The sequence below is a fragment of the Malus sylvestris genome, chromosome 8, assembly GCF_916048215.2.
Source record: "Malus sylvestris chromosome 8, drMalSylv7.2, whole genome shotgun sequence".
Taxonomy (NCBI): Eukaryota; Viridiplantae; Streptophyta; class Magnoliopsida; order Rosales; family Rosaceae; genus Malus; species Malus sylvestris.
Window position 1 is genome coordinate 11,124,171 of NC_062267.1, and position 140,543 is coordinate 11,264,713.

General features: G+C 37.9%; 13 protein-coding genes and 2 pseudogenes across 24 annotated transcripts; 8 read left to right on the top strand and 7 right to left on the bottom strand.

Annotated features, from left to right (window-relative positions):
• Positions 1-6,033: 6,033 nt before the first annotated feature.
• Positions 6,034-9,962, top strand: LOC126631291 (probable LRR receptor-like serine/threonine-protein kinase At4g31250). Its single transcript, XM_050301468.1, has 3 exons — positions 6,034-6,848; positions 7,574-8,155; positions 9,029-9,962. The coding sequence occupies exons 1-3, from the start codon at positions 6,164-6,166 to the stop codon at positions 9,697-9,699; spliced, it is 1,938 nt and encodes a 645-aa protein (XP_050157425.1). The 5' UTR covers positions 6,034-6,163; the 3' UTR covers positions 9,700-9,962.
• Positions 9,963-16,260: 6,298 nt separating this feature from the next.
• Positions 16,261-18,984, top strand: LOC126633457 (probable nucleoredoxin 3). Of its 2 annotated transcripts, XM_050304071.1 has the most exons (4): positions 16,261-16,389; positions 17,197-17,479; positions 17,681-18,160; positions 18,243-18,984. In XM_050304071.1, the coding sequence occupies exons 2-4, from the start codon at positions 17,402-17,404 to the stop codon at positions 18,822-18,824; spliced, it is 1,140 nt and encodes a 379-aa protein (XP_050160028.1). In that variant the 5' UTR covers positions 16,261-16,389; positions 17,197-17,401; the 3' UTR covers positions 18,825-18,984. The 2 variants fall into 2 exon arrangements, with proteins under 2 accessions (XP_050160028.1, XP_050160027.1); XM_050304070.1 differs by having other exon boundaries at positions 16,261-17,479.
• A 1,141-nt stretch (positions 18,985-20,125) lies between these two features.
• Positions 20,126-24,409, top strand: LOC126631180 (U-box domain-containing protein 35-like). The gene is made up of 10 exons (XM_050301344.1): positions 20,126-20,700; positions 21,100-21,200; positions 21,337-21,458; positions 21,641-21,846; positions 21,933-21,990; positions 22,107-22,413; positions 22,505-22,606; positions 22,681-23,109; positions 23,296-24,054; positions 24,163-24,409. Exons 1-10 carry the CDS (start codon positions 20,493-20,495, stop codon positions 24,199-24,201), a joined length of 2,331 nt encoding a protein of 776 aa, XP_050157301.1. The 5' UTR covers positions 20,126-20,492; the 3' UTR covers positions 24,202-24,409.
• Positions 24,410-24,439: 30 nt separating this feature from the next.
• LOC126631181 (casein kinase 1-like protein 1) lies at positions 24,440-25,381 on the bottom strand (annotated as a pseudogene).
• Positions 25,382-27,891: 2,510 nt separating this feature from the next.
• On the bottom strand, positions 27,892-28,638 carry LOC126631154 (uncharacterized protein At2g29880-like). The gene is made up of 2 exons (XM_050301313.1): positions 28,357-28,638; positions 27,892-28,261 (listed from the first exon to the last, which is right to left on the bottom strand). The coding sequence occupies exons 1-2, from the start codon at positions 28,438-28,440 to the stop codon at positions 27,911-27,913; spliced, it is 435 nt and encodes a 144-aa protein (XP_050157270.1). The 5' UTR covers positions 28,441-28,638; the 3' UTR covers positions 27,892-27,910.
• Positions 28,639-34,239: 5,601 nt separating this feature from the next.
• LOC126632955 (BURP domain protein RD22-like) lies at positions 34,240-36,359 on the top strand. Its single transcript, XM_050303490.1, has 3 exons — positions 34,240-34,326; positions 34,452-34,584; positions 35,461-36,359. The coding sequence occupies exons 1-3, from the start codon at positions 34,288-34,290 to the stop codon at positions 36,234-36,236; spliced, it is 948 nt and encodes a 315-aa protein (XP_050159447.1). The 5' UTR covers positions 34,240-34,287; the 3' UTR covers positions 36,237-36,359.
• Positions 36,360-38,792: 2,433 nt separating this feature from the next.
• Positions 38,793-43,768, bottom strand: LOC126632934 (RNA-binding protein 208-like). Of its 2 annotated transcripts, none has more exons than XM_050303473.1 (13): positions 43,644-43,768; positions 43,140-43,268; positions 42,702-42,763; positions 42,400-42,502; positions 41,979-42,055; positions 41,790-41,851; positions 41,589-41,676; positions 41,226-41,301; positions 40,876-40,906; positions 40,650-40,769; positions 40,032-40,117; positions 39,719-39,892; positions 38,793-39,442 (listed from the first exon to the last, which is right to left on the bottom strand). In XM_050303473.1, exons 2-13 carry the CDS (start codon positions 43,260-43,262, stop codon positions 39,185-39,187), a joined length of 1,260 nt encoding a protein of 419 aa, XP_050159430.1. In that variant the 5' UTR covers positions 43,263-43,268; positions 43,644-43,768; the 3' UTR covers positions 38,793-39,184. The 2 variants fall into 2 exon arrangements, with proteins under 2 accessions (XP_050159430.1, XP_050159429.1); XM_050303472.1 differs by having other exon boundaries at positions 43,140-43,275; positions 43,644-43,733.
• A 9,014-nt stretch (positions 43,769-52,782) lies between these two features.
• Positions 52,783-63,485, bottom strand: LOC126632516 (uncharacterized). 2 transcript variants are annotated; one of them, XM_050302939.1, is made up of 22 exons: positions 63,264-63,485; positions 62,095-62,874; positions 61,587-62,005; positions 60,755-61,409; positions 59,933-60,019; positions 59,326-59,372; positions 58,830-58,939; positions 58,597-58,697; positions 57,782-57,874; positions 57,170-57,253; positions 56,884-56,967; positions 56,559-56,627; positions 56,188-56,247; positions 55,806-55,877; positions 55,516-55,623; positions 54,957-55,033; positions 54,744-54,827; positions 54,211-54,325; positions 54,022-54,111; positions 53,667-53,732; positions 53,475-53,570; positions 52,783-53,372 (listed from the first exon to the last, which is right to left on the bottom strand). In XM_050302939.1, exons 1-22 carry the CDS (start codon positions 63,378-63,380, stop codon positions 53,253-53,255), a joined length of 3,534 nt encoding a protein of 1,177 aa, XP_050158896.1. In that variant the 5' UTR covers positions 63,381-63,485; the 3' UTR covers positions 52,783-53,252. The 2 variants fall into 2 exon arrangements, with proteins under 2 accessions (XP_050158896.1, XP_050158897.1); XM_050302940.1 differs by lacking the exon at positions 63,264-63,485 and having other exon boundaries at positions 61,587-62,013; positions 62,095-62,238.
• A 640-nt stretch (positions 63,486-64,125) lies between these two features.
• On the bottom strand, positions 64,126-65,156 carry LOC126631663 (uncharacterized; annotated as a pseudogene).
• Positions 65,157-68,195: 3,039 nt separating this feature from the next.
• On the top strand, positions 68,196-71,541 carry LOC126632924 (uncharacterized). Its single transcript, XM_050303458.1, has 3 exons — positions 68,196-69,443; positions 70,235-70,509; positions 70,626-71,541. Exons 1-3 carry the CDS (start codon positions 68,458-68,460, stop codon positions 71,387-71,389), a joined length of 2,025 nt encoding a protein of 674 aa, XP_050159415.1. The 5' UTR covers positions 68,196-68,457; the 3' UTR covers positions 71,390-71,541.
• Positions 71,542-76,608: 5,067 nt separating this feature from the next.
• LOC126631623 (UDP-galactose/UDP-glucose transporter 7-like) lies at positions 76,609-80,488 on the top strand. Of its 2 annotated transcripts, XM_050301745.1 has the most exons (8): positions 76,609-77,068; positions 77,268-77,373; positions 77,544-77,789; positions 78,586-78,696; positions 78,795-78,953; positions 79,441-79,584; positions 79,711-79,900; positions 80,245-80,488. In XM_050301745.1, exons 1-7 carry the CDS (start codon positions 77,022-77,024, stop codon positions 79,873-79,875), a joined length of 978 nt encoding a protein of 325 aa, XP_050157702.1. In that variant the 5' UTR covers positions 76,609-77,021; the 3' UTR covers positions 79,876-79,900; positions 80,245-80,488. The 2 variants fall into 2 exon arrangements, with proteins under 2 accessions (XP_050157702.1, XP_050157701.1); XM_050301744.1 differs by lacking the exon at positions 80,245-80,488 and having other exon boundaries at positions 79,711-80,182.
• Positions 80,489-87,686: 7,198 nt separating this feature from the next.
• LOC126632228 (probable xyloglucan glycosyltransferase 5) lies at positions 87,687-91,585 on the top strand. The gene is made up of 5 exons (XM_050302531.1): positions 87,687-88,858; positions 89,432-89,740; positions 89,825-90,115; positions 90,329-90,442; positions 90,530-91,585. Exons 1-5 carry the CDS (start codon positions 88,136-88,138, stop codon positions 91,172-91,174), a joined length of 2,082 nt encoding a protein of 693 aa, XP_050158488.1. The 5' UTR covers positions 87,687-88,135; the 3' UTR covers positions 91,175-91,585.
• Positions 91,586-94,258: 2,673 nt separating this feature from the next.
• On the bottom strand, positions 94,259-97,362 carry LOC126632229 (serine/arginine-rich splicing factor RSZ22A-like). Its single transcript, XM_050302532.1, has 6 exons — positions 97,234-97,362; positions 96,973-97,089; positions 96,749-96,837; positions 95,755-96,013; positions 95,423-95,536; positions 94,259-95,178 (listed from the first exon to the last, which is right to left on the bottom strand). Exons 2-6 carry the CDS (start codon positions 97,059-97,061, stop codon positions 95,142-95,144), a joined length of 588 nt encoding a protein of 195 aa, XP_050158489.1. The 5' UTR covers positions 97,062-97,089; positions 97,234-97,362; the 3' UTR covers positions 94,259-95,141.
• Positions 97,363-105,127: 7,765 nt separating this feature from the next.
• Positions 105,128-106,654, top strand: LOC126631278 (probable sarcosine oxidase). The gene has a single exon (XM_050301457.1). The coding sequence runs from the start codon at positions 105,264-105,266 to the stop codon at positions 106,467-106,469; it is 1,206 nt and encodes a 401-aa protein (XP_050157414.1). The 5' UTR covers positions 105,128-105,263; the 3' UTR covers positions 106,470-106,654.
• Positions 106,655-107,593: 939 nt separating this feature from the next.
• LOC126631277 (trans-Golgi network-localized SYP41-interacting protein 1-like) lies at positions 107,594-119,131 on the bottom strand. Of its 8 annotated transcripts, none has more exons than XM_050301453.1 (10): positions 118,857-119,131; positions 118,334-118,470; positions 117,493-118,107; positions 111,364-117,342; positions 109,756-110,644; positions 108,984-109,660; positions 108,729-108,870; positions 108,528-108,609; positions 108,279-108,426; positions 107,594-108,021 (listed from the first exon to the last, which is right to left on the bottom strand). In XM_050301453.1, the coding sequence occupies exons 2-9, from the start codon at positions 118,382-118,384 to the stop codon at positions 108,324-108,326; spliced, it is 8,538 nt and encodes a 2,845-aa protein (XP_050157410.1). In that variant the 5' UTR covers positions 118,385-118,470; positions 118,857-119,131; the 3' UTR covers positions 107,594-108,021; positions 108,279-108,323. The 8 variants fall into 8 exon arrangements, with proteins under 8 accessions (XP_050157410.1, XP_050157407.1, XP_050157409.1 ...); XM_050301450.1 differs by having other exon boundaries at positions 111,364-117,375; XM_050301452.1 differs by having other exon boundaries at positions 117,484-118,107.
• Between the last annotated feature and the right edge of the window lie 21,412 nt (positions 119,132-140,543).

Below are 140,543 nucleotides of genomic sequence, written 5' to 3' on the forward strand. Positions count from 1 at the left end.
CGATTCAAGAGTTCATAACTGGAATTTATCAAATTATATTGCACACATAATCATGGCTTTGAAATCACCCCTAGCCAAGAGGGGTTTAGCCACTCATATATACAAAAAAATGAAAGGAAATGAATTTAAACATTAGAAACAAAAGAAAGAAAACACCTAAACGCTCCAACGATCCAAGTTGGACAGCAAGCACGTCCAAGCACTTTCCTTCCCTTCCTTTGCTACGGCACAAGGTGTTGGTGAGTGTTTGAAGGTTTGTTTGTATGGAATAATGGATGTGAAGATGAATGGATGTGTTTGGATGAAGGTTGTGTTAAAATGGGAGTGAATGATTTAACAAAGTATGAACCCAATTTATGTTACACACACTTCCTTTTATAGAGGAAGTGCAAGGCAAAGCATGGGTAAAATGGAGTGGTGTTGAAATGATTTAAAGGTGAAAGTGAAGTAATGATGCAAAGCATGGGTAAAATGGAGTGGTGTTGAAATGATTCAAAGGTGAAAGTGAAAATGGAGTGGTGTTGAAATGATTCAAAGGTGAAAGTGAAGTAATGATGCAAAGCATGGGTAAAATGGAGTGGTGTTGAAATGATTCAAAGGTGAAAGTGAAGTGATGATTGATGCAAGAATTAAACATGGATGGAGTGCACGGCAAAGGTTTGTTATGGTACAAGGAACCCTTAATTTGTGTCCTAAAATGCATAGGAAACCTTCAATGTTGCTGGAACTTAGGGATATTTAGGATTTAGGAAAGATCAAACCAAAATAGGAAACCTTGGCTTAACTTTCCTACTTCAAGTAGGAATCCTCATCTTTAGGTCTTCAATTTCGTCCATTCCTTTAGTTCCAAGCATGTGATATTTATTCCAAGCCCAAAATTGCTCCAAAAGGCTCCAAAATGCACATTTTTGCATACTTTGTCCTTAGAACTTGAAATTGCACAAAAAATGACTTTAAACACTAAAACTACTAAGGAATAACAACATAAATGCATGAGAACAAGTTAACTCAGTCGCATAAATATACTCCTATCAGGCACCATAACCTTCGTCAAGTACCAGAAAATTTGATTTTGTATCCCGGAAGGAAAAGTTTGAGAAATTAAGTCTGACCATCCCGACGATGCACGGTACAAATGCTAAAGGATTCAAGAAGAAGTCATTCACCCCCGTAGAAGCTACCAAGTTTCAAAAGGACAATCCTACTACCAAATAGCAACTACAACAGGTAAATCAAGATGATGACATTCAAGAAAACAAACCGATAGAAGAAAAAAATTGGAAGCCAGAATAGGACGCTAAATACATCATTATTGATCCCTATCAGCCTGATAAGACTGCTAGAATCGGCACACGATTGAGCCTAGTCGTACTCAACCGTTTCCTCTTGGGATCAACCAGCCAATGCAAATCATTTTTTCAAGGCCATCAAGAATGCGCAATGAGACAAGTGAGACAGTGAGTGTGAAAAAGCATTTCAAGACTTATGGCGCGTTTACGTAACCGTAATCAAAATAGAGGAATTGGATTCATAAGGAATTGAATTAATGAGGAATTGGATTGAGGAGGAGTCAGAATTGGATTCATGTTCAAGTTGTTTACTTAAATGTTCTGGAATCGAAGTAAAATTAAAATGAAATTCATATTAGTTGTTTACTAATTCACCTGAATCGGAATAAAAATCAATATATTTACTAAAATGCCCTTTAGTTCTTTATTTTTAATTTTATTTCATCTATATTTATTTTTAATCACATTTTCATTAGTTACTTTAAAATGGACTCAGATCCAACGACCAAATTATTTTCACCTCTCTCTCTCTCTCTCTCTCTCTCTCTCTCTCTCTCTCTCTCTCTCTCTCTCTCTTTCTCCCTCATTTGGAAGCACCCACCACCGCCACACCTCATCTTCTCAATCTTCTTCAACCTCAGCCCACCCCAAATCAAATTCCTTGTTTATTTTGTATTTCTTATCTTAGAATCTTTAATTTTTGCTGTATGTTCAGTGATATTTTTGTAGGTCCTTTGAATTGGAACTTTATTCAACACGAAGAGGAAGAATTTGTAGCATGGGAGGTTAGGTGGGAGAGAGCAGGAAAGGGTTGCTGTTTTGTGTAAGATATAGAACTACAGTGGGAGGGTAGATGTCCAAAAAAAGATTTTGAAGTATTTATACATCTATTGGAGATTAACTTTAGAATTGGCTAAAATGGCTATTTCTTTAAGGGCTTATAGAAGGATCCAACACTCAGTGGAAGACCATAGTCATGATCAGAATAAAAATGGAAGTTTTCTGGGGAAGTCTGGGATGCTAGTTCAAATTCATCTTCCCAGTTCCAACACTCGGCGGGGCTGCGTCTGTCGAAGCATCTGTGAAGCCTCTTGATAAGAGGGCATAATAGGAAAGAAGAAATGCATTCCTGATTCCTTCACCATCCCGGAATCCAAATACCTCACCCATGGAGGGAGTCCAATTCTTCCAATTTCAAGAATTGAATTCCATTTTTCATATGGGTCCCACACACTGTTGATTCCTCTAAATTGTAGTAAACACAAGAGTTATCCGTAATCAGAATCGGATTCATTATTTTCATTTCGATTACGGATGCGTAAACACACCCTTAAAGAGATATTTGGCATCTCTTTCGTTAGTATTCAAGTCAGAAGCAATTGAGGAATTATACATTTACTTGGCAGTCTTAGACGTAGTAGTAAGCTCTGCCCTTATACGATAAGAGATAGGACTCAACTGCTAGTATTCTACACTTCTAAAACTCACCTCGATATGGAAACAAGATACTAGAGGATTGAAAAGCTAATTTTGTTGTTAGTTGCTGCATCTTGAAAGGTCAGACCAAACTTTCAAGCACATATGGTCGTTGTTATGACTCAATATCCCTTACGATTTATCCTATATGGTCTAGACGCTTCTCAACGAATGATGAAGTGGGCGTTGGAACTTAGAAAATACGGGTTAGCACGACGATAAAAGCTCAGGCCTTGCGACTTCATAGCAAAGCTTGCTCCCACCTGGATGACACGACAATATAGTCTAAAGACGCCCTCCAGCACGCCTTGGTCTAACCAGCCCTTTCTGACAAAGACTTTTGGCGCTTGTATATCGACGGTTCATCCAATTACAAAGGTTCTGGAGCAAGTTTGGTTCTCATCACCCAAGACGGCTCGATGCTCGAGCAGGCAATCATTCTAAGTTCAAGGCATCAAACAACAAAGCAGATTATAAGGCCTTATTGGTGGGCCTTTAAATGGCACAAGATCTAGCAGTCAAGAAGCTCGCAATCCATTCTGGTTCTCAACTCATCACTAATCAGACTACCGGGGAACATGCAGCAAAACATCCAAGGATGGCACTATACCTCGAGAAGGTAAGAAAGCAACTTGAGGCGTTTCAGACTTACACCCTTACACAGGTGCCACAGGAAAACAATGCTAATGCAGCCTTAGGCTTCACTTTGGACCACCAATTCAGACGCTTTATCCTAATTGAGTTTTTGGAAAAGCCGAGCATAAAAGAAAAACCGGCAGCTGAAGTGTTACAAGTCAATACAACTTCAAGCTGGAAAGATCTCATCATTGACTACCTAGTCAACGGGACACTTTACAAAAATATTGGAAGTTAGGAAACTCCAAATAAATGCAACACATTGCTACATGTGGAACGACTTTTCATCCAATGATCATTTCAAGCCCACATCTCCATTGCATGGTGCCTCCCAAAGACTTGAAAGTTCTGAGCTCGATCCATGAATAAGTTTATGGAAACCACTCAAAAGGCCGATCCTTAGCACAAAAGGCCTTTAACGTTGGCTACTACTAACCCACCGTGCATTAAGACACTAAGAAATTTGTTAAAAAATGCAACAACTACCAAAGATTTAAGCATGTACGCATTGTCTGCTAGTGAGCTTTACCCGCAGACAAACCCATGGCCACTAATGTAGTGGGCAATCGACCTGGTAGGGCCCATGTCGCTCGCTACTAGGGGTAGGGGCATGATGATCATGGCTACAGACTACTTCACCAAGTGGGTAAAAGCCAAGCCCATGACCACCACTACTCAATTAGACATAGACCGCTTCATATGGAGGAACATCATTTGTCAATTTGGCATCCCACAATCTATCATCACCAACTACAGCCCGCAGTTTGTGGGCAAAAATTTGGTGAGGTTCTTTCAAAAATATGGCATCAAGAAGCACATGTATACTCCTAGATATCCTCAAGGCAACGGGCAGGCAGAGGCATCTAATATGACAATCTTCAACTGCCTTAAGAAATTCCTGTCAGATAATAAGGGAAAGTGGTCAGACGAACTTCCTAGTGTTTTATGGGCATATCGCACAACCAAACGACAAGCAACCGACGAAACTCATTTCTCTTTGGCATTCAATTCCTAAGCAATCATCCCGCTCAATGTTATCGTGCTGAGCATCAGCACCCTACTACTAAGCATTGAGCAAAACAAAAAGGAGATTACCACAAACTTAGATATGGCCGAGGATGAGCACAAGAAGGCTATCACCCGCATTGCACCCTACTAGTATCAGCTCCTCTCTAGCTACAACAAAATGCCAAAGATCTGGCAGTTTCAGCCTGGAGACCTAGTCCTAAGAAAAACCTTCACCACTGCTCGCAGAGAAAGCTCCAAAAAGATGGATTTCATCTAGGAAGGTCAGTACAAGGTCAGCAAAGTAGGCAACGATGTTAGTATTATGCATGACTTCCCACTTCACCTTGAGCCCTGCTTAGCTGGAATAAAGCTCGAAGACTCAAGCAGCTCAACGAGCACTACCTCGTAAACCGAGGACAATCTAGTTGTTATCAACTTTCTACCTTTCAGCTAAATTCGATATCCTTCCTCTCATTTTTCAATGAAGATTTTCGAAGTTATTCATCACTTGGCTCGATTACATATCTACAACAATTGTCTACTCTTGCTCTTATTGAAGATCGCAACCAATCAGGGGACTTACTGCAGGAATTGTGCCCTCCCCTCCCCCTCCCAAGACCAACCATGCTCTCCCCCCTAGGTGAGGGTAAACTATGCAAATTTAAGTAAGTTTTGATGGCAATTACATTCTCTTTCCTAGAAGAATTTAAATTCCAAGTCAAAGAGGAAATCTACATCAAATTGGGACACAAACTCTATGTCTACCTATGCAGCTTTGGATTCCTACACCTCCTGTCCTTTCTGCGAGCAGCCCAGCAAGTGTGCAGGCATTTGTGGAGCAAAAAAAAAATCCCAAAAATCATTAAGCTGACACGTAGATTATTTCCCAAGAAAGACAAGACTGCCCCTATTAAATGAGTAGGGAACATTCTCATTCACCACATACAGTTGAGGTAGAGTAAGCAGAGATCAATGATTGCTCAAGGCACCCATGCCCGTAGAAAAGTCAAAGGCATTTATGATAGAATAATTCCTTATTCTTATCATAAATACATTCCTAATAAGAGATGACCTATTTCAAGTAAATAATCATAATTCCATTTATTTAGGATATCCACGCTAGAGGGTTGGTCCACTTCCTCCTTTTCTCCTATAAATATCCATCCAAAATTCACGAGACTTTTGCTGCCCACAAACTTCTAAATACATTCTTTTCAGAATTATAGCTTTGGCATTAGAGATTCTTTGGGCAAAACCCTTCATTCATCGTGGGTGCGTGAGACTTTTGGCCTTAATCATAGGTGTTATTATTTTACAGGTGCATTATTGTTAAAGAAAGAAATGGCGAAAACTTGCATCCACAATCTCCTTGCAAATATGAATCCAATCGGCTGAGCCAACAATGAAATAGTTCCCCGACACCATTAACAAGAACAAAACATCAACCGAACAGCACACACCAAGCAAAAGACAAACAATAAACAAACACGTTTAGCACTGCCAAGGGAAAATCAAATCCAAATCTTTTAATTAGAATATTAATGCCGGCTTTCACCCCAGCTCATAATCCTTCATAGGGAACAATGAACCTTGTCATTCTCGCACCCCCAAATCTTGTATTTGTACCTTTCCGTCTTCCCCTACTCATTTCTGTCATCACATCCACTTAACTGAATCCCATATTTTCCATCCCTCCACCATTCTTCTTCTTCTTCTATCAAACCCGAGTTTCCAAACGGAAAACCCTAATTTTTATGATGGCACATATTCACAAAGCATCATATGATCACCATCACTGGCTTTTCATGCTAGTTTTCTTAGTACTATCATACGTTGCTTCCTCTTCAGATCCGACCGAGCCAGCCATCCTCCTCAAGTTCAAGTCATTTCTATCCAACGACAGTGCTTTGGACAACTGGACTAACGCCAAAGCTCCCTGCAACAGTACGCACAACCTCTGGGCAGGTTTGCTTTGTAATGGCGACGGCAATGTGTACGGGTTGGCTTTAACAAACATGGGTCTCCTGGGGATAATCGATATAGACACACTTATGGATTTGTCTGCCCTGAAAACCATAAGCTTCATGAACAATAGCTTTGAAGGTCCTCTCCCTAGTGTGAACAAACTTAGTTCACTTACATCAGTTTACTTGTCGCACAATAAATTCAATGGTGAAATCCCAGATAATTTTTTTGTTGGCATGAATTCCTTGAAGAAAATTTATCTGGATGGGAATGAATTCACGGGTAAAATACCAAAATCGCTGGCTGATTTGACTAAGATTGTGGAAATGGATATTCGGGGAAACCAATTCAGTGGGAAACTACCAAATTTTCCGCAAAATCCAAATGCATGGAAGACTTTGAATGTGTCATACAACAGACTCGAGGGTCGTATTCCGGCAGGCCTGAGAGTTTCCAACCCAAGCGCTTTCGTCGGTAAGTAATCAATTCAAGAATTTCATTATTTCACTATCGCGTCCACCTTTAGTTTAGAATGCTCTATTTGTTTAGTTTTCAGCCAGTACAGAATACATGATTTTCCTTTGAAATTTGACAGTTTTGTGCTTTTACCATTATGGGTGAACTAGGAAATTGATGTGCACGATTACTCTATTTCTTTGTCGCAGTCAGAACTTTCTTTCAATATTTGTCTCTCATGTGATACGATTGTCAATGATTGATATGTATGTGAATTCCATTATAAATTCACATACATCAACAATTGACAATCGTTTATGCGCGTATAAACAACTATTGTTAACACTAACTTAAAATGTATTTAATTGTGCATTTGAGTTTGAAAAGGGGAAATTCAGTCTAAATGTCATGTTAACTAATGAAATATATTAGAAAAATATGTGATTCCATGACTTTGTACTTTCAATTTAGAACTAAAAGTTTGAAACATTAATAGAAGAAGAAAATCAAGACCTAATCAATTTTAAGAAGAAAAAAAGTGGATTCGTTGACAAAAGATTGAGACATGCTCCTCCTTCATCATTGAAACTTGATCTCCTCAAACACGATCTTTTATATAATGGAAGCACGTCGATATAATGTCATTATCTATTTATTAAGCAAGTTACTTTTATCAAACAAAATGGGTTCTTTCGATTTTTAGTTTCTTGGGCCTAATATGGGTCTCTTGTGTTGACAAACAGGAAACCCAGACTTATGTGGGAAGCCACTGGCTGCATGCAAGTCCTTAAAGAAGAAAGTCCTTCTAATCATTGCCATCGTAGTCATCTCAGTTGCTGCAATCTTGTTCTTCATTGTAGTATGCCTCAAACGACGCCGTTCAGCACAATCAAAACAAGTGACAAGAGTACAAAACAAACTAGGGGCCAACCATGACACAGGCGCAATGGAGGTCGAATTGGCAGCCGAAGAAGAAAATAACAACTTCAAGAACAATGCTGAGAGAGGAGGAGGGGAGTTGTATTTTCTGAAGAAGGACAGAAATTTTGAGTTGGAAGAGTTGCTGAGGGCCCCAGCTGAGGTTTTGGGAAGTGGGTCCTTTGGGTCATCTTACAAGGCAGGGCTTTTGAGTGGGTCCATGGTTGTGAAGAGGTTTAAGCAAATGAACCAAGTGAGGAAAGATGACTTTTATGACCACATGAGAAGGCTTGGAAGGTTGTCACACCCTAATTTGCTCCCACTTGTTGCTTTCTATTATAGGAAAGAAGAGAAGCTCTTGGTTCATGATTTTGTTGCCAATGGAAGCTTGGCTAGTCATCTCCATGGTATGTTCATAACCCTAATATCGCATGTCATTACATTGCTAATTAATCTCACATTTCACAAAGTTGGAATTCAAGTAGAATCTAAATGCACAAGTGCGTATTATTTCTGCACGACATATATTAATAATGTAATCACTAAATATGGTACAAACAATCTATTTGTAGATTATTATAGATTAATGATTTAATATACATCAAGCTGTTAGTCGATTAGCCACCCTCGGCAATGTAAAACAACATTGGCTAGCTTCTAATAGAAGGGGCATTGGGGCAGTGTAACAGGTGTAGTGGCACAAGGTCCCGAATTTATGAGATCCCCAAAAAAAAATTCATCCTCATAGATACTACGTATGAATATAAATTTTCTAATCAAAATATTATTGATTGAAAAGAAAAATTATCCTCATATGATTTTATCTATATTACAATTGATTAAGTACGTTGGGGTCCATACTTAAGATATTACTTTTCTACCTTTATCTAGCAATACAAAAACTTGTGTATTACTTTCTTTCACTTTTCTCTACCAATAAAAAACTAACTTGTATTACTTTCTTCCACAAATACAAGCATATTTATGTATCTCTTTTTCAGTCGTGCTCTTTTTTTTTCATTGCAATTGGAGATTATTCCATTAGTAAGAGTGAGATGCTGATTTCAATTAAGTTTGAATATTGTTTGTTGAATTATAATATATTGTAAAAAAATAAAAACTTTAAATAAAAAGGGCTTTATAATTAAATTTGCACAAGATCCCTAAAATTTCGAAGACGGTGCTAGCTTCTAATTAATTAAACTCGACTGACCACGTTACGGATCACATCTGACGCTATTATATACCGAATTAATTTGATGTTTTTCACGCAATTTCAGCTAAGCGAGAACCCGGGCAGCCGGGATTGAATTGGCCAACTCGGTTGATGATCATCAAAGGAGTGGCAAGGGGTTTGGCCTACCTCTACAAAGAGTTCCCCGGCCTAACGTTACCCCACGGTCACCTCAAGTCTTCCAACGTGCTCCTAGACCACAACTTCAATCCTCTCTTGGCAGAGTATGCCCTAATACCCCTAGTCAACACAGACCATGCCCAAAAGTTCATGGTGGCTTTCAAGTCCCCGGAGTTCTATCACAACGAACGCTCGTTAAAAAAGACCGATGTATGGAGCCTAGGCATACTCATCTTCGAAATGCTCACCGGAAAATTCCCAGCAAACTATCTCCAACCCGGGAAGAGAGCGAACGCGGACTTAGCTGCTTGGGTGAACTCAGTTGTGAGAGAAGAGTGGACGGGTGAAGTGTTTGACAAGGACATGAAGGGGACGACGAACGGAGAAGGTGAGATGCTGAAGATGCTGAAGATTGGGATGTGTTGCTGTGAGAGCAGTGTGGAGAGGAGGTGGGATTGGAGAGAAGTTGTGGACAAGATTGAAGAGTTAAAGGAGAGGGACGGTGACGAAGACTACTCATCTTATGCTAGTGATGGGGATGTGTACTCTTCTAGGGCTATTTCTGAGGACGATTTCTCTTTCTCTGTTAATGCTTGAGAGAGTTTCGAGAGGCTTTGGTGGAGAAACAAAAATGCATTCATGTGGAATGGAAATTAATCAGGAGGATTCATTTACATATGCTTTTGCCCTACGTGTTGGTAAATATATTTGCACTCTATATATATAAAGGTGCTAATTTGAGGAACAATGAATAACAATGGCCAAAGAAGAAAAGAAAAAGCACCTTGAATTTTTTTGTATTTTAATCTTATTTTTATTTGAAGGCTTATTTTTAATTTGCAATCTATTGGTATTAGTAATGTGTGAGTATGTGACATATTCTATGAACTTCATTCTTTTGAATTTCCACATGAATGTATGATCTTTTGATTTCTTTCGTCTGACTTTCAATTTGATTATGAGATTCCTTAATCTTTTTAAACATGCCCTTTGATGTCAAATTCATCATATTTATTTGTCAGTTTTGCCCACATAAATAGAGGGAAAACCCTTAATTGTCCAATTAACTAAAAAAGGATAGGTTTGATTGACAGCAAAAAACCAAAGAGACAACATATATATACAAATTGGTGTACCAAGTGGTGTATACAATCAACATTCACTGAGATATATTCATTAACTAACGTAACATGTACACATCCCTTACTACATCAGATTAGATAGTACACAAATGTAGTATTTTCCTTGTTTAAAGGTTTAGAAGGCTCAAAATTCAATTTCAAGTTCAAGACACACTACTAAAAATTCTCTCTTTACCGAACACATACACAACACCATATTTAGTTGTCATTTACTTTGTTTAGGCAATGGTGCCTTAATTGGCACCCAATTGTTAAATACGTCCATCCACCTTATTTTGTTGAATTTATACTTCACTTTTACTCTTTATGAACACAGAACATATAATTAGATTGGAAGAACATCAATCTCCTTCCACAGACCAAACAGAAAATAAGACCCATTTCCCAGTCACAAGTAAATTGTCGCTGAAATGTTCTGAACATCTTCGGTAGGCAAACCACGAAAGGTTAGCATGCTATTTCAGCTTCAGCCCACCGAACACATCCAAAATAGGAGAAATTGGCTAGTTTGGGAAAGGAAGCAAACAATGCAACCAAAGAGTGATATTATAGTGGGAAATGGTTCATTTTATGATCTCAGTTTACCTTTATAAGGACTTGCATGTACCAGGTTCGTCCCTGTAGAGGTAACTAAAATCAATAATGTGATCTCATGTAGATTGAAGATCCCCTCATCAAACCCTATAACTTTATAACATAAAAATTTATTCTGAATATTTCATAACAGTAATGCCAAGGTGACGAAATTTTTAAACCAAATTTTGTAATCCAAATGATGTGTTTGTTGATTATAGGATTATTACTTAACTGTTGATTAACGTGCTTATTTTCTATGGTGACACATCATCTGATTTGCAAATTTAATTTAAAATTGTAGTCTCCTTAACATTATCTATTTCAAGAACACAAAATTGCATTACCGATTCTTAGAATGGCATTCCCATTCTCTTGACACGCACATAACAAACACTAATGCAATCAAGAAATACTGAACTCAAATTTTGAAATGAATTCTACAAGCACCTTCGATCTTTCTTTGCTCTTTCTTAGGGCTGGTTTGGTATTGCTGCGCTTTGAAAAAAAAAAAAAACTGATTATGCTGTGCTATGAGAATAAGCTCATTTTTGCTGTTTCACACTTTCAGCTTTTTTTTCCCAAAACTGTGAAAATAAGTTATTTTTAAGTGTTTGCCAAACATCTTTTTGAACTCAATTTTTTTTTATACCCATTTTTTTATAAAAGCACGTAAGTACCAAACCAGTACTTATACTCCTGCCCAAAAGCATTACTCAACTTCATGTGTACTACAACACATAACTCATAGCACAATATTGAATCAATTGTTCATTCTGCAGTCAAGCACAAGTTTGAACATACACTTTGCGAGAAGCTAAAAGGAGAACGAAAATCGTCTAAATAATGTTTACCCTATCAAATAAAATCTTGGTGAGAAAAGTCTTATTGTCCAAATATTCCCATGTGGGTGACCAAAGAACAAATAACCTTCATCTCTCTTAAGATTATCTCCAACTTAATGACGGAAATTTTTTTTTTCCAGAATTTGGGCCCATTTCTTCTCCAGTATTATTTAAGAGTGGAACAAACAAGATTTTGGGATTGGGCTGGGAATTTCTGTCTTGTATCCACCCCGGGTGGATAAAATTGGGTGGAAATGGGGTTCATCGTGGCAGCAAACCCATGTTAAAAAGAGAGACAACAGTACTGACGCTGGAGGATCCAATATAGCGGGGCATAGGGTAGGACGAAAATGTGCATATGTGATTTCATGATTGTTACCATTCATGTTGTCGTGTCTCTCGAGTTATTTTTAAAATCCAACTGTTCAAATCAAATTTAATCAATTTTAATGGTAATAAAAAAAAATTTAACAACCCAAATTTAAATTCAAAGATTAAAATAATGTTATTGATTAATCCAAATCAGATCTAATACCAAAACTTTATAAATACCCATCTACTTTGGGTGTACCATAACAAAAATTCAAATTTCTTTGTCGGAATCTGATTTTTTTTTTACATCAAAACGTTCGTAAAATTAAAACAAGATAGATGATACAAAAACTTAATTCCAAAATTATTAGCAAATAAAAAATTAAAGAAATACAAAAATTAACAAAATATAAAGTTGGGGTGTGAGTTGTAGTTGTTAAGAGCTTATTCGGCAAATGCTTTTAAATGATTAAAAGCGTTTTTAGAAAAAAAAAATTTATGTTACAAAAGCATTTGAAATGTTTATCGCTAAAGCACTAATTATGTGCTTCTTGCTGGAAACATTTCAAGTATTTTTTTTTCAAAATTTTCATTTGTACTAATGTATAATTCCAAAAACATTTTATCTTAAAAGGGCTTTTTATCGTTTAAAAGTTCTTGCCCAAGCAAGCCATTACTCTTGGAGGGAAGCCGACTAACCTCGTATGGACGAATAGTAAATTTGGGATTTCCCACTTGGTTGGAGATGGTCTAAGCGCGCGCGCAGTTTCTTTCTCCTACGTTTTCGTTTCGTTTCACTAGCCTTTCGTGACAGCTAGGGTTTAAGGAACAGAAGCTTTCTATTCAATGGCGTGGTGGGAAGCTACGAAGAAACCCGTGTTCTCATGGCAGCAGGTAAATTTCTACCCCAATCTCTCCTTCCCAATTGTCAATTTAGTTTTTCTCCGCACCGCCCCTAAACCCTAAATTCTACAGATACTACTGAATCCGGAAACGATGTCGGACAATTGATTTCACTCCGCCATCCCAAGTTCGGTATAGCACAATGCACGCATTTAATTTCTTCAAATTTTGGAAATTAGGGCATGTTTCATATTTTTTATTCAATTTATTGACTGGAAACAAAATGTGCTGCCTTTTTGTTAATGGGGTACTTCAGGAACTCAATTGGTTTAAGCAATCCTACACTTCTTGGTTTCTGGGTGAATATGTTACTGAAGGTTGTACCTTTATTGAGTTTCCTTTTATTATATTAGTTGCTCAATTTTTTTTGTAAAGTTTTTGAAATGTGGATTATTCTGACCATTGGCTAATTTCTGTTGCAATAACATATAGATGGTGGGTTATATACTGCCACTCCAGTTGACCCTGTCTTCATTTTTCTTGCCCATATTTTAAGAAGCTAGGATGAAGGTACCCAAACTTCCGTGGTGCTTTAATCCCACAACCTACGTATGAATCTTGTTTTAGTATTTTTGTACATTATGTTTATCCCTTTTGATCCCGGTGGTTGTTTCATTGATTTAAAAAAATGCGGAAGGGGGACGATCCTGGGAAGTTCAGGCTTTTAGATGACATAATCTTCATCGAAGGCTTTCCGGGATACCATAAATTACTGTCCATTGCAGACAACTGTATGCAATTAGTTTGCGAAATAAAAGGTGGGATGCTACCCATGCAGTTGTAGTTCAGATTTTAGGTGGAAGCTTGTAAAATTGATCGATGAACATGTACTGTAGCATGATTGCATCTTACTTTGCTTGCAAAATGCGGTTTCAATGTAGAACAGAACGAATGACCTCTAATTTAAGAGGCTATATGTTAGCCTGAGTTTCAATGTGCTTGTTTCATTGGATTTTCCAATTTAAGTGATTTGAATTCTTAAAATGTGAAGTGTCAAACATTAGAATGGACTCTGTTATAGTATTCAAGTGGATAAGGTTTTTGTTTCCCTCTTTGTGTGCAGAAGTCGGATCCTTCAAATTTTTTAGGCTGGATGATTCCAAGGTTCTGGCTTGGTTGTACCACAAGGTCTGTCTACATCTGATTTCGCTCAATTTTGATGTTTGATGAATTACTCTCCCATCCCCCCTGTTTTAGTTAGTTTTTGGGTATGAAACCTTGTTGAAAAACAGCGTGATCTATAAAATATGTATTTGACAGACCACACCTTTCAGTTTAAGAACTGCATTTGTACATCATTCGTGCATCAAAGCCATACATGAAGGATAAGCATGGATGTTTACTTTTATACGTTTAGCTTTTTAAAGATAAGGCACTCCATATTACTTGTACGCACATGACACGAGTGACCATCAACTTGTTGGTTTACTTATTCCTGCTGGTGTTGTTAGGTTAGTCTTCTGGGACAGTAACACCTCTTCCTCCAAATAATATGGTGGAGGCTAAGTTCTGGTGTTCAAGCAAGTGCAAGTGTTTGTAGCGTTTTGAGATTATTGAATATATCCATGTATAACCATGTCTATGTCATCCACAGAATGTCGTCCAAAGTTTTTTATAATCTATGTTCTGTGGTGGCTGGTATGTCAGCTAAAACAGACACTATCCACTTTGGACCATAATTATGCTGCACGGGAAGAGAAAGACATGTGTACAATTTCAGTGAGAGAGAATTTATTTATGACCTTTTTGTTTCTCTCCCCTCTTTCTCTCTAGTGTGTGGTTGAATTTTCATCTCTTCAATGTTGAATGGGTTAAGTGAACTAACTTGACAGTCAAAGAATGAGATGTAGCCAAAGACTATAATGGGATGGTAAAAGTGAACCATTTCGTAAACAAATAGGTAATTCACCTCCTCTACTGGTGCAGTGACTGATGCAGTTTCAGTATTGGGGGAATGTGAAGGATGAGCCCTGGTTGAAGCCTTTGAGTGACCGTTTAAGGTATTGCATAAATAATGGTCTTATTGTTGCTAATTGTGATGATTCTTCTTTATGTATGAAGTCTGGATTTCTGATTGTGTTTCCAGGATAGATTTTTCAGAAGCAACAAGAAAAACGTCAGATATCGAATTTACTGCCACAGGAAGTAACCTGGGGCCTTGTAATGGTTCACAGGTATGACCCCCAGTCCCAGACATAGGGCCAGTTTTCTCTACAAATTGGAAAAAAGACTAAAAATCACTTGGTTGCAGGGTAGAGCCTGGACTCTTTCCTGGGAGCCAAACACACACACACACACACACACACACACACGATGTGCACTCAAATGTTTAACCGAGTGTTTTCAAACTAAATAGTTAGAGTTGATAAATGTTTTCCATATCTCATGACTAGTAAAAATTTGGATTAATTCTGATTCGTTTTTAATCTTTGTATGCATGCTATAATTTTTGTCATGAAAACAGTAAGGGTAGGATTAAGTCAACTCGAGCCGGAAGGCAAGCGAAGAAGGCCAAAGTGGAGGCAGAATCACATAACAGCAGAGATATGTTTATTAGGGCTTCTTCAGGAAGGAAAAAGTGAACCATTTCAAAACGAAACACCGTTGCGTAAATCATGAAATTCCTGCATCATGATTCAAGTTGCCAATTGACCAACATGCTGTCTCCTTGTAATGCTTTGACTGTATTGTTTATTCGTGCCACAGTGATTAGTAACTTGTTTCTCAAGTTTCATCAATGTTCTATTTATATTGTAAAAACTAAGCTTACTCAATAGCAGCATCTGTATTTGGCACCTGTTGTATTGTATCGTGCAGAACTTTTTTTGAGTCTGTTGAATGTTTACTGCAATAGCTGAGCACAGTGGCCCCTGTGCGGATGGGTGACTATCAGCCGTGGTTGATGGATGAATGTAGGTCCCACCGAGGAATTCATATTCATTAAGGTTGATTGACGGACATAGGTTTCTCCGTGAAATTTTAGTTCATTAAAGGCTGACAGTCACCTATAAGCTGCCTTGCTGCGGCGTCCTGCGATAAACCTTTCGGTATCAACTCCGCCCCGCCCGTCTGGCCCATGAGAGGTTCCGATTTGTCATGCGTTGGTAGACTCGGTCAGGCTATGAAATCCGTCTACCTTATCCGATCGTTTGAATGTGACATATTTAATTATCTAAGATTCTAAATATTTTTTTTTAATAAATTAAATTAATTTAAAAATATATATTTTTTTTAGGATTTACCGTCTGTGTAAGAACACGTCTTTCGTGACGCCGAGGACTTGCCGTTAGAGTGAGAATCTAAATCTATGAAATGGATATACCTTCCTAATATTATTTATTCTTATTTATCCAACCTTTTTTTTATTCTATTTATTATTATTATTCTTTGGCATTTGTCATTTTTTTCTCCAGACTTCTCTCTCTGAGTAGTGTCTGTGGCTTTAATTCCTTGGAATTTGCATAATATATTCAAGGCAGGATTTCAGGAATAACTTCACGAAAAATTGTAAGGTACACTTGTTTGCTCTAACTTTGATTCACTCGAGGATTATTTTATCTGATTTATAATTATGAATACCATAATCTTTGTTTCTGTTCATCAACACTCCCACCGGATTATCAACGTAATCTACAGATTTTCAATTACGACGATGAAAGATTTATCATTTTTCATGTGCATGCATGTGCGTTTGTTGAGTTTTATATACATGCATCAACGATTGACAATTGCTGACATAGATGGTGGTCCCAAGCATAGCTCTTAGCGAAATACTTACGAAGCTGTTGTAGGGACTACTAGGGAGCATTTGCCTTCACTCCTTGTTCCCGAGTTCGAATTCTCCCTCCTTTTAGCCTCCTTTGTGAGTTGCAAGGATAGTTGAGCTAGAATAAGAACAGGGTCTGATTCTGAACAGTTGCAAGTTCTTTTTTCCATTTATGCAACACACGGTTTGCTGCATCGTGGGCTGCTAAGCTCTAGATCCTCCTACCGAAAACGTCATATGTAAGGCATTTCTCACGAAAGCATAAGTTTTTGGACGCCCTCCGTAGTAGGGAACCATTTGTTGGAATATTCCTTTGTCTAGATGCCATAAAGAGTTGCCAACTAAATGAAACACAGAAGTTAATAAGATACGTGTATCACATGTTCTTTGATTTATTGGAGAATTAAAAAGGAGAGAATAACTAACTAGGCGAATCGTCCTCATGTCTATGTCTTCCCTTTATCCGTAGATGAATTACATTTTGGGAGAATAACAAATTACGGATTGATTCGTATCGAAAATGTTTCAAATTCGATCCCCTTGTTGAATATAGATGAAGCATCTCCGCCTCCAAAAGTTTGTAGCTTGAAAACATGATGACGTACACACATATGCATAATGTGAAGCAGAGATTCTTGTGCAGCAAAGTCTAGCTACTTTTGTGAATGTCACGCTTTCTTTTCGTTCCATTCGTGACTGTATCTGTGTTTTGGGAAATATAAAAGAAGGGTGGAGGCCATACTTTGCTTGTAGTTCTGATGGCAGTGCATAGCAGCAATATAGCAACCGTTCTCGAATCTGAAGGAGTTGAGTTTCTTCTGTCCGGTGACACAAAGGTATGTAGTCTCGAAAAGCTTGTCTTCTTCTTTCTCTTGTTTCAGTCAGTATTTTGTCATGTTAATTTCTTCGGTTGTTGGATGTCCAAATATGTTAGTTTCACGAAGATATAGGAACGTGAGGTTCAAGTAGTTTTATGGTGAATTTCTATCTTGGTTATGATAATTAAAACTTAAATCTTTTGATTACGAGATTATTAGGTACCGTTATCGTCATGTAATGGGAAGACAGTGTGCCTCTACTTCTCTGCAAATTGGTGTCGGCCTTGCAAGGCTCTTACCCCTCAGCTGGTGAGACTTTATGAAGTGCTTAGATTGGAAGGAAAAGAGTTTGAGATAATCTTCATCTCCTTCGACCCCAATGAGGAAAAGTTCAATGAACACTTCAAGTGCATGCCATGGCTGGCAGTGCCCTTTGATGCCAATCTTCATAAAAGATTGAGTGACATGTACTGCATAGATCGCATCCCATCACTCATTTCATTAAGTTCAGATGGATTATCCATTGAGGAAGACTTGGTTGGATTAATTGAAGACTATGGAGTTGATGCATTTCCATTCACTAACAAGAGAAGAGTAGAGCTAAAGGTCGCCGATGAAGCAAAGCGTGAAGGGGGAAAAATCGAAGAGTTGTTGACGCATCAAGGACGAAACCATGTCTTGGCTAGTGATGGCAGAGAGGTAGAGTTTAGTATACTTCTTTCGGTTGTTAATTTGTTATAGCTTGCTTACGCGAAATTTGACATTTGATCGCGGCCTGCAGATACAGGTGTCTGAACTTGTTGGTAAGACAGTAGGCCTTTACTTTGGTGCACACTGGAGCCCTCCTTGCCGTGCTTTTACTTCCAAACTCATAGAAGCATACGAAGAGCTCATGACATCCGGTGATCAAGACTTCGAAATCATCCTAGTCTCCACAGACCGAGACCTCAAAGAGTTTGAACTCAACACTAGTAGCATGCCATGGCTTGCCATACCCTACCAGGACAAAACAAGACAAGACCTTTGTAGAATCTTCGACATCAAAGTGATTCCGGCTCTGGTTCTGATAGGACCGAATGGGAAGGCGATTAGCACAAATGGGAAGGCCATGGTCTCCTTACACGGTGCCAAGGCCTTCCCGTTCACAGAAGCGAGGATCACAGAGCTCGAAGCAGAATTGAGAAAGGAAGGAGAGGCATTGCCTCCTCAAGTGAAGGACTTGAAGCATAAACATTTGCTTAAGTTAGAGATGGCCAAAGCATATGTGTGTGATTATTGCCAAAAACAGGGGAGGTTTTGGGCATTTTCTTGTGGTGTTTGTGATTACGATCTTCATCCAAACTGCGTAGAAAAATCGTTGTAAAAATGGGTTTATGAACTATGAAATTTGGATATTCTCAAAAGTATTATAAAATATTTGTAAGATAATAAAAAATTTGAAAGGTGTGTACTTCTAGCTCTCATCTCAAGTTAATATGAAATTCTGATCTTAGTGCATAAGTAAATGCTCTTAACTATTTCAATTACGAGCCCCTTACGGAGCATGAGTTGTTATATCATATTTAATTTTTACATATTGCCACTCTCCCTAACTAGTGTTGCAATAGGGACAATAAATGATTTGAACATTGGCGACAATAGAGCTACTCTTTTATTATATTGTCATATTCCCAAATAAAATGATATTTGTTGTAGGGGTATTTTAGTGAGGGAATAGGAAAAAGGAGCAGCACGGGGAACGAGAGCATAGAGAGTTGGAGAATTTTTGAGGTTTTGTTTCTCACCACTTTATTCCTTTATTTATAATAAACATAGCAGACTTTTTTAGTCTACAAGAAATACAAAATCCAATAAGAAAGATTTAGAACATAATCATAAATACAATTAATATATGGCCACACACAAAGTGTGTGTGAAAATTTTTACTTTTTTTTTTTTAAATTAAAGGAGGGTGGAAAAGAGTGAGAGGGAACGTGGGAGTGGAGAGGGAGGGAGAGAGGTTTGTTTTTTATTTTTGTATTTTTTATTTTTTACTTTTTTACTTTTTTAAAATTAGAAATGATAAAATCACCTGTAGGTGAGGTTTAAACAAAAAACAATAAAATTTTATTTTGTGAAATTACGTTGCTGACCTTAATTTTTTGTTGTGATAAAAGACAAAAATGTTTTTTCACCCTCTTTTGATTGATAAAGAAGGTTTCATTAATATGTAGTTTAGATTAAGTTATCTTGTTTGATGAAATCTTGACTCTTGACTTCTCAGATAATGGTTTCACATTGACTATAACCTATAAAGAATTGCTCGAATGAGTTGCCGATGCACGCATGTGCTCATCCTGACCATTCATTTTTGTGGAATTGACGTACGTGACTGATATTTCTTAATCTATGAGTCAATTTGTAGTCCGAATTCTTATAATTTGTTTTAAAAATGAATAACAATGACATTTTGTCATGAATTGTTATTAAGAATGGATCAAATCTTGTCCTTGTGCAGAGTGGGTGAGAATTTGAAGGAGAGGGAGGGTTGACTGAGTGACCAAAATATAGTCATTAGTTAGGGACAGGTTAAAACACCAAAACAATCCGCAAATGGTGGAGGGTCTCTCATAAAAACAACCCAATTGAAGAGAGTGAGATATTTATGGATTCACCAGTGAAAAATCAAAAGCAATTGGTTATTCCCAAAAGTGCTTTTTCTTCTTCTTGTTTGGTTGCTCTCCAAGAACAAAAAAAGTAACATTAAAGTCAACACAAACACAACACATACTTGAAACGCAAATCCTTCTTATCTCTCTTTAGAGATCCTGCTGCAAAAGAGAGATAAAGGAGCTTAAACAAAGATATAAAATTTAAAATGCCACCAAAAAAATTTAAAAACCCTTATTAATTCTGGGATTCCAAGGCATTTTTTGGTAGTTTGTATTGGATTTTTTGTTTCTTCTTCTTGTTTTTGTTTGGTTTTTTCTTCTTATTTCTTAAGATTAAGAAAGTACAGGAAAAGAAGAGAGAGAGAGAGAGAGAGAGAGAAATGTGGCTACCCAATAATCAAGTGGACAAGAAGGAAGCAGGGAATGGGATTGTGGCAGTGGCAATAGACAGGGACAAGAACAGCCAATGTGCTCTCAAATGGGCAATTGACAGTCTCATCAAACCAGGCCAATCTGTTCTTCTCATCCATGTCAAGGTCAAGCATTCCATAATTTCTCAGTCGCATTCTCTTTCCAATTCCACCCCAAGTACGTACATATTGCCTATGTTTTCATTTTCAGGCCAGTGATTTTCACGCTCCCGTTTTCTTCTTCTACACTTCTCCTCTCACTTCCGTTAGTTGACTCTCCTTTGGTTTCAATCCAAGGGAAGGTGCGGGGAGGAGAAAAGGGGAGTGTGTGAAAATCGCTTCTGTTTTTTATATCATCTCAGTGTCTTTCTTCTTCTGTTTGTTATGATCCCACATCGACTACACTTATGGGAGTGTAGGGGTTCTTAAGTCCTTGGGGTCCTCCCACCTATAGGACTAGTCTTTTGGGTTGGGCTCTTCCCTTGGGCTTGAGTATCTAACACTGTTGCTTGATATGCAAGTTAAGTTAAATCACACCTCAAGATTTTGCATTGTGGTGTTTGATTTTTGGTTGCAGGAAGTAATCCAAATTGGGACCAACAGTTGGTATGCAAAGACCCTGATCCCCAAACCCGGGAATTGTTCCTTCCCTTTCGTGTTTTTTGCACACGTAAAAATGTGAGTTTGATGAACTTATACTTGCATTCTTGATCGATATTCATTTAGGGTTCATGCACAGTTACAAATCTGTTTAGGATTTGAAAATTTTTATTGCTTTTTTACTTGTGTGTTATCTTTTCCTTTTCGAATTCAGATACAATGCAGAGACCTTGTACTAGAAGACTCAGATGTAACGAAAGCATTAGTTGAATACGTTACTCAAACTGCAATCGAGCATTTGGTTGTTGGTGCCTCAGCAAAAACCGGCTTTCTTAGGTAAGTACCTTCGTTTCTAAGTCAGCTGCCCTCGAACAAATTATTTACCCTCCTAGTTGTGCTATTTGATTGCAAGTTTAAATTTCTGAAACTATAAAACCAATTCTTTAGGGCGTTACGTTGCTTTGTATGCCTTGAAATTCCACAGAACACTGTCTCATTTTTTTTCAAATTTTATGTAGATTCAAAGCATCAGATATTCCAGGAAACATATCAAAGGCAGCACCAGACTTTTGCAATGTATATGTTGTGTCCAAGCAAAAACTCCAATCAAGGAGGGCAGCCTCACGTCCTGCCCCGGCTGTCTCACCCCTACGCAACCCAGCTCGTAACCACACCACAAGCCCAAAGTCAGAGCCGTACGTCTTCCCTCCTTCTGGTAACAAAGGTTAGTTTCTTTCACCCTTAAGCATAATCTTCTCCCACTAATTTTTTGAAAGTCAAGGAACCTTAAAATGTTGGATCCTCTTCCAGGAAATGAAAAGCCACCAGAACCACCACGTCAATCCCACGATGAAATGGACTTCTTCAGGTCAGTAGCAGCTCTCAATCTCTCCCTTTCAATGAAGATGGACAAAATGGTCTTTAAAACATAAAGTAATTTATCTATTTTGTTGTGAGAACTAACAGTAATATTACGGAAAGCAGGTCTCCGTTTACTAGGAAAGGCCCGAACGGGAAGTCATATGCAGATCTCCCTATGCCGGATACTGACATATCTTTTGTTAGCTCTGGAAGGCCGAGCATTGACCGTATCTTCCCTGCATTTTATAACGAAAACCTAGATTCAGGAAGAGTCACCCCACCACGAATGTCCAACAGCACGGAAGTAGACTTGAACCACAGCTTTGAGTCTATGCAGTACTTTGGACGGAAGTCCGTGGATGTCAGCTCCTCTCCACCCACATTCTCTTCGGTTTCTCAGGATAGCGATAGGTTATCCTCTGCATCAATGGTAAGTGCATCTAGTCTCTATTAATTTACGAATGTGTACTTCTAGTTAAATTTTGTTACAATAGAAATGTTTTTTGTCACTCGAATTTCAGGAAGACATGGAGGCTGAAATGAGAAGGCTAAAGCTGGAGCTCAAGCAAACTATGGAAATGTATAGCACTGCCTGTAAAGAGGCACTCTCGGCGAAGCAAAAGGTACGCGAAATTCTATCAACATTTTACACCTTTCTTGATTTCACATACGTCTGATAATTGATGTTATTTTACAGGCTGTAGAACTCCAGCGCTGGAAATTAGAAGAGGAAAGGAGATTGGAAGAGGCGCGGCTAGCTGAGGAAACCGCAATGGCTATTGTAGAAAAGGAGAGAGCTAAGTCCAGAGCAGCCATTGAGGCTGCTGAAGCAGCTAAGAGGATTGCAGAACTGGAAGCACAAAAAAGAATCAATGCAGAAATGAAAGCACTCAAAGAACACGAAGAGAAAAAGAAGGCACTTAGCGCTCTGCAACAGTCCGATGTCAGGTATAGGAAGTACTCAATTGAAGAGATTGAGGCTGCCACGGAGTTCTTTACAGAATCCCGCAAGATTGGAGAAGGAGGTTACGGTCCTGTATATAGGTGTAATCTAGACCATACTCCTGTTGCAATTAAAGTTTTACGTCCAGATGCGGCACAAGGAAGATCACAGTTCAACCAAGAGGTATGAAACAAAAAGGCGCGTGTTCTCTTTCCAAACAGTTTGACAATATAAGATACTTATGCTGCCTGACTATGTATTTGGACCCCCAGTTTGGTTGATTCTTGTATTGCCGGGCTGTCTGACAAGGGATTATAAATTTGGAAACATTAGTTTTTCTTTGGTTGATTTGCTAATTACTATGAACAGGTTGAAGTATTGAGCTCTATACGGCATCCTAACATGGTTCTTCTGCTGGGAGCCTGCCCAGAGTACGGATGCTTGGTTTATGAGTACATGGCTAATGGGAGCTTGGAAGACCGTCTTCTTCGTAGAGGAAACAGTCCAATTCTCTCTTGGCAACTTAGATTTAAGATTGCAGCTGAAATTGGGACAGGCTTGCTATTCCTCCACCAAGCCAAACCAGAGCCACTAGTTCACCGTGACTTGAAGCCCGCTAACATCTTGCTTGACCGCAACTATGTGAGCAAGATCAGTGATGTTGGCTTGGCCAGGCTTGTGCCCCCATCTGTTGCTGACACCGTGACACAGTATCGCATGACATCAACAGCTGGCACGTTCTGCTACATAGATCCTGAATATCAGCAAACCGGAATGCTTGGTGTTAAGTCTGATGTGTACTCTCTTGGGATTATGTTTCTGCAAATGATCACCGCGAAGCCGGCAATGGGATTGACTCACCATGTTGAAAGGGCTATTGAGAAGGGGACTTTCGAAGATATGCTGGATCCATCAGTGCCAGATTGGCCGGTTCAAGACACATTGAAGTTTGCCAAGCTGGCTCTCCAGTGTGCAGAGTTGCGGAGAAAAGACAGGCCGGACCTTCGAAAGGTTATCCTGCCAGAACTTAACAGATTGAGAGGGATTGCTGAAGAGACAATGCACCCAACACTGATGGCTGGTGGTCATAGCCCCTCATCCGAACACAGCCAAGTTTCTGTACAGCTAGTAAGTGTATATGGACAAGAAATACAGTCCTCTTTCTCTCACTAAATCCTACTTTGAACCCTGAAAATTGTCGAATGCGGTCTAAAAGGTGTTGATTGGTTTTTGCAGGAGGGGAGTGAACCAGAAACAAGATCTGCTGAGAGCTAGGAATAGCCAGCAAACACTCACTATCATCTCAAACCGTAGACTATGTAAGAAAACATGTCTAAGGATTGTAAGTAATTAATCACAACAAAAAAATTGTACTAGTTTTGTAGATAAATTGACGGGTCGATGAAACTCAGCATGTATGTGACAGTTTGGTTTTTGGTATTCTAGAGTAGTCAATTACTTATGATCAACTATCAATTTCTTATATTCTCTTTGTCGATAATTGATACGAGTATGAAGATTGAAACAAGATCCATCAAGACTACATATCAACACTAGGTTGAAGTTACCGGACGTTTAAGCGAGTCCAATCAAAATCGTAGTCGAACTGAAAACCTTCACGAACAAAAAGGTCACGAAGGAGTCTCTTCAGAGAAGCATAATCGGGTTTAGCATCAAACCGCAACGACCTACAGTAAAGGAAGTATACCGAAAACTCTGAAGGGTAACCAGTGCATAAAGACTCAATAGAAGTTGACATTTTCTTTTCTACGATGCTCTCATCTTTCTACTTTTTTGTTCCCACTTTCAATCCCCGCCAAGGAAGACTTCCTCTTAGAAAGTACATAAGCACATATCCCAGTGATTCCAAATCGTCCCGGCAGCTTTGTTCAATGCCAAGATGAGTGTTTACGCTTGCATACCTTGCATTACCTATCAGACTTTTATTTTCTCTATAAGGAATATGCCTGTGAGTTGAAGGATCTCTATACTTCTTAGCGAGACCTAAGTCAATGATGTAAACCTGATTCGCTCGTCGACCCACTCCCATTACGAAATTGTCTGGCTTGATGTCGCGGTGCAGGACTGATTTCGAATGAACAAACTCTAGTCGATCTAGCATTTTATCTGCGAGCATGAGAACCGTCTTAAGAGAGAATTTCCTATTGCAAACTTGGAATAAATCCTCAAGACTAGGTCCAAGTAATTCCATGACAAGAAAATTGTAGTCTCCTTCAGAGCCAAACGCTCTCACGTTTGGAATTCCAGGTCCTCCATGCACTACTGTATACAACTTCGATTCATACAGCAGTTGTGGATGCCTCGTCTTGCCACTTTCGAGCTTAATAGCAACCTCCTCGTTTGTCTGAATATTAGTACCTCGGTAGACCTCTCCACACGATCCCCTACCGATCTTTCTAACAAGTTGAAACCTTCCACCCACCAGAGGCTCCATATCCCCCTAAAACCCTACGACGGCACAAAAACCCTAGCCCTAAATCAAATGCTTAAGGCCGAAAACAATTAAGTAATGGTTTTGAAGGGAAAATAACGCAACCAAAAAGACGGAATAAAGGATCGTCAAAAAGAGAGAATTCCTGACGTAAATATGAAGCATTAAAACCGTAATTCCTAAGGAAACCTAAAGATTCTAGGATTATTAAAGGGTTATTGAATTTCCGGAATGCCCCTAAACTGACACCCAAGTGCCAATTTGGGGCCTGAAGTTTTCTTTCCCAACCAATTTGTGCTTTCTATTGTTGAAATTATAGGCCAATGCACTTTTTTTTTTCTACCTAATGTATTTTTTTTAAATAAGATGTTTTATTAAACATAATGACATAGTACATAGGATATAACAAATATCTATTCAAAACTCAAATGTGAATATCAAAAACTAAAGTTGTGTCTTAATTAAAAGACGTACATCGTGATTAACATCATGGGGCATAAAACAAAAAAAAAATTACAAATATCAGCACAAACTATGAAATACAAAGTCTTTCAAATCAGTGTACCATTGTCTTCTTACAATTTTATCCAATATGCGGTCCAAAATGTCTATGTGAGTAAATCTTTCCAAATGATGTTAGTACCTCGGTATATCTTTCCAAATGATCCGCTACCAATCTTCTGGCCAAGTCGAAACCTTCCCCCCACCTGAGACTCCATACCCCCAAAATGCAACGGAGATAAACCCTAGCCCTAAATCAAAACCCTAAAACGAAAAGAACATTAATTGATCAGATTTCATAAAGAAAAAATAAAAATTCAGAAGAAAACATCTTAACTACACATTCGATGACTTAACCATCAAAACCCTAATTAATTAGAAAGTTTAATAATCATTGATATTTCTTGATTAAGAAGAAAACATTGACCACATATTTTACCTACCCGGAATGGATATATATACATACATATATTATGTATAATTCAGTCCTTGACTTTTCCATGTTTAATAATATAAAAATCAATAAATACGAAGATCCCACCCTAAAATCGAATCAAATGCCCTACAAAATAAGAAATTGGATCAGCGTTCAGCAACTAGTACCTTAATCAATATTTGAGGGTTTGTGTGTTAGCACCTCATATAGGATTATTTTTAACTATGCTCTTAAAACTCGACTTTAGTTTCATTATTTTTGTCTTTTAAAACTCAAAATTTATCATTTAAACCCGTAAAACTTGATTTTTACTTCATTTTTCCTAAATTCTGTCTATTCAGCTAGATGATGCCACATGGTTGAAACAAAAGAGAAAAAAAAATATTTATTTTTAGATATGCGTGCATGTCCACTTCAACCCCTCCTCCCGTTGTCTTCTTTGCAGCTCCTTCCAAACTTCATCATCCTTCATTTTCTTTAACTTAGAGGTGTAGTCAATTTGGATTACACGGTATTTTAATAGATTTTTTTTTTAAGTAACAGATTTTAAATGATTTTAAAAGATTCTCAATTATATATGGATTTCGTTAGATTTATATGGATTTCTAATATAGATTTCTATGGATTTGTATGGATTTCTTTCGTGGATTTCTCAAGATTTATATGGACTTCTTTCAAAGATTTCTTAAGATTTTACTCTTAGGATTTTACCCTTAATCATTGACTGGGAGACATCTAATCTAAATAGGATTCCTATCTGGTAGTTCATTCTCATAATCTCCGCAATAGACCAAGAAATACCAATTGACCAGTCTACTGCTTAGAAAGTGTAAGAAGGTCACACACTAATCTAGAATCAAATAACAATTGAACACATTCATTTAAGAAAAGAACGAAAACACTAATATAGAAACCTGAGAAAAAGTGGAGAGTGTTCCACGAACACTACGATCAAGTAGAGTTCAGATTTCCTCAATTGGGGAAGCCGAGCAGCCTTTTCCATTAACAACAACCAAAATTCAATAGAGCTAAATCCAACATTCCCACATTCAATTTCCTACACTTATAGTCTAATAGCAATAGTACATTATCCAAATTCAATAGAGGTAAATCCTACATTTTCACATAAAATCATTAATTAAATTTAACACATCATTCATTAAACATAATCCAACATAATTCAGTTAACAAAAAGTATGAATAAGTCAATTAAACATAATCCAAAATAAAACGAACAAAGAAAACTAAATGTATCATGAGTTATATCATTTCAAATTAGAGCGTATCCAATTTGACCGCTCTTCCGGTGACATCTTCAGAAATGCATCCTTTTTTGCTTGATGGCATCTCAATTATATATGGATTTCGTTAGATTTATATGGATTTCTTATATAGATTTCTATGCGAGCAGGTTCATCCAAATTTGGGGTTTGCTTGATGGCATCCCATATAGAATTTTGTCTTTCTCTATCTTTATCCCTTTTCTCCAACAAACTATAGACTCCTCAGAAGTCAGTGGCAATTGAACCGAGAGTAAGTGAAATATTTTCCTTAATTCTAGCTTGATTATTGGTCTCAGATGATCTAGTATTCCCCTAGTATTGGGTTCTGTTTCGTTTCCTACGATTGGTGATTTCTGGGGGAATCTCTAAGCTAGTGGTCTGAGTGGGTAAGAATTGGGATGATTGATTGAATGATGAAGTTTGGTGTGATGCTTGGTTTTGATTTAGTACAAAGCCCCCATTTTCCTCATCGTAAAACAAGTTCTCTATTCCAACTTGTTCATCTTCCTCTATTCCACCTTCCATTACAAAAGTTCTTGCATCAGTTTCCTCACCCAATCCCAATGACTGTTTTCCAGTAGCAGTTGCATCCCCAAGTATGATTTGCAAATCTTCAAAGTCATCACAAGATTTTTTACAAATGCTTCTTTGGTCTGGGTAGGCCTACAAAATAAACAAGAAAATCACAATTGTTCAATAAACTATAAGTTTACATTCAAGTTACATATAATATTTTAAATCAAAGCCAAGAAGCTCACCCTAAAGTATTTTTCCCAAACTTCGTCATCAGCAACAAATCTTTTTGTGTTTGCATCCCATCCAAAGCCAGAGTTGCTTCCCATAAGCTAACTATACTTTCCATATTCTTTTTTAAAATATCTCATTCGACTTGTGTAATGCTTATAAGTTTTATTACACTTTAGTCTTTCATTAAGTGCCGGAAGTATTCTTGTCGTCACAATATCTTTGGTTAGCAAGCCATTAGCATCACGCCATCCACACAATGTAGCTTCAATGAGCAATTGTAACAACAGTTTGCTCCCTTCCAAAGTCCAAGCGCTATAATCATTCTTGGCCTTCACTTTTCCAATTTCTTGTCCCATTTCTAATTACTAGTATGATGGAAGCAGTAGCAGTAACAAAAAATCAATTTAGGACATACTTAACAAAAACTATCCGAATCATATAATATGCAACGTGTTAATAAAGCAACTAAGTACATTAATTAACCAAACAAATACAGTAAGCTCTAGTCTAATCATAATAACCAAATTCATGAAAAAATGCTAATCATAATAACCAAATTCAATACAACAAACAAAACTAGGGGAAAATATTCAATCTAAACTCTTAACAAATGAATAGAATAATGTGAATGGCCTATGAATGATCATTTGCAGAAACAAAAATCAACGCACCACATCAACAACAGTCGGAAAGAATCTCCAGAAGTTGATATATACAAAAAGAGAAACAGTTTCCTCAAGCAAGAGAAATAAGAAATTATAAAAAGGGACAAATAAAAGGTAAAAACACCTGTGATTTTTAAGTACTTGGAGCTCAACATGATCACATAAAGGTTCACAAATATAAGTTTCAAATTTGCATTTAAAACAAGAAAGGGGGAGGATGAAACAATAGCGGTTTGCCTGCTCCAAATTTCAGATTGGAAACCTATATTGAAGAATATCAACCATAACTAGGGGTGGGTTCGGTACGGTTACCGTACCAAAACCCTCGTACCAATTACCGTACCAAATTTTCGGTTTGGTAAAATCTATTACCATTACCATACCAAACTTTCGGTATACCGAAGTTCGGTATTGTCAAATGTTCGGTTGGCATGGTATGGCAATGGTAATTGCCACTTTATTTTGAGACAAAATCTTTTTTTGCTTTGTTCAACATTTCATATTTTGTGCCTCTGTAATAAGACAAAGATATATAAACCAAATGCATAGACGGAAAAAAATTCTCATAACAAGTGCCCAAATGGATTTTGGATTTCCACCTTCAAATGGATTTACAGCGGCATGAAATATTGATGAATTACTTGAAAATTATAAGCCTAAAACAAAGAATGGAAACATAATTCAAATTATGCATCAAAATGAAAATTAAGCTTACAATCCAAATAGAAGTTACAAATCAAAACAAATAGAAGTTAAAGTTTCAAACCAAAGGAAAATTGAAACTAAACTTCAAAAGGTAAAATTCATTGATCAATTCTTCAAGTTTAAGATGTCGAAGCTTTTGGAGGAGACATTGAACTTGTAGAAGATTGAGTTTGTGTCAAGCCTATATTACAAACGAAGAAAACATATTAGTAGCAAAAAGAATTAAAGTTGAAAACCATTTAACAAACAAAGAAAATATATTATAATTTATAAATATGTGTTATATTATAATTATATATTATATAGTTTATATAAATTATATATTATATTACATTTTTGGTACGGTATGGTAATACCGTGGTAATGGTATCCATTACCAATACCGTACCACGAACTTTCGGTACGGTACAATACCGTACCATTACCGTTGGCACAAAAAATTTGGCACAAAATCGGTATGGCACGGTTGGCAATTCGGTTGGTATGGCAATTTGGCAAAAAAATCCACCCCTAACCATAACCATTGAGATACCACAACTAAATAAACAATTATACAGTTACAATGATAAGAAAGAAGCTAAACAGAACCTTGCACTTTGCTAACGCATCATCTCGTTTTACAGCATCACTAATTAGAGAAATATAATTCACCAGTGAAGCTAGTGACAATGGAGAACTAAATACAAATTGAGAACTAAATACAGATTGAGAACTAAACACAATGAGGGAAGTAAGGGAGCAATCGGTGGAGCTCGGGAATTGCTCCAGGTCCAATTCAATTCATCTTTATTCCAAAAAATATTGTAATAAATAAAATAATAACAAAAAAAGCAAAAAAAAATTAGCAACAAAGAAATAGAGAGCAGACCTACTACATTCGGATTTAAAATCTATTAAAATCCTACCAAATCCTAGTTTGACTACACTCCTCTAAATTTATGGAAACACAAAAGAATGTCTGACCCTCTGTTTATACAACAGCTCTGCAATTCTAAATTTGAGTTGAGTGTCATTTTCTACTTCTTTTCTACTGTCGTTTATAGAATCGCCTCTTCCTTCTAGAGTAAGCCATTTCTTCTCAATTCATTCCCTCTTATCCCAGTTGTTGATATGATTGTTGTCAAAGAATTAGTTTCCACTTGGTAATTCGAGCTTTTATCCCCTTAAAATTACGAATTTGACAAGGGATGGTAAGCACTTTTCTTATGCATATTGATTGAGCAGCCTCCCTTCTGTGAAAGAGGGGTTTTGCCACCCACAATGCCACATCATAAGGATTTTTAAATCTTGGGTTGTACACTGTTCACTTGCTGCCAAAATAAATACCCAATCAGTTTTCCACACCAAATTTGACTTGTTGGCCCTTGGACATACCCAACAACAGATTTCAGTCCAAATAGCTATCTCTGAGTTTAATTTCTTATTTCATTGTTGTCTCCTATTGCATACGTTGAGTCTTAATTAATCCATCTATCACAAGTATTCTTTGCCTTTCTCACCGTGCATAATTTATGTGTGGTGTTATTAGTATTCTTACGTCTTTTTGCACTCCTTAAATGTATTTTCTTTCATATATTCACGAGTGCAAGGTAACATTTTTGGTAGGAATAACACTTGCATTCCCTTTCATGTGGAAATGCGCATATTCCACCCAATGTTTTTAAAAACTAGACTCAGGGGGCGCCTAGGGCGCCTTTGAGGTTGGGCGCGAAGGCTAACGCCTCTGTTTTGCTAGAATGGACGGAAGGTGCCAAAGCCGCCTAGGCGAACCTCAGGGGATTTTCTTTTTTTTTTCTTTTTCTTTTTTTTTTTTTTAACTCCCAAACCCATTTTGGGTAGGATTTTAACTGCATCATACCTCTTCCTTGCACTATCGTCTCTTTGCTTTTTTCTGATTTTTATTTTTTTATATAATGGATGTGTGTGTTGTTTGCGTGCATTGTTATATGTGTGCTCATTGTGCTTTTCATCCTCTATTATATATATATATATATAATATGTGTGTATATGTGTGTATATATATTTATAATATATGTGTGCGCTCAAGATGATTATTGATTAATAATCTTTTTTTTAATATAATATATGTGTACGCTCAATTTACATATTAAAAAACTTAGGTCCCGGGAGGATTTGCCTCACGCCTAGGTTGGGCTATCCCTCGGACGCCTCGCCCACGCCTCACGCTTTTAATACAAATACAAATAACGTATTTTAGCTCTAAAAATTTTATAATCAAAATCATTCAATTTTTTAATCTTCATTTAAAGATCATCCCACAACAAAACATTCAAATTGGAGATTGTTTAGTCACCAAATGTATCAAACAAACATAGGGATGCAAGTATTATTCTAATTCATTTCAGTTATATATTATATATAAATATACTAATTGAGAGTGTATGTAAGGAAAACTAATGAAAAAGGGTTTGAAAACTTTGAGTTTTAACAATAAGGACAAAATAAAGGGTAAAGTGAATAGTACCAGGTTTGACTTTTTAGTGTAAAAATGTGGTTTTTCGTTAAAGTGAATAGTACAATGGGCTTTTCGTTAAAACTCCCATAAATTTAATCTTTGAAGGTAAATTTGTCATTTGAGAAAACATATTTTGATGCAATCGGTAATTTTTGGACGGAATATGAGTTGAACTATTTGTTTTGAACAAATGATATTATCTATATTAAGGTGGAGGGGGAGAGGCTAAGCCTTACAATAAGTTAGCAATAATGTGGTTCAAAATCACTTTTAGTGAGAACCGAACTTAAGACTTCTCATTCGTAAGTGAAGAGGAATACTCCAAATTCAGTTTTTGGGTTTCTAGCATATTTGAGTTTCAATATGAGATTTGAATCCAATGTGGAGCTCATGCTAAAAAAGAAAAATGGTACTTAACCAAGAAAATAAAATTTGAGTTGTGAGTCTAATAATCTCTAATGTACATAAACAAATCGCCAAAACTCTAAATTTTTCTCCTCAATGCAAAAGACTAAAGTATTAAGCCTATCAGTTTTTAGACTCATATAGATATATGTCCAAATTGTAGTTTTACATTGAAGATACTCTTTTTGATTGTTTGAATAATGGCTAGAATATAGGCTGATACAAAGATTTAGGTTTGGAAAATTTTATCATGGTTAACCCACAGTCATTCTTTCATATCTATGTTAAATACTACCATCTTTAATGATAATTGCATAATAGGTAAATCAAATAATTTCAAATGACGATTTACTCTAATGGTAGAAAGAAATTATGCTTATCCACTCTGGTGCGGGTTTAATCCTCACTTATTCTCTCTTTCCCTAACAATTAACTACTTAACCCACTAATACTATGATTTTACTAAAAAAAATTCATATTTAATTTTGAGTAATGCTATTTATGCCATGTTTTTGTACCACATTTTCATACCACCTTAGGTGACATTTGATGTGGACAGCAACATCATTTGAATTAATCAGATTTTTAAATTTAGTTCATTATTAAACTAATAATTAAGAAAAACTAGTTAATTAAATTATGATTGTGGTATACGAGGAGGCCTTCTCCTTCCTTTCCTTAGGTTTTGCAAATTTTTCAAATAATGTGGCTATCCACATCAGATGCCATTTAAGGTGGTATAGAAATGTGGTACAAAAACATGGTATGAATAACATTACTCTTTAATTTTTAAGGAAAACTAACGAAAAGTCCAAAAAAAACTTTAGTTTTAATGAAAAATGACAAATAAAGGTATAGTGAATAGTAGCAAAGAAAGGTAAAAATGTGGTTTTTCACTAAAAGTGAACAGTACTTGAAGTATTTTGTTAAAACTCCCTAATTTTTAAGTTGGATGTAAAGGAATATAAAAAAAAGTTTGGTATAAAAGAAACAAATGATAATTTCAAACAAAAAAATTTAAAATTTGATTTGATTTTTAGTTTTGGGGGTGTTTAGGTCAATTCAAATAAACTTTTTGATATATGTGAACGTTTTCATAGAGTAAGGTGACATTTACCATTTATAGTTAGTAAAAAATTATTAAGGAAAATTAATGAAAAGGATTTGAAAATTTTGAGTTTTAACGATAATGATAAAATAAATGATAAAATGAATAGTACCATGATTGACTTTTTAGTGTAAAAATATGATTTTTCGTTAAAGTAAACAATACCGACAACTTTTCGTTAAAGTTCCCAAATTATTATCCACCCATTAGCGTAAATATAATTTATATATACTTAAAAAATTTGTCCATAAAGCATAAAAACTCCCCATGAGATAGAACCTACCTACTTCCGTGACAAAAGAATTCTGCCAGAAAATTACAACCTTGAAGAACGAGATTAATTTCCAGCCACTGCATGCTCTGCGCTTGTAACGTTCCATTTTAATGGAGGAGGTTTACACGAAGCAATGGGAGGGTCTGCATGTTGTACACCTAATCTAGACAACCAAACTTACATGTGATGCATGCATATACTTCAGTCCTCTCTGTTCTTCCCTTCCCTATAAATCTTCAACCAATTCGCTTTTGTTATCATCAACTAGCAAACGCTGAGTTGCAAAAGATAGAGTATCGTAGTGTAGTGATGGAGTTCCGTTTCTCAAAAATGTTTGCTTTTCTCACCGTAAGCATAAGCTAGCTCCATCTCTAGTTAATTCATTTGGATTATCCTTTTAATGTTTACTAATTTCGTTGTTTTCTGAATTATCTGCGACTTAATTAATGATGGTTCGACTTCAACTGTTGCAGCTGACCACACTGGTGGCAATGGCAAGTCATGCTGCGGCTGTCCGGCAGCCGTTGCCTCAACTTTCCTACTGGAACTCCGTCCTGCCAAACACACCAATGCCTAAAGCTTTCAGTGAACTTGTCCATCCTGGAGGTTTGTGTGTGTGTGTAAATTATTGAAAGGAGTAATTAGGTTTTCATCCTTATTTTTACTACTCTATTGATTAAAACCTTATTACTTTTCAATTTTTGATCAAGGTCCTTTGTATTAATAATATCATTAATTATTTCAATAATAAAATATTTTTTATTTCTAAATATATTCATTTAATATTAAAAATGTTACAATTAGTATATTTATATTTATGGCTAAATTTTTTATCATATATTTTTATTTTTAGTTTGTACCTATTTTTAATTTGCAACCCTTTTTTAATTTGTATCAATTTTCCTTTCAATTTTAATTTGTACCCATATATTAATTTCTTTTTGTGCCCATATTTTTTAAAGTTTTATTTGTATTGTACCCATATTTTTTTATTTATTTGTACCCATTTTTATTTTTGCTAAATGTACCCATTTTGAAGAATGTACCCATGTTTTGATACAATAATTTTTTGGTTATTTTTTATGAATGTACCCATGTTTACACACACACACACACAATAGTAAATTTATATTTTAATATTTTTAATCCCACAAATTATGGTTTTTTATTTAAAATCTCATTACTATAAACAACTATAAATTTTAATTTTTAATTTAAAAAATATAGTAACGTACATAGAAATAAATTATCAATTAATTTTAGGGACTTGGATCAAAAATTGAAAAACAACAAGGTTTCAGTCAAAGATTGTTCATAACTAGGGACCGCATCTAAAGTCTCCCTTATTGAAAATTAATAACAAAATGGTTATCAAAGAGTCTATAGTTTCACGTACTAATTATATATTAACATGCATGCGTATGTGTAGTCCCTCGCATGTACTTTGCTGCGTTAATTTGGTTTATGCTGCTAAATCTGTAGACTTAGTATCCAAGAACTTTCTCCGTCCTGCTGGCGCTGAGAATCAACTTGACAAAGCCACCGATGCTCTTGGTCCTTGTGCCGGTTTGGTCCTCATGGAGAAGGACTTGCACCCTGGAAAAACAGTGAAATATGGCTTCCCCAGAGATACAACTAGCAAATCATCACGTTTCGTTTCCCGCCCAACCGCAGAGTCGATCCCCTTCTCATCAAACAAAATGGAAGAGATTCTCAAACGATTTTCGCTGAGGCCGGAATCCGCAGAAGCCAATACAATCAAGGAAACCATTGATTATTGCGAAATGCCAGCCATGAAAGGAGAAGAAAGATATTGTGCTACCTCTTTGGAATCACTGGTTGACTTCGCCACCTCCGAGCTCGGAAGTAACATCCGAACAATGTCGACGGAGGTGGAAAGAGGAGCCAACAATGATGTGGAGCAGACTTACACAATAACCGATGGAGTGAAGGTTCTGGCGGAGGACAAAGTCGTTACGTGCCATAAGATGAGCTATCCATTTGCTGTGTTCTTGTGCCATGCCATAGAAAAGACAAGGGCCTATATGGTGCCTATGGAAGGTGCTGATGGGACCAAGGCTAATGCAGTAATTATTTGCCATCGAGACACATCTAAATTTGCACCAAACAATTGGGGCTTGTCACAGCTCCATCTTAAACCAGGAGAAGGTCCCCTCTGCCATCTTCTTTCCGATGGACATCTTACCTGGCTTAGAGGAAAAAACCTAGATGATCAATACATCGTTTCAGTTGCCTAATCGTCGTACTAAACGACGATCAGTCAGCTGAAAAAGAGTCCATAAGAAAAGGGGAGTTGTATCTGCTCCATGAAAATAAATAAAGGAATGCCTTGATAATGGACTAGCATAGTTTTTTTTTTTTCCACCATTCGTCCTATTTTCTCACCCACAGTTTCAAGAAAATATTGGTTTGCAAAGAAGAAAAAGACGACATTGATTGAAGAATAGAATATCTTTCTCAACCTCTACTCCTTCGATTTCAGCTATCTTTAGCGACGGTGTGATGATTCGCTGACAAACACTTTTCCCAAACTAAACATGTCCTTCTCTTTGCACTTTAATTTCCTTTTATATAATTTTATTTTGGTGAAACTATTATGTTTAAGCCAAAATGAGGCACAAGTGAAGATATAGAATTAATACTTATTCATGTGAAAACAATGCCCGGGAAATGGCCCTATTATATTTTTCTAGCATGGCCACCAAAAACTCAAGAACCGCCTGGTATCCTACACTCTTACGTCGAAGTTTTTGAGATTTGAATTTCAGATTGATGGGAGTAGAGACTTTATATGGTCTTATAAGAAATTAGGTTACTCTCTATATTGTCAATTGGTTTTATGTGAAACCTCAACTTTTTTTATGATATCTTAGCAAGTTGTCCCTCATGTGAAGCTCAACACCACACGTGCTCCACGTCACCCAGTTTTTGTTATCAACGTGTTTGGCTTAAAAATTCCTTACATGATGGGGCAAGTTGAGATTGAATCCCACATTGATGGGAAAATATACCGTACATGGGCTTATAAGAAGAAAAGACCTTCAACCCAGCACACAAATCAATGTTTTACGTGAAGCCTCTCACAACTTTCTGTGAAACCCTAAATACTTTACTAATTATTAGCACGAATTTTGTCTTGTTAGACTGGTTTGAGTTGGCAGCCAAACGACAACGACTGTCTAATTAGGCGGGTTTTCCTGAAGCAACCAGCAAAGGCGGCTGTCTGGTTAGACAAAGCCGAAGTTGTAGAGTTACTTGCCTTAGAAGTTTTGGTTGTCTCATTAGACGGGGAGTCTCTCAAGCTCAACTGACTATCTATCTTAAGTCTCAACCAGTGAAGAATGTTTGGTTTCTTTCGCCAAAAGAGGTCACTTCATTAGCTTTCTCGGCAAAGTGAGGTTTTACTTTCAGGTTATTCAGAGTTCGACACATAGATAGCCAAACCATTATTGAACCTCATAGCAATTGGCATAACCTTGTCTTCAGGTCATAGAACCCAAGGCGAAGAGTGTTCCTTCCAACATTCACCACATTCAAAATTACCAAAAGCGCTTCTAACTATGTTCGGTAAAAAAAGATAGAAGTCTATGAATTCAAAAAAAAAACACTTCAAGTACTTTAGAAGCACCTGTTGTGGATTTTTTTTTTTTCAAGAAACACTTCAAATGCTCTTCCATATAGCACTTGCATTTTTATTAATTTCAATATGCTTCTAATAAAAATGCTTTTACAATAAGTGCTTCTTAACATAGTGTTTTTCAAAAAAAGCGGTTCAAAACAAGGATAGTCCATCATTGTAATCTCTTAGTGCGGAATACTCTTTTGCAAACCGGGTTGAAATTTCGGACAAAATTTTTGTCGAGGCCCAAATAAATGAACCATTTTCTCCATTGTATTTAATCATGGATTCATGGTTGCTTTTGAGATAAATTTAACGTCAGAATTTGCGTGGACTGGTGACACCTTTGTGGGTTGGTGACACCTGTGTTTATACTTGCTTAATTGGTGAAGCTTAGCTGACAATGTTAAAGCTTTGCCACCTTTGAGAAACTGACAATTTCATACATGCATGTTGCTGCAAAATACTACCTGTTTTTCCAAGCGATTGACTTGCAGTTTGATTAATTTTTTCCGGAGATTTTTAAGAAATGATTAAGAAAATAAAAGGAACTAATTTTGAGTGACTGCTGGGATACGTGATTCATAATTGGATGGAAAAAGGTGTTAATCTACATGTAATAAGCTACAGATTGGTACCCAAATCACTAGAATTATACTCATTGCCTCTGTTTGAGTCGAAACTGAAAGTGGAGACACGAATATGACGAAGGACGACGAACACGAGAAAAAAAGTAATGTTATTCATATCATATTTTTATACTATATTTCTATACCACCTTAGGTGGCATCTGATGTGGACAATCACATCATTTGAAAAATTTGCAAAACCCAAGAAAATGAAGGAGAAAGACTCCCCGTACATCACAATCATCATTTAATTAACTAATTTTTCTTAATTCTTAGTTTATTAAATAATGAATTAAATTTAAAAATATGATTAATTCAAATGATGTAACTGCCCATATCAGATATCATCTAAGATGGTATGAAAATATAATACATAAACATAATATGAATAGCATTACTCCGAGAAAAAACAACTCTAATACTCTTCTACAACGAACTTCCTTGCATCGGAGAAAAAATAAAGTGACAATCAATAAACAAATAAATCTGTTGAGTTTGACTTCAAGTTACCTAACTGATTAAGACAAGTTAACCAAACTATAAAATAAAATAAAAAAATCCCCATTTCATAACAAATCCCACAAATTTAAAAAGAAAATCACATCTCTAATCACATATTACATGATACAACCAAAAAATAAAAAATAAAAAATAAATCCCCATTTCATAACAAATCCCACAAATTTAAAAAGAAAATCACATCTCTAATCACATATTACATGATACAACATACATAGGAGATCAAAAACTCATGTAACTGAAGATGAATTCACAATCTGTAACCGGAAAAACAGACGAAGAAAAAGACGGGACGCACAATCTCGTTTGTAGTAACGCATAGCACAAGCGGAATGACTGACGATGTTCAAGAGAGAATTGGCACAATGCAACCAAACGCAATAGCAACTCTGCCGAAAACCCACCACCGGCCCTAGTGTTAACGATAATACATTAACTGGTGCCCGGATGAACTGTTAGGATACGCATCGTACATAGGTTGGGATCCGCCAGAGTTCAAAGCCATGGACGTGGCAGCAGCCTGACTCAAGGCAAGTTGACGCCGATAAGCCATCAAATCAGCTGGAGAATATCCTTGGTTAATACCAGCAGTAGGAAGAATCTGATAGGGCTGGGCAGGAGGAGGTAGTGGATTAGAAGCTATCCCAGCAGGAGTTGGTTTGCTACCCCACGAGCACTGCATACACGGTCACACAAAACAATACATGTTTCATCAAGACAGAAATACACTGTTTGTGATTTGATTTACCACCAGCAAGACGTACAGTATACATCGTTTCAAAAGGTGTCACTGTCAACACGGGATTTCAATTGTAGGTCAATTGAATGCATCGCAACCCACTGAAAGGCGTCGAGTGTCATGTGCACATGTGCAATGAAGAAAAGTATGAACGAGGCAAAGGAACTGCATGACCATTAAAGTTTTCTAAATCTGCAGTAGAGATTCTATTACCTTCATGGACTTTCCATGAACTATCCTGCCATTTCCCATTTGAATAGCCAACGCTGCTTCATCATGAGTGTTGTATCTCACAAATCCGAAACCTTTATCCCTCTGCACACGTACTTCCTCAATAACCCCAGCCCCAAGAGCATGAAACTGACTATGAAGTTCAGTTTGAGTAACCTGAAAAGGAAGACCAGATTTTCAGCGAGAGTTTATAGCTAAAAACGTATTTGCACCCAAATATATAAGTCATCAGACCAACTTTAAGGCTTAAAAATTAAATCCAAATGTAACGTAGCCAGAATCAATGTTTAATCACCTCATGGGAGAGGTTGCCAACATAGACAGTCGTGTATGCTTGATTGTTTTCAGGGGCCTCTTCGTTGGAGTTCTCTTGGCCTCCATCTGCAAAATAAAGTAACCACAAAAACAAGCTATCAACATCAAGTCTTGTCTGAACTTCCCACTCAATCCCAGTATCATAAAGTACGGCAACATATAACAGGTCAACCATCAATCTAAGAACTATCTGCTTTAGCCAATTATTTAAATTGCACTAGAAAATGCAAAGGTTAAACACCTATGGCTATATTAGACTAACGCGAAGGAAAATTTCACTGACAATGTCGAACTCACTATTGTCAGTCTTTGTTACATACGACAACCAACACCAGGCTAATCTGATATGCTTATATTTCATCATACAGCAGCAGAGGAAACGGATTCAAGTAATGAAGGGCCTACATCTTGATCCCGTTTTAAAATTTCATATTTTCTCTTTAGCACAATCTTTAAATTTCATATTTGCTCCTGTGGCACAATCTTATCTCAAATGCCACAATCATTGAAGTCCCAGAAGGCCAAAACAAGAAATCCCGGGCTTAACACAACATCATAAGTACCGTGGGCCAACCAAGTCAGAAACTTTTCAAGCTACCTGAAGATCCATTTGTAAGCACAACGGCATTTTGATTGTCACTACTCTGCTTCTCTTCACTAGAACCAGCATTTTTGGTTGCCCAGTTGCATCTTATTTGCCTATTTCCAAGCCATTTACCTACACAATGAAGTCCAAAACGCATCAACCATAGCACTACTGGTATTACTATGTTTCAACATCGACGAAAACTATGCAACATGAGGCAACATTTTAGATGTGTTACCTGTTAAATCATTTATAGCACTCTGAGCATCCTGAAAAAAAATCCAAGAGGCACTTAATCAGTTTATGATGTACCAGAGTTCTAAGAAAGTAAAATCAACACTTGATAAACCAAAATATGGTGTCATGTTAATACCAACACTTCTAGGTACACAAAGTAGCAAAAATGATACGGAAAAACCAATTTCACTAAGCGTTGCTTTATGCATTTCATGTGCACCACTAATCACACGAAAGAGTGCAAAAAACAAGCTACCTTGATGTGATTCTAGGTTTTCAAACAAATGTGGGAGGAGATTTTTGGTGGGACAAATCTCACCAAAACTCTAGTTTCTACTCACAACTTAATACCTGCTGTTCACGGAAAGAAACAAAGCCATATCCCTTTGAGCGGCCAGTTTTGTGATCCCACATGACCCTTGCATCACTGCAAAAGATAAAAAGGACAATAAGAAAAAGTCTTGTAAACCTAACAGCAGGACATTTGGAATTTAATAGGTGATTCACACTGTTACACACCCACGTGGAAACACAACTAAGTGGAACTATTATATTTCTACACCAAGTTTCAGCCCTGAGCCTTGAGTCCGTCAGTAACATGAACAGTGGATGAAAGCAATGAGGAAAAACTAAAACATGGTACCCTAGCGCCTGAGATAGAAATTTTATAAATTTGAAAAAAGAAAACGATAATAAAAAGAAACAGGAACTCACGAACAACTAGGATAGGCCCTGAAGCAAGCAAATAAAGTTGCATCTGTAACCTCTGGACTAAGATCACCGACAAATATATTGAAGTGCCCTGATCATTGTAAAATTGCATTAAAGGAATGAACCCTTATTAAATTGTAAGATCCTGTAAAAATAAAATAAAATTGTAAGCACAGCAGTAGAACAACTGAAGCTCAAGGCAACCTGAAGTATCTTCCCTCTGGCTATTGGCATATGCCCAATTCACCTTAAGTGCCTGACCATAACTGCAAAGCAGATTTAGAAAGACTAATGAATATAATCAATCCTCGAAGCTATTGACAGACAAACATGATCGAAGTAAAGAAAGGCAAGAGAATAGCCACACTTGTTCTAAAGTAAGTGAATGCTTACAGTTGGCGTCCATGCAGATTCATTATTGCAAGGGCTGCAGAGTGTCGGTCATGGTAGTCAATAAATCCATATGACGACTGCAAAAATATATATATACAGCCACATCATGAATTCGTTAAGGAAAATCAATTTTGAAGTTAAAACACAGGATTCCTATTTTGTTTGCCGCAATTGACAATTTCCTCAGCTAGTTACATTTTTTGTTTAAGAAATACATCATGTCACAAGATCAATGTGTAAGCAATTGTAGAATCATTTCATGACTCCTAATGGGTCACCAATTGGAATACACTAAATGTCTTATGGATGTGTCTGTCTATCGCATATATTTCCATCTAACTGAAGGAAAAACAGAACCTTCAAAAGAACAATGACAAAATCATATACAATGATTCAAAAGAACCTGAATCATGTGATGTACCTTATCCTTTCTGATGAGCTTGCATCCTGCAAGAGGACCAACACTCTGGAAGACTTCAGCAAGAAGCTTATCGGTGACATTTACATGAATGTTTCCAACATAGCTGAAACCCGCCATCAAATAAATAAGCCTTAATTCAAAAGAAAAATATCCTTTTGAATATGAAATGGTATGAACTACTTGAAATTCCGCTGTCCACTTCAGCTAAAGAAACTTCAAGTAGACAAACATAAAGATGAATGGGAAGGAAAACATAAAATTCCAGAAATAGAGTAAAAAGAAGACCGCTATCTAACACTTACACGCTGTTGCACTGAGACGGGTCAAATCCGGGAGGCAGATTTCCACCAGGGATAGGCTCCATCTGCACATTGTAAAATGTTGAAGGAAGATAAACAAATAATCCCAGAAAATCTAAGACCGTACCACAGATGATGCTAGCCCCAAATAATCTATGAAAAGGCACCAAAATCCCGAAAAAAAGTATGAAACCAAAGAGTTCAAAACAAAATTTTGGCAACCAAAGGGTATATATAAACTTAAGCCCCCATCAAAAAAAAAAACGTAATAGCAATATCTACTTGCTACTCTGATGAATTACATAAGGTTTTGAAACTCTGAATGAATCAAGTGAAACCCAGTAACCTAAATCATCTAAGTTTGTGATCAAAGCAGGCAAACAATAATTTCTCCACAAACAAGGGTGAGAGAGAGAGGGAGGGAGAGAGAGAGAGAGAGACCTGAGACATGGCAGCAGCGAGCACACCAGGATGGTACATTTGTTGTTGCTGATGCTGAAGAAGGGCTTGCTGCATTATAGCTTGTTGTTGTTGTTGTTGCTGAAGCTTCAATCTTTGTTGCATATTACACTATACTCCATAATTTAATTATTATTTAATAAAAAAACCCCAAAAAATAATCAGAAAAACAGAGGCAGATCACCCCAGTAAATCCCAATTTTCAATTTCAAACAACATAATCAGAGCAAGTGCAAGAACATACAGAAATCCGAAAGCAAAAAAAAAATTTGAATTCAAACGTCAAAATTCTAAAAGGTCCCAAACTTTCAATCGAAATTTATCTGGGGGTTCTGAATAATTGAACTATTTTTTCACTTGAATGTGAAAATTGGAGTGGCAGATAAGATAATTCATATAAATCGAAACCCAGAAACAAATATAAATTAAAAATATGGAAAAAGGAGGGGGTAGAGAGAGAGAGAGAGAGAGAGGGAAGATAGGAACCTGAGGGTGGAAAATGGAGCGAAACTCGGTGTGGCCTCTTCTGTGTGTTGTTGTTGTGTCGGAGCAACTTTCTCACAGTGAAAGGCTGAAAAGCACACGACTCGGGTTCGGGTTCGGGTTCGGGTAGAATAAGAAGACTGTCCCCATTAATCATTAATCTTTGTTTTTTTTTTTAAATTATATTATTTTTTTTCTGTCACGTCAATATTTATTTGTTGTAAACTTGTAATTCTACCATTTTGGAGGATTGAAATTGATAAATTTACTTAATGAGTAATCTATCTTCGACATTCAAGTTGGACACAGTTTTGTTCTTCCCTCAACATGCTTCTTGAATTAGTGAGTTATGTATTTCAATCCAATCCTAGATGCCAAACAAAATCTTATATTCTTGTAAAATAAATAGAGGTTGAGGCATTGAGATGAAAGAATGAATTTTGAGCTTTGTAATTAATTCATATAACATCTATATAAACGATGAGATGATTTTTGCATCTTTTTTAATGGCTTAGATTTTCAAAAAATGTAAATATTTATTTTATTTACTCTCAAAATTGTTCCTTTTGGTGTTTGTTTTTTTTTTTTGTTTTTTTTTTTTTTGTTTTTTTTGCGTTGAGAAATGGTAAATACGCTAATTCTTATCTCTGTTTTTACAATGATTAAAAATATTTTTGAAATTTATTTTTAGTAAAAACAAGTACAACAACAACAACAAAACATTTTCCCACTAAGTGGGGTCGGCTATATGAATCCTAGAACGCCATTGCGCTCGGTTTTGTGTCATGTCCTCCGTTAGATCCAAGTACTCTAAGCCTTTTCTTAGAGTCTCTTCCAAAGTTTTCCTAGGTCTTCCTCTACCCCTTCGGCCCTGAACCTCTGTCCCGTAGTCACATCTTCGAACCGGAGCGTCAGTCGGCCTTCTTTGCACATGTCCAAATCACCGGAACCGATTTTCTCTCATCTTTCCTTCAATTTCGGCTACTCCTACTTTACCTCGGATATCCTCATTCTCAATCTTATCCTTTCTCGTGTGCCCACACATCCCACGAAGCATCCTCATCTCCGCTACACCCATTTTGTGTACGTGTTGATGTTTCACCGCCCAAACATTTTGTGCCATACAACATCGCTGGCCTTATTGCCGTCCTATAAAATTTTCCCTTGAGCTTCAGTGGCCTACGACGGTCACACAACACGCCGGATGCACTCTTACACTTCATCCATCCAGCTCGTATTCTATGGTTGAGATCTCCATCTAATTCTCCGTTCTCTTGCAAGATAGATCCTAGGTAGCGAAAACGATCGCTTTTTGTGATCTTCGCTAGATTGCTCCGGTCATTAGTGTGGATAAGTATATAAATGGATAGAGATAGGAAAGCAAACACAGGATGTACGTGGTTCACCCAGATTGGCTACGTCCACGGAATAGAAGAGTTCTCATTAATTGTGAAGGGTTTACACAAGTACATAGGTTCAAGCTCTCCTTTAGTGAGTACAAGTGAATGATTTAGTACAAATGACATTAGAGTACAAATGACATTAGGAAATATTGTGGGAGAATGATCTCGTAATCACGAAACTTCTAAGTATCGGAGTGTGGTATCATCTTGACTTGCCTTATCTGTCTCATAGGTAGATGTGGCAGCTTCTCTGGAAGTACTCTTCCTCCATCCAGGGGTGGTATCTTTAACTGGTGGAGATGCACAAGGTAATGTATCAATTTCACTTGAAGCTTACTTATAGTTTCAGGCTTGGTCAAGCGCGATACAAACCATGCAGTAGGAGTCCCCCAAGTCGCCGAGCTAGGGGATCTGCTGAAAAAGGTGACAGACAAGGTAAGCAATCAGAGCTCCGGCTGATTGTTCACCTTCTCCCCATCTTGCAGCAGCATGAAGGATAAAGAGAAGAAAAATGAGAAGAGATGATATAGGATACTTTTGCTTTTGAAGAAGTAACTTTCCACAGGCTTATTCTTGAACTGAGCTGGAGGGTTTTCTGGTTTCCTCCAGAGTATAAGGCCGACTGAGGAATTTGAGGGTCAAAACAAGTCCATCAAATCTAGAGTACGTTCAACCCTGCTGATATGAGATACTTTTGCTTTTGACAGAGTAATGGATGTATCGGCACGTGTGCTGTTTCGCTTGTCTCCACATGCTTCCTTGTATCCTTCGCACTTGCCCTATCTGTTCCTCAAGCAGATGCGGTATCTTCCCTGGAAACATAAGATGTTGAAGATGAGTACTCGAGAGCAATGCCAGGTAAGTAATCAGGTAAGGGGTTTCAGGCAGTCAGTTCCTGGCTGGGAGCTTGATTTCAAGTGCTGACTGATTGCTCTCTTTCTCCTTGTCTTGCAGGTAAAAACAAGGCCAAAGGAAAAGACAGGGAAAAGCATGATATGGGATACTCTTGCTTTTAACCCTGATGATATGAGATATTCTTGCTCTAGTATAGCTTGTTTGCAGAGGTATTATCGGGGGGAAAGAAAGCTGAATATTTCGAAAGGCTTCGTTGGGAGTGCCCTCTCAGATATGAGGAAGGGTTGAGCATTTTTGCAGGTCTGCCTGTCCGTTGGGGATGGAGGTCGACATATATAGGAGTCTCCCTAACAACAAGTAGTAATGCTATTCCTTTACCCTGCTTGGTCATAGCACGGTAGTGGGAGCTGCCAGCTTCACATGTTTTAACTCTGTCAGAGCACTTTGAAAAAGTGGTATGTGGTATCTGGCTCTCGAGATTCGGAGAACGATGCTTCTTCGATTTTTGAGAAAGCAATCATGCTGGGGGTCTGGCTCTCGAGATTCGGGGAGCAGTGTCTCTTCGATTTTTGAGAAAGTAATCATGTTGGGAGTCTGGCTCTCGAGATTCGGAGGGCGGTGCCTCTTCGATTTTGGAATAAGCAATCTTGTTGGGAGTGTTTTCTCGGATGTGAGTAAAGGTTGGGCATGTTTGCTAGTCTACCTTGCCACGAAGCACGGAGGTTGACACACAGGGACTTTCCAATTATCCAGCAGTGGTACTGTTCCTTTACCCTTGTGGGTAATAATATAGTAGCTAGACCTTCAAAATTTATGTGTCTAAACTTTGTTAGTGCTGTTTCTTTGCTATTCTTTTACCTTTCTTGGTCAGAGCGATGTAGTGGGAGCTGCAAGCTTCACGTGCTCAACTTTGGCAGAGATTTTGGCAAAGTTATCTGTGGTACCCATGAGCTATTGTTGCGTGTGGGAAGTGGGTGATTGAACAGTAAGATTCATGTGCTTTCTACTTCACCAGAAGTCTTCGACAGAATGCCCATAATTTCCGCAAAGCTGAGTGTGCGTGTGACAGGTGCTGACAAGGCTAGAAAAGTAGGTGCCTCTTCGATTTCTGAGATCGGCCCTCGTGGTCTCTGAGCAGCCCAGCTTTTGAGAAAGCGAGCGCCTCTTCGATTGATTCGGAGAACGATGCCTCTTCGATTTTTGAGAAAGCAATCATGCTGGGGGTCTGGCTCTCGAGATTCGGGGAGCAGTGTCTCTTCGATTTTTGAGAAAGTAATCATGTTGGGAGTCTGGCTCTCGAGATTCGGAGGGCGGTGCCTCTTCGATTTTGGAGCAAGCAATCTTGTTGGGAGTGTTTTCTCGCATGTGAGTAAAGGTTGGGCATGTTTGCTAGTCTACCTTGCCACGAAGCACAGAGGTTGACACACAGGGACTTTCCAAATATCCAGCAATGGTACTGTTCCTTTACCCTCTCTTCGATTTTTGAGAAAGTAGTCATGTTGGGAGTCTGGCTCTCGAGATTCGGAGGACGGTGCCTCTTCGATTTTGGAGCAAGCAATCTTATTGGGAGTGTTTTCTCGAATGTGAGTAAAGGTTGGGCATGTTTGCTAGTCTACCTTGCCAAGAGGCACAGAGGTTGACACACAGGGACTTTCCAATTATCCAGCAGTGGTACTGTTCCTTTACCCTTGTGGGTAATAATATGGTAGCTAGACCTTCAAAATTTATGAGTCTAAACTTTGTTAGTGCTGTTTCTTTACTATTCTTTTACCCTTCTTGGTCAGAGCGATGTAATGGGAGCTGCAAGCTTCACGTGCTCAACTTTGGCAGAGAACTTTGGCAAAGTTATCTGTGGTACCCATGAGCTATTGTTGTGTGTGGGAAGTGGGTGATTGGACAGTAAGATTCATGTGTTTTCTACTTCCCCAGAAATACCCATAATTTCCGCAAAGCTGAGTGTGCGTGTGACAGGTGCTGACAAGGCTGGAAAAGTAGGTGCCTCTTCAATTTCTGAGATCGGCCCTCGTGGTCTCTGAGGAGCCCATCTTTTGAGAAAGCGAGCGCCTCTTCGATTTCTGAGATCGGCTTTCGTGATCTTTGAGCAGCCCAACTTTTGAGAAAGCAAACACCTCTTCGATTTATGAGATCAACCCTCGTGGTCTCTAAGCAGCCCAGTTTTTGAGAAAGCAAACGCCTCTTCGATTTTTGAGCAGGCGCCTCTTCGATGTCTGAGGCTCCGTCGAGTGCAGCTTTTTATAGGGGCTGGCATTAAGTTCCAAAGCACACTTGAATCTCCACCAGTAGAAGCTCCATTCTTGCACTTCTAAGATCTTGATTTGTCCGACCTCTTCTCTCTTCAACACCTTTGAAAATGTCTGGCCCCTCCGACCGTCGTTTTGACTTGAACCTTGTTGAAGAGGCAGCCCCGCCTTCTCCAGACAACATATGGCGCCCATCCTTCGTCTCCCCTACTGGTCATCTTACCGTTGGGGATTCCGTGATGAAGAATGATATGACCGCTGCGGTGGTGGCCAAGAACCTTCTCACTCCCAAAGATAACAGACTACTTTCCAAACGGTCTGATGAGTTAGCTGTTAAGGATTCGCTGGCTCTCAGTGTTCAGTGTGCAGGTTCTGGGGCTGTACCGCGTAATGAAGCTCCAAATGATCAACCTCTGATGCCTCATCCTTCTAGGGTTCTGTCCAGTACTGAGGCTCCGAATGATCCCCCTCCGATGCCTTCTCTTTCTGGGGCTCTACCGACTGCTGAGACTTCTCCTAAGCAACCTTTGTGAAAGCTCCATCTTGTTTGTTTATTTTGACTCATGTATATGTACATATTTGTAGCTTATCGGGGATATCAATAAATAAGCTTTCCTTCATTTCAACGTATTGTGTTAAATACACCAAAGCCTTCTTCGCTAAGTTCTTTGAATTTTCTTTTGTTGAAGCTTGTATGTTGAAGCTTTCTGAGTGGAGCATGTAGGTTGGGGTAGTGTTCCCTTAATTTTTCGAGTGAGGAAAACTTCTCGGTTGGAGACTTGGAAAATCCAAGTCACTGAGTGGGATCGGCTACATGAATCTTAGAACGCCATTGTGCTCGGTCCTGTGTCATGTCCTTCGTTAGATCCAAGTACTCTAAGTCTTTTCTTAGAGTCTCTTCCAAAGTTTTCCTAGGTCTTCCTCTACCCCTTCGGCCCTGAACCTTTGTCCCATAGTCGCATCTTCTAATCGGAGCGTCAGTAGGCCTTCTTTGCACATGTCCAAACCACCGTAACCGATTTTCTCTCATCTTTCCTTCAATTTCGACTACTCCTACTTTACCCCGGATATCCTCATTCCTAATCTTATCCTTTCTCGTATGCCCACACATCCAACGAAGCATCCTCATCTCCGCTACACCCATTTTGTGTACGTGGTGATGCTTCACCGCCCAACATTCTGTGCCATACAGCATCGCCGGCCTTATTGCCGTGCTATAAAATTTTCCCTTGAGCTTCAGTGGCATACGGCGGTCACACAACACGCCAGATGCACTCTTCCACTTCATCCATCCAACTTGTATTCTATGGTTGAGATCTCCATCTAATTCTCCGTTCTTTTGCAAGATAGATCCTAGGTAACGAAAACGGTCGCTCTTTGGTATTTCTTGATCTCCGATCCTCACCTCTAACTCGTTTTGGCCTCCATTTGCACTGAACTTGAACTTCATATATTCTGTCTTTGATCGGCTTAGGCGAAGACCTTTAGATTCCAACACTTCTCTCCAAAGGTTAAGCTTTGCATTTACCCCTTCCTGAGTTTCATCTATCAACACTATATCATCTGCGAAAAGCATACACCAAGGAAGATCATCTTGAATATGTCCTGTTAACTCATCCATTACCAACGCAAAAAGGTAAGGACTTAAGGATGAGCCTTGATGTAATCCTACAGTTATGGGAAAGCTTTCGGTTTGTCCTTCATGAGTTCTTACGGTAGTCTTTGCTCCTTCATACATATCATTTATAGCTTGAATATATGCTACTCGTACTCCTTTCTTCTCTAAAATCCTCCACAGAATGTCTCTTGGGACCCTATCATACGCTTTTTCCAAATCTATAAAGACCATGTGTAAATCCTTTTTCCCATCTCTATATCTTTCCATCAATCTTCGTAAGAGATAGATTGCCTCCATGGTTGAGCGCCCTGGCATGAACCCGAATTGGTTGTCCGAAACCCGTGTCTCTTGCCTCAATCTATGCTCAATGACTCTCTCCCAGAGCTTCATTGTATGACTCATTAACTTAATACCCCTATAGTTCATGCAATTTTGTACGTCGCCCTTATTCTTGTAGATAGGCACCAAAGTGCTCGTTCGCCACTCATTTGGCATCTTCTTCGTTTTCAAAATCCTATTGAAAAGGTCAGTGAGCCATGTTATACCTGTCTCTCCCAAAACTTTCCACACTTCGATTGGTATATCGTCTGGGCCTATTGCTTTTCTATGCTTCATCTTCTTCAAAGCTACAACCACTTCTTCCTTCCGGATTCGACGATAAAAAGAGTAGTTTCTACACTCTTCTGAGTTACTCAACTCCCCTAAAGAATCACTCCTTTCATGTCCTTCATTGAAAATATTATGAAAATAACCTCTCCATCTGTCTTTAACCGCGTTCTCTGTAGCAAGAACCTTTCCATCCTCATCCTTGATGCACCTCACTTGGTTTAGGTCCCTTGTCTTCTTTTCCCTTGCTCTAGCTAGTTTATAGATATCCAACTCTCCTTCTTTGGTATCTAGTCGTTTATACATATCGTCGTAAGCCGCTAACTTAGCTTCTCTGACAGCTTTCTTCGCCTCTTGCTTCGCTTTTCTATACCTTTCACCATTTTCATCGGTCCTCTCCTTGTATAAGGCTTTACAACATTCCTTCTTAGCCTTCACCTTTGTTTGTACCTCCTCATTCCACCACCAAGATTCCTTTTGGTGTGGGGCAAAGCCCTTGGACTCTCCTAATACCTCTTTTGCTACTTTTCGGATACAACTAGCCATGGAATCCCACATTTGGCTAGCTTCCCCCTCTCTATCCCACACACATTGGGTGATTACCTTCTCTTTGAAAATGGCTTGTTTTTCTTCTTTTAGATTCCACCATCTAGTCCTTGGGCACTTCCAAGTCTTGTTCTTTTGTCTCACTCTTTTGATATGTACATCCATCACCAACAAGCGATGTTGATTAGCCACGCTCTCTCCTGGTATAACTTTGCAATCCTTACAAGTTATACGATCCCCTTTCCTCATTAGAAGAAAATCTATTTGTGTTTTTGACGACCCACTCTTGTAGGTGATCACATGTTCTTCTCTCTTCTTAAAGAAGGTGTTGGCTAAGAAGATATCATATGCCATTGCAAAATCCAAGATAGCTTCCCCATCCTCGTTTCTCTCCCCAAAACCATGGTCACCATGAAAACCTCCATAGTTGCCTGTCTCCCTGCCCACGTGTCCATTTAAATCTCCTCCTATAAATAACTTCTCCGTCTGAGCAATTCCTTGCACCAAGTCTCCAAGGTCTTCCCAAAATTTCTCTTTCGAACTCGTATCCAACCCTACTTGAGGTGCGTACGCACTAATCACATTGATAAGTTCTTGTCCTATTACAATCTTGATTGCCATGATTCTATCTCCTACCCTCTTGACATCTACAACATCTTGTGTCAAGGTCTTGTCCACGATGATGCCAACACCGTTTCTCGTTCTATTTGTGCCCGAATACCAAAGTTTAAACCCTGAGTTTTCTAGATCATTTGCCTTACTACCAACCCACTTAGTTTCTTGTAGGCACATAATGTTTATCCTTCTCCTCACCATAACTTCCACTACTTCGATAGATTTTCCCGTTAAGGTTCCTATATTCCACGTTCCTAAACGCATTTTGCTCTCTTGAACTCTACCCTTCTGTCCTAGCTTCTTCACCCTCCCCCGTCTAATAGGATCAAAGTACTTCTTTTGTGTGTCCCGTGTAAAGTTGATAGGAGCATATGCCCCCAAACAACTTTGAGTGGAGTCGTTCGAAAAGAAGTTTCTACGGCCCCCTTGCTCATTTAACACTGCATCCGGGTGCCGATGAAGATACAGCGACCCTTGCTCACTTATCACTGTGCTCGGGCCACACAGCGCGCCACTTACGGGTGACGCCCTAGCTTTAGCGCGATTTTGTTCTGGATTCATTTTCATAAGGATTCGACGTGATCATGGAGTGCCGGCTGTCGACTACCTGACGCCCTCCCCCTCCTCCTTTATCCGGGCTTGGGACCGGCAATGTAAAATTACATAGGCGGAGTTTAAAAAAAAACATTTGAAGTATTTTCTGCAAAAAGTACCAAGTGTTTTATGCAAAAAGCCTTCTTGCATGCACTTCAAGTGTTTTTGGAGGCTATTTCCATTAAAAATGTTTTCAGCCATTTTAACAACACATCTAAACGAGTCATTAATCGTGTTTGTTAGGATAAAAATAAGTGCAAAATTAACTTCCTTTATCATTTTGTTCTCAAAATCGGGTTGGGGTTCGGTTTGGGCTCCCCAATTGGAAAGAAATTGCAAAGGACGTAGCATTGTAGTTTGCGAACTCAATTCTCCCTCAAGCACGTTTAAGTGCATCATAAGAAAAACTTGTGCGAGGCTCAAACTGCGTAGCTCACGTCCACTTTACAAATGCGGATGGAAGAACTAAAGGAAACTTGATGAGGATTGGAGATTTATAAGAGTGTAAGAAAACAAATTTTAGTCGTTGAATCCTAAACCAAGAATCTAACAGTAAAAAATCGTGGGAGCGTAAAATACACCAAATAAAGCACGCCAAACCCATCTGATTTTTACACCTTCAGAAAGCCAAAAATGGAATTACATTTATGAAACAATTCAGTAAATTATTTAATTGAACAAAATTCAAATGCCACAATTCGTAACAAAGTATAAAAACATTCCAACTTCTATATACTCTACAAACATGCAAAATTCCCGCCGGCGACTCAGATCAAATCAATGACCAATTACTAGCTAAACTCAATACCGTAATCCTATACGGTAATGAAATACGCGGATATCTACGGTATACAATAAGCAAATGCACGAATTCGATAGTACAAAATGGCTTCATTCAGTCCTCAATCATAAGTAAATCAATGCAGGTACGTGCACAAACTAAGTTGTTTCTTCAGTTTGTTCAGCACTTCTAAATTCGGAGCTCGTGCAGTAAGTGCATACACACCTCCCTTCCTGCCGAACGAAGTTCTGCATCCCATGCTCAGTTGAACCACTTTGAGAGGGACAATTGGTGAAATGTTCATATGAATTGATTTGCGAAAGGTAGTGATCATCATAGGGCTGCTTGGGCTTCTTCAATTTGTTTTCTCGTAGGTCGACCACATTTTCTTACATCCTTACCAGACAAAAGCTTCAATGCGCCCTCGAGGGTGATTTCAGTGGGTTTCATATCCTGCATGTGTAATTAAGATAACCCAGATCATTAAACTTGGTAAAACTTTGTGCAATGTTGATCAAAACTCCAGACGTAAAATTCTGAATGTATACAAAATACCTTAGGAACAGAAGCAATTGTGCGCCGATGTCTAACTGCAAACCCAACCTTTGCCACCTTTAAAATGACTGGTTGTCCATCCGCTGGATGGTCTCCCTGAAATTAAAATAAATCAGGGAAAGGAAGAAAGAATAAGTTCAAGGATGATGAAGAGCAGGAAACGGAATTCAGCAATCAGAATGAAGAACAAACCAAAGTCACAGGATATCGCAGCAACTCCAGTGCATATTCAAGGGTAATCGAATTCACATCCTTTATCTGAAAATTTCATGTGAAAATATGGATTCAGATTTCAAATAAAAGCATGGTAAATCTTCGATACATGTGCATGCATACAAAGACGGAAGAGGGAAAAAAAGGAGCAAAAGGAAAGTAAAAGGCATCGGTAAAAACATCTACTATGAAGGACAGTACATAGTTAAGTATTATGGATATGATTTTGGACAACATTTTTTGAATGAACACAAGAAGTGGCAAGAAGATGTGTAAATGAACAGAACAAGAAAACAATGTTCCAATGTGGAGTTACAATACAACTTCAACATACATGGGATACGTTGGCTCGTTTAGGTGCATTAGTCTTCCTGTCTTCACCAAGTTGTACATAGCATCCGTAAGGACCTTTCTTCAGAAGAACCTGAAAGAGTACATAGTTTTTTTTTTAGTGTAAATGATAAATTCAAGAAAAATTACTACTCCACCATAAATCAACAAACTATCAGAATTCAAAGCAAACCTTTTCATTGGAGCCTGGACTTAGTCCTAGCAGTTTTGGTTCCTCCATGCTGCTGTTCTTTTTTGGACCATCTTCTTCTTCTTCTTCTTCACCGTATAATGTCTTAGCAATGTATCTATTTGCAGCAACAAAAGGAAACATTGATCAATTATGGATAGTGAATTATCTTTAGCTGCAACTAAGACAAATTTAGGCCAACAAAATACAACTTGAAATTAGAAGAAAGCTCAGCATTTTCAGTTTGTTATGTTATAGAAAGGAGCCGGGTCTGATAACTCAATCTTTCTTTTCAGTTTAAATGACCTGGAAATACAGTCAATTTACTTGCCAGCTTTGCTCATATATGTAGGCACACGGCCACGGGCAATGAAACTGGTAATTGTTTGTTACTCTGAATTTTCCTTTTCCTTTCCTGTCACTTGTTAAGTTCTTCGTATTGAACCCTAATTATACTGCTACCAGTACAGAATAATCAACCACAATATTGCCGCACATGCATGAGAGTAAGTTATACCATAGGTTTTCATACTCACTTGCACTTCGGGTGTTGATCACAACCTATAAAATAGCCTGCACCGAACCGACTCACTTTGAAAATCAAACTGCCTTCCATACAACTGAAACATGTACAAGTTAAGATTGTAATAAGTATTAGAAAAAGTTCTCAAGAAAATACTTTCTGCGTGAACATAAATTATATAAGACATACGGTATATCAATTCGTGTTAATGACAGCATATGCATACCATGGGCATGTCCTGCTTTGGTCAGGAAGAGAAGCAAACAAGAAGTCTCCAAATTTTTTTTCCATCATCTTCTCTACCTGTGATATTGAATGGCTTATTATAAATATGAAAGTTCTAAGTATAGGTATTTTACAAACGGAGGCTTGATTTTGACGGAGACCAAATGATGCAGCATAATGAATTAAGAATATTTTAATTTAATTTCCTATTTTTCTTGTTATCTTCCTGTTCTTATTACTTTCCTGCTTCAAGTAGGTTTAGGATTGCTTTCCTGTTTCTAGTGAGATTGTGGCATTATAAATGCATGCTTTGTAATTCAGTTGAGGTGGACTAGACAAGACATGAACCTCTAATTAAACAGATTTTCTCCCCGAGTATCTTTGTCTCTCTGTCTTCCCTTCCGTCGGTATGATTTATGTTCTAATCATTGGTCGTCTTCTTGAAATCTCATTGTTCTGTCTATCTATTTCTCTTCTCTTGAACTCTAATTCTCTCTCTCTTTCTAAATCCCTCTCTAATTTCTAAATTCCTGTTAATTGTTCTATACATCAAACCTTACCTGATGAATATGAACAGTGCTGGTACGCTCACAATAAGTGCTGAATCGGGTCCAATAATCTTTTAGGAGGCCTTTCCATTCAGTTAAGCCAGCAGACACATTATCAAGCTGATGCAGAAGCGAGAAACGAAGAAAAGAAGTCAGTCATACCCGTAATATCAAGTACATCGAATAATTAACAATGACAGATGAACAAAATTGCTTCACAAAGAAATGTTATATGCTATATCTTTTATATTTCAAAATGAGTAAGCTTATACTGAAAAAGATTATAATCAATATAGATTTACCTCATTCTCCATGTCAGCAGTAAAACTGTAATCTGTGACCTCGGAAAAATGGTGGCAGAGAAATGCTGACACCTAAAATTAACCAAAAAAATAAAATAAATTGAGCGGCAACAAGGAATATCAACATATCTCATGGACTCAGCAATTTGAGAAATCCCATGTTAACTACACTCTTCAACTTTGAACTAACAAGAAACGAATGAAAAGACAATCAAGAAACCAACAAAAAATAAGATAAAATGGCACAAGTTAGAAGTGACCAATATTAGAAATAGGAGGATAAAGCCACATAACAATGGACTTGCATGGATCTATAAGAAAGCATGTAAAGATCTTTGCCGTTTCTCTGATTTCCAGTAACTCAAAAAGAATGCCAACATACCATACGACCACGAAATTCTGGATGTAATACACGGCTTTTAACTGTCACGTAGTTTCTATCCTGGCACCACAAATCAATAAGTCATCAAAATATTGTATGGTTAAAAATCACAATAAAAAGACCAGCCAAAATACTTCCTGGAGATTGTTGACAAGAGAACGTTTTAGAAAAATTCAGAAAGAATTCTCAAGAACATGCTTATTGTAATGCTATGAGATATCTAACTTTCCAAAATACATGGTACAACTATTAAAAGGGTTTCTAAGAATATGAGACATAACATAACTCAAAGTTGTGCACAATTTCCGTCAAAATAATACATTAAAAATTATGATCAAAGAAAACCTGACAATTTGAACACCTTCAATTACCTGTAAAACCTTCAAAGTGCTAGCATATGTTGAAGGTCTTCCAATCCCAAGCTCCTCCAATTTCTTAACCTATGGAACACACCACCACAAAGATGAGAAAACTAAAGCTAAAAAATAAGTACACCAGTTATAACACTAACTTAAAGAGCTTGTTATGATTAAACCTTCCCATCTATGGAGTACATTCAAATGGTAGAATACCTCTGGAGGCAGCAATTTTGAAGTAATTCCTATTGCCAATAGTTTCATAGTCCCCCTTCCCAAAGAAAATAACTAAAGAATTCTAACAGCATTTCTTGTAATATGTAAAATTATAAAATTTTACCAGTGCTGCCTCAGAGTAGCGGGGAGGAGGTTGAGTATGGTGCTCCTTGAGTTCCACTTTACCAATACATAATGGATCCCCACGCTACATAAACAAAATAAAAGACTTAAGAAATTAAAAAAAGCAATGATAAATCTCGTATGAAACTGAACACAATCAGAGTTATATGTTGTCGTTCAATACCAAAGGCTCTTATCCTGAAATTTAGACGGGGCATGTGCATCCAAGCATATGTGGGTAGGGGCAATGGGAAAGTGACACAACGTAAATTTAGGTCCAAATTTACCTTCAAAGAATTAAGAAGTACAAAGGGTTCATCATGACTCTTCCCTTCCTGTTCTTTATATTTGACTGCTTGAGCTTCCACATCCTAAACATTAGAAATAAACATGCTCAAAACTCCACATAAGCATGCAACACACTGCCAATTTAAGATGTGGCATCAAATCAATCGCATCAAAGTGAAGCTACATGAATAAAAGGGAATTTACTTTCCAAATCCTGACATCAGAACTGCCTTTTAAAAACAAATAATAACTTGCAATTATATGGATATGTGCAGTTCCCAGTTTGGATCCTATGACTAATAGATATGATGAGTTCATGACACTAAAAGTTAAATTGGCATATAAGATCGTACAAGTAGCAGTATTTTAACATATCTTGGGAATTAAAGTGTATATCCATATAAAGAAAAACAAAGCAAAAGTCATACCATAACTGAAGAACATTAAGAAGATTCCAGTGTTTACCAAAACAAAATAGCAGATTCAGTTACTGATACTCAAGGACTCCCACCAGTGAGACAATTTTTAGAAATGCAAATGTTTTATGACTGTGGCACACGAGCCAACTGCATACATTTGCAACGACACTAAGATGGAAAACAGAATTATACCTCAAAGACTGCCTGATATCCAGGAAACTCAACCCTTGAGCACGAAGAGCGGAAAACAATGGACTCGCCAGCATTTCCAATATCAAGTTGTATCTGGTTATATTAATGGGGAAATGAATTAGGAAAGAGATGGTGAATTTGCATTACATATATATATGAATGGAACATAAGAACAAGGATATGAGGAAACGTCAACAAGTTAATGCATGTTCTATTTGACAAAGAATGTGTTGCCTTTATCATTGAACTTTGAATAAGTTATATTTCAATCACGTGTACTCTTCTCAGCAAAGTATCAATTAGGTCTCCCTGAAATCCATAGTGAGTAATCAAAGAATAGGAAGCAAACTGTGTTTTCCTCTCTGAATTTCATCCTCTATTCTAGTTTAAGAAAGCAAAACTGTGATCCATTTTTCTCAGAAATAGAGCAATCAAGGTTCCAAGATGCAGTGTTACTCATAAGGTGTAAATTATTGTGTTCCCACTCTGATGACAATTCAAATGCACACCACGCACATACTGAACTTTATAAGATAAAAACAAATAAAAGAATAACAATAAAAAGAAAAATACATAGTTTGAGGACAGTGGAAGTACTGCCAATAACAAAGTACAGCAACATATATTAAAGATATTCTAGAAATGTAACTACTTGTCCAAAAGGAAGAAACAACTTGGAAATAATCATAAAACAGATTTTTGCAGCCTGTATTAATTGCGATAATTGACCACTGGATAGTAATAGTTATAAGGCTATTTGTTCCCATCACTTAAATGAGAAGAATTTTCATAGTGTTATATTCTAAGTTTCTAACCTGCTCAATTGTAGCAGGCTCCATCTGACATGCCACTGTCCGACACCAAATTAGAGTGTACAACTTCAGGGAATCTTCATCAAGTATCCCATGAAGCAATGCTAGATTCCAAGACGAAAATTTTAGTCAATTCACTAGAAAGAGCCTATGAACAGATGAACTGTACATCTGAAAAAACTTGCATAAAAAAAACTTGAAGAAACTTTAATGTAGCATGCAAAATTGTTAGTTACATGGCAATCTTCGAACATCAGTGGGTCTAATTGCTTCATGGGCCTCTTGAGCATTCTTCACTTTCTTAAAAAATTTGCGTGCAGTTTCTGATGCAAAATTCTGTCCATACCTGCATCAAAGGAATATTGTTTGTAATGAACAAACATATAGATCTCATCGCACAAGTATAACCACAAATAGCGAAAACCTGTAGGTCACTACTCATCATGGGAACAAGTATATAAATGAACTAAGTTTTGAAACTATAGGTCATTTTAATCTCTCGCTCTCAATGCTCTAGACCAATGGTGATTTCAAAAATAGTTGCAAACTAAATTTCAAACCTTACAAAGCAAAAAACCTGTAAGTTTTGAATTGTAGGATAGAATAGGCATAAATTAAATTCCAAATAAAATGACAGCACAAAGACATGAACATGCATATCATTATTCTGCATTACATCTAAATTTAAATTCCAAATAAAATAGAAGTCGAAATAACATTTATCTACAGCACCTTTCAATGACCAAGGAGCGCACATCCTTACAGGCTTCATCAGAAATCTGCAGAAATTAAAAGACTTCGGTATTAGAAAGAATGATAGATGTCGACCTCAACTAGAGATGAACTATACATTGAGACAGTGTAAATCAAGAGCACACATGTAAACAATCAGCATACATTGTAGTAATTATCATCACAAAGAAACGAAGTACAATTACAATTCTAAGCAAACTCAACAATTGAAACTTAGCAGCCTTAGACACTGACACTACGCCATAAAGTTCCATCGTTTTACATTGTGCAGCATAAAAGAAACCGATTTGCAACTGAGGAATTTTAAACACAACAAACCATTCCACAAGAGCAGTTCAATTGAGTTATGAAAATAATTAACGAAAGAAGAATGTTATAATCAAGTAAAAATCCTATTTCAAAATTTTCCTTTTAAGATTACATTGGTTCAGGTTATCCCAAATCAATTAAAAATTGATCACCTAAAGAGAAGGCAATAGAAATGTAAAAAAGGAACCAGCCACCAAAAACATTGACAGACAACATGAAACTCAATCAAGAACACATACTGTAGGGAAAATATTCATGCAGCCAAAAAGATACCTACATGTAGTCCATCTGTTCGGGTGTAAGTGATCAAACCCGCTGCTTTACCATCAGATAACTGAACCCCCTCGTAAAGTTTTTGTGCAAGCTGCATATATAATGTATCTTCCATTAGCCAGAAAGTCTCTGTATCTATATGATGCATATCCTTAAAGCAAATATATATGTATATTCTTAAAGCAAATATATATATATATATATATATATATATATATATATATATATTATCAATGCAAAGCATGAATCATAAGATTAACTGCATCAAAGAAAAGACTTGCGGCTAGAACAGAAGAGGAACGTTGAAATAAAACTTGTACAACTCTTTCTGGTAATGAAAAATGTTACTTCATTTCAGGACAACATCTGCTCTTACACTTCCGATTAGAAAAATAGAATCAGAGCAGTTACCATTAGGCTGGTTTTGTTTTGTACAGACATCTTTCTGCTTTATATGAAGATAATATAACTATACGATAACAGTACAGAACATAAACAACAATGTTTGAAGTGATACAACATTCCATATGCGCAGAACTGATATGGAATGTTTGACATGTAATGTCTAAGGTGATACCGCTATGGCTGTGTATCCTTATAGTGATACAACATTGCATATGAACTGGATAACAGCCGTTACAAATCTGGGTATTGAAATTGATATAATAGTGGAGAAACTTATACTTATGAGCAGAAGAAACAACTTCAAAGCTATTAAAAACATTATACTTTAAAGCAAGGATAATGAATAAAATATATGGATAATTGTCATTCTAGCTTTAGAGTTTAGATGGAAATCAGAAGATAAATGCTCTCAAGCCCGCACCTTCATTGTATATGCTGCATTGAAATGCAATTTGTTTGCAGCATCCTGCTGAAGTGTGGATGTTATATATGGCGTGGGAGGATTCTTCCGCATTTTGCTTTTCTTAGAATTGACAACTTGAAAAATTTCTGAATTAATCTGCTGTTCAATTACTTTAGCCTCGGTATGAGAACTGATAGAAAATTGATTTAACTTTTTGGAATCATAATGGGTCAAGTGTGCTGGGAAGGATGGGGCATTCGCTGATGAACCCTTTTCTTTTTTCTTCAATTCAACTGCAGTAGTCCAATATTCCTGCGGTTTAAATTCATCAATTTCCATTTCTCTATCGCACAGAAGAGCCAATGCAGCAGATTGGACTCGCCCCGCAGACTGGCAACCTGGTAGTTTCCTCCATAACAGTGGTGAAATGTTAAATCCAATCAAATAATCAAGAGCACGCCGTGCAAGGTAAGCATGGACCAAGTTCTCATCAATTTCTCGTGGAGTTTGCAGCGCGCTTTTGATAGAGGCCTCAGTGATTTCATGAAAAACAACCCTGGCTACAGTAATATCTTCACGTAAAGCATCCTGTTGTTGCAGCATCTCAATAATATGCCAAGCAATAGCCTCTCCTTCACGATCAGGATCTGATGCAAGAATAAGAGTTTCTGCTCTGATGAACAAGGTGTGAGAAATAAGAAATTCAGAAACAAAGCTCCAAAATGAACTTAAGAGAGAAATACTTATGATGGCAAGTTCAATATCATTACTATACACCAGCATATCCTAGCTAGTATTGTTAGTAGCTTGCAGCTAATTGAATCTGAATGAAAATGATAAGAAATCATACCCTGTTAGTGCAACCTTTATAGTTTTCAGATGAGTCCAGGCAGCAGATGGAACTTCCCACACCATACTGAACTCATCATCAGGCCGTACAGATCCTGACCTAGCAGCCAAGTCCCTTACATGACCATAGCTAGGAAGAACTTCAAACATATCACCAAGATAACCCTGAATGACCTTCGCTTTTGTAGCAGACTCCACCACCACGACAGTTTTCCCAGTTGCGGGGTAAAGCGGCTTCAGTGTCATTTTTCCATGAGGTTTCACTTTGCCTATTTTTTGTGGTAAAAGTTTCTGTGGCGACTTAGTATCTGAATTTACCAATTTTCCCTTTCCCATAGAGTTCCCGCCTTTCTTCTTTGGCTGGGGTTTTGTTGAAGAACCATCAGCAACTTCTCCGGGAGTTTTCGCACCGAGATTCAACTGAAAGACTGCAGTGTTAGTTAAAATATTGCAATGTAAAGATTTTAATCCTAATTCTACTAAAAAAACTATAGTTACTATTTGCTAACCTCTGAAACATCCGCCGACTTTTCGCTTCTTTTGGTACTACCAGATTTCTTCGGTTGAGAAGTAACCTTAGAACTGTGTGTTGTAGCCGCTTCTCCTGGAGGATTTGCGGCAGAAATTTGTTCTTTAGTTTTCTTGCTTTTTGACCTCTTTTTCCCTTTGACTTTAGAGACCTTGGTATCATTACTTATAGGAGAATTGGAAACCAAAGATCCCAATTTTCCAGCCCCCTTCTCACTTCCAACTTGCTGTTCGGTTAAAGCTTCTACATCAACATCTTTGGAGATGCTAGAATCAGTAGCTTTGGTTTTGCTTTGAGCTGCTAATGCCTTTTCCCGTTTCTTGCGTTTGTTAAGCTTTCTGAAAAAAAATGTATTTCCACTATTCCTGCCATCTTGGACACCCACATTCTCTCCTTTGTATATAACAGATGGAACTTGAGAGAAAAACCTCTTGGGAAAAGCTCCCGCGCTATGATTAGTTAAACCTAATCTGCAACTATTCTTAAAAGAGACAAAACTGATAATACCAGCAGGCCCGAAAGAATTAAGCGAACCATGTTTTAAATGAGAACGAATGGTAAAAGCATGTTCAGACCCATCACCGCTTCTTCTGAAAGAATGAAAATTTGGCCCAAACTTCGAATGGTTGGCCGTGATCATGGAAGAAACTCCGGATTTCTTTAACCTAAGCTGAGAACAATTTCTGTATACATTTGCTGTCAAATTCAGCGAAGATGGTAAGCAAGCACATGGATAAGCCTCAAACGCCCTCCACTGCATCTGTAAGACCAAAAGTTGCACGTCACGATAAGATTTTTAGGGAACAAGCATACTTGGACAAATATTGAACACACGTACACACACAAAAACAAAATCAAATTCCGAATATCCCAGTGTTGCACTAGTTAGCACAACCAACATAATTTAATCAAACCCAACAACAATCTATACATACGTTCGTATTCATCGATAAAATGTTACATTAAGTGAAAAAGTTCCAGACTTGAATGTCCAATCAACCGAAACAGACCATTATTTTACACCAAATAAACAACCCAGAAATATAGCCAGCTAGAAATGGTACAAATTGGTGCTGGGAAAGGCATGAACTTGAAGCAAAAAGATGGGAAAAATAGAGAGCATGAAAAATGAAAGGGAAAAGTGGGAACCTTGGCCATGGAGCGGCGGAGACGCAGGGCGGAGGAAGCTAAGGTGTTTGAGAAAATCAAGGAGGAAGCGGGGACGGTGGACAGTGAAAAGGTCCGTTGAAAATGTATCATCGCCATGCCAGTTTCATTTGCTTAACGCAAACAAAGATAAGAGTGGAGTTTCGGATGTTCTGTTGTACTGTATGAGAGAGAGTGAGAGATGGAGAAGGAGAGGCTACGAAACGAGGGTTTTGACCAAAGGGTTTTAGGGTAGGTTTTCGGATTCGGGTGATGATCCGGGTATTTTGGCCCATTCCGGGGCAGAATTTCTTCTTTTTGGGTTCCTTGTGTCAATTAAACATGTTACTAGTCTCTCTGCACGTAGCGTGCGAGAAGCATTTTTGCATTCCTGGCGCTATGCGCCTCAAAGATGTGTTATTTTAGATATTATTACCTTTCTTAAGTGACTATTTTATAAATTGTGGGTGTGTGTCCATCACAACAATTTCATTCCTTTTTTCAATCATCTAACTTAGTATTTTTTGCACCAGCCCATTGTACAGAAAAAATGAAATTTATGAATTGCACACTAACCATTTCATTTTTTTTTTTTTTGCTTGCTGATTATTATGGTATGAACAACATGAAGGTTGGACCCAATAAGTGAAATAAAAGGAAAAACACAAAATGGAGAACATAATAAATCTCTCCCTCTCTCTCATGCAAAATGTCAAATATCTACCCAAGTCCTTAAATTAAAAATTTCAGATTCATAAGTTTTCAGTCAAAGTTATAGGCTAGCTAGGGATGAACTCCTAATATATGAAGCAAATCAAAATATGGACAATATGTACATATGTAAACATATTGTCTACGTGTGAAATCAAAGCCATGATTGCCACCCATTTGCTTGCACTTGATGCTTTAGATTTTCATGGTTAATCTGCAAGAAATGATGATAAAATAAGAAGTCTAACTATAATACACAATCCCAAATATAAAGGTTGTAAGCAATTCAACCTAAATACCTTTAACTTTAACAATTTTCTCACGGCAATACTTTTACTCCAGTTACTTTTAGAATACTGAAAGATAAATAATTTGTCAAGTTTGAGGTAACAAATTGTAATCATGTTTACAAAATTAAATAGTAAGAAATGTTACCTTAATCTTGTACTTCAACCTTTGTACTTTGAGACGGGTGTGATGCTTGTAAAACTGACAAAAAAATGCAAATTTATTTATATTTGAAAATTGAATGCAATTTGAATTTACAGTATACTTCCGTATGAAAATAAGAGAATACTTACTGTATTTAGAAAAGTTGTTTGGCAAAAAAATGCAATTTTATTTATATTTGAAAATTGAATGCAATTTGAATTTACAGTATACTTCCGTATGAAAATAAGAGAATACTTACTGTATTTAGAAAAGTTGTTTGGTCAGTATTAATCTTTTTCCTGCATCCATAAATTGTTTTTTTTTATAATTCGAGATAATTAATTTGTAGATTTTTTTAATTTTATAATTTGAAATAATTAATTTGTAGAATGATATAGAGAATGCCATTCAAAATAAATAGGTAAGAAATGGTGTTGTACCTAATTTGTTGGACTTTATTCCAAATTCGTATGATGCGAGAAGTTGTTGAAGATTTTAATTCTTCTACAGCCTTTTTCATGCGCCACCTATATATTGAAGGTATATATAATGTTAGAATTTCTTGTAACAAATTTAATAAAGAATTTAGAATACATACTACTCATGCTTCTTCTTTTTCCACTCTTTGAGAATCAGTTGGCTTAGATCAGTAGCTTTTACTCTGACAGATATCTCCCAACCAGGTGTAAAAATAGAGACACGTCTGTTTGGGATCTTATCAATAGGTAGTTCTTTTTCCATTTTTTGTGGGTATTCTTGTAAATATCCTAAGAATAAAAACAATTTTTTTTTTAATTTCCATAGCACATGTATAGCACATTAAGATAATCAAAATTGAAACTCATAATCTAACCAAAATTTAAAAAATGCACAATGAAAATTTCAAAGAAAGAAGTTTAAAAAACTAAAATTGACTTATAAATACTAAATACAAACTCATATATACATCCTGAAAGATGCAGTAGAGGGCATCAAATCCATCACCTAAAAGATGAATGGAAAAAAAAACTTAAAAACTGAAAAGGTAAATTTAGATTGATATTTACCCAAAGAGAAAGAAAACATTTGTGATTGGAGAGATTGGGATGCAAGCATGTGATATGGTTGTCCCACTGCAATAAAAATTCAATCACAAAAGTGTTAATGGTGTGTCCTTTTTACCCCATAATTCATAGAGTAAAACAACATATAATCCAAAATTCGAAAGCCTACAGAAGACCTGCAGATGTTGCTATAAAAAAACAAACAAAAAAGACGGACAGACATACAGAGAGAGAGAGAGAGAGAGAGAGACTGCATAAAAAGAAAACTGAAGGACTTGAATTTTTTTTATTAGCAATCATCACAAACCCCGACAAAAAAAGGAAACTGATGGACTTCTGCTCTTCCACCGCAACATATAAATTAGGGAAAAAAAGGAACAAATATAAGTTGGAAAGAGTACAAAGCAAGAAATAATGAAGAGAAAATACCTGGAAGGCAGTGGAAGAGCAAAAGTAGGATTGCAGTGCCTTGCCAAAACTGGAAGAATTTCACAGCAGTTCTTTCTACCTGAAAGAATTTCAAACGCCCTCTTGCAGATACATGGGTTGTTACATTTAGGATTTAATCATGAGATTAGTGAAGAGGCCGAAGTGGAAATGGAGAAGGAGGAGGAGCTCCATATTGCAAGCTGGAGACTTCCATACCTCAAACCGAAGGCGGCGTGTTGTCTAGTAGTCCAAATCTTGATTTCACAAACACCTAATAGGCAAGATCCGGCGAAAATGTATGCCTTAGCCTTTATCGTCATTGTTTGTTCTTTAAATTGTATTATCACTTGTCTAATTATTGGCATCATAAAATGCGGGAAAATTGAAAAAAAAATGCAGGAAAATCAGTTAACGTTAGTGTGGTTAGCTGATGGTAGCATTCATGTGTTTAATTGCCTAGAAAATGCAGGAAAATGTAAGAAAAATATCAAAAATCTTCACAGAATTGTGCTAATATACTTCCATGTATGTGTGCGAGTGATTTTCTTACCGATTTGTGTAGATTCTTAGCATGCAAATGGGTGAAACTGAAACATGTAGAGAAAGAGTAGGGAAAGAAGAACAGAGAATATGGAGTGGTAGGCAGCGGTCAGAAAACAAAAATAAAAGAGTTGTATGTGGAATTGTGGGAGGGTGCAAAGTGATTTTCTTACCGATTTGTGTAGATTCTTAGCATGCAAATGGGTGAAACTGAAACCTGTAGAGAAAGAGTAAGGAAAGAAGAACAGAGAATACGGAGTGGTAGGCAGCGGTCAGAAAACAGAAAGAAAAGAGTTGGACGTGGAATTATGGTAGGTTACAGAGTCTGTAGAATGAACGATTGTATAGAGAGGTTTGTGTGAGGAAGAAGTTTGATCAGAAAATGGGGGAATAGAAGATAGACGTGGGTGGGTGGTTTGGTTTCCGCTACGAATTAGTGAGTTCGAAAACTGTACGGAAACTACTATGCAATTTGAAAACTGAACATGCTAATCCAGCGACGATCCCGAGAAAGCCGCGGCGCGGGCGCAGGAGCGAAGCGGCGGCGGTTGAAGATTATGTATCCAACACCATGGCAAACTCTCTAATTATTCTCCAGCCTTTCCCCACGTTTGAATTTTTTTTTTCCTTTTTTTGTCAATTTTTTTTTCTGTTTTATTTACACAAATGCCCATGAAACATTTAGTTTCATAATTTACTTCAGTTTTTATTTTTTTTGTTTCAAGGGCTTTTGTGTCCAATTTTTTTTGGTGAAACCTTAAGACACCAAAACAAACTTCTGGAATTCTATTAGTAGAGATTCGTCTTTTTTCATTTTCAATCTAAGTTACTTTCATTAAACAAAAAGACTAATACAAAAAAAAAAAAAAAAAGCCCAAAAAACAGCTCAAAACTTAAATACAAGCCAAATAAAAAAAAACAAATACAAAATAAAGGCCCAAAAGAATCCAGCTGAAAAAACAACAAAAATCCTAAAAATGGAGGAAACTAGCAGCCACCACCAAGTCAAATGCGCCTCCATTGCAAGGCCACTACTACCAAGAGAACGAACCAAACGGAACAACTAGATCAACGGAAAATAAGGGTGAGCGAGCCACACTTAGTGTGATCGCTTCCATCACTCTAGCAAATAGTGCAAATTGCACTTTAACAGCAAATTGCATGAGGGTTCCAATATGAGATGAGCTCAGGAAAATTGAGACAAAAAAAATAAAGCAAAAGGAAAAATGAGAAACAAAGGAGGAGGAAGGCTTTCCCTCTCCGCCCTGCGTCTACACTGCTCCATGTACGTGTATTATTCGACAAATATGTTAAAAGTACATATAAAAAACGTGAATTTGATATGGAATATTATTGAGAAAAGTATGAAAATAACGTGAAAGGTAAGTATATACGTATATAATGTGTATGATATGTTGAGGCCTTAACAACGTGTAATTTAATGATCATCAAAACATATACAGAAAATGAAAATATTTAAAAAAAATACATACGTACTTATTAATATATGTATTATATGCAAATTTACTAAGTATGCTAATCTTCTTTATGTCATTGACAAAAAAAAAATCTTCTTTATGTCCATTAAAAATTTATTGTCCAGAATTGAATTTACGACCTCAGTGTTCAAAGTTTAGGAATCAATTTATTTAAATTGTACAAATTGAATTCAACTGTTGTCATTAACTTATTTTCCTAACTTACCGTATAAAATTAAGGACTCTAATTTCTTTTACATACTAATCAAAGATGATTTGATCCCTATACGTCCGGAGCAGATTCAATTCCGTCTCGAACATTCGATGAAATTGGAATACAGAAAAATTAGCATTAGCATGGCCCACGCTTTCTCAAATCTTGTTAAATTATACACGATCGTTTGAAGCCCTAAAGTAAACCCAGGTGGATTTGAGCTTCCCCCAAAATCCCCAAAATCAAATTGGCGGAAGACGAAATAAAAGTCAAATTAGGGATTTGTAGCGGAGGCAGTCTATCACTCAGAGACAACACAACTTCCTACTGTTTTCACACTCAGCGCTGCAATGGATCGCCAGCCTCACGACTACGCCGCCTCCGCCATGGCCTACGCCCAACAACAGCGCCAAGCAGCCACCAGCCTTCAACAGCAGCAGCAGCCACAACAACCGCCCCAACAGCAGCAATTCGGGTACCCGCCCCAAACCCAACAGTTCCACGGAGGCCCATCACAGTTCGTGGGTCCCCACCCTTCTCTGCAGCAACAATTCCCTTATCATCCCCACGGGCCGCCGCAAGTCCTTCCCCACGCCCCGCCTCACCCCCACCACCTTCCTCCTCCGTCCTTCGCTCCCCACCTTCCCCCTCCATTGGTTCCCTCCCCCTTCCACGCCGGGCCCACCTACGACTCTCCCCAGCCTCCGCCGTCTGCTCCTCCGTCCGACCCGGAGCTCCACAAACGGATCGATAAGCTCGTCGAGTACTCCGCCAAGAACGGCCCGGAGTTCGAAGTCATGATCCGGGAGAAGCAGCAGGATAATCCCGAGTACGCTTTCTTGTTCGGCGGCGAAGGCCATGGCTATTACCGCTACAAGCTCTGGATATCGACCCGGGCTCCAGGCGGATCTTTCAACCCAGCTGGATTCCCACCCGGGTCGATGCACATGCTGCGCCCGCCCCCAAACCCCATGATGAACGCGCCCCCATCTGCGGCAATGATGGGCGGGCCTCCACCGGCTTATTTCTACGAGCAGCAGCGACACGGGCAGCCGTTCGGAGTGTACGGGCGGACAGAGTACGACCAGTCTCCATCCAAGCCCTTCAAAGGGCTCTCGGGACCGCTTCCCTCTGAGGTTGCAATGGAGCTTAACAATGTGCTTATGACGCTGAATGGGACCAAAGAGTCAATTAAAGGAGCGAAATTTTGGTTTATGCAGCGGTCAATATTTGCGCCGGCATTGGCTGAGGCTCTTCGGGAGAGGGTGTTTGGCTTGGATGATTCTGAGAGGCAGCTTCATGTGATATATCTTGCAAATGATATTTTGTTTGACAGGTAATTCTAGTGGTGCAGAATTCTTGTTTGCTTTTGCCTGCTTAACTGTGATTTGTTGCTTTTGCTCGGATATGTTTTGGGTCGAGTCCAATGGAATGCAAGTCTAAAAAGATAAATTTTTGTTTTTTTGAGCTGTGCCGGCGATTTTAGTGGAAACATTTACTTGTGTAATTGTCTATTTAAAATCTGGATAACAGCCTACACTACGTCTCACAGAAGAATTATATTTCCATGAAATCATTGGAAGTTTTAACAACATTAGTTGTTATAGTTCTTACTTCTGAATAACACAGTTAATCGATGGGTTAGTGCTTGGGTGATGTTTGTTTTCCATTGTGTACAAAAATAAGAAGGAAGATGGGTGTGGCCTTTGAACAAGTTTGTACGGAGACAGAGGCTTTGCTTTTTTTAGCAATGTATTCTTTTTTCGTAGGGATGATGGGTGATCGTTTACAGGGATATATGTGTGTGTGCCCTTTTCTGTTGCCACAGGGGCTGGCAGATCAACAGATCATCTATAAGTTTGCCATAGCTCTTGTTTCTTTACAGTATGAAAGAGCTGGTATTGAAAATGCTCCATCTTTCGTACAAGTCTCTGTTTTTGTTTATGTGCACTACAATCCTTCTAATATCTAGCCTCAAGTGTTTAGTTTTCTGAGTGTATGGTGATAGTGTCATTAAAGAATTTAGAGGTTTCTTTTCTTGTTTGCCTTTTGTTTTCTTTGACACGGTTGGTTGATGATAGTCCGAATAATTCTTTGACGATCCCTTCTTTGCCTTTGAATTTACAGCTCGCATCGGCGGACTGTTGAAGGCCTTGATAATGAATCACTTGCTTTCAAACCTATCTTAGGTTCCATGCTTGCAAGGATTTATCACAACCCTCAAATCACGGAGGACAATCAATTGAAGTTGCAGCAAATTTTACAGTTATGGGCTTCTAAGAACATTTATGATCAGGATACTATTGATACACTTAGGAATGAGATGCTTGGTGGACCATCAAGTAATTCTTTTACGGGGATTCCAAAAGACTTATCCACTGCTTCAGCAGAATCAGCAGCAGGTAGGCAGTAGGCTTCTGTGTTGTATGTATGTCTAGGCTACCAAATTTCGGGCGACTGGGTTCTATAAACTGGTTTGTCCTACACATTAATTATTTTTTTCTTTATTTTGATGCAGGATTGCCACCACAGACAACAAACCACAACGCATTTCAATGGACGGATAGGCAAAGTTCTGTTTCCAGTTCACATGATCAAGATCACCTTGATAAACATGCAGTTCCTGGCCAAGGCATGCCTCTGTCGATGCCATCCCAGCAATTTCTTCCGAATTCAGTCCCTCCTGTTGCTTTTCCCGGGTCCATGCCCGTAACATCTTCCGTTCTACCAGCAAACCAACAACCCCCACCCCATTTACTGCCAGGTCAACCTGCTAGTGGTGGGGAGAAGTTGCCGCCATATCCGTTGTTCCCACCTGGTCTTATTCCTGAGATGGTCAGAAAGATGCAGATTGGCAGTGGTGTGCCATACTCGCAGATGAGCCCTTTGGACATTCCAACCGTTATACCTCCATCCACCGTACATCAGTCAGAAATTCTCGATAGAGTGTCGAAATTCTTCAAGGAGATTGGAGAAGTTAACCCTTCTGAAGGGCCCCTTAATAATTCAGATGGCAGGGACGAGGATGATTACGAAAGAGAGCCTGTGGCACGCAAGGGTGGAGCTTGCATCCCTCCACCCCCAAACCTGCAGATAGACCCTGAGACGGGGGCTTATGCTGATGGAAGTGTAGATAGAAAGAGTGGGTCGGGAAGGTTGGGACTAGGGGCCACAGCTAATCCAAATGAGGCAAGCCAGTACGACGATGTGTATTCTTCTTACAGGAAACAAAGAAGCACCAACTACCACTCATCCATGAGTGCAAGAGCTTCAGCAAGGTGAAAAACAGACCTGATTAGGAAATGCCAACTTCTTCCTTCTTTTTTTTCGTGTTTTTTATTTCTTTTCGATATTGTATTAATGTTAGTGCATGTAAGAAATAGTACTGCAAACGTTTTACCTGACTAACAAATAAATTCAGAATCTTTAGTTCATGCAAAGTTTCCTTTAATTCGTCTATCAAACATTTTTTACTTTGATCCTACGTGACAACGAAGAAAGTACAGCGGGAAGGTTTTGGATAAGAATTTTTCACTTGTTTGAGAATTTGTGTGATTCCACGGCAATTAAGTTGCTCTTCGTTGTGATTTTTCGTTTGCCGTGTCCTGCGTACATCCATTGTTACAACTACGGATGTGTTGAAGAATATTTGCGGGCAAAGGAGGAAGGGAGTGCGTTGCGGGGCTGGTAGGGAGGTGGGCGTTTATTACTTTTTCTTTTTTCCTTTTTATTCTTATTACATTTTTTTTTTTACAATCCACGTGGCAATGTGGCAATATATCATTGGACTCAAAAGGTAGTGATGGGGTGGTGATGATGGTAGTAGAGGTTGCGGTCATGTTGAAGGTGGTGTGGCATGGTTGTGGTGATGACGACGGTAAAAAGATGGTCGTAGGACAACGTGGTATGGTGGTGATGATGGCATGATGCTCATGCCAATGACGGTGGTGACAACGATGATGACAATTTTGATGGTGGGATGGTCATGGTAAGGTGGTGGTTATGACATTATGGTAGGTGGTTGAGTATATTATCAAAAAATGAAAAATAATGAAATCCGTCAAAATCATAAGGGTAGGGATAGAATTTATATCACAATAACCCCACTATAAAAGCACCCAAGTCCATGACATTTTAAAATCCTTTAAATCAATGAAATTTTGAATATGCCTAGACTTTTATAGGCTTGCAAAAAGTTGTAATTGAATACCACAAGATTTTAGTAGATTTTTTAGAAGTAAAAAACAAAAACCTTTATTTATTGACTCCTTAAAAGTTGTATTGAATACATCTAGATTTCTTAAACAAGTAAAGTCCATCAAATTTCATATACAATACACCCCCCTTAAGCTTTGAGGAGAATATTTGTATTCAGGTATCCTTTTAGGCAGGGGGTGGTGGGGGAAGAGTTTGAACTTGTGACATGGTGGGAGTTGAAAAATCATAGGGAAATACCCCAAAATTGGACAATTTCTTAATATTGGGACAGAAATAGGATAAACCGGCCACACACAAGCCATGCTCACCATGCACAAAATCGAAATTACTAAAATACCCACATATAAATGCTAAAAATTCATCACCCCATTGCATCATTGTTCTCATTTGGAAAAGAGAGATGTCGAGATAGCTCTCTAAGCTCTAGGTTTAGCTCTGATTTCAAAGAGAAGGAAGTCCAAATAAAGGCGAGAAGAGTGAGCTGGGTTTTAGGTTGACCTCATACATCTGATTTCGAACAAAGGGATGCAAGAGAGAGGTGAGAAGAGTAAGATGAGTTTTGTAACATATTTTCTGTTTTGACCGAAAAATTCCATTTTTTTTGGCGATTAAAGCTTCAGCAGGCATAGTAAGGTAGGGTGTTCCAAGTTGCTTCATCAATGATTTATGAAATAAATGAGTTGTTTGTAAGATAATTAATACTTAGGAGTTAAATTCGGGTTTGTGTTTCATGTTGGGGTGTATGGGTTGTGGAATAAATTTCAAGTTTTGACGTGCTAGAAAATTGGGATGGAACAATTCTGGTTCAAGTGTTCAATTGCAGAAATTTGTGAAATTTTTTCCGTAATGTGCATGTGGTGTGCATGGCTACATCTTAATATGAGAAGCAGAGAATGTTCACTAGTTATGATGCACGTATTTTGTGCCTCGGAATTTAGCGAGTATGACCACAACCTAGTTAGCCTTAGCGAAAAACAAAATTAAGAAAAAGCTTAGAGGACATTAAGAGTCATGCGTGTCCATGAGATAACGATAACGAGTATCATGTTTTCCACGTGCACGATTAAGTGGTGGTTGATATACGTAACGAGACTTTTCAAACTATCACTGTAACCTTATATACATAACAATTATGTGTTAATTGTATTCACTATATCAATATGTTGCCGTTAAAGTTTCTCCCACTATGTGCATATTATGTCAAGTACTATACATATTATGTGCATATGGTGTGCATATAGTGTATATGGTGCATATTTACATCTTTGATACTCTTCGCGTTAACGTAGTTTACTACTTTTTCTTTTTATTCAGAGGCAAGCCCTGCAAATAAGAAAAAAGTGAGCAAGTTTGTGAAACAATTTTCTTTGATTCAGTTGGGTTCTTTCGTGCCCATTCAAACTACAATTTTCAAATCCTTGAAATATTTGAACCCAATCAAATTTGATACCAAATTCAAATTAATGAATCTTCAATTCTTCATATAAAGTTTAGGGTCATTTATCTGATTGCGTCATTTTTCTGATTTTGAAGAGAGAGATGTGAGCTATGGGTTTTTGGGTTAAGCTTAGATCTGTGAGCATAACATGTGCATGTCGTATACATGCAATGTATAAGCAAGCTTAATACGAAGAGAGCGAACGATTACGCGAAACAATTTCGTCCATATCCTTCTCTCGTCCTTCTCTCCACTCTAATTTCTCTGTTTTCCCTCAAATATATCTCTTCTTCAAAAGGCAATTGACCTCTAATACATTTTTTTTATTTAATTGCAGCAAAAGCAAAACTCTATTTTAGTGCTTGTAAATTTGGATCGAGAGGGGGAGCAGAAGGAGGGAGAAGATAGAAGAAATGAAAACCCACATATAAATAAGCGATATGATAAAAAAATGTTAAAAATTGAAGGATTTAGGTCTCCTTCAAGAAACACCAAACCAATCACTTCAACTCCAAAAATCCGTCAATCAAAAAGCAAAATTAAGTAAACCCAGTTCTCAAAACCTACAAATGAAAAGGTAAAAATCGAAGAAGATGGGTGGGTTAGAGAGAGCTCTTGTGCATATTCGAAATATAGAGAGAGGAGAGAGAGAGCTTGGATGAAGAAGATGGGTGGGTTAGAGAGAGAGCTCTTGGATGAAAAAGATGGGTAGGGTTCTTCGAATTGGAATTGGTCGAGAGATATTTTCTCTCTTTCTCCTCTCTATTTCTCTCTCTACAAAATGAGAAATGACGGTTGAAATTTCTGGATAACCCATTTATATGGAAGGACAATTTGGTCATTTCAAAATGTCGTGTGCATATTTGAAATGTCCTATTTCTATCCCAAGATTAAGAAATTGTCCCATTTTTTGGTATTTCCCAGAATCATACTATATTCACCATGACAATCTATCATTTTACAATGTAAAATGACACATAATTGGTTACATTACAAATTCTCAATCTCATATAGGGAGAAAAAGTAGAGCAAAATTAGGCGAGACTACTTTTTCGTCAGTAAACACATGTATGACACCTACTTTTCTTGGGAGAGGAAAAAACTATTGCACCCCTAAACCCCTCGCCCCTCCCTCTCTTCTAAATGTTATTAATACAGTAAAACCTTTATAAAGTTATAAAGTTGGGACCAAACCAATTCTATGATTTTAGTGAAGTTATTACTTAATAGAGGTGTAGTTACTGGAACAATATTATTCCTGGACTCATTTATACTTAATGAATATTTATTTCCTAAAATAGGATTCTTGAGAAGGACATTGTGAAAACACCAAGGGGGTGTTTGTTTGCCCTCACTAAAGTGTACTGGACTGGACTAGACTAAGGATTAGTCCAGTCCCATGTTTGCTCCTAACAGGGACTAGGTTTAATGAGACTAAGTCTCACTCGCCTAGACTAAATCCGGGACTAGCTAGTCTTAACGAAACCCCTTGAAAACCATGAGACTAGCTAAGATTGTCCCTTCTCTCCCCCTCTCCTCTCCTCGCCTTGCTCCTCGACCACTCACCCTAAAAAACCATGGGATGCTTTTCATAACCAATTTTCATATAAAATACCAAATTGAAGATGGGAGTGAGGGGATTACGATTCTACCTGAATCGAGGCCAAAAGGTGATCAGAGGTGGCCGGAAAATGGCCTGGAAGTCTCGGCCGGTTTGGGTTTTTTTTCCGAATCCATGACAGATCGAGCATGCAAAGCTCGAATATGGGACAAGAGATGGGGAAGAGTTTGTTAATGGTGCAAACCTCGTCTAATCCGATGAGGTTTAGTGTCTTCCAAAAAAAAAAAAATCCGATGAGGTTTAGTTGGAAAACCCGTCGGGAAACCTGCAACTTATTGGAAAAAAATGAGGCAGGAGGCGAAGTGCAAAGGCAGTGAAAAGGCTGTGAAGAGGCAAAAAGGAGAGGTGAAGTGCAGAGGTAGGAGGCGAAGAAGATGAAGTGAAGAGGAAGAGGATTTGCAATAAAAAAAAGGTGGGACAAAAATGGTAGAAAAGGGGAATGGGGACGGAGAGGCGGAGAAAAAAATGAATGTACAAATAGGAGAGGGTTGTAGAAAAATAGGGAAAAGATAAAGTAATAATAAAATATTAATTGATATATTAAATTAAAAATAAAATATTAATAAATATAGATTAAATAATATAATATTATAGTTTTGCTTTTTAGTCTGACACTGTATCAAACGCTTCACTAAGTCAGTCCGGCTTAGTCCCTGAAGCTAGTCCAGTCCAAGAAAGTCCGGTGCAACAAACGCCTCCCAAAGGTCATGTCAAGAAGTTATAAACATGCTTGAGAAGAGAGAAATATTTTCTCTTGTTAAAAGGAGGACAACTAATGGCAAGTTACAGTTATTCACCACTTCCACATCCAGAAAGGCTATGGGGAATTTCACCATGCCCCGTGACAACAGTCAAGCAGGCTCACTAGCTCGGAGCATCGAACTCAGGACCTCCCACTTTTTGGCTTCAACAAAAAGGTGTTCATGGTTACGAAGTGTTACTTACTCGCAAGCTCAAAAACGTTGCATCAACTCTAAAAACTAAAACATTGTCTCAAACAACTTTAGAAAAACATTTTAGTTGAGCTTTTAATTGTGATATTGCATATTTTTGTAAAAATTTTCCCATGTGAAGATGTGTTTTCCTAATAAGGGAACATGAAAAATTATAACTTGTTATAAAAACATATTAATTTTCCGACCAAAAAAAATATTCGATTTCGATATAAGATTTTAAATTTTCCGACGAAGAAAAGGGTTTAATTTTTCTCTTCGGAAGTCGCAACAGAAAATATAAAAACCTTAAAATTTGAAAACGCAGAGCTTCCCTATCATGCTCCAATCTTTCACATTTCCCATTTCTCGCTTCCCATTTTTCACATTCCCTTTCCTCCCTTTCCGGCTTTCCGTTACACCGTTACTCTCTCTCTCTCCCCCTCCACACTCTCCTCACTCCACTTGCTGGACTTCCTGTCTCTGTCGATGCAATTTACTCTCGAATTGGATCGGTTTCGTCGTTCATCAGTCCTGGGTCCAATAGAATCCAATTCCCTGATTTCGAGATTTGGGTTTTCATCGATTTGAACATTTTTGGTCAAACAAGAAAAATTTATCATGTAGGTTTGGTCAAACAACAGCTCCCACTGAGCTCATTTGACACTGATCCAAAACAAAGGATTTGTGTTTGAAAGCTTAGATATGGCCATGGAGAAACGTATTGAGACAGAAGCTAGCTCGTTTTTGAGGTTGTCTTTCTGTCTGTCCCAAGTGTTTTCTTTTGGGTTTATGTTGTTTTGACAAAGATTTTAGCTTGATGATTACAAATGTAAGCAAAGAACATGTTAACTATGTTAAAATGTATAAATGTTGCGACTTTTCGACGTTTTGAATCTAAAATTGTTGATTGATTTTCTTAGTCTTGTTGTGTTTGAACTGTGAATGCAGTTTGTCCGCGGCCTTGTCGTATGGGGCTGCTTCCATGGCAATGGTTTTTATCAATAAAGCAGTTATTATGGAGTACTCACATTCAATGACCCTTCTCACAATGCAGGTATTACTTTAACAATTCGAATATCGTTCTTTTAATTCATGAGATTAAGATACCCTTGCTTGATTGTTCGCAATGACCCGTCTTGTATTTCTTTATTGTCTTGGTAATTTGTAAGTGTTTTCTGCTTGGTTGTGCATAATGAGCCTTCTTTCATTTCCTTATTGTTTTAGCAATTGGCAACTGCTTTGCTTATACATGTTGGTCGAGGATTGGGATACACGAGATCAAGAGGACTAGAAATGTCCACCGCGAAAAAACTTCTCCCTGTGTCGCTTTTCTATAATGCTAATGTGGCGTTTGCTTTGGCCAGTTTAAAGGGAGTTAACATTCCCATGTATATTGCAATCAAAAGGCTCACACCACTTGCTGTGCTTGTAGCTGGATTCTTCTCAGGGAAGGGGAGACCCCCAATACAGGTAATGTCTTGTCTTTATTTGATCAGCTTGTACATTGTTTGATGATGTCTGTCTTATTAAACTTAACGTTTGTTTATACATTTGATAGGATTTGTTATGCTTCTTTTTTTGTTTAGTGTTTGTGTAAGTTAAACCTAAACTTGTTCTTTCCCCAACTGGAATATGAGAAGGATACTATTTAGTCTTTGAAACGTATGATGTAAAAGTTCCATAAGAAAACCTACATGATTGACCAACAGTATAATGTTGTTTAAAATGGAAGCTAGATTACATTAGTCTTTGATGTGCTTTCTTTTGGTTCTGATTAAGTGGTCTGCAATCATAAGCTAAGTTACGTTGGATGAGAATAAGTAACATCTTGTGTTGGATTCACATTATTACTGGCAAGTCATTTTCTCATTGCTTACCAGAACCGTTCGCTAATGCACTCAGCTTTTCAAAATATAATTATTTATGTTGAGAAGGGTCTCTGTGATGATAGCTTTCACTTGCTGCTTGGTGATAACAAAGATAAATCATCTGTATTTGGCATAATATTTGGAACGAAATGTCTTGTGACATAACGATACTTTCCTTCGTAAATAAGTTGGCCTTATAAATGTAGATAAAGGATGCTTGATTTTAAAGAGTCACCTGTCAAAACTTATTCATTGAAGATGAGAAATATAATGCTAAAGTCCTGGAAAGAAGCATCTTCGTTACCACTAAATTTGACAATACTGAGTTGCATTTAATTTTATTTTCTTCTCTTTCATGTTTTAGATTTGACAATACTCAGTTCTCTTTCATGTTTCAGGTGTGTCTTTCAGTATTATTGACTGCAGTAGGGGTTCTGATAGCTGCACTCGGAGATTTTTCATTTGACCTTTTTGGATATAGCATGGCCCTTACTTCTGTTTTTTTCCAGGTTGGATTTGATGTTTTTGTTCACCGACTGGTTTGTGCTTTACTTGCTTCGAATTGTATGTTATGGTAATTAAGCTCATAGAAGCACTTCTTATTTAGACCATGTACCTTGTGTTGGTGGAGCAATCTGGTGCGGAAGATGGGCTATCATCAGTTGAGATCATGTACTATAACAGCTTTCTGTCTCTTCCGTTTTTTATGCTTCTCATTGTAGCTACAGGAGAATTTCCAAATTCTTTATCATTACTAATTGCAAAGGTCAGACTTTAACTTTTTCTTTATATAAGTATTTGAATCATTCTTTTTTTTTTATGTGGGATTCTATTTGTATTGATTCTAATAACTATGGAAACAGTAGATGATTGACTGCTTAAATTGTTGGATTTGTATCTGGAAATGGATTACTGTCTTTGTACATATTCATTTAGCCCATCGAGAAGTCCTAGTTTTCTTTTGGCCTGCATCCAGCAATATGAACTCCTAGATCAGGGGGTGATATCAATTTCAGCAATATGGTGGGAGCTGGCGATACGCCTCGCTCCACTAATTTTTCTGATTTTGTGTTGTTTGAATTTACCTTGGGATTCTGGATTAGTGGATATACAGTTGCATAGCTGGCTGTTCATATAAGTAGTAACCATGTGAAGATTTCTTCGGGGGGCCTTGGGATTATTGCTGTGGCACTGAGTTCTTCTTCGAAAGATCATGCATTATATAACTGACATGAATTTTTCTGTTTTTGCAGAGTAATTCCTTATATTTTCTGGTGATCCTCATTCTTTCATTTATTATGGGCATTGCTCTCAACTTCACCATGTTCTTATGTACGATAGTCAACTCCGCTCTAACAACAACCATCGTTGGAGTCCTAAAAGGGGTTGGGTCCACGGTATGACTGAACTACCTCGTTTTCTGTAGGCTAAATGACGATTTTGGGAATTAAGTTTTATTCCATCTTATTTTGAGACAAATATTTGTGAGAAAATTTGTTTATACGTGTTTCTTTGCTTCTCAGACCCTTGGTTTTGTACTACTGGGTGGCGTGCAAGTACATGTTTTGAATGTAACTGGACTGGTTATCAACACAGCTGGCGGAGTTTGGTATTCGTTTGCCAAATATCAACAGAGGAAGAGCAAGCCCGCAATGCGGATTGCAGATGTGGAGGCTTATCGTAAATAAAGTTGATACCAAAAGATTGCATATGGTTACTAACAGCTCCTTTCTGTTTTTACTTTTTGCATCTATCTCCACCAAAACATGGCAATTAGTTCTTTGAATGACAATGATGCACCGTAGAAATGTTTAAACATGTTCGGTTCACAGCATATCTGAATTCATTACTGTGCTCACATGGTAGAGATGTTCCTTGATAAAACAATTCATCATCCGTCGGTTTACATAAGCTTCCGGTTGGTTTACTTTTGTCTTCTGTTCAGCGTTTAACCAAGAAAAACTGATTCCATTCGTTTGGGATGTTGAATGTGTAGATTATGACTAATCGTATGAATTTGGATGCATTCCTTGACTCTACTGAATCTTGAAATTCAGGTATTATAGAAAGCGAATACCCCGGTTCATGTTATGGGAACGATTATTATCCGTTGAGACGAAGGTCTTCCAGGATTCAGGATCTGGGAATGGGTCTTCCGGCTCCTCCATGCACATGCACTTGTTTTCCTGTTCTTTCTAATGCAATTTTGGAACTCTCAGACCAATAATTTCCTTTGTTTTTCTCTCATGCTTCAATAATTGCTTGTGGCTGCGTAAGATGTTGATTGAAATTACTATTTGTTATTTTTCGTTCTAATACAATCGATATTGAGGGAGGGGGTTTTCAAATTCGAGACCTCGTATGGTATGCATAGCAACATAGGAGAATGTACTTAACTAACTGAGTGAAAAATGCCCTTAAATTCTTGTTCTAAATAAAACCCCTTCTGGTCTTGATGCTTGACCAAAACCACTGGGGTTTCTTTTACCATTTCCATTTAACAGCATTGGAATTTAAGGCTTATATCTTCCCACCGCACCCAAGTGAATTTGGGTGGCTTGTGCGAGAGGTTTAGAACTTTGCAATTTGGGTGGCTTGACAATGGGAAGAGATTTTTCTATACCCAAAATATGAACAGGTAGGTCATGTATCATAATATAAGTGGAGGAGACCATCTCCTTCTCGTCCCCTTATACAAATTATTCAATTTCATTAATATTTCCAACTCAAGCTTTGCTGTACAGGTGACAAAGCAATTTAATCGAGCTTTTTTGGTGGCCTTTTGGGTGCGCTTTCAAATTTAATGCAAATTGTGCTTTTCCTTGCCTAGTTGTCTTCTTTAATTCCAACCCGAAACAACTCTTGCAAAGTTTTAGAGGCATTAGGCAATAGGTGCTGGTCAGGCGACAGGTAAAGAAGGATATACGTAGTTACACAAACTATGAGTGACATCTAGTAGTATATTATGACTACTTGAATTAGTAGAAGTATACGCAAACTAATTATGATACTCTTTTTTTTCGAACCTTGATTGTAGTTACAGTGCAATTCGGTTCTTTAATCATTTATATCCCGATCAAGATTTATGTGATATGGATTTATGTCAAATCACATGTAGTCGTCTATGATTGCCACAATGCATCTCCTGCTGAAACAATTCTTACAAACATAGCTTGATCAACAAGTACTTTGGCCGAAGATTTATGATATGGATCTTCAAGTAGCTTTTTAGAGATATCTCTTTCTATTGAATAGTTACAAGAAGGTGATACATTCCTTATTGTGCATTATATATCTTCACTCATACATATGAATCCACGTATCACACTATTGGGCCCTGCGAAGTAGTGAGGGTTTTGAAGTGAAATCAAAGTTCATATCTATAAAGGGTTTTATCACAAATGGTCCCTGAAATTGACCATCACTATCAAGATGGTCCCTGAAATTGAAAATCAATCAATGTAGTCCCTGAAAATAGGTGTCATAAATCAATGTGGTCTTTCCGTCACAATTCTGTTAAAAATTTCGTTAAGTGCTGATGTGGCACATAAATGGGCCCACAAGCCCACAAGATTCACGGGTTTTTATCACAAGTGGTCCCTGAAATTGACCCATACCATCATGATGGTCCCTGAAATTGACCCACACCATCACAATGGTCCCTGAAATTGAAAATGGATTAGTCCTTGAAAATAGGTGTCGCAAATTAATAAAATCCTTCCGCCACAATGATTTTTTTTTTTTTATAGTAGGGCCTACTCCAAAGAGAGATTATTTCCATAAATTCTCAAAGGCACAAGGCTTAATCAAGGCCTAAAAAGGGGGTTTGGAAATAGTTTTAAACCAACAATAGATGCACCTCGTTTATAAGCTTATTATCACAAGGCAGACCTCACCATTCTTTGAGTCACCAAACCACCAGGGAAGTGCCGAACAAGCTCTCCAAGATTGAGGATGTTGATCGCCTAAATGTTAACAATGATATCCCAGAAGTCGTTGCTAATCAGCCAAGCCATCACTAAAAGTGATGTCGATCTAGGTTCAATTCGGTGAAGTGTGTCGAAGTGTGTAAATATGGGTGTATTGAGATTTTCTTTTAGAGAATATACAACGAATGAGGTAGAAGAATGTGGAAAATGATCCAGCAAGGATCCTTTTCCTAGGGATCCCGCGATTGTGACCGTTCATTGTACATCGTACGGTCAGAAATCATTTCAAAATTTAAAATTAAATATAAATAGTACCTAATGAAAACTGACCGCACGATGTACGATGAACGGTCACGATCGCGGGATCCCTAGGAAAAGGATCCGACGAGGATCCTTTTCCGAGGAATGTGGACTGGAATCGGAGGTGATTGCAGGACTAGGTTTTTAGGTCAACAACTTTTTATTAACTATTAAATTAGTAAACCTATTTGTAATATTTTTTTTTAATTTACTTAGACTTGTGTGACCCATTTATGTATCACACCAACACATAACATAATTTTGATGGAAGGACTACATTGATTTAGGACACTTACTTGTGGGACTACGTTGATCGATTTTCAATTTCAGGGACCATTTTAATGTTGCGTGTCAATTTCAGGGAACATTTTGATCACAGGTCAATTTCAAGGACCATTTGTGAGAAAAAAGGACTTATGGGATTCATTTATGTGCCACATCAATACTTAACAGAATTTTTAACATAATTGTGACAGAAAGACCACATTAATTTGCAACACCTATTTTCAGGGACCACATTGATTGAATATACATGCGATAAAATAAATAATAAATACACACATTTATGTCCACACATGCTTGTTTAAAATCATTTGTTATTTTTGTTTTTTTTAATCAATCATATGACTAAAAATAAAAAGAGGCATGTGAGAGAACAAAACGGTAGGTTAAAATCTGCTCCCAATGATTTTTGCACACTTGTTTTTATATTTATCACTTGATTTTCTTTTAATTTGTTCAATCAAGTAGTTAGAAAAGTTGTCCACCAAGAGAAAATGAATGTGCAAAAATCATCTCCTAAGATATATAAATAATTGTCATTTAGTACTACTATCTAATAATATTCTTATTCACTTGTAAGTGAGATGTCTTAAGTTCGAATCTCGAAAATGACGAGTATGCAGCCAATTTATTCATCTGCTTTTATAGAGTAAATAGATCGTCGTATTAAATATATATATAGGCCCTTTATGCAAAGGGATTCCCATTTTTTTCAAAAAATAGGTATTAAGTGTGGGGCTAACTTGTCACATCCCGGCCCAGGACGGATCACTTCCCGGGCTCGCTCCACCACCGTAGCACGATATTGTTTACTTTGGGCCCTGACCACGTCCTCACGGTTTTGTTTCTGGGAACTCATGAGCAACTTCCCAGTGGATCACCCATCCTGGGAGTGCTCTGACCCTTTTCTCGCTTAACTTCGGAGTTCCTATGGAACTCGAAGCCAATGAGTTCTCAAAAGGCCTCATGCTAGGTAGGGATGAGAATATACATTTAAGGATTACTCCATTGTGCGATGTGGGATGTTACAATCCACCCCCTTAGGGGCCCGACGTCCTTGTCGGCACACTTTCGACCAGGGATTGGCTTTGATACCATTTGTCACATCCCGGCTCGGGGCGAATCACTTCCCAGGCCCGCTCCACTACCGTAGCACGATATTGTCCGCTTTGGACCTTGACCACGCCCTCACAGTTTCTGGGAACTCACGAGCAACTTCCCAATGGGTCACCCATCCTGGGAGTGCTCTGGCCCCCTTCTCGCTTAACTTCGGAGTTTCTATGGAACCCGAAACCAGTGAGCTCCTAAAATGCCCCATGCTAGGTAAGGATGAAAATATACATTTAAGAATCACTCCCCTGAACAATGTGGGATGTTACATCACTCCACATCGAAATTCAATGATCCGAACTATCTATTTTGTAAGTCTCAATTCATAGATCATCCTTGCAAAAATTCAATTCAATCCGAAATCACTTGCCTATTTAATTATCAAGAAAACATTTCATTGTTTCTTATATAACAAAGTATTCGTTAATTTCTTTGAACCCAATTAGATGTCTTAAACATTTCCGATTTGGGCTAATATTTTGTAAGAATGATCTATGAGGTGCAACTTGAAAAATAGATGGTTCGAATCGTTAAAGTTCGATGAAGTGTGGACCCCACAACTAATTCCTATTTTTATAAAATAATGAGAATCCATTCTCTTAAGGATTTCCTATATATATAGGGGGTGTGATATCCACACACCCCATTTTATTTCTCACACACCTTCTTAATTTTCGGCCGTCCGATCAGATGAATTGAAGAAAATCAATGGACAGAAATTATTAAGGGGTGTGTGAGAAGTAAAATGAGGTGTGTGGATAGCACACTCATATATGACAAAGAGTCTTACATAATTCGCCATCACACCGTAAATACATCCAAGTCTGTCATGAACTGATGTTTCAAGATTATAAGGTTGAAGATTCGTGATCACATAACCAAATTCTGTCGAAAAAATCAAAACAGAAAATAAATTTGGTGGGTTGGCTCACGGGGCCAGGATCTGAGTATTTAGCTAATAGAAAATCTCATGTAGACCTAAGCTTTGCATGATATGATCACACTCATATGTTTCATGGGACATGTTATCTGACTATATCCAACTAGAATATTTTTAAAAAGGGGACAATTAGTGGCAAGTTACGGTTATCCACTTCTTTTGGGTCCGGCGAGACTATAGGGAGTTTTACCTTACCCGTACAGTCAAGCAGACTCACCAGCTTGAAGCATCGAACCCGGAACCTCCCACATTCATCACACATGTTCTCATATCTTGCATATTTGTTACAAAAGTATTATGACACAAACAAATTATGAATTAACATCATAAAGAGCTGTCTACTAGTTAACGGTATAACATAAGTTCACATAAGTATAAAAATTTTAGCATCATACTAGAGACGGGCCGGACTGGATTGTACAACTAATTTGAGACTAGAAAACAGTTCTGATAAACAACTTCACTCTACCCCAATTGCATAACTCATTAATCCGACCGCTTAGAAAGCTCACCACTCAACCAACTATGATATTTGTGGACGTATTCATGATAACAAGATTAGTTATATATGTCTCGTGTAATATAAAAAGCGTTTGGTCTAATTTACTATTGTTTCTTTTTTGTTTTCTAATTAGACACGTGAATTCAAAATAGCTAAAGATTTCCATGGATCACATAATTAATAAAAAAATTGGAATAAAAAACTAAAAAGATGCTAAAAATAGCTAGGGTTTTAGTGAATACAAAGATGGATAAGAAATATAGATGGAAAGAGATCTAGGGAAAAGGGTACGAGTTGTAATCTCCAGCTCACAATATTGTGATCACATCTCTGAGACTGTTGAGATCACATGCATGCGCACAAAGATCTACTAATAATTGAGATCATCATCTCCACAGTTTTTCTGCATGAAAACAACAAAACTACGAGTCTATATAACTACTTAACTAGTAGTAAAATGCGAGACTAGTATATTTTATTAAGATGGTACGTACTCATCAGATTCAGAAGATAGATAAAATAATGGAGGTGCTATCACACAATCATTTTTATTTTTTTACACAATTTATTTTATTTTTAGCATTCAAATTGAATGAATTGAAGAATATCAAATAACATAAATTAATATGAGATGTATAACAGGTAAAAAAAAAAAATATGGATAGCGCCACTTTAAAATAATTTTTGTGGATTTTAATTCTCAGTGAATCTTGACAAGCCAATCTAATGTTTAATGTGTTAATGGAGTTTGGCCCTCACAACATGTACCTTTAAAAAAAAAAAAAAAATATATATATATATATATATATATATATATATATCTTAAGAAAGTTACAACTTCAATCTTGTAGGATTAGCGTAATAAAGTTCGATTCCTTTTTAATATAACTGAATAAATTTCAGCTTTACATATGTCGTAAAAGAAAATATGTCTTGAATTTTTTGTTCTTTCAGCGAAAGAAAAAATAACCAAACTTTAAACACAGATATTACAAGTTTGGAGGGAAAGAAATCTCATTTAAATATGAAAGTAATCAAGTTGGGAGGGAAAGTAATCAAGTTTGGAGGGAAAGTAATCAAGTTCAAATATGAAAGTAATCAAGTTAATTAATGTGACATCCCACATCGTCTAGGGGAGTGATCCTTAAATGTATATTCTCATCTCTACCTAGCATGAGGATTTTTGGGAGTTCACTGGCTTCGGGTTCCGTAGGAACTCCGAAGTTAAACGAGAAGGAGGCAGAGCATTCCCATGATGGATGACCCACTGGGAAGTTGCTCGTGAGTTTGTAGAAACAAAACCATAAGGGCGTGGTCAGGACCCAAAGCAGACAATATCGTACTACGGTGGTGGAGCGGGCCTGGGAAGTGATCCGTCCCGGACTGGGATGTGACAATTAAGGTATATGAAAGTAATCAAAGTATTTAGGGTATATTATGTTTTAATTAATCAAGAAGTCAACTTAAATCAATTACAAATTTTCATTAACAGTTTGCCTACATTATATTAATGAGATAACCATTTGTTCTTGATGATAAAACCATACCATAATTAGGTGATGTTTTATTGCAATGGTAAAAAACAATCATGTTTATACACCCAAATTACAAGTTTGATCCCTACCGATTGCTCTCCTCCTAATAATTAACAATTGAACCTATTAACGCTATTGTTGTCAAAAGAAAAAAAAAATCATACAATAAAATTTTGCATTTTTTTGCAATCTTAAATCAATTACAAATTTTCATTAACAATTTGCCTAATTGTATTAAGTAATTTGACTAATTGACTAAAATAGAAAAGAAAAATTATCCAAACTAGTTAAATAATTAAAAGGATAAAGAAAGTATTATATGCAAAATTAAAAAAAAAAATCTTTTTCTTTCTTTAAAAGAAATGAAATGTGAATAAGTTCACATTTTCACAACCTAAATAAAATCTTTTTACAACCACATGGGTGCGTAATGGTGTATTGGCTTTTTGTAGTGCCCACTTCATATTTAAATTAAAGAACAAAAGAATATTCTTAAATATAAGCTTTCATTTCATTGCCAAAGAATAATAATAATAATAATAATAATAATAATAATAATAATACAGTTATTATTTTATTAAAACTTTCTTACATTGAAAGTGTGAGTTAGCTGGTATGGATTATGGCCTGTTTTTGACAGTTGGTGATCTGGGTTTCCTCTCAACTGTTCCCTTGACTGAAATTCTCTTTCTTTCTTTTTTTAACAAAGCCACTAATTGTCTTAACTCTCTTAATCGTGATTAATGACTGACCATGTTTAGCTCCTGATTTCTCTATTGAATATTCAATTACAATAAAATGCAGATTTCTCATTATTTCTTAGGAAGAAAGAATATCTTTTGAGCAGGTTCCTAGTCCAGAATATTTCACCAAATGGTAAAATATTTGGTAGAATTTTGTGGAGTATAAATTGAAGGGTTGAGGTTTGATGGGTTTACTTGACAAGTACCCCACCACATGGTGTTTGGGCTATTTACAGCTGCAGCAAATAGGCAGATTATACCTTCCCTCATAATGTGGCTTTCCCTAGCTCTCTCTCTGTTTTTCTAGAGTGCCTTTGAGGGAATACAAAGAACCAGAACATCCCAAACTTTTCCCTTTTTTACGTTTTATTGCCTGCATTTTGCGTAAAATTATGAGCTTTCATATGGGTTCTTCACCTTTTTGAGTTTTTTGAGTTTTCTTTCGTAAAGTTTGGTTTTTTATGGCTGGTTCTCAAATGGGTTTTGTTCATTTCTTTGTTTCCAGATCTGGGTTTTAGTGATTTTTCTTGCTTTTTGTCAAATTTTGGAAATTGGATTCTCAAACTCTTCAAAGTTTTGAACTTTTTCTGCTATTTAGTGTGAGAAAATGGCCCCAAGGTTGGATTTTTCCAGTTTCTGGGCAAAGGAAAGCAGGAATGGGACACCAGTGGTGGTGACAATGGAGAACCCCAACTTCTCTGTGGTGGAAATCGACAGTCCAGATGCAGCATTCAGGCCAGTTGATAAGAGCAGGGGGAAGAATGCAAAGCAAGTGACATGGGTTTTGCTTCTCAAAGCTCACCGCGCAGTCAGCTGCATTGGGTGGGTTGCCACCCTCTTCTGGACACTTCTCAGCACCATTAAGAAGCGGTTAATCTTCAGGCAAGGTGTATCCATGGAGAATGGGAAGCTGGGAAACCAGAAGTTACTTTTTACTGTCATTAGAGTCTTCTTATTTACTTCCCTTGCAATCCTGGCCTTTGAAGTTGTTGCTTACTACAAAGGCTGGCATTATTTTAGGAATCCCAGTTTGCACATTCCTGGAACTTCTGATATACAGAGCTTGCTCCACTTGGTTTATGTTGGTTGGTTATCGTTTCGGGCAGATTACATTGCACCTCCCATTCAAGCACTCTCTAAATTTTGTATTGTTCTTTTCCTTATCCAATCCGTGGATCGAATGATACTTAGTTTAGGTTGCTTGTGGATAAAGCTCAAGAAGATTAAGCCTAGGATTGATCGGGAGTCTTTGAAGTCGGAGGACGTTGAGAAATCGAAATATGAGTACCCCATGGTTCTCATTCAAATTCCAATGTGCAATGAGAAGGAGGTAATGAATTGAACTCTCTCTCTTTGCTGTCCGTTTTGTTCTTTAATTTATTCTATTATTTTGTTATGTTGCTTTTAGCTGGTGGCTGTTTGATTCACTTTGCATTAGTTACTAGTTCTGGATATATATTTATGCTTAATAATCTAGTTGTTCCAACAAACTTGCAAAACTTTGACAATGTGTGGACTGTCTCTATTTAATAAAATGGGGGAAAAAATGCCTTTGTCTTCTTAGATTCAAACATAATCGTATAAAACTCTGAAACAGTCGAAGAATTGACAGTCACTATTTAGAAATCATCAAGAATGATCATTATTATAGAGTAATACATCCGTTTACTTAAGATTGTGAATTAGAGTCACACTAGTCAACTTTTGGAACAAAAATGTATAGGATTGCAACATTGTTTGGACATGTTATTGAAAGTTAATAGTTAGCGAATGGTACTTTCGGTAGTACATGATGGTGACTCTGAAAAACTGAAGCATATGAAACTAATTGGCAACTGCAAAAAGTCCTGTAAGATTTTTTGTGATGTTATAAGGTTTTCTGGCCTGGCCTGGCCTTTTGCAGGTGTATGAGCAGTCTATCTCTGCAGTCTGCCAGATTGATTGGCCAAAGGACCGTGTTCTGATTCAAGTGCTTGACGATTCTGATGATGAGAGCATCCAGTGGTTAATAAAGACAGAGGTTGCTAATTGGAGCCAAAAGGGTATCAACATTATCTATCGGCATCGTGTTGTTAGAACTGGTTACAAAGCCGGAAATCTCAAGTCTGCAATGAGCTGTGATTATGTGAGAGACTATGAATTTGTTGCAATCTTTGATGCAGACTTCCAACCCAATCCAGATTTTCTTAAGCAAACGGTGCCACATTTCAAGGTGAATAATAGCAACATAATATTTTTTCAGTGTGATTTTTGGTCTGAACTCTTCGAATTTAACATATTTTACGTTCTGTTGCAGGACAACCCCGAACTAGGTTTAGTTCAGGCTAGATGGGCCTTTGTGAACAAGGAAGAGAACTTGTTGACTCGTCTCCAAAATGTTAATTTGTGTTTCCACTTTGAGGTGGAACAGCAGGTTAACGGGGTGTTTCTTAATTTCTTTGGTTTCAATGGAACTGCTGGTGTTTGGAGAATTAAAGCCCTTGAGGGGTCTGGAGGATGGCTAGAAAGGACTACTGTAGAGGACATGGACATAGCTGTCCGGGCCCATCTCAACGGTTGGAAATTCATCTACCTTAACGATGTTAAGGTAATCTTTGATTATAGTTTTTCCGTATCCGTTAATACAGGACCACACACATTTGCATTTTATCTGTATGAAATGCTACTTCAATTACCTCAATTAAATACCATCGACATTCGCGTTATGCATGCCATATGCATAAATGTTTAGACAAAATCCAAATGAATTTAAGGGAAGGAAAAGAAGATGTTTCAAGCCTTATAGCCATGCAACTTTCAGGTACTATGTGAAGTGCCTGAGTCCTATGAAGCTTACCGAAAGCAGCAGCATCGTTGGCATTCTGGTCCTATGCAGCTATTCAGATTATGCCTTCCAGCGATTATAACTTCCAAGGTGTCTTGAATATCAAAATTCTGTTATTCCCTGTCTCCCGTTGTTTATAACATGTACGATAATTTCTTGCTTTCTTGAATTCTGCAGATATCCGCATGGAAGAAAGCAAACCTGATACTTCTATTCTTTCTGTTGAGGAAACTTATCCTTCCTTTCTATTCCTTCACCTTGTTCTGCATAATTCTTCCGCTAACCATGTTTGTCCCGGAGGCAGAGCTTCCCGCATGGGTCATCTGTTACGTTCCTGTTTTCATGTCGTTCCTCAACATTCTTCCATCCCCTAAATCCTTCCCTTTTATTATTCCTTATCTCCTTTTCGAGAACACAATGTCTGTCACCAAGTTCAACGCAATGGTCTCTGGTTTGTTCCAGCTGGGTAGCTCGTATGAGTGGGTTATCACCAAGAAGACTGGGAGGTCATCGGAACTGGACTTACTCGCTGCTGCTGAAAGGGAAACAAAAATGGTAAACCAATTACCGGTCCACAGAGGAGCTTCTGAGACTGAGCTTTCTGTGTTGAACCGAATTATGGAACAAAAAGAAGTAGCTCCCAAGCCTATTAAGAAAGCTAACAAGATATATCGGAAGGAGCTTGCTCTAGCATTCCTATTGCTCACTGCTTCTGTCAGGAGTCTGTTAGCTGCTCAAGGTGTACACTTCTACTTCCTGCTCTTCCAAGGCGTGACCTTCCTCCTCGTTGGTCTTGATCTCATTGGTGAGCAAATGAGCTGATATTTCATGGCTACAAGAGAAAAATGGAGAAAAAAATCAAACCAGATACACACATTGAGGGAACTTCAACCCCTTTCGCCATGGGAATGTGCAGCAGAGTTACCCTTCGGTCCAGTAACCCAAATTACTTATAGTCCACACAGCGTGAACGAAGAACTCGATAGGAACCTCGCGTTTTCGAATGTTATTCCTCCAATTTTTTTTTGTTACTTTTTCCAGATAGGGCATTGATCAATTTTAATGTTCCACAGGTATTGGATTGTTCTTGTTCACCTTAAGAAGGTTTGCCTGATGCTTTTGGTTTGTAAATTCCTTCTTGTCAATCAGTGAGAAGTGCGCAACAAAGGCAAAGCAAGCACTTTTTGTAATTAATTTATCTACTAATTAATTTATAATGGTTCCTTTGCCTCATCGTCTAAGTAATCTTTTGCCTTTTCATCAAATCACAATAAAAAACATATACTGAAGTAATCTTCCAGCATAAGAATTTTTATACATATATCAAATTATGATTTGTCTGTAACGAGATTTTCCACTTTTCCACGATCTGAAAATAATGGACTGTGTATGTGTGTGTGTCCATGCACACGCATGTTGAGATTTTCCACTTTTCCACTTTCTCCAATGTTCGTGGGTTGAGGAGGTATGGCTTGGGGGGAGATTAACTAGAGGCTTGCGGAGGGGTGCGGTCACAAATTGGGCTAATTGGTTGGGGGGTATTGTTGATTCAGTAAATGGGCAGATAAGTGTGCGGAACAACATGCTTTCATATGTTGCTACAACTTGTTGGTTTATATGGAAGGCAAGATGCAATTTTCTTTTCAATCAACAACCTATCTTTCCTCGACAGATCATCGCAGCCATCACCCAGTCTGTGGCTGCCTTCAAGGATTATACTCAGGCTCCGGTATGTAGTTTGCCTATTTCTGTCAATGGTTCGGCTATTGATGTCCAGTGGTCTCCTCCTTGTGTGGGTTTTATCAAAATTAATGTGGATGCTAGTTGGTTAAGGAGTGGGGCCTCAGGATTTGTGGGGGTGGTAGCTCGGGACGATGGGGGCAGGTTTATGGCAGCGATCAGGAGGAGGGTCACGGCCTCTTCAGTGGCAGTGGCTGAAGCTTTGGCAGTGCTGCATGGGTGTGAGCTTGGAAGAAGTATGGGATGGAATTTTGTCATTGTGGAATCTGACTCTCAGGAATCCATATCCTGTATTCGAGACTCGGATACGAGGGGCAGTTGGGAAGCTTTCCCAATTTTAGCGCGATGCAAAAGAATGGGGGAGGCTTTTTATGACTGCCGCTGGTCTTGGGTACCAAGACCGGCCAATATGGCTGCGGATCGTCTGGCGTTGCGGCAAAGTAGGGAGGTATGTGATAATATTTGGGTCAACAGACCCCCATCATCCCTTGTTCATGTTCTGTGTAATGATGGTCTCCCTTGTCCCCATTAATTTCTTCCAGGCAGCATGAGGAGTGACATTTTTAGCATTTGGTGCGATGTCGTATTTACCTCTTTGTACTGCTTTTCCTTAGTTGTTGCTGCTTGCTTTTGCCTCGGGGTAGGCTTCTTTGTTTCTTTGGCATCTTTGCCCGGTTGATATTGATTCCAGTTCGCCAAAAAAAAAAAACAAAGTTAGCATTTTTATGGTATTTTGTGGCGGCTGAGGATTTTGGTTCATAACTTTCAAGCTTTTGAAGTGCCCGTTTAAGGGCCACATAGTTTTTGGGGGGCCAGAGATCTTTGGTGGGCATGTATGTGATTCTGGGTCCATGTTGTAGTTGTAGGATAGTGCCCTTGGTTGGGAGGTCTAATTAGACAGATACTGTCACCACTCTTTCTAAATTTCTACAGAAAAGCAGAAATTCTTTGATTTGACAAGCCACCTGTTTAAGTCTGCCTCAATTACATTTTACGATTTGAGGTAGTTTTCAAAACGGTCTATAATATTTTAAAATTTTCACATTATACCTTAAGCTTCTGAAATTGTGTTAATTATATATACTTTTTGATATTTGAAAGTCTAATCCTTTATTATATGAATGTGTTTTCTTGTTAATGATGTGTAAATGTGGCTTAACGATTGTAAGTTAATGCATTGCATGAGGCTTCTGCTCACATGCAACTAAAGAATCCAAGATGTGATATGAAGTTCAACAAGAGAGAAAAGTAAGAATTGAATGACAGACGCTTGATATTCTACGCTATATTCTTCTAGCCTGCAGACAAAGGATTTAAACTTAAGTTCAGAGATAAGCACATTATTCTAACCAACATGGCTAAGCGCCTGCAAATTGAAATGAAAATTAAAGTGAAAAGTTGAGAGAGAGAGAGAGAGAGAGAGAGAGAGAGATTGATCCAAGGCTGAAACTTTGGGATGAAAAGATGTGCAGAAATCTCGGGGATCGAGAGAACGTGAAGAACATGAATGTTTATATAATTATATTAAACAAAAAGTAGTGAGAATTCAATTCTGTTTCTTAATTTGGTGATCTAACTTGTCATATGTGCTCCCTCTTATCTACGTAGGTTCGAATTTACATTTTTATGGTTTGAATTTCCACTTAATATTTGACATTTTTTTTGGAGATGATCCAAGAACTTCGTATTTGATTTGATATTTGGGTAATGTGTATTGTACGAGAAAACAAAAATTCAAAACTCACCATCCCTTCTGAGTACAAAATTGGAGAGACGCATGCTCTTAACCGACTGAGCTGCAAGCCTCTTGCAAAACACTATAATAGTCGATTATTGCAAATAACTGATACTTTAATTTGTCAAACCGCGGCCAATTCAACAGTGTAACGCATTAGAGGATTTGGCTTTAAAATATATAAATGCATTGTTGCAAATACATGGATGAAGAGATACGAACAAAAACCATACTTGCATAAAGAAAATAATTGAAACTATAATTTTCCGAAATCATCTTGAATTGCTAATGCCCAGCGTCACCAAAATCATAACCAAATATATCGAAACAAAAAGAAGTAGAATATAACAAGAAGCTTGTAATGTCTATATACTTAGCTATAAAATAATCCAACGCAAGAAACAAAAAAGTCACTTTCGGTGTAGTCGTAATTTAACTTGGAACCAAATTTGTTTTTCTGCATTTTTAGATCCAATTGAAGATCAAATCCAAGAATATGGGAGCTTTGGGACTAAGAAACTACTGTCACTACCAAATCTCTAAAAAGTAGAATCATGTAGCACACGCAACGAACTCATTTATATATTAAGAGTACCTGCATAAACAACTCTATCGTTTATGAACAACCCAAGTTCTGAAGAACAGATGTGAGTACCTGCACAAACATTCGGCGCGTACCCTGCTGCTCGATCCTTTTAAGTAAAAGTTTAAACCAATGCGTTATAGTAGTTTGAGAGAGGCGCATAGCTACCGACGAAGTTCAAGGAAACTAGAAGCTCTGCAGATAGCAGGCCGGGACCCACAACCATTCAAAAATTGAAGATCCCACTAGCAGGGCAGTGAAGAAATCCCCGGGAGAGTGCAGAAACACAAAATTGAAGCTCTAGCCGGCTGGGACCAACAACCATGCAAAATTGAAGATCCCAGAGCAGGGCAGTAGTGAAGCACAAAAATCCCAGGGGCCAGGGAGTGCAGAAGAACAAAACCAATGAAGCAGAAGAACCAGACGACACCTCAACAAAAAAAGCACAGAAAAAGCATAGAGTTTTAGCAGCATTCTCAGAAACACTCTTAAACAAAGTTATAATGTTTAAGACTTTACCTTTAAGATCCTTATCCCTACGCCTATTTTGCAAAGGTAAATAAAACGAGCTAGAGTTAAGAAAGGAAGGAACTTAACCAAATCAGAGAGACAGCAGAGGCTGAGGGCGTCCCCAAATTTAAACATAGTTGTCCTGATGTCCAAGCACACTAAACAACACTTAATCCCAGTATATCTTCTTAAACAACACCGGCTAGCCATCCATGCACTCCTTAACTCCTGCTTCGGCGGCGATCCTTTAGACCATTGCTGCAAGTATTCAGCACCATATTTCAGAGAACAAATAAGCAATGGCAACTGTTACACAGCCACTGCCATACTCTACCATCCAATATTGGAACAGTAACTAATGTCCGCATGCATAAGACATATACCATCATGACATGAATCAAATGGAAAATCATCCTTCCAACACAACTAGTTTCATGCTGTAGAACAAGGGTTTCATAATCTTGCATCAGGATTTGCTAAAACGTAGTGCAAGGAGCCTTACCCATTGGCATATGGCAACTCCTCCCGCCCACGGTATGGTGGGGACCTGCTGCGGCTATTCCCTCGTGGTGTCAAACTGCGACGTCTAGGGGATCTCCCACGAGGACTGTAGCTCCTGCTTAACAGTAGAGAGATGTAAAAAAAGGTATTAGATAAGAGCAATCATCTCCAACCTAGATATAACAGCTGCTATGAGATATGTTTGTGAACTTGCATTCAGCAAGCCAGCTTTCAATACCAAATACACCAGAAGACAATATTGTTTGATTACCGACTACCGTGAAAAAAATAAAATGGGCTTTAAGTAAAGAATATACGGCAAAATGACATCACCTGCGACCATAACTAGGACTTCTGCGATAGCGAGGGGGAGTGCGGCTACGACGCCTTCCACCACCACCTCCACCACCACCACCACGTAGACGACATTCACGAGCAAAATGGCCAGGCTCACCACACTCATAGCACTTCAAATCAGAACCGCCAGAGCGGCCACGACCACCTCCACCACGACCACCACCACCACCACCACCACCACCACCACCACCACCTCTAGTGTTGTGTGAAAGCTCAACTCTCCAGTTATTCTTACCTGTTCCAAAATAAAAATAAAAACTCAAAAACATTTTAGAGCTCAAAAAAATTTAGAACACCAGAAAACAAAGAGAGTTTTTACAGCCAGCAATACCATATAAACTACCCAATGAGAAGGCTTAAATTGAAATAAAATAAAGCCATTGTATGAATCGTTGACAAACAAGTTGAAAATATAATTCCAAGGAGGGGCTGAGACCACCATCCATTAGGAAGGGACAGCTAGCCTGGGCTAATTAAAAGTTCAACAAAAACTGAACCAAAGACCCATCAATGCATAAGTAAAGGATTAACATAAAAAAAAAACGGTGTATCATAAAAAGCAAGATCGCAAGTCACAATTCTAAAAGAGGAAAACAGAATACTCACAACTCAAGCAATGGTATCAATATTGTTCTACTAAATTATACGTTATATGATGAGCATTATTTTGATTGAGATATCTCACATCTCAAAAAGTTCAGAAATTCCAATGAAGGTGACGACCACAGTATATAAAGAAGAAACCTAGACCTAGTTGAACACGCATAAATTGTGAAAAATGACAGGTTCCATAAGGAATATTTTCAAATACGCATCTCAAAACAGATACCATCATTCAGTTCAGCTCAATTATGCTGCTTCACAAACAAAACGTTCCGATGAACTTATGCTTCTCCCTTATGGCGGATTCGAATGATATAAACTAAGAAAACCCCATATCAAAAATCAACAGCCAAAGTACTAAACATACCATCTAATTCACGGATTGCATCCTCTGCATCTCTACTGTCATCAAAGTCAACAAAAGCGTAACCCGGTGGTCTCCGAGCAACCCACACGCTGCGAAATTAACAACACAAAAGATCAACAACCATCCTCCATAAAAATAAACACCACTTTATGAACCTGTGCGTAAATTACTACAAATATTATAACAAATCAGACAGAAAGGTCAAAAATTTAACAGCAAATTACCTTCTAATATTTCCAAAAACACGAAACTCGTCTTCGAGCTCTCCCTCGGACACTCGAGGACTCAAGTTTCCGACGTACACACGAGACATTCTTAGAATCAAGCTGTAAAATCACAAACTAAAAAGCAAAAGCAAAGAACACATTTTTCAAATTTAATCAGAAATTAACAACGATTAGTAGTGAAATTTAGGGATTTTGGGGATTAAGAATCGAACTGAATAGAAAGGATGAAAGGGAAAAGAGTAAGAGAGAGATATGAACCTTGAGCGTTGCCGAAATAGACGGAGAGAAACCCTAGCAGCAGCTCCTTGTTGGGGGTCGGTCATTCAGGTTTTGGATTTTATATAAGAGGCTAATTAGTCAACGACCCCTCTAAAATTTAAAATCTCAGATTGGCCCCTCGAAGTTTTTTTTCAATCCGCATATCCCCTCAGATTGTTTTTTTTTTTTTTGCCTCTTTCTTTGTATCCCATGAAAACACATCCTTTTTTGAAGTATAATGTGTAGATATGCAGTATCACTCGCGTAAACGAGATTCTTAGGTGAGTGGGAGGGGTGGGCAAACGGGTACAAGAACCGCAGGTCGGGCCTTTGAAATTTTCGGTTCGAGTCGGTTCCTAAACTATAGGAACCGCGGGTACCCGAACCGGCCCATTTGTAGTTAGAATTGACAGATGAGATTGAAGAGATCATCTCTCCATCCAATCTAAATCGTTGGTTTTAGGTTTGCTCGTCCTCAAACCTATCGAATTCAACTGTCATTCTCACTCTGTCGATTGAGTCTCTTTCACCGTCTCCAGTGCGTCGTCTCATTCCCTCCACCACCCCGACAGCACAACGGCCCAAGGCACCACCCATCTTCTTGATTTGTCACCTCTCATTCGCTGTCTCGAGTGCGTCGTCCCCTCCCCTCATCGAGGAGGACGAGATTTAGATCCTGCAGGTTTACTCCAAGGAGATCAGCATGCGCATGCTCAACATCGTTAAGTCTAGGAACGACATTGCTTTCACTGCTCAAAACGACGCCACAAAGTCTGAGACTGCGAGCTCTGCGGTGGAATGTACCGCTGCTGCCACCAGTGAGGATGCTAAGGTCGAAGAGTATTGATCTCTCCATGTGTGTTAGGTCACTCTTAGCTTCGTATTAGGGCTTTCATATCGAGATATGTTCATATTTATCATGGATTTCTTGTGATGCCTATATACCTAATGACCTGCTAAATATTTAAACTTTGTTAATTTTGATATGCGCTTCAATTTTCTGTGGATTATATTATATGGATTTATGTTGTGAGTATTGATTTACTGAGTCTTGATCTACTTTGTTCGAAGATGTTTATTTTGAAGATTTTATAAGGAAGTGGGTGCATTTGGAATTGGAAAATTTTCGAAATCTTTCCTCTTGCATTATCTGGGTTTCCTATTGCATAATTGTTGCATTGGTGAATCTATGCAATCTGTGCAAATTCTAGTTTAAAAAAAAAAAAAAACCAAGGACTCGTAGACCCGGCTCGAACCGGTCCGTTTCAACCAGGCCAGGTAAGGTCCGGTTCCTATATAAGAAAATGTAATCCCCGACTCGGGCCGCCCCCTGCCCACCCCTAAGCGGGACTATACTTTTCTATTCAGTTTTTGACATACTCATAGCTGATATGCTTAAGGATGTACTTAAATTTCTTGCAGATTTTGACTCTAATGAAAGATGTTCATTTTTCACTTCAATAAGTTCTCATTCGAGATATTATACATGTTTATCGTGAACCAAATTTTATTAGAGAACTTTAACGAAAAACTCTTAATACTATTTATTTTAACGAAAAACAACATTTTTACATTAAAAAATCAATCCTGGTACTAGTTACTTTACCTTTTATTTTGTCTTTATCGTTAAAACTCAAAATTTTCAAGTCATTTTCATTAGTTTTCCTATTTTATTATTGATGCTCTTGCTTCATGTGGTTGTATTCTTCCAAATATTTGTATTTGTGGGTCTAAAGTTGATTTATGATAATATGCAATTGAGATGCCTAATTTGGAAGACAATGAATATGATTTCATTTCTTTATCATCATTTAAAGATCATCTCTAAAACACTGATTTGATTCGGAGACCATTTAGTCATCCATATAAATCAACTATTAAATTATTAAATTATTTATTAACTATTAAATTATTAAACCTATTTGTAATTTTTTTAATTTAATTAGATTTGTGTGACCCATTTATGTGTCACATCAACACATAACATAATTTTTGACAAAATTGTGACATAATGATTACATTGATTTGAGACACTTACTTGAGGGACTATATTGATCAATTTTCAATTTCATGAACCATTTTGTTGTCGTGGGTCAATTTCAGGAACCATTTTGATGTCATGGGTCAATTTCAGAAACCATTTTGATATCATGGGTCAATTTCAAGGACCATTTGTAAGAAAAAATGACTTATGGAGCCCATTTATATGTCACATCAGCACTTAACAGATATTTTTAACAGAATTGTGATAGAAGGACCATGTTTATTTGCGACACCTATTTTCAAGGATTACATTGATTGATTTTCAATTTCAAAAATCATCTTAGTGGTGAAGGTCAATTTTAAGGACTATTTATGATAAAACCCCCAAAAAATAATCACTCCATTTTTGCTGTTAATTTTTTATGGTAATTGGTGTGCTTTAGGGGCCCAAAGAAAATAGAGCGGTGTTTGCAAAACCCTAGATAAACATTGTGCAAAGAAGGCCCAACACACGGCGAAGAGAAGTGTCAACTTATTAGCCCAGGTTCAAATTACATGCACTAGTATCTACATTGCTCAAGACCCAAAGCTGTGTACTGCAGCTCCTAATTTATTTCCATCGGAAACCCTAGAACTAATGATATCAGAGAGAAAAAAACAGAAAGAAGAAACAAACCCTAGGTCCTAGGGCGAGGAAGGGGAAATAGGGAGAGAAGAGTATAATGGTAAATCTCATGATCAAGGACCTTGTAATTGAGAAGAAAGTTTTTAGTGTGCGTGGAATATAGTTTGGTACATCAAGTGTTATAATACAAGTGGTTGAGAAAAAAAAAATTCAAATATCCAAACCACTTTTATTATGACATTTGGTGTATCGAGTCGTGTTTCCGGCACCTTAGAAAATCTCTCGTAATTAATACCATAACTTTAGGATCTTCATTCATCAAGTCTCTTGGGTCTTGTTAGGTATTCTTTTTTAATTTAAATTTTTTTTCTTTCAAAAACACTACTAGAGGGGACTGAATAATGCAAATCCATTCCAAATTCACCAAATCTCCAAGCTTTTACTTTGTTGTATAATCATGTTCATCTGAATCATCTCTAGTGATTTGTGGAGCCTTGGGTCATATAATAATTAAGCTCTTTTGAATTAGATGCTTCAAAGCTAGCCGAAAAAAGAGTTCCCCCAATTGCTTTCGATCGAAGATTCAATCATAAAATGTCTTTGATCCCAACAACAAGACGAACAACTTTCGGTTGTGTTAAAATTTGAGACGGGGTGTAGATTTCTTATATTTATTTTCTTTTTCATTTTTATTTGTTTTGAATAAAGGATATTTTCTACTCTAAGGGGAGGGGATGTGCTTTGCCTCACAATAGACTAGCAATAATGTGGTTTAAATTCACCTTTGGTGAGAATCGAACTTAAGGTCTTTCACTTACAAGTGAAGAGAAATACCACTAGACCGTAGTATTAAGTGTCTTTGTTCATTTAGTTCAAAGTACGTTTATAAACTTGTTACTTTGGAGTTTGGAGTGTAGAACAAACTAACTCTTTGTTATTCACATACTCACTTTTACTTCTTACACACCCATTCAATTTTTTGGTCGTTGGATTGAATGAATAGATTAAGATCAATGACCAAAAATTAACAAAGATGTGTAAGAGACAAAACTAGGTGTGAAAATAACATTATCCCTTGCGAAAGATAGGATCAGTAAACAGAAATTCACTAAGATTGAATTGAAGTGGGATCTTCAATAGTGGTACTGAGGGTGTCTTTAGATTATATCGAATCAGTATAGCTATCATTCTTCTCTTCTGACACATCAATGGAATTTCAATCATAATAGAAAAGAAGTGATACAAAATTTCTTTCTTCCTTAGTGTTTCATGCTAAGCTCTTCAATCCTTAACGCAAGCACTATACATAGTTAAAACTAATTTTATTATATTTTATTCATTAAACTACTTTTTAATCACATTCACTGAGGAAGAACATGCCAATTTGACATGCGTTGCATCTTTTGCGGCTGCTCCACCCCTTTCTTCCCTTTTTTTTCTTTCTTTCTTTTGCACTTATGCTTTTTGGAATTTAGCTCTACTTTCTATAGAACATTCTATTTGTCCATTTCAATTGAAAATGATCATAGCATTGGCCCATTTCAAACCTTGCCTAATTTCAAAGCACTAGGTTAGACTCTCGTGAAAAAAATAACTTATCTCTCATGAGTGTATACGCTCATTTCATATAATTTTTCGCATCTCAAAATCAAGATAAAAGAATTTTCCATCACAAAAAGTAATCAAATTTTGTAATATCGTGTCTGATGCAATACATTGCTTGAGCAAACTGTTCTTAAATCATACGAAGAGACTAATAATCCTAAAAAAAAAAATATCAAAAAATATATTAGTCAGCATTTTCTTCATAATCAAAAGATACATAACTTGTCACAAAATATCGAGTTTTATGCATCCGATGTCGTGCATTTTACGTGTACATCACAAATTTTTCTTTTAAATGTGAGTGTTTGACGCATAACATTGCATGTGTACACATTATAAATATCTCTTTCAATCATATGAAGAGTCTAATCATCCCCAAATGCATGAACTATATTTCTTTGAATCATATGAAGCCATGAAACATGACATCAAACCAGACAAGAGAACATTGTGAAGTTTTCCATATAGTCTTTCAAATCGTACATGTGGCATGTATTTTATATAGTTTATCATGAATATTAGCTTTCTATTGTACATTGTGAAGGCCATTACACAAAAGAAGAAAAGTTGTAGCATGAGATCATGGATTGCAATCGACAGAAGAGAACAAAAAATTCCACAACCAAGGCAATAATAAAATGTTACGTGACAAAGCTGACTTGTTTAGAGGTTGTGAATGGCTTAAGTCCCTTTCAAGCACAACTCGCCGCCCATGATATCAGAAAAATGAAGGGTTTGTGTTCACTCTCCATGACATCATTTCAATCTTCGACTACTATATTATATTATATTAAACCGAGACTACTACTGACACAATATTATATTAAACCAACACCATCATTGACACTATAAAGGCCATTCTGTAGTAGTGTTCATTGGGATAGTATTAAGTGAGCTTGTATACTTATTGAATTTATATGCTCATCGGGCATTCGGAAAGCGTAAGATGAATATCTGATAGTACTAATAAGGATTCCTGTATTAAATCTCATTTTGATCATTATGATACTAGGGCTCAAAGCTTTGGTGCATACATGATTTTATCTAATTTTTTTTCTATGTGGGAGAAGTGGCCTTCCATGAACAAATGAGTATATCAAACTTGTAACTTTCTTTATAATGTGACGAGGTTTTCTGAGATAAAACTTTACATTTAGTGTGAGAAGCTTGTCACTTGTACCTTAAATAGTTAGAAGCATTTATATCTGCACTTGAAGTCTTAAATTCAATTCTCCTTTCCTAAACATCACTAGTAGAGGTCAACTAGGCCTTGCCCATGCTTAACTAATAAATGTTCTCATTGTTAAAGTTTTTGGTTTGGATTCATATCAATTTAGAGTGAGATAGGAAGGAAATATCCTAATTTTTTTTTCTCTATAAATTTTCCCGAGACTTGAACATAATGATTTGTCACTTAGTCCTATGGTCTAATGGTATTTTTTTCACTTATATGTGAGAGGTCTAAATTTGAACTTGGGGTTTTCTACAAAAGGTAAAGAAAGGGTTGGTGAAAAATAAACTCTTTTTTTTATGTATCTCGGTGCCTGAGATTCTAGGAAAAATATTTTGTGCATTAACTGGATCTCCCTACAAAGCCAACATGTCTTACATTCAATTCTCGACAAAGGCAAATTCAAACCAAATTACTATGGCTAGCCCCATTATGAAGTTTAGCTCACTCCCCACCCATTGGCGCACATAATATCAATGTATTAAAAAAAACAAAATAATTTTAGGGTAATGTTAGGAAGATTGAATTTGTATACAAAATCTTGTAAACTAAATGACATGGAAGTTGGCGATTGGATTATTATTTAAACGTTCATAAATATGCTTATTTCCTGTTGATGATACATCATTTAGTTTACAAATTTTATCTATAAATAAATTTAATCTCCTTAACATTACTTATAATTTTATATTCAATACGTTAAAAGTGACACAATTCGCATGATCATTGTCCAATTTTTTTGTGCCCATATGTTACTTGCCATACAAGTCACATCAATGATCAATTAGATGAGCATGCCTCTAATGATCAATCAGATGACCATGCCTCTAATGATCAATCATTGATCAATTAGATGTGCATGCTTCTACTTTAATTTGTATGAACTTATTTCAATCTCATATTAAATTAGACGAGGAATGTGCGTTTTCTTCTGCACTTAAGTTTAAATTTCTCTATTCGTAGTTCAGATTAAACTAGAATATGATTCAAATAAAAAAAAATAGGATAAATTACATAAAACTACCTCAACTAATGATTGAACCACAATCTCATACCTCATGTTTTAAAAATTACAATATCATACTTTATCTTACTAATTTATTACAATGTTAGATCCCTATTAACTTTTCTATTAAATACTGACGTGGCAAATGTGAGCCTATTTTTTTGCTGATATAGATGTCAAGTTTAAGCCACGTACACCAAAACTAACAAAAAAAATATTGAAAGGGTCACACTCTGTCCTCCCCACCTTCCTACTGTGCACAGTCTGCACCTCATTCGTCTATCTCCTCCCATCTTTGTTCTTCATCTTGATCAGCCGCAAACAACCAAAAAAGGGGAATTTTTTTTTTCGTTAATCTCCCAAAATTCCTTGGAATGAACACCTATCTACTCTCTCTCTAAAAAACTTGATCAGATCAAAACCCACATCCCATAATCCGATTTCGAGCTCCAATGTCTAAGGACCCATCCTAGACCGACCAAGAATCCATGCCATTCTTCGAAGCTTTCAAGAAGTTCAACCGTTTGAAGCCATTGGAGGCTTGGAGCAGTCCCTGGGCATTCTGGATTTTTTCCAGTGTTGCATGATCCTGTGCACAGAGTTGTGATCGAAGGGTTTCAATTCCCAGGCCAATCAGAGCGGTTCATGTGGTTGCAAAGTAATGGGTTGGGCTAGGACTGGAGGGTTGAGTTTCTAGGAGAAGAGGGTGGTGGGTGTGATGTGTTTGAAGGGGACGGTATGGTCCCCATCGTCAAATTGAGATAAATGAAGGAGCGAAAGGTCTGAGATGGAGAGGATGAAGCAAAGAGATCCAGAGAGATGGACTGAGATCAGTGAGATCCGTGGGAGGCAGGAGGTGGAGCCTGAGATGGTGTTTGAGGGAAGTGAGGATCCAGATTTGGAGCGGCAGGGGAAGCTTTTTGCTGGAAATTGGGGATTAGGGTTCACAAGAGGGTGGTGGATTTTTGGCTTTTGGGGGGGGGGGGGGGTGACGCAGTTCACGAATTTATTTTTTTATTTTTTTCAAGTTTTTAATTTTGTTTAAAATGTTTAGTTAGGTGAGGAGTGGACCCCACAGCCCCACAGGTTCTATCTATGTCAGTGTTTAACAGCAAACTTAACAAAAAAGAATTAACGGATGTCTAATATCGTAAGTTGATGTGTGACATTGAAATGTTTAAAATATAAAGTATGAGATTGTTATGCATCGTAAGTTGATGTGTGACATTGAAATGTTTAAAACATAAGGTATGAGATTGTTATGCAATCTAAAGTTGAGGTTATAAAATGTAATTAAAATGGTGGTTTCTTTCTAATTTTTGTTGGTTAAATTCCAAAGGTAAACGTTTATAGTTTACTCTCTTACCAAAATTAACAGTGGCAATCTCGAAATTCAGAGCAAAAAGTTGGCGGGTTTCACCAAATTCTCACGTTAAAAATGAGCTCGCACTCGCTCCTGTAATCACTCTCACAAGTGACCGAACCGAAGAGAGTAGCCCACCAAATTCCAAAACTCCCACGACCGCCTTTGTCCTCTTCCTCCTCCTCCTCCTCCGGCAATAGCCTGACACCTTCCAGAGATGGAATATTCCGGCGATGAGTTCGACGTCATCGTAGTCGGAGCCGGAGTCATGGGGAGCTCCACCGCCTACCAGACCGCCAAGCGCGGCCACAAGACCCTCCTCCTCGAGCAATTCGACTTCCTCCACCACCGCGGCTCCTCCCACGGTGAGTCCCGGACGATTCGCGCCACGTACCCGGAAGATTACTACACGCCCCTCGTCCTCGAGTCCTACAAGCTCTGGCAGCAGGCGGAGTCCGAAATCGGCTACAATGTCTACTTCAAAGCCAACCAATTGGACATGGCTCCGGCGAACGATAAGGTTCTCCTCGCCGTTGTCGATAGTTGTCGGAAAAACTCGGTCGCGTTTTCGGTCATGAACCGGGACCAGCTGCACCAGGAGTTCTCGGGTCGGGTTATGATTCCGGAGGATTGGGTGGGTGTTGTGACGGAGCACGGCGGGGTTATTAAACCCACCAAGGCGGTGTCAATGTTTCAAACGCTCGCTTTGCAGAACGGCGCCGTTTTGAGGGATAATATGGAGGTGAAGGGTGTGGAGAGAGATGGGGTGAGAGGAGGGGTTTGGGTGTCTACAGCAAAAGGGAAGAGGTTTTGGGGGAAGAAATGTGTGGTGACGGTTGGAGCTTGGACGACAAAGTTAGTTAAAACGGTTGGCGGGATCGAACTGCCGATACAGCCGTTGGAGACCACCGTGTGCTACTGGCGGATTAAGGAGGGGCACGAGGGTGCTTTTGCCATCGGAGGAGACTTCCCGACCTTTGCTAGCTATGGGAACCCCTACATTTATGGGACCCCCTCTTTGGAGTATCCCGGTTTGATCAAGGTCGCCGTGAATGGCGGGTACCCGTGTGACCCCGATAAGAGGCCATGGGGTCCCGGGAACCCGCTGGCTCCGTTGAAGGAGTGGATAGAGGGGACGTTCTCCGGCGTGGTTGACTCCGGCGGGCCGGTGGCTACCCAGTTGTGCATGTACTCAATAACCCCGGATGAGGATTTTGTGATTGATTTCTTGGGTGGGGAGTTTGGGAAGGATGTGGTGGTGGGCGGGGGGTTTTCGGGTCACGGGTTCAAGATGTCGCCGGTGGTGGGGAGGATTTTGGCTGACCTTGCGCTTACTGGGGAGGCTGAAGGAGTGGAGCTGAAGCAGTTTAGGATAGCAAGGTTTCAAGAGAATCCCAAAGGCAATGCCAAAGACTTTCTGTAAATGCACGCAACAAACCTCTGCAAATTTTTTATATACAGAATAAGACAAAGAAGAGTGTGAGAGGTAATAGTAGGGAAGAGAATCCTACCTCTTCGTTCTTTTCGTCATTGCGTTACGGTTACTAACGTACGGTTCTGAATGTGTGTTTTGCGTTTTCAAGAGAAATATTTCAGTTTTTCTTTAAATGTTGTACCCAGTGCACAAGAATCCCGCTTTACGCAGGGTCTGGTAGAGGTGAATGTAATTTAGAAAAAAAAAAAAAACTATATTATCTACAGATGTGGAAGTGAGCTAAGCCTCATAATTGACTAATAATAATGTGGTTCAAATTCTCTTTTACGAGAATCAAATCTAAAATATTTCACTTACAAGTGAAAATAAATACCTTTCACCGTAGTACTAACTACTAAGTGGCTTTAAATGTAAAAAATAAAAAAATAAAAACCAATTTTAGGAAGAGAAAATTGGAGCTTTTTTTTATATATTTTTATATTTTTTTAATCTAGTTGTCATTTTAATAGCTTTTCTAGTTGATTTGTCAAATGATATATTTTGTTAGATTAAATGTTAGATTAGCCACCGACGAAGTTTGAATCCACGCCGTTATGCAAGGGTTCAACACTTTTTCACCACTGTGGTAAAAGACCACTTGCAAAAATTGGAGCGTTTTGACTTGATTAGAGGTGTGGTCTCTAAACTAACTGAGATTTCTCCATGTGCTCGAAATATAAGCAGGTACATTATGTATCATAGTATATAAGTAGAGAAATGTTTTTTTTTCCAATCACCCCTTCACCTGTATTATGACATATGAGGTACCAACCCATTTTTCCAATACACTACAAAATTTCTCCTCTAGCAAAAACATGTGAGTACCGGTCCTCTTTTCACAACATAAAACAATGGTCCTTTTAGGTGACAATGTTAAAACTTCCGTCTGGTTGAAAGTTCTAATGTTGTTTACGCAAAGAATTTGAAAGTTCTAATGTTGTTTACGCACAGAAAAAATCATTGCTCCACATTATAAAAAATTCATGAACCAAAGCTTTAATTAGGTCAAAGTCTGGATACCATTACTCCAATTTCCTTTTCTCGGAATATGAAATAGTAGAAATTCGGAAAAATTAAAGAACAAAATCATTAAAATATGCCTGAAAATTTACATTACACGACAATATCGTCTTGACAAAGTACTAGGTTGGAGCTTTTTGTTACACATCTAAATTCTCTCCAATTATATAGAGAGAAAACCCTATTGTAGTAGCAGCTACGATGTACAACCTTTTGTGGTTGGGTATTTGAGTAAACAAAGGAACTATGTTTGTTTCCCTATCAAACTTTCTTTTCTTATTAGGATGCAACCAAGCTTCTCAGATTCATTCGTATAAAAACTGTGAATCTGAATCGCTCGGTTGTGGAAAATAATAAATGGATCTAATCGCATCTACGAAGGAGAAAATAAATAGCAGATTTAAACTTCCAGCTTAATACCCAATAAAGCATTACCATCGTCGGGACACAAGGACGACTCCAAGCCCTTCAAAATGTGAACCTGCATCACAAGGAAATGCAACTCATAAGTTCTGAACTTCACAATATTTTTCGATCCAGAACTTCGCAAACACAAAACTATAACATAAAAATGAGCAGTGCTTTTCACACTCTCGTTTTCTCCTACTGCACCCTTCCCTTAAGTCTCTTGATTCTCCTTTGGTTTATATTTAATCCAAATATTAGTTTATAGGGAGAGTGCAGGGGCGTAGAATAACAAAAGACAGAAATAAGCAACTAATGAAGAATCTTACTAACCACTTCTGGCTTTTCAAGAGAATCCTTTTAATCGCTTCTGGCTTTTCAAATTGCAAAAGTTGCAAGAAGCGCATGCAGTACAGCCCAATATAATATAATGCCAAGCCGTAAAACAGGTTTCCGCATTAGAGTCCGATCACAAGATACCCTGAAAGGTTGTGTACAAGACGATTTAGTTCTCACAAAATCTAGGTAAGTTTTAGATTGAAATATTACCCAGAAAAGAAAACAAGGACTGGATATGCTTACCAAAGGCCATCAACCATGTTAGCCACGGGTCTAGTAAATCTTGGAACAATTCTTGAAGTCGTGAGTGACTTGAAACCATGAACTACAGCCGAAGAAAACAAATGTTAAACCAGTAAGAAATGCCTTCAGTGACCATCTGACTTGGTATTGAAGGGCAAAGACCAGTAAAAGATGGCAGCAATTATATCAGCATAGGATTACCTTTATCATCCTCTTCATCTTCCAACCTACTACTGCTCCCAGAATCCATATCTATGGCAATTGCAACTTGGTCATTATTGCCCTTGCGCAAACTACGGACTTGAGGTGCAATGGAGGTCCCAGCTTTCGCCCAATTGTTTTTCTATTTAAAAAATCCACAAAATAAAGTTTTTAATGACATCACAATACTCTGACAAAGGGCAAGAGAATGTAAGGTGGTAAATAAATAAATAAACAAACATATAAACATCTCACCGCAGGCTCGACCTCAACAATTTCAGAGGTGCTGCTAGTTCCCCGACCAGAATCTTCCACACTGTCAAGCAAATTTAGCCGTGATTCCTTCTCATGTAAAGACTTCTCAAGAGTTTCTCCTTTGCGTGTTAATTCTTCTACCTTACTCCTTTCTGCTTGCAACAGTGTATCCTTGCTTTGAGCCACAGTTCGTAGATCCCCCAATTCTGAAATAACAGAATCAACCTTTTTCTTGAATATTTCCTTGTAGTCAGAAACTTGATCACTGTTCTGATCCCCATTGTGCAGCCCAACCAGAGCAATATTCATGTCAAACCATGTTAATAACTCATGGATCTCTTCTGAACTTCTCTTGTTGCTGGTTTGTGATGCAACAAGAACATCATTTGTGCACCTAGTGACCTCTTGCCTTAAGAAGGATATCTCATCATCCCGTTCTTGCAACTGTGATTGGAGCTTTTCCACCTCACCAAGGAGGCTTGCAGACAGATGATGTAGTTCATCAAACTTACTCACAGTGATGGAAAGCCTTTTCATAACCTTCCCGCGGGAAGTTTCAAGGTTCTCCAAATCTAAGTTCTTTTGTTCCACAACCTTTTCCAGTTCCTTAATCCTGGAAGTGCGACCTTGCATCTGCACCTCCTCCTCATCAAGTGCTTGCATTAGGTCCTCAATTTCTGCAATCACAAACAATTTTGATAATTGGTGATTATTTAATATAACCATTTCAAATTTCAATCAAATATAAAAACTATAGTAGACTCTAACTGACCTTGATCTTTAGCAGCAATCACATCAGTCAGTGATCTGACCCTCTCTTGTAACTCGGTAGAAGTAGCACGGCCATCTTCTAATTCATTCACTCTCTGCTCTAATAAGTTACGTTCACCCTTCATCACTTCTATCCGTTTCTCCAAATCATGCACCAAAGATTTTGAAGATTGAAGATCCGTTGAGTAACTTGTTGCAGCTGCTTCAGCTTGCTTGATTTGACTTACAAGCTCCATGCAAATCCTTTCCTTTTGAATGTCCTTCTCCTGAAGCTCTTTCTGCAACTTTGAAATGGTAATCTTCAACTCCTTTTGGCTACCTTCCACAATTTCCGTTGTCAGAGAACCAAAATCACTCACAGTTGACAATAGCCTGTCTGTCACACTCCTGACACATTCCTCAGAGCGAAACCGGTCTTCTCCACTAAATGAAAGTCCATCCTCAGAATAATTTGCTAATTTCAATCTCATCCCTTGTTCTCCAGCAGACCAACCATTTCCAACCAATTCAGCTTTTCTTCTGTCCATTTCCATAACTGAACCAGTGCATGCTTCAAAAAGCAAGGCAATATTTCGGCGCAAGAAAAGAAGCTCATTGTCCTTTTCCTTTTCAACTCTTTCCACATGCAACAAGTCTCTCTTCAAGGCTTCAAATGACTCATTTTTGGAAGTTAATTCTCCACGAACAATTGCCATTGATTTAGATACACTGCTAGCTTTTTCATGTAATGAAATTGAGTGTTCATCTAATTTTTCTTTAAGCACACCAATCTCCATCACGAGTTCTTGCAGATAATGCCTTACGTAAGTAAAGATTTCAATTATAAAACTGTCATCAAATTGGCCATGCATGTTGGAGTCTGACCAAGAATTTGTAGAAATAAAGTTCTCCTGAACAGGGAAGCCAAAATTAGAAGATGAGAAAAAAATGCACGAAACTTGATAAAAAAATAAAGATAATAAGAGAGAAGAATGCTTCACATCAAATTTAAAGACTATAATTGTCATTCAACATATAACAGTATAAGAATAAACAATTATGATATGAGAATAATAGTCATTAGTGATGATGATGATATTAACAGTAATGGTAATGACAAGACTAACTATAATCCAAAATTTGGATACCAAGTGACGTGACTGTATTTATCTTCATTCTTAATCCCACATACCGTCATACGAGTCCCAATTACTTTTAGCGTAGATAATGGCATTCCATCTGTCGCATCACTTGCTATCCAAAAAGTTGGAATTTATAAATAAAGCAGACCTATAAATAGACGAGAGAGAAGTACATATACATGAAACAATTCTTCAATAATCATTTTTCACTTAAGAGGTTTCATTTCTAGTTTAACCAGCTTACGACAGTCGATAAAGCATACATTTTCCAAGCAAAACCACTGCACTCGTCTGACTTTAAAATGAAGGTTATTTGAATTTTCGGGCATAGGGAAGGTACAACAGAATTCAAACAAAGGCATACAAAACAAAGGACCTATAATTGGTAGAAAATGGCCTTTGACAAGCCATATGGAATAGTACGAATATTTAAATACGGGCATATAAAACTGGAACAAATACTCAAGTGTGTGCACATAAAAAGGTACCTTGTCTGATTTGCTTGTGATGAATCCACTGCTTGTAGTGAAAGGGGGCACATCAACCACATAAGTAGCACTGCTTGATTTGAGGCAGGAATCAATACCAGACTCCAGGTTGTGCAAAAATACCAAGTCCTGGTGAAAAATACCAGCCAATAAACTACTAACATCATGAAACCCCTTCCTAAGTTGATCTACACCAGACTTTAGTCCTGAAAATTCAGAAAATTGGTGTTTTCTTTCCTCAGAGTGAGCAGTAGAAACCATTTCAAGACGTGAAAGAGCTTCGAGCTTGGCGGCCTCTGCAAGATCCCTTTCCTTGGAGATTATAGCAAGTTCACTCGCAGATTTTGCTAGTTCTTCCTGGAGACCATCATTTCTCTCTTGAACCTCATTCAGTTCTGCAAGGAGTAGGTCTGATGCTCTTTTTGATTTCCTAGCTTCTTGTTCTGAAGAAGCCATATTCGCACGCAAATCACAGCACATTTTCCCGATTTGTTCTAACTTAACAACTGGATCACCAGAATTATCATCCTCTGCAACATCAATGTTTCCTAGAATATTTATGATTAAGCTCAAAGTATTTCCTTTCTCCTGCAAATTGTTCTCAGCTTCTTTCAAACAATTCCGCAAGAATAAACTCTCAGACTCTAGGGCTTCTACCCTCCCTGGATAAGCAGACAAATCCCTGAACTTTTGTTCATATTCTGCAAGTTTACCTTCGCCTATCTTGGTCTCAGATCTCAAGCATTCCACCTCAGAATTGATCTCATCAATATTTTGTTTCAGACTGTCACGCTGTTGTACCAATTGCTTTCCTTTTCTAACTGCAACGTTTAACTTCTCTCTAACAGAAGCTGACTTCTGCTCCTCCTGATTAAGAAGCCCTTGCAACTCATTCACTTTTTTATCTAGCACTTCTAACTCACAAGCCAAAGACCGTTGCTTCTCCACATATCCATCTCTCTCCTCCTTCACATCCAAAATTTCACGTTGAACCTCCTCCAACTCTTTCTTCAAAGCAACTGTATCTGATTCAGCAGTATCAGGTGTACTTGCGCTTCTCGCTTCAACAACCATTGCTTCAGAATTTTCAGTATGAATACCATCGGCTGCAACCCCAAACACTGGTTTTTCTGAGGAAAGAGTTGCATAATTCTCTAAAAGCTTATTCAGTAACCCTTCGAAGCACTCAATGCTGCTTTCACCAGAATACTCTGAATTTGTTCCAGGATCCTGTAATGCATCAGTAACCAGACCCTGCAATCTTCTTATGTCATCTTCTAAGCTGAGAATTTGCTTCTCAATCCCACGCAGCTTGGCTACATTCTCCTGCAAATCAGAAACTTCCTCCTGCAGTTTTTCATTCTCAAGCTCAAACCCAGCTGCCTTGGCTGAAAGTTTATCATGATCATTGATCAGAAGCTCCAATCTTTGAGAAAGATTATTTCTCTCATCAATAAATGTTTGAAGGTCTTCCTCAAGGTCAGATGTTCTCCTTCTTGAGTCTTCCAAATCAGCAGTCAGCGTTACACAATGGCTCTCAAGGTTAACAACCTGCTGCTGGAGAGACATATTATCACCCTGCACCTCCGAAAGTTCTTTTCTTAACCACTCAATCCTATCCTCCGGCTCCAAGGACCGCAGATGCGATGGCATATCAATCCTGTCTAAAAGTTCCTCCCATCTCTGGACTAAGTTGTTCCTTTCCATTAAAGATTGCTCTAACATTTCATTCTGTTCAACCAACCCATAGAACTTACTTTGAAGTTCATCATATTTTCTTTTGAAATCATCACTGGAATCTGAACTTGGCTGTACATCATCTTTCCAGGAATCCATAACAACAAAACCAGCATCAGATGAACCTCCTCCAGCAGAACTCTTCTGATCTGAATCTGTCTGAGGAAAAGTATTACCAGTAACTGACCTGGCCAGCCAATCGATCTTTTCAATAATATCTCTCGAATGAAAATGCTCTGGCAGATCAAGGTCTTCTAAAATCTCTTCTATTCTCTGAAGGACAGAGTCTTTGAGAAGGAATGATTCTCTTAATGCAGTAGCAGAATTGCGAATGTATGAAAGCTCAGATTCCAGAGCTTCCACACGCTCACCAGCTTCTGAATATGCCTTGAGCTTTGTTTCAACCTCAAGAAGCCTGGAATCTTTCAATTGCAGCTCCTGTAAGAATCTTTCCAGTTCACTAGCTTTCTCTGCAAGGGACTGCTTGAGACCATCTCGCTGGACAATCAAGCCTTTCCCCTTGGAGACAGCAATGCTAAGCTTCTCTCTCAGGGAAGACACCCGCTGCTCCGATTGTTCAAGTTCATATAATTTCTCTTGTAACTCAGAACGAGCAACAAGAAGGGCTTCCTCAACCTGACGTAAACTTTCCCTGAGGACAATGGTTTCACTTTCAAGCTGAAAAAACGAGGCATTTAACTGCTGTATTTCTTCCTGCATTGAAGTAGATTCCATCACCTTGGATTGAAAACCTTCTTTAGATAAGCCTACCTGAGCATCAGCATCCTTGTACTTCTGAACAAGACACGATACCAATGATTCCAAGCGTGAAGCAAGCATTTTATCTGCTTGAAACTCAGCATTTTCCACTTCTAGCACACCTTCAATATCTTCTATTAACTTCTGAATAGCACTTGAATCCAGGCATCTTTGTTTCAATTCCTCAAATTCTTCTGTTCTAACCATCAACTCTGAATTTAGCTTCTTGTTAACAGATTGGAGTTGCAGTCCCTCACTCAGAAAATTCTCCAGCTGTTCTATGATGGTTTCATAAATACTATAATCCAGAGGATGAGGAAGCTTTTCATTTTTCAGGTTCATCTCACTTTCATCTATAGACCCATGCAAAACTCTAAGAAGTTTGCTAAGGTTGCTGTACAACTTGTGCAGCATATCACTGGCCAATTCATTCTTTACATGGAGATCGTCACATTTCTCATTCACTTCTTTATGTAAAATACATATAGCCTCACGGTCTGTTTGAGAGCTTTTAAGTTTTACCTTCAAATCTTCAATAACAGTGATGGCATCATAAACAGAAGCAACGAAATGACTTGTGTCCAAACAATCATGAGAAATTGGTGTAGTTGTGCTGAAACTCCCAATAGACTCACCAAGCTTTCCAATCGCTTCAACAACAGGAGCGAGAGTGGAATTCCAATGCTGCTCAAGTATCAAAACCCTCTCTGCCGCTTCCTTGTGAAAATTTTCTAACTGATCAGAGATCTGAGATACTATGTCATTTGAACTCAGATGTAAATCATGCAATTGACTCTGCAATTGATCAATTCTTGATTCATATCTATGTAGCTTTCTTCCAACTTCCAAGTTTTCAGCTTCGAGATTAGTAACTTTTAGTCTTAAGGACTCACAGAGAACCAAAAGCTCACTGTTCCTTGTTTCAATGCTGCCCCTATGTTGTTCTAAAGCTTCATATAGGACACAAAGCTCAATATTGGTAGCTTCCAATTTCTTGCTATGTTCCTCCAAGTCTTCATACTGATACTTCATCTCTCCGAATGTAGCATTAGCAGTTCTCCTACCATCTCGTTCCTCCTTGAGCAGTTCACTGGCATTTGCAGCATCCAGAAGCAACTGCTCAAATAATGCTCTCAAGTTTCCAGTTTGCTCTCTTACTGACGCAATTGAATCTGCTGGTGATTGATTGTCAGTTAGACCTCGTTCCTCCACATCATGTTCATCAAGGTGCACCTTTGACTCGAAGGCTTGAATCAGTTTTGAGACTGGAGGAGTGGAGACTTTATCACCTGACCTATTCAACAATTCTGAACGAGAGCAGATGCCTTCAATTTCCTGTACAAGTTTGTTCATCATTTTCTCTGCCTCTTCCATGCGTCCCTTTAGTGCTACAAACCCAACGGAATCATCAAAAACTTCCCTCCCAAGATTCAGAACTGGTGAACCTCCACCGCCATCAGATGAAGGTTTTTCCACCATAATAAAGGAGCCTTCACTATCTTCCATCCCAGGAACTTGGTGATATTTTTCATTTTCAATTTCATGCCTCCTGCTCCGCACTTCTGAAAGTTCAACTTGATCCCCATCTTCCCCAGCTTGGGATGCAATTTTGATTCCACTGGTATCAACCTCTTTCATCTTAGCTTTAAGTGTGTCCAGACTGCTAGTGAGAAAGATATTTTCTTCGGAGAGTTGTTCAAGGCGTGTCGTTGTTTCATTTAGGTCAACCACAAACCTCATATGTTCTTCATGTTCGGCAGATAACCGCTCTTGAAGAACAAGAATTTCGGAAGAAAATCTCTCAATCTCGTGGGCAGAATAATCCTTCTCCTCCTCGAGCTTCTTTCTCACCTCTGTAACCAAAACAAGGTTTCCATTCAATTTTTCATTTTTTACCTGCAAATCCAATGCTAAATTCTTACTGGCAGCCAATTCTATTGCAAGTTTCTCATTCTCATAGAAAAGATGATTCTTCTCTTCCTCAAGCTTCTTACTCTCCTCTGTAACCATAGAAAGGATTCCATTCAAGTTGCTATTTTCTACCTGCAAAGCCAATACTGTGTTCTTACTGTCAGCCACTTCTATAGCAAGTTTGTCATTCTCAGAGGAAAGATGCTCCTTCTCCTCCTCATACTTCTTTCTCTCTTCTGTTACAGAACTCAGACTCCCACTTAAGCTGGATATTTGATCCTGTAGAGCTTCCACAAAACTTTTTCCATCAACTAACTCTGCTGAAAGCTTCTCCTTCTCGTGAAGATAACAATCATTTTGCTCAACAAGTTTCTTTCTATCTTCATCCGACAAAACAATACTCCCATTTAATTTCTCATTTTCCACCTGTAAAGCTGCCACCAAAGACTTGCAGTCAGCTAACTCAGCTGACAGGATCAACAAATCCTGCTTCGACCTTTCCAGGCTGCTAAGCGACTCAGTTGCTCTAGCAGAAAATTCTTCTACCTCTGCCCTCGCAGTTTGAAGTTGGTCTTGGAGCTCCTCCTTCCCACTAGCAACAGCCTGGAGTTCACATCTGCACCCTGCAAGCTCTTCAGCAAGGCATTGGTTCTTCTCACGGACTTCATTTAGTGAAGCACGAAGAAGAGATGTTTCATCAAGTAACTGATCACGTTGGCAATCAAACTCCACTTGCATCTCAGACTGCTGCACAAGCTGCAAGTCACTGATATCTTTTGTCAAATGTGTGAGAACCAATTCTTCTTTAAGTTGCTCAAACAATTCCAGAAATCCATGTTCTGGCACAATCAAATTGGTAGTCCCCTGAGATGCACTAGAAACTGATTCAACTGACTTAATAAGAACCCTGAACTCTTCTTCACTAAGCCTCCTAACTACTTCTGTGAGCTGTGAGAGACTGATTGAGCTGGCATCCACAACAGGAGACGCAGTCCATCCTTTATCTGGAAGCACCATATTGGTTCCTGGAGGACTTTCAAGCCCACCCAATGGATGTTTCTGATGATGATCCTCCAGAAGGGCCCTATGTTCTTCCCCACCTTGCCCAAAACCAGATCCAAATTGCACCTCGGACTTTTCTTCAAAATAAGAGCCTGGAACATCTTCTGTTTCCTGCCGGTCATCCATAGCAGCACTAACAACCAAAGATCCATCTGCCTCAGGTAGAGCTAAAGCAAATACTGGGAGTCCATCAGACATGGTTGCACCAGTTGACAGAGATGATTCATCTGCCTTGCCAATCCGTTCACCCATGGACGACTCGAGATCAGGGAAAGTTTCAGCAGTTCTATCAATCTCAGACAGAGCTACACTTCTATCTCCTGCAAGTTCCACTTCTCGATCAGATACTTCATCCACTTTATCAGTTTGCTCATTTATGGAAGGTGCTTGGCTAGAGAAACTTTCAACACTTCTATCAAGCTCAGATGAAGAAATCTTGTCATCTCCTTTACGCCCCATTTCTGCTTCTTGATTACGATCACAATTTTTTGCATCCAAACCGTCAGCTGCCTGCATTGCCCCTACCCAGCAACAAATGAGATTCTAATTATACATCAAACCCATCAGTTTTCCTAACCTGCTCAATTAATTTCCGGAAGAATCCCAAAGTAATAGAAAGTTAAATAACAAAAGGAGAAGGGCACAACCTACATCTGTTACCTGATCTTCCCTCTCCTGCACCAAGGATGTATTAATACTCTCTGGCGAAGGCAAAGGCTCCTCATCTCTACCCTTTGTTTGATCAGTATTATCAACTGAAATAGGTTGCATGGACACATCAACCGGCATAGACATATTGGCATCTTTGGCTAGCCCTCCGGAATCCATGACATGTGAAGTGTCCAATGAACTAACTCTTGCCTCCTCAGCATCAGTGCCCACAGTACTCTCCCCCTCGTTCGTGGCGGAAAAGTTAACATCATGCTGACTGAATGCCACCTCCTGTGATGCTAACTCAGCATTTTTGTCAATCAAAGTTTCAACTGCATTTCCCTCATGTGTAATGGGAACTGCCGAGGGAGCAGCAGAAGCAACTTCAATGTCAGAAGCTGTAGAAATCTCCCCAGAATGTGACCCTGACGAGTTGATGTTTTCCAGATTAGCATCTACACGAGACTCAGTTTCTCCTTCAGGGGCCTGAGTCAACGCTGTAGGTTTAGTTGCACTAGAGACTGCATCAGCATCAGCTTCATGCTTCTCTGATTTACTAGACTTCTTTGTGGATTTTCCACTTCCACTGCCTTTACCATCTTTTTTCTGGCGAAACTGTTGAAGCTGCCGGCAGAAATACAAGATTATATATTAAGTTCCCACAGCTCATTTGCACTCTCCAGTTGATTACTAAGACATTGAGGAACAGAGCAGAAAATAGAGTAGCAAACCTATAGGCACGTACCATACAAAAAAGTTTTCCAAGTAAAAGGATACAGCTCAGACAAGTTACATTTTATCAGGAACCAAAAATTAGGTCACAAGACACATTGTCCAGAGGTCAGTGTACCTTTTTTCGTCCGGCTGAGAGCAGATCGGTACGGCTCTTGTTCTTGTCCATCCGATTCCGATCCACTCCGTTCTTGCTCCCCACTGTGACTCCACGCCAATCACCACAGCAACGTCTCACTCACCATATAATCCTTCCTATAAACCATTAAACACAACCACACCATTACATTGGATAGAACTACAAATACTCGTGCTGAATGGAACTACAAATGCTAGAAAATAACAGAAAATTTCAAATTTCAAAACTCGAAGTTTAGTGCTGATTTCCGGCAAATGAGGGCCACGCAAACACTAAACTAGGTTCAATTTCGATCACAACGACATTCTTATTCAATCTCATTTTCTCGGCAGCCAAACAGGATACAATATCATATGAAATCGGATTCGAAAAGATCCAGAACCTAATTCATTCACTCTCTAATCAAACAAATCTTAAAACAAGCAAATCAAAACGAAGAAAACAGTACGAATCATACAATATAAAACGAGTAGATTGGAAAACTGATAGGAAGATATCGTACCTGGATGTCGCGGCAGCTGGATCTGCAGGCCGTCGCGGTTGATACGATTGCTTCGGTGGTTGCGAATGAAGGTTTGCTTTTCAATGGCGCCCTCTCGGTTTCTCTATCGGCGTCACTATGTGTGTATACGGGTCGGTCCCCCGTTGTCCCTTGGATCTAACGCAACCTTCGTTTTCGTTTTGTGTCTCTGCTACGCCATGTGATTTGCCTGCGCAGGTGAAATGTCGATTTGGGAAGACAAGTGAAACGTCGCTGTTTTGGAGGTTTGGTTGGACTTGGGGCAACCGTTTCCTCTTTGTTGTTGAAAACCCAATACGCGACTTATTCCGAGCCTTAATAAATTGGTGGACCTTCCAATTTGCAAAATGTTTTAACTCCTGTGGCCCATTGGGCTCAAAAGTGTCTTTTTCAACGTACAACCATATTAAGTCGAAGATTCGAACTAAATCAAATAATAAGTTAATAATAACTTGGTATCAAATTTGTTATTTGTGAGGATCAAACTTAAGATTTCTCATCTATAAATACACAAAAATATTACTAAATAGTAGTGCTAATGACGGATATACGCATTGACTTTTACGTAATTTTATTTAGTTTTGATTGATTGCTCATGGAGCAGATCCATCACTTCAAGCTTAGACTTTAGGCTCTAATGCATAACTGTATCCTAAATAATCAAATTTTTGTCAGTAAATGAGATAGAAATAGAAGAAAATTGTGTATAACTGATGTCTTCTCAAGCTTTTGTGCTTTCGCTCTTACCTACAAAATTTATGTCCTATTTTCAGCTTGATTGTTTTGTAAAATAAAGAAACCATTTTAGTCAAGATATTGGAGTCCAGTGGTGAGGTGGGTGGGTAGAATTATGGATAGGAGAAATTTTTATGTTTACTCAAAATACATAGTACATAATGAGTTATAATCATGGTCTAAAATATCCATAATATCCCGATATTTCCATCGAAATTTCTATGTTTTTGGATTATCGATATTTTTTTGGACTACCGATATTTCCGATATCATCGATATTTTAGACCTTGCTAAGTCACTCATGTATCTTACCATGCAATGTATAAAGTGTAAAATATTGTACTAATTCATTATATATAAATGATTATGTGTTTAAACTTTTTTCAGTAACTACTACATATTTTCTACACTCACAATGTTTTCCAGCTCGCTATATAATCAACTTAAATCAGTTATATCTATCATGCAATGCATTTCTTTCCAATTTTTTGTGATAAACTAATAGATAATTGACTAAATAAACATCCTGCAAAGTTTCAATAAAAATTTCCAAGTTTTTCGTACAATTTCTGTGGTTTTTATTCAATTTAACGATATCGATAATATCCCTATATTACCATCGAAATTTCCATGTTTTTGGACTACCGATATTTCCGATATCATCGATATTTTATACCTTGGAACTTATAATATAAGTAGAAAACATGATTGATATGACCATTGTAATTTAAAAAATATCCATTTTGATCCTCTTAACAAACCAAATTCAGGTCGTGACCGGGCTCACAAGACCCACTCTAATGAAAAGTTTATATAAAGGTAATCAGAATCTAAAAACGAAATTGAACTCTCACTACATCACACTCTAGTGTTTACCGAATGTTGGGGAATCAAAAAGTTGGTGAGACCCATGCAAATCTAACTCCAAAATTTAGAGAAATTGGATTCCCTACATTAACCGGTATTTGGATTCCGGATTGCTAGGGAATCCAAAATGGATTTTTCCTTCTCATTATACCCTCACTTATTTGTAAAATTTCAAGATTTCCCTTTACATTAACCCCACACCACCAACTGCTGCCAATTTAATAATAATAATAATAATAATAATAACAATAACAAAATTGAAATTAAACTAAAATTTTAAATTTCAGTGTGTTTAATATTTGGCGAATAGAGGCATTTAACATTTTTTTTCTATTATACTTTAGTATATAAGATCATTTATTTAATTAAGAGCATTTTAGTAAGGCTTTTTCGCTAAACTGTTCCTGAAATTAAAATAACTCCTCACTTTGACCCTTAAGATTTGAAATCGATGAAATTGATCTCTGAGTTTGTTTACCATCAAACATTTTAGTGTTTTTATTTGAATTATTGACTAGTAAACGAGTAATAAGTCTCTAATGCTCCTTTAGGATTAAATGGCTGGAATCCGTATACGGCCGATGCAAGTCCAATGAAACAAAAGCCCAAACAGTCTTCATAACTAAAATGTTAGAAGACCGAGAGGCCTATCAATAAAGCGTTGTCTTTTGGTCGGAAGGCCTAAAATAAAGCATATGGATTATGGAGTGCTTATTTCCACTAATGAGGACCTACTTTCACAAAAATTATAATATGATGCTAGGAGAAAATTTTAAGTGTACTAGAAACACGACTCAGTACATCAAGTGTTATAATACAATTTATTGATTTTTTTTTCAAGTTTTTAACTAATTGTATTATTACACTTAATGTATCAGACAGTGTTTCTGACTCACTGAAAAATTTGTTCTGATCCAGAAATTTCAAGGCCTACCAAGATGCTAAGAATCATATATTATTTTATAATTTGCACGAAAATCAAACTTTATGTAATTTAATGTCCAATGTTGTGTGAACTAAAAGCCATATAAAAAAATAATGAAAACAAGCAACTAAGGATGTATTGACCTATAGTTAAATTATATAAAAACAAGTCACATTGCTAGTTGGATGATGCTTTGAAGTACTCCAAAAAATCCTTGTTATAATATTATTATCAAAGACAGCCCATTTTATTTGACTTTTTTTAAGATCTTAAAATTTTGGTATGGGGAATAAAAATATGGCACCATTAGGTGTGCTTATCTTCAAGTGTGAGGAGCATCAAATATTGAAAAGATAGGAATTTGGGTTTATTTATGTCCATACAAAATGTTTCTAGCAAAGAATCAAATCATGTGCGTATCAAGCATATCGACAAGGAAATAATTCTTTTTTATTTTGGTCGTCTTAAATTTATAGATTTAATATTTTTGTATGCAAAGTCAAATATGATATAATGGATTCGTATTGAGATTGAAGAGATTTTTGAGTTTTTTTTTAATACATCGATATTTTTATATTAGGGGGAATGAGAGTTTGGCTAAGTCACACAATGAATAACTTAATTTGGTGTCGAATTCGCTATTCACGAGATTCGAACCTAAGATCTCTCATTTCCAAGTAAAGAGATTTTGGAGTTAAAAGAGGGATTGACTCAGAGGTTGCTACAGTAGGCTGACTTCTAGCAAAAATTAACTGGTCATACTTCTCCTTCCAATTTGACAAAAGAAAAAACTACTCAACCTACATAAGTAAAAGTATAATAGAAAAAAGGCTTAAATGTCAAAATGGTCCATGTGTTATAGCCATATGACCAATTTAGTCCCCGTGTTTTGGATTTGACTAATTTAGTCATTGTGTTTATATTTGTTAGCCAATTAAAGATATTTCATTCAATATCTGTTAAAAAATTCAGAAGAAAGATTATAAGAGATATAATGTAACATCCCACATCGTCCATGGAAGTGGATCGTGTAAGCCTTATATGTATATTCTCATCTCTACCCAGCACAAGGCCTTTTGGGAGCTCATTGGCTTCGGGCTCCATCGAAACTCTGAAGTTAAGCGAGATCGCAGCGAGAGCAATCCTAGGATGGGTGACCCATTGGGAAGTTCTTATGTGAGTTCCTATAAACAAAACCGTGAGGGCGTGGTTGGAGCCCAAAGGGGACAATATCGTGCTACGGCGGAGTCGAACCCGGGATGTGGTGGGGGCCCGGGTCGAGATATGACAATTTGGTATCAGAGCCAATCCCTGGCTAGAAGTGTGCCGACGAGGACGTCGGGCCCCTAAGGGGGTGGATTGTAACATCCCACATTGCCTAGGGAAGTGGATCCTATAAGCTTTATATGTATATTCTTATCTCTACTTAACACGAGGCCTTTTAGGAGCTCATTGGCTTCGGGTTCCATCGAAACTCCGAAGTTAAGCGAGATCGTAGCAAGAGTAATCTCAGGATGGGTGACCCACTGGAAGTTCTTGTGTGAGTTCATAAAAACAAAACCGTGAAGGCATGGTCGGGGCCCAAAGCGAACAATATCGTGCTACGGCAAAGTCGAGCCGAGGATGTGGTGGGGGCCCGGGCCGGATGTATATTCCTATCTCTACCTAGGACGAGGCCTTTTGGGAGCTCATTGGCTTCAGGTTCCATTGGAACTCCGAAGTTAAGCGAGATCGCAATGAGAGTAATCTCAGGATGGGTGACCCACTAGGAAGTTCTTGTGTGAGTTCCTAGAAACAAAACCGTGAGGGCGTGGTGGGGACCCAAAACGGATAATATCATGCTAAGACGGAGTCGAGCCCAGGATGTGGTGGGGGCCCGAGCCGGGATGTGACAATTTGGTATCAGAGTCAATCCCTGACCTGAAGTGTGTCGACGAGGACGTCGAGCCTCTAAGGGGGATGGATTGTAACATCCCACATCGCACAGGGAAGTGGGTCTTGTAAGCCTTATATGTATATTCTCATCTCTACCTAACACAAGGCCTTTTAGGAGCTCATTGGCTTCGGGTTCCATCGGAACTCCAAAGTTAAGCGAGATCGCAACGAGAGCAATCCCAGGATGGGTGATCCACTGGGAAGTTCTTGTGTGAGCTCCTAGAAATAAAACCATGATGGTGTGGTCGGGGCCTAAAGCGGATAATATCGTGCTACGGCGGAGTCGCGCTCGGGATGTGGTGGGGGCCCGGGCCGGGATGTGACATATAATTATCCTTTCTCTATGGAAAAATGCAAATCAATAAAAATTAACACATATAAGAGGTAAAACTTCCAATCTGAAAAATGATTAAGATTGCGACATAGAAAAGATAGGGGGTAACTTTAGGGAGGAGGTCGGGGAGTTGGGAGGAAAATAATTTTTCTTTTAACTTTTAGTTTTATTTCATTTTAAAATATTTTAAATCAAATAAATAATTTTATAAATAAGTTTATAATAATTTTTAAATTTATTTTACATAAATTAGAAGGAAATTTCTTTAATTGGCTAACAAAAATAAACAAGGACCAAATTGGCCAAATTAAAAACACAGAAACTAAATTGACCCAATGACTAAAACACAACATTTAAGCTTAGAAAAAAAAACTAGGACTTACCAATTGATTAGTAAAGTTTTCTTACTAAAAAAAATGTTAGTAAGGCTTTAGGACTCATTTGAAAGTGCTTTTAAAATGGCTAAAAGTGTTTTTGGTGACAATGATTTGGATCCAATCTTTAATAAAAATGCAAGTGAATCTTAGAGAAACCTTGAAGTGTTTCTTGCAAAAAGCATCAATCATGTGCTTCTTGTAGGAATCTGTTTAAGTGTTTTTTGAACTTAAAAATATTTTTTCTGAAAAAGCGGTTTCAGTCATTTCAAAAACACTTCTAAACAAGACTTTATTAAATTTCTAATTGAAATATTTACATCTTCAGCCAAGATGCTAAAAAAACCTCCAATTTTTTTAATAAATGCTGCAGCTGAATTGAATGATATATATTTACCTTAAGGGGTGAGAATTTGTGTTAAACCACAAAATAACCAGTCCTAAGAAATTGATATTGTACTTGCCATTAATAAAATTCAAACTATGATATCTCACTTATAAGTAAAGAAAATATTATTAAACCGTAGTTATAAGTAGTCCTTCAAATGTTATTAGATACGTTCACAATAAATATTATAAAAATATAGCACATCACATTTATTTTTATTTATTTTCCACCAACATACATTGCAGTGGATCATAATTCAAGAAGGATGGTTATTAAGATTAGTATGATAAGATCAATATCTTAGAGGACCCTACATATTGGAGACCATATCACTCGTGATGAATTAAAAAAATATATACCCATCACATCGTTCTTTCTGGTATGAACCCTTGATATAGTAGAACACACTTTCTATAAATTATTTATGGCAACTGCACTCATTAGCAATAGGTAATTATTGTTTTAGTGAATAATAAAATTTGGGTGCATCTCTACATCGTAAATGAATTATTCAGCAATTGGCATTGAAATTAATTTTTTTATAAACTAATAAAAAGATATATAATGTTAATTTAGGATATGATTTTTTAACCAATCACGTCATGCCATGTGTCATTATCCAAAATTCTAAATTTTGTGGAAGAGTATGGTTTCTAAATTAGAGTATGGTTGGGTGCTTATAAGAAAAATAAAAAAAAAAAAGATTTCCATTTTTCTATATTTTCTTTCATTTTTAACAGTAATTTACTAAATTAATGTTGTCACAGCCCGTCCCGAATTATATTTTTATAGCATGAAATTACTATATTACCCTTGAACGTTTTGTGGGGTTGTGGGGTCTAAGCTTAGGATTTGGACCCATTTCTTTTATTCCTAAGTGTTTGGAACTTAAGTTATTTTCTTGTATTGGGGACCAATCCGGACCACACATACACTCATACACACACGTTGACTCTCTTTTTCTCCCCCCTCTCTCTCGGACTTCCTTCCATTTCCGTACAAGTGTACGGACGAACCTTGAACCTTCACTTCCATCCCCAGATCAAACATTTGGAGACCATTTTTAAGTTCCTTGCGAGCCCAGGAACCCATTGATACCGTTTTTAGAACGTGAAGACCTCATTTTCCCGAGAACCCAAGAACCCAGTTTTGGGTTAATGTTCATGCACTCGTGAATTTGAAGTTTTTAGGAGATTTTAAGCCGCTAGTGAGCTTTATGACATCTTCATGAAGCTCGGAGAAGAAAAATGAAGTGAATTGGACATTGGGAAGTCGAGTTTGACAAGTTTCAAGTTTGGCCGGAATATCGAGGTTCCTCCGGCGAAATCCCTTGGATTTCAAGGCTTGAAAGTGGTAAGGTTTTGTTCTTCTAGTCCTAAGCTTCATTTTGGTACAAATTTCATGGATTTTGGTGTAAAAATGAATAAGATATGAAGGTTTCTATATTTTCCAGTTTCCGGCGATCGCAGCAGCGCCGGCGAACTAAGGAAGACGAAGGAGAATATTCCGTCAAGTCTGACGGAATATTCTAACGGCGTTAGGTAACGTCGTTAACTTCTGTTAAGATTTAACAGAATATTCCTAACGGTAGTTAAGTTTCAATTAGGGTTTGGCCGGGCGTGGGGGCGCGTCTGGCCGTGCCTTGGCCTGTGCGTGAAGGTGCATGGGGTCATGAAAGTTTTTTCTAAAAATATGGGGATGTTCCTGAGGTTGAGTAGGTCATGGTGGTATATTCAAATACCCTATTTGAGCATTGTATGATAAGTTATTTCATAGTTTTGTGTATGTGCTTTAAATAACGTTTATTCAGTTATTTTGCATATAGGTGAGACCTATCTTGAGGATGAGCGCCATCAATCGAGGCTCGGGGGCTATGACCCTTCGACATATCAGTGAGTGGAGTTTTGGTTTTTCATATATACCTATATACTTGATATTTTTCCCAGAAAGTGAATTTGAATGATTATACGTTTTGAAATGCCATGCAAAGTATCTACCTATTTTATTTATGCATTAGTAGTTGCATATATTTATGATTGGTGCTACAGACGCATAGGTAAATGCCAGGTGAGTTCATAAATTAAAGATATGAGAGTGCTTCAGTTATGTGAGATATGATGTGATGTATTGAGAGCTCATAAACCTGCACCCTGGTGTTAGTGCTCCCGCCCAGAGTTAGGGCACAGTCCTTCATGTGATGTTCACTTCCCACACCATATGCTCACCTTGGATCCAAGTTAGGTGCACATGCTTGTCGTACAGACCACTTTAGGTGGTTCCGATTCGTAGGTGACCCGCGATCATTTGCACAGTCTTCACGTGATCGTAGCACTATAGCATATTTATTTTACACCTAGTCTTGTCGTACAAACCGCTTTAGGTGGTTTCGACTCGTGTGCAAGATTTAATTTGATATGGTTGAGATTGGTTATGAGCTATAGACTCAGCCATACAGATTAAGTTAGGGGGATTCGGTTGATATGATATCTGGCATTGATATATTTTAACTGGATTACTTATAGCATTTCTTTGGGATACTTTGGCATGGTATATTTCTATGGATTTTCATCCTGAGTATGATTTCTGATATAGTATATATATTATTTTTTTGGAAATTATACAGGTTTTACGGCGAGGGGTTAGAACTTTTGAGAAATGAAATGATTTTGAAAAGCTTTGTTTTTGCCCACTCACACTTTCTGTTTTGCGCCCCTCCAGGTTTTAGGTAGAAGTGTTTGGTGGATCACGAGGATTTCGACTAGGGTTCTAACAGAACATCATTAATGTAGGATCACCTTTAGGTGTTGTATAATTAGTATTTATCTTGTTTGACTGCACTTAGGATATTTATACTCTGATTGTGTATTTCACACTTAATCTCGCACTTGCACACCTATCTTATCTAGTATTCTAGTGGAGTTGGTTTTTATTTATTCGTAATTCCTTATATCTCTATTGCTTCCGCACTGTGCACATGGCTACGTCACCCTTACATGACGAACATCATGCCCTGATTCTGGTTGGGGTGTGTCAAATGTGGACCGTTAGATACAATTTTTCTATAATCATACAACCCAGGTTGTGCCTGGACCCATAATTTTTATTTTTTTATTTTTTTTATCTTTAAAAAGAATGGATTAATATGAATGGATTAATATGAACTGTTGGATTATAAGATAGTTAGAAGTCCAAAGGTCCACGTTATGCCGCGTATACAAGCTGTTGGATTAGACATTTATTTTTGTCAACATTTGAAGTCCAACAGTCCAGATTTTTTATTGGTGGATCCAACAGAAAGAAACAGGCCACATCGCCCCACCCTTAGTGTGCTGCAAGTTGGGCCACACCGACCTTTTTTGTCTGCCAACGTGTCACCCACACGTGTGTGTTGTGTTGACGCAAAAAATAAAAAATTTAAAATTTAAAATTTAAAATTAAAGCATGGCTAAAGTCAAATAACACTCGGGTGCACTCACTAGCATGGATTGTCGGATGGCTTGGTCTATAAAGCTTGGGCCCACATACTGCCTGACTTTTTGGAGTGAGTTGGAGATGGCTTTTTGGGTTTTGTGAGAATCAATATCGATTATCTAAAGTATATTGGTAAATTACACAAAACTACCTCTATTGGTCGTATTACAATTTCATACCTCATGTTTTAAACATTGCAGTATCATACATTTACTTATGAATTCGTTGCAATTTCAAACCTCCGCTAAAAAAATTGTTAATTATTTTGTTAACTAATGACAGGGCAGACATGGGCCCCACTTATTTGCCTAATTAAATTAAAAATTAATAGATTAAAGATTTTTTTTAATCAGAACAAAATTTTAATTAAAAAAAATCTCTCTTTCTCCCACCAGACAACTCTCTTCGAATTCCTCCGATCCTCGCAACCACAACACCAACCATCGAAGACTCCATGGACATCGAGACCTTCTACAACAACATCATTGCCACCATCATCGTTCGACGATTGAGAGAGCATAGTGGGTGGTTCGGGCAATCAAGTTGCTTCGCCGCCAGGGAAACGATTCTGATTGGTTCCAGGATTTCGGTTAGACTCAATCTGGAAAACAGACCTCGACAAGGCTCATGACAAATCTGAGGTAGGGGATTGGAAGTGAAAATGATGTGGTTGGGTAAACGGGTCATTGGAGATGACTGGGGAGGAGAAAGGATGAAGTCGATGTAGTTGTAGCTGAGGCAGTTATTGGTGAGGGAGATGACTCGGAGGCTGGCGAGCCGGGTGAGCTCGGTTGATTTCGTCCTTGAGCTTTTGTTAGGATCGCGCTGTTGTGGAATTATGGTCGGACATTTCCCACTTAAGGAGGGGTGCTGAGCCCAACCTTGGACATGAGGGATAGGCGAATTTGAGGTGATTGATAGGTGGGGGTGGCGGGGAGTGTTGTTGGGTTATGGTTTTGGTGGTGAATGAAGGAAGGAGAAGATGATGGAGCGGGGATGTTGTTTAGGCGTTGACCCGCCAACAGTGCCAACAATCTAATACTAAAATAGGCAAAACATTAATAAGAAGAGGGCCTTGAATTTGATGAGAAGATGAGTGATTTGGCGATGGCCTTGCGACTGAGAGTGCAAGTACGACTACGGTAGGGACTTTGGAGTAATGGAAGACATTGCTAATGTGGTCGTCATTGTTAATATGGTTGCCGCTGCTGGTGGAATCGAAAACGGTAGGGATTTTGGAGTAGTGGAAGGTGTCATTCTAGGAGGGAGGAAGAACTCGATGGAGTCTAGGGAAGAGATGTTGTGGGTTGATGGTAGGGATGCGGTTGAGGGGTGAACGAAAAGGATAACATACGATTGAGGATGAGGGAGCCCACAAAATTATTTGTTTTTATTTAACTTTAATTGTTAAATAAAATAATAAATAACTTACAATGTGCCTCGACACCTTGCCCTTATTCTCACCAACCAGGTGATGAAATGTACAACCCGTACTCTAATATCATTTGGTAACTTGCCACTCATACCACCAAACAGGTGAAAAAGGAACTCATCTTCATGACCAGGTGATGAAATGTACAATCCGTACTCTCTTTCATGCAGCTAACTAGGTGATGAAATGTATAACCCGTACTCTAATATCATTTGGCAACTTGCCATTCGTGCCACCAACCAGGTGAAGAAGGAACTTATCTTCGTGCCACCAACCAGGTGATGAAATGTGATGAAAGGTGATGAAGGAACTCACATTCGTACCACCAACCAAGTGACGAAAGCAACTCACCATTCATTCCACCTACCAGAAGGCGAGTGGTACAACTTATACATGTGAACTCTTAACATTCACAAATAATCAAAAACCCTCAAAAGTTTGACAACTCAACTAGGGGAGCACTTATGCCCAACAAGAGTTATAGTCACCAACAAAGTTTTATTGCAAGCCAACAACAACTTCAGTGCATGGCATACGAAGATCAAGCTATTCAACCCTCTTGCATCTGCTTCAGACATTTCTCCTCTGTAACAATGCAAACACTACAACTCGTAGAAAGCTTCACACACTCTTGATCAAAACAGTGTGAAGCAAAACCAATTTATGGTGCCAACAAGAGCTTCATCAATGGAGGGCAACCACAATTCTCAAAAGCTTCACACACTCTTGATCAAGACAGTGTGAAGCAAAACCAATTTATGGTGCCAACAAGAGCTTCATTAAAGGAGTTCAACCACAATTCTCAAAAGCTTCACACTCTTGATCAAGACAGTATAATGCAAAACCAATTTATGGGTGCCAACAAGAGCTTCATCAATGGAGGGCAACCACAATTCTCAAAAGTTTCACACACTCTTGATCAAGAGTGTGAAGCAAAACCAATTTATGGTGCCAACAAGAGCTTCATTAAAGGAGTTCAACCACAATTCTCAAAAGCTTCACATACTCTTGATCAAGACAATGTGAAGCAAAACCAATTTATGGTGCCAACAAGAGCTTCATCAATGGAGGGCAACCACAATTCTCAAAAGCTTCACACACTCTTGATCAAGACAGTATGAAGCAAAACTAATTTATGGTGCCAACAAGAGCTTCATCAAAGGAGTTCAACCACAATTCTCAAAAGTTTCACACACTTTTGATCAAGACAGCGTGAATCATAACCAATTTATGGTGGTGACAAGAGCTTCATCAATGGAGGGTAACCACAATTCTCAAAAGCTTCACACACTGTTGATCAAGACAGTGTGAAGCAAAACCAATTTATGGTGCCAACAAAAGCTTCATCAAAGGAGTTCAACCATAATTCTCAAAAGCTTCACACACTCTTGATCAAGACAGTGTGAAGCAAAACCAATTTATGGTACTAATAAGAGCTTCATCAATGGAGGGCAACCACAATTCTCAAAAGCTTCACACACTCTTGATCAAGACAGTGTGAAGCAAAACCAATTTATGGTGCCAACAAGAGCTTCATCAAAGGAGTTCAACCACAATTCTCAAAAGTTTCACACACTCTTGATCAAGACAGTGTGAAGCAAAACCAATTTATGGTGCCAACAAGAGCTTCATAAAAGGAGTTCAACCACAATTCTCAAAAGCTTCACACACTCTTGATCAAGACAGTGTGAAGCAAAACCAATTTATGGTGGCAATAAGAGCTTCATCAATGGAGGGCAACCACAATTCTCAAAAGCTTCACACACTCTTGATCAAGACAGTGTGAAGCAAAACCAATTTATGGTGCCAACAAGAGCTTCATCAAAGGAGTTCAACTACAATTCTCAAAAGCTTCACACACTCTTGATCAAGATAGTGTGAAGCAAAACCAATTTATGGTGCCAATAAGAGTTTCATCAATGGAGGGCAACCACAATTCTCAAAAGCTTCACACACTCTTGATCAAGACAGTGTGAAGCAACACCAATTTATGGTGCCAACAATAGCTTCATCAAAGGAGTTTAACCACAATTCTCAAAAGCTTCACACACTATTGATCAAGACAGTGTGAAGCAACACCAATTTATGGTGCTAACAAAAGCTTCATCAATGAAGGGCAACTATAACTCGTAGAAAGCTTCACACACTCTTGATCAAGACTGTTCGAATCAAATTCAGTTTATATGGTTCATCCAAACCTTCGACTACTACAAGGTGTGGCTTGCATCACAATCTCTTGCTCAATAGTGTGGAAGCAAAATTTGTATATGTTGTCTCTCTCACATTTTCAAATTTCTAATTTTTCAAAAATAAAAAAATAAAAATTGGGAATTTCAACAAATTTCTAGTTTTCCCAAAAAAAAATGAAATAAAAAGGAAATTGGGAAATTCAACAACTTCAACAAATGAAGGGCAACTACAAATTCTCAAAAGCTTCACACTATCTTGATCAAGATAGTGTGAAGCAAAATCAATTCATGGTACCCAACAAAGCGTCACCATAAAAGTTTCGCCAACAAAAGCTTCAACAAATGGAGGGTAACTAAAAATTCTCAAAATCTTCACACTACAATGCAAACACTACAACTCGTAGAAAGCTTCACACACTCTTGATCAAGACAGTGTGAAGCAAAACCAATTTATGGTGCCAACAAGAGCTTCATCAATGGAGGGCAACCACAATTCTCAAAAGCTTCACACACCCTTGATCAAGATAGTGTGAAGCAAAACCAATTTATAATGCTAACAAAAGCTTTATCAATGGAGGGCAACCACAATTCTCAAAAGCTTCACACACTCTTGATCAAGATAGTGTAAAGCAAAACCAATTTATGATGCCAACAAGAGCTTTATCAATGGAGGGCAACCACAATTCTCAAAAGCTTCACACACTCTTGATCAAGATAGTGTGACGCAAAACCAATTTATGGTGCCAACAAAAGCTTCATCAATGAATGGCAACTAGAACTCGTAGAAAGCTTCACACACTCTTGATCAAGACTGTTCGAATCAAATTCAATTTATATGGTTCATTCAAACCTTCGACTACTACAAGGTGTGGCTTGCATCACAATCTCTTACTCAACAGTGTGGAAGCAAAATTTGTATTTGTTGTCTCTCCCACATTTTCAAATTTCTAATTTTCCCAAAAAATAAAAAAATAAAAAAAATTGGGAATTTCAACAAATTTCTAGTTTTCCCAAAAAAAAAAGGAAATTGGGAAATTCAACAACTTCAACAAATGGAAGGCAACTACAAATTTTCAAAAGCTTCACACTATCTTGATCAAGATAGTGTGAAGCAAAATCAATTCATGGTACCCAACAAAGCTTCACCACAAAAGTTTCGCCAACAAAAGCTTTAACAAATGAAGGGTAACTACAAATTCTCAAAAGCTTCACACTATCTTGATCAAGATAGTGTGAAGCAAAATCAATTCATAGTACCCAACAAAGCTTCACCTACAAAAGCTTCAATACCAAAGCTTCACCTACAAAGCTTCAACACCAAAGCTTCACCTACAAAAGCTTCAATACCAAAGCTTCACCTACAAAAGCTTCACAACTTCAACACAAAAGCTTCACCTACAAAAGCTTTACCTACAAAAGTTTCACACACTCTTGATCAAGATAGTGTGAAGCAAAATCAATTCATGGTACCCAACAACGCTTCAACCTCAAAGCTTCACCTATAAAGCTTCAACACCAAAGCTTTCAAAAAAAAATTGCCTAGGTCTCCTCTTCTTTGGGCCTAACAACTTTCATAACAAATATATATGAAGGAGGAGTTTTGGACTACCACTTAGAAAGGAAATGCCTCATTTGTCAACTCCCTTGACCGGAGACTTGGGTGACTCTTACCATATGCTACTGCACCTTGATACTCGAAAGTCTCACGACCACTCAGTGACTTAGATTTTTCAAGTCTCCAACCAAGAAGTTTTCCTCACTCGGGAAATTAAGGAGAGCACTACCTCAACATACATGCTTCACTCACAAAGTTTCAACATACAAGCTTCAACAAAAGAAAAAATTCAAAGAATTTAGTGAAGAAGGTTTTGGTGTATTTAACACAATACGTTGAAATGAAGCAAATCTTATTTATTGAGAATATCTCTGATAAGTTACAAATATGTACATATACATGAATTAAAATAAATAACCAAGAGGGAGCCTTCACAAAGGTTGCTCAGGAGAAGTCTCAGCAGTCTGCAGAGCCCCAGAAAGAGTAGGCACCAGAGGGTGATCATTCAGAGCCTCAGTATTGGGTAGAACCCCAGAATGAGGAGGCACCAGAGGTTGATCATTTGGAGCTTCATTACGCGGTACAGCCCCAGAAGACAAAGGCAATAAATGCCTTTGGAACAAACCCACAAACCTCTGATGATCAAGTAAAATCTGACCATCAGATTCCTGCATCTGGTCAAGCTTCATCTTCATGTTTGTAGCATAGTCATGTGCGAGCCTGTGCAACTGTTTATTCTCATGCTTGAGCCCTCTAATCTCCTGTTTGAGACTTATCACTTCAGCTACTAATGATTCAACTTGGCAGGTTCGAGCAAATAGGCGTTAGGCCATATTAGATATAGAACCTGCACACTAAACACTGAAAGCCAGAGAATCCTTAACAGCCAACTCATCAGACCGTTTGGAAAATAGTCTGTTATCTTTGGGAGTGAGAAGGTTCCTAGCCACTACCGCAGCGGTCATATCATTCTTCATCACATAGTCCCCAACGGTAAGAGGACCAGTAGAGCATAAGAAGGATGAGCGCCATATGTTGTCTTGAGGAGACATAGTTGCCTCTTCACTAAAGTTCAAGTCAAAACGACGGTTAAATGGGCTAGACTGCTTGATAACTGGAAAGTCTCTATGTGTGTCAACCTCCGTGCTCCGTGGCAAGGCAGATTGGCAAAAATGCCCAACCTTTACTCACATTCAAGAAAACACTCCCAACAATCGAAGAGGCACCGCTATCCGAATCTCGAGAATCAGACTCCCAGCAGGATTACTTGCTAAAAAATCAAAAAGGGACTGCCCTCCAAATCTCGAGAGCCAAACTCCCAACAGGATTACTTTCTCAAAAATCAAAGAGGCACCGCTCTCCGAATCTCAAGAGCCAGACTCCTAACAAGATTACTTTTTCAAAAATCAAAGAGGCACCGTTCTCCGAATCTCGAGAGCCAGATCCCCTACATGATTGCTTGTTTGAAAATCGAAGAGGCACCGCTCTCCGAACTTCGAGAGCCATATTTCCTTGGATAAAGCTTGTCAGCAATCTTCACACGCAACATCAGCTTTCCAGATATCACAGACCACTTTTTCAAAGTGCTCTGACAAAGTTAAAACACATGAATGTTGCAGCTTCCACTACATTGCTATGACCGAGTAGGGTAAAGGAACAGCGTTACTACTCGCTGTTGGGATAATTCCTATATATGTCGATCTTCATTATCCATAGCCAGGCAGACCTGCAAATAAAAAAAAATGCTCAACTTTTCTTCACATTTGAGATGGCATTCTCAACAGAGTCTCTCGAAATACTCAGCTTATTTTCCCCCGATAATACCTCTGCAAACAAGTTACATCAGAGTAAGAGTATCTCATATCATCGGGGTTAAAAGCAAGAGTATCCCATATCATGCTTTTTCCCTGTCTTTTCATTTGCTCTTGTTCTTACCTGCAAAATAAGGAGAAAGAAAGCAATAAGTCGGAACCTAAAATCAAACTTTCGATCTGGAACTGATTGCCCGGAACCTTTGCCTGGTTGCTCACCTAGCATTGCTCTCGAGTACTCATCCTCAATTGTTGTCAAGGTCACAAATATTTTTGGCAAATACTTCAGAACAATTTATATGATATTGGCTCTTTACACTAAAGCTGCCAAGCATGGATGAGTCGCTAAGAAGTAGTGCTCTGAATGACCATTCAAATGCAAAGGTTGCACACCACTTCTGCGATGCAAAAGATTGAAGTAGAAGGTTCAACGATGAGCTAGAATAGATCACTATAGTACGACGCCCTCCCTGCAGAATCGCATAATCCAGACGAAGGATTCTAAGTCAAATCCAAGCTCGGCTCGCTGCCCTATTTGAAGAGCTCAAGAAACTTTAACAACCTTTCGCTAGCATCGTCGCCAAAGAGCAAAGCCTCGCCATACCACATCTACTACTTTGTTAACAACAAAAGTATCCCATATCATCAAGGTCGAACGAACTCTTGATTTGATAGACTTGTTTTGACCCTCAAATTCTTGAATGTGCCTTATACTATGGAGGAAACTAGAAAACCCTACAGCCCAATTCAAGAATAAGCCCGTGGAAAGTTACTTCTTTAAAAGTAAAAGTATCTCATATCATCTCTTGTCATTTTTCTTCTCTTTATCCTTCATGATGCCTGCAAGATAGGGAGAATGAGAACATTCAGCAGGAACTCGAAATCAAACTTCTGATCTGGGATTGATTGCTTGGAGCTCTGATTGCTTACCTTGTCTGTCACCTCTTTCGGTAGATGTCCTAGCTCGGTGACTTGGGGGACTCCTACTACGTGGTTTGTATCGCGCTTGACCAAGCCTGAAACTACAAGTAAGCTTCAAGTGAAATTGATACATTACCTTGTGCATCTTCACCGGTTAAAGATACCACTCATAGATGAAGGAAGAGTACTTCCAGAGAAGATGCCACATTTACCTATGAGACATATAAGGCAAGTGAAGACGATACCACACTTCGGTACTTAGAAGTTTCTTGATTACTCAGCGGCTTGGATCTTGTGAGTCCCCAACCGAGGAGCTTCCCTCATTCGGGAACTTAGGAGAGCACTGTTTGTACCATACTTAACCAATCCCGAAACTACCAAGCACCGGTCAACGTTATACCGTCAAGGACCCAGAAGAGTTTCCCTCCAACCAAGAGGCCAATCACAGCGCGACACGTGTCGACATCAGAAGCCAATCATAGAGCGATACGTGTTAACATCGGAAGCCAATCACAACACGACACGTGTCAATGTCAAAACAAAGCTAGAAACTCTCTTCTATAAAAGGAGATCATTCTCCCACAATATTTCCTATTGTTATTTATACTAAATCATTCACTAGTACTCACTAAAGGAGAGCTTGAACCTATGTACTTATGTAAACCCTTCACAATTAATAAGAACTCTTCTACTTCGTGGACGTAGCCAATCTAGGTGAACCACGTATATCTTATGTTTGCTTCCCTGTGTCTATCCATTTACATACTTATCCACACTAGTGACCGGAGCAATCTAGCAAAGGTATCAAACTTAACATTTTCTGTTGTACCAAAGTTCCCACTGATTTTGTGCATTAACATTATTGATTAATTAATTGTTTATTCCAGTTGGCAAATAAGTGGGCCAAGCATCTGCCACGTCATCATTTAATAGCCAAATTATTAGAAAATTTAATGGAGGTATGACATTGCAACAAATTCATGAGTAGAGGTATGACATTGCAACAAATTCATAAGTAGAGGTATGACATTGCAATGTTTACAACATGAGGTATAAGATTGTGGTTCGACCCATGATTAAGATATTTTTGTGTAATTTACCCAAAGTATATCAATTGGGTAGGGCTGGAGTTGTTCTTATGTATATCAATTATCTAAGGTGTGGAGTGTCACATGATTGTTAAAAAAACATTCTCTAGTTTTATTCACCAAAAGAAAATATTGGGTTTTGGATCATAGTACTTCTTTTACTAGTATGAATATAAAAAATTTACACAAATATACAGATTAATCAATAGACGTGATCAAGATTTCAATACACTATTACTAAAATCCGCATGAGCATGGAACTATACATGTACAAGTAATTAGTTAAAACCCTAGCCGTATAGACAAAAACTAGAGAAAAATTCTGTATCAGAGCTGCTGGTTTGGCTTTGAGGTTGGCAGCAGTCTTCTTGAAAATCATTCTTAATTTCTTCTTTCTCTCTTTCTGTTTACTTTGTTTGGTGTAGAATTGTCCCTGTGAAATGTTGTAGCTGTCATGATAGTCGTCGTCTTTTGGCCCACGCACACAGTTTACACAAGATTTGGGTCTAGTTACCAATCTCGATATAGAGTTGAAGCTAGAAGCCATGGAAGATGTTAGATTGTGTCGGGATTGGAATTGGCCAAAACAACATTATGGGTTTAGCTGGTGCAATGATATGGCACTTGGATATCCGAAAGATGTGGAGCGGTGACATGATTTTATCCTTTTATTTTGTTTTTGTTTAATAATTTCCGTGAATTGTCTTGGAGTTTGATTTTGATTTTTCTCTTTAGGAAAGTTTGCTAGTTTGATTGAGAGTTGCTTGATTCTAATTTTTGTTTTGGTGTGCTACCTCTTTTGGATCTATATGTAAAAGGTGGAGCTGTTTGATTTGCAGGATCTTCTTCACTTGGTGTTCTGGATCTTGGCGGTGATTAGGTGATGTGATCGACCCATGTCTGTCGTACTACCTATCCCAATGTATTGTTTGAAATTTTGTTCACACATGAATTTCATGTAACACGAGGTTTAACAGTTCTTTTAACCTATGTAATCTTGCTGTTCCTAATGAGTTCGGACGCTACTCATTGCTTTGCGATTAGTGACACTATATTGTAATATTTTTAGATGGACCTTTTAGGGATTGAGTTATTCATGATATGTATTTGTAATACCTTTTTTTTCAATTAATGAAATATCGTACTCTTCTTCAAAAATATAGTTAGTTAAACTTTTTTTTGTCTAACGATATTTGACATTGAAGAGCAGTGAATCTAAGTTAAGCTACATAATTTAGTATAAAATCGTCATCTATAAGGTTGAACACTAAACTTACAAACTGTAGTATGAAAAAGTTTCTCAAAGAAAAAAAATTTATCATACTTTAAAGAGAGTTTTGTAGAGAAGGTGAGAGCAAATGAGCAATTTTGTGTTGGATACCAAACAGTTCTATGCAATTTTATTTTGGACTCAAAATCTGTTTTTGAGCCTTAAAGGTTGGATCTGAATTGGATACCAAACAAGCCCTAAAACTCAAAGTGTTTTCACCCCGCATAAATAAAACCAAAGTATCAGTCAACTCTTATCTCATGATTCAACTGTTAGACGGTTCAAAGAATAAATCAGACGGGTAACGTTTTTTAAGAAAAGAAAAAGGTTAGTCAATGATTTTAAATTAACTTTTATGGGATATCTATTTACTTGAAACAAATAATAGGATTGCAATTGGTCGCACATTCAAATTCTTGTCTTTTCAGGTCATGTTTGGTCTTTCTTATGAAAGTCTTTTGCAATTTGTTTGGCAAAATTATTAAGTTTGATTTTCGCTTAATACAATTCAAATTAAATAATTGTTGCTAGTTTATTGTGCAGTTTAACCCATTTATTAAATCATCAATGTATATTACATCGTACGTATTAGAAAAATTATTATCTTTTTAAATTGTATTTTAGGCATCAATAATTTTTCTATTTCCCTAAATATAATAATATTATTTTCAAAATTGAAATATGTTGATGTAGGTCAACAAATACTATTTTTAGTAAAATGGTTACTATTCAAGTTTTACCATTTCAATTCACTAGAAATATGTTAGTCATTTTCCAAGAGTAGGACAACTAAGATTTGATTGATTTGACTTGAAGATCCATATGCTCTAGTTTTTAGTTAGTAATTATAAATATATTTAAAAAAGGACCAACTAGGGTTGGGCCCACTTTTGAAGGAACCGAACCATACTCGTTTTAAACAGTAATGGGACGGGCCGGACCGGGTAGAAGGATTTTGAGTTTTGTAACCGGACCTGAACCACGAGCCGATTTGAGGCGGGTCCACGGGTCCATTTTTTTTTAGCATAGTAGCATTGCAACAACACATGAGCTGTTTCACTACGTACCCGGCAAGTGGCGCCTCAACCCCTCTAAGATCACGACTTTTAGATACGGCAACTTATGTAGAACCTCTTCCCGCACCTCTTATTCCGTTTATCCCATAACCCCTTTAATCTTTGCAAACAGCTTCTCCTGAACTTGTGGGTACTTGACTACGTTGGCTATGATCCACTGTAGTGTAGTGGAAGTTGTGTCGGTGTCGGCGTTCAGAAACTCTGAGCAGAGGCTGACCATTTCTCATTCCAAAAGCTTCTGCTTTTCGTTGTCGTCGGGAAGCTCAAGGTCCAGCAGCGTATCAATAATGACAACACAAATTCATCGTCTTTGTTGTCGTTTTTGTTGCCCTATTTTGCCCTGTTTTGTCGTGCTCAAATATGAAGGAATTTAATTCAACAGAAGTTTCAAACTCAGTCGATTCAAATTCAATTTAGTAAAATATTTGAAATTGGAACATAACAGAGGTTAAGGTTCAAGAATCCAACAAAATCCCTAAATCTAGAAAACCCTAATTTAATTTTTAATTCTAAATCCCTAGAACGTAATACCTTAAAACTGAAGAGGACCATGAGCAAAGTCATGCACTACAAATATGGGTTTGAGTCATACGGATGAAATGACTAATTTGTCGTTTCGAGTTGTTCGACTTCGTCGTTCATCTCTTTGAGTTCGTCAAAGAGAAAGAGACTGATTTCCAGATAATGAGTCAGGAGGAGAGATCGAGGCCTGATGACAATGGCAGTGGATGGAGTTAGGAAGACATGAGCGAACTAGGAGTAGAGATCGAGGTCTCATGATGATGGTGGTGGCGTACGGAGCTGGGATGGGACGGTGGGAGCGAGTTAGGAGGAGAGATCAAGGAGCTGGGAAGAGAGAACTGAGAGGAGTTGGGAGGAGAGAATAAGACTAGCTTTGACAAAACCAACAAAAGAATAAGAGGAGATCGAGGTCTATTATTCCATGCTAGAAACAGGGTCGGGTCGGGGGCCCGTTCCCTCCTATTTTAATATCCGCCCCGCCGCACTAATTTCATATACCCGAACCGCCTTGCCCCGTTTTGTGTTTAGAAATTTTGGACCCACCATGTACCCTTCCCGATCCTGAATTACCCGCCCCAACCCGCTGTTCCTTTAGTTGTTTGCCTACCCCTAGGACCAACTGGTAGTTTCGTTACGGCAATCCACTTTTTAAGGCTGAATAGGTTTACATAGGCATTTCAGCCTTCTCTGATCACCACCTTGTGTTTCACTAATATTAAGAATCGAATTTGAATGTACCGTGTGGAATACGGAATTGAAAGAACCAAATATTAGAT

What these genes read in the sequence shown, in the direction of transcription:
- LOC126631291 (XM_050301468.1), top strand. Translation starts at nt 6,164, where the DNA reads ATGATGGCACATATTCACAAAGCATCATATGATCACCATCACTGGCTT. An exon ending in CAACCCAAGCGCTTTCGTCG is followed by an intron (nt 6,849 to 7,573) that starts GTAAGTAATCAA and finishes GTTGACAAACAG; the next exon opens with GAAACCCAGACTTATGTGGG. An exon ending in CTTGGCTAGTCATCTCCATG is followed by an intron (nt 8,156 to 9,028) that starts GTATGTTCATAA and finishes ACGCAATTTCAG; the next exon opens with CTAAGCGAGAACCCGGGCAG.
- LOC126633457 (XM_050304070.1), top strand. Translation starts at nt 17,402, where the DNA reads ATGGCAGTGCATAGCAGCAATATAGCAACCGTTCTCGAATCTGAAGGA. An exon ending in TTCTGTCCGGTGACACAAAG is followed by an intron (nt 17,480 to 17,680) that starts GTATGTAGTCTC and finishes CGAGATTATTAG; the next exon opens with GTACCGTTATCGTCATGTAA. An exon ending in TGGCTAGTGATGGCAGAGAG is followed by an intron (nt 18,161 to 18,242) that starts GTAGAGTTTAGT and finishes CGCGGCCTGCAG; the next exon opens with ATACAGGTGTCTGAACTTGT.
- LOC126631180 (XM_050301344.1), top strand. Translation starts at nt 20,493, where the DNA reads ATGTGGCTACCCAATAATCAAGTGGACAAGAAGGAAGCAGGGAATGGG. An exon ending in GCAAAAACCGGCTTTCTTAG is followed by an intron (nt 21,459 to 21,640) that starts GTAAGTACCTTC and finishes AATTTTATGTAG; the next exon opens with ATTCAAAGCATCAGATATTC. An exon ending in GATCACAGTTCAACCAAGAG is followed by an intron (nt 23,110 to 23,295) that starts GTATGAAACAAA and finishes TACTATGAACAG; the next exon opens with GTTGAAGTATTGAGCTCTAT.
- LOC126631154 (XM_050301313.1), bottom strand. Translation starts at nt 28,440, where the DNA reads ATGGGAAGCAACTCTGGCTTTGGATGGGATGCAAACACAAAAAGATTT. An exon ending in TTTGGGAAAAATACTTTAGG is followed by an intron (nt 28,262 to 28,356) that starts GTGAGCTTCTTG and finishes TTTATTTTGTAG; the next exon opens with GCCTACCCAGACCAAAGAAG.
- LOC126632955 (XM_050303490.1), top strand. Translation starts at nt 34,288, where the DNA reads ATGGAGTTCCGTTTCTCAAAAATGTTTGCTTTTCTCACC. An exon ending in AAATGTTTGCTTTTCTCACC is followed by an intron (nt 34,327 to 34,451) that starts GTAAGCATAAGC and finishes CAACTGTTGCAG; the next exon opens with CTGACCACACTGGTGGCAAT. An exon ending in TGAACTTGTCCATCCTGGAG is followed by an intron (nt 34,585 to 35,460) that starts GTTTGTGTGTGT and finishes CTAAATCTGTAG; the next exon opens with ACTTAGTATCCAAGAACTTT.
- LOC126632934 (XM_050303473.1), bottom strand. Translation starts at nt 43,262, where the DNA reads ATGCAACAAAGATTGAAGCTTCAGCAACAACAACAACAACAAGCTATA. An exon ending in TCGCTGCTGCCATGTCTCAG is followed by an intron (nt 42,764 to 43,139) that starts GTCTCTCTCTCT and finishes TACAATGTGCAG; the next exon opens with ATGGAGCCTATCCCTGGTGG. An exon ending in TTTCTTTCCGTGAACAGCAG is followed by an intron (nt 40,907 to 41,225) that starts GTATTAAGTTGT and finishes ATTTTTTTTCAG; the next exon opens with GATGCTCAGAGTGCTATAAA.
- LOC126632516 (XM_050302939.1), bottom strand. Translation starts at nt 63,380, where the DNA reads ATGGCGATGATACATTTTCAACGGACCTTTTCACTGTCCACCGTCCCC. An exon ending in CAGAATTTCGTGGTCGTATG is followed by an intron (nt 55,878 to 56,187) that starts GTATGTTGGCAT and finishes GGTTAATTTTAG; the next exon opens with GTGTCAGCATTTCTCTGCCA. An exon ending in TGCGATATCCTGTGACTTTG is followed by an intron (nt 53,571 to 53,666) that starts GTTTGTTCTTCA and finishes TTTTAATTTCAG; the next exon opens with GGAGACCATCCAGCGGATGG.
- LOC126632924 (XM_050303458.1), top strand. Translation starts at nt 68,458, where the DNA reads ATGGATCGCCAGCCTCACGACTACGCCGCCTCCGCCATGGCCTACGCC. An exon ending in AATGATATTTTGTTTGACAG is followed by an intron (nt 69,444 to 70,234) that starts GTAATTCTAGTG and finishes TTGAATTTACAG; the next exon opens with CTCGCATCGGCGGACTGTTG. An exon ending in TTCAGCAGAATCAGCAGCAG is followed by an intron (nt 70,510 to 70,625) that starts GTAGGCAGTAGG and finishes ATTTTGATGCAG; the next exon opens with GATTGCCACCACAGACAACA.
- LOC126631623 (XM_050301745.1), top strand. Translation starts at nt 77,022, where the DNA reads ATGGCCATGGAGAAACGTATTGAGACAGAAGCTAGCTCGTTTTTGAG. An exon ending in GAAGCTAGCTCGTTTTTGAG is followed by an intron (nt 77,069 to 77,267) that starts GTTGTCTTTCTG and finishes CTGTGAATGCAG; the next exon opens with TTTGTCCGCGGCCTTGTCGT. An exon ending in TATCATTACTAATTGCAAAG is followed by an intron (nt 78,954 to 79,440) that starts GTCAGACTTTAA and finishes CTGTTTTTGCAG; the next exon opens with AGTAATTCCTTATATTTTCT.
- LOC126632228 (XM_050302531.1), top strand. Translation starts at nt 88,136, where the DNA reads ATGGCCCCAAGGTTGGATTTTTCCAGTTTCTGGGCAAAGGAAAGCAGG. An exon ending in CAATGTGCAATGAGAAGGAG is followed by an intron (nt 88,859 to 89,431) that starts GTAATGAATTGA and finishes GGCCTTTTGCAG; the next exon opens with GTGTATGAGCAGTCTATCTC. An exon ending in CAGCGATTATAACTTCCAAG is followed by an intron (nt 90,443 to 90,529) that starts GTGTCTTGAATA and finishes TGAATTCTGCAG; the next exon opens with ATATCCGCATGGAAGAAAGC.
- LOC126632229 (XM_050302532.1), bottom strand. Translation starts at nt 97,061, where the DNA reads ATGTCTCGTGTGTACGTCGGAAACTTGAGTCCTCGAGTGTCCGAGGGA. An exon ending in TGCAATCCGTGAATTAGATG is followed by an intron (nt 96,014 to 96,748) that starts GTATGTTTAGTA and finishes ATTTTGGAACAG; the next exon opens with GTAAGAATAACTGGAGAGTT. An exon ending in GAGTTGCCATATGCCAATGG is followed by an intron (nt 95,179 to 95,422) that starts GTAAGGCTCCTT and finishes GAATACTTGCAG; the next exon opens with CAATGGTCTAAAGGATCGCC.
- LOC126631278 (XM_050301457.1), top strand. Translation starts at nt 105,264, where the DNA reads ATGGAATATTCCGGCGATGAGTTCGACGTCATCGTAGTCGGAGCCGGA.
- LOC126631277 (XM_050301449.1), bottom strand. Translation starts at nt 118,384, where the DNA reads ATGGACAAGAACAAGAGCCGTACCGATCTGCTCTCAGCCGGACGAAAA. An exon ending in GGGAAGATCAGGTAACAGAT is followed by an intron (nt 117,376 to 117,483) that starts GTAGGTTGTGCC and finishes ATGTATAATTAG; the next exon opens with AATCTCATTTGTTGCTGGGT. An exon ending in AACATGGTTGATGGCCTTTG is followed by an intron (nt 108,427 to 108,527) that starts GTAAGCATATCC and finishes ACAACCTTTCAG; the next exon opens with GGTATCTTGTGATCGGACTC.